The following is a 107500-nucleotide window of genomic DNA, read 5'->3' as shown; positions in this document are numbered from 1 at the left end:
TGCTGCTTCTTCGCATCAAAACAGAATGTATTCACAGTTTTATACTGGAGGCAGGTTCGGGATAAACCCATCCTCCCTTTTTCAGTCCTTCAACCACAATATTTGCACATATCTAATAACCTGCTTGATATCCAAGTCTTTCATAATGTTTTAAAGTAGGTGTGTTTCTCCTTCAAACCAGAATTGTGGGATTTTCTTTTGGGAATGCACCTTTTATCAACTCTCCTCATTTATGGCTGCCAATCACAGCAGGAACTCAATAAGCCTAATTTTCACCCCAACTGCCTGTTCCTAATCACAAATGCCAAGGATGTCTTAAACACAGTGTTACTGTTGTACCTCCGCTGAACCCACAGCTGCCAGTTCAGTCATGTAGAGGTCCAGGATGTGGAATTGCAGTCCACTGGGTGCCTCACTGCTGCTCTGCAGGAGCTGGACTGTGAGCAGATCCAGAAACCTGGCAACCATGCTGAGGAGATAAAGTTAACACAATTATTCATGTCAAAATGATAAAACCATGTTGAAACAATATTAATATAATGTTTACCCGCTCTCCCAGTTTTTCCTCTTCAGCATCTCAAAGATTTGTCTGAACATGAAGCGAACCAACTGTTAGAGAGAGGAAATGAATCATTTAGCAATACCACAATCACAACATCTAAAATCTTTCTCAAACCACATCTTCAAACATTTGAAGCTCAAGTCTTTGTAGAACACTGTGTTGTTGTAAACAGTGTTAAATTGTCTTGTTCAGGGGAGTCAAACATACGGCCCGCTGTAGAGCCCAATTCAGTCCACTGTATGACTTTACATATATAATATTGATGCAATTGTGAAGGCTGAGAGGTATAAAATGTAAAATGTTGCTTTGGAGACTTTTTACCCTTACCAGAATACAATTCTCTGAAAAAAACAAACAAAATTAAAGCTGCAAGCAGCGCTAGACGGGACCTCGGACTCCCGCTTTTTCGGCCTCCAGCTCATGTAGACAATTAAAGACAAAAGTTTTAGACAGTTTTAGACCCCTCTCCATTCTAGCTCACAGATGACAATTTCTCCACATTTACTCATGTTATTTTCAGAGGCACTAGCTCAGTTCCTGTTGGATTTAGGTCAGGGGTGTCAGCGCGTGATTTGTAGGTCCTGATGAGACGAACAAGCCAGATTTGGTTTAATCTTTCTACAACATTACTACGGGCCGCAGTGGACACTGTAGTGTGTCTAGGTGGCACCACGAAGATCGTCAGACGCGTGTGTGTGTGTGTGTGTGTATGTGTGTGTATATATATATATATATATATATATATATATATATATATATATATATATATATATATATATATATATATATATATTAAACCCAAAGACTTCAGTTGCTCCACAATGAAGCATCTTACTGCACCAGCTACTTTAACCTTTTCCACTGCACTGGGCTGCTGGCATGCCCGGCTTAATGTACAGTCAGAGGCACATATACACTACAAACTTTCAAAGCCTAACCAAAACACAATGTTAATCACAGGTTTTTAACTAGAAAAACTTGACACACAGCTGCATCTGAGATGCATCTCATATTAATCTTCAAGTTCCCCGCTATCAGATGATGTATAAAACTTATATGTAGCATATATCGCTGACCTGCCATCTCCCCATCAGAGACAAAAATGGGTGTATTGTTGGGAGGGTTAGAGTAAAAGAGGAAAAGATAAAACTCATTCAGCATTCTCCTCACACTAACCTGGAGGAACTTGTCCATGCGCAACCTGTCAATACCAGTCCACTCTCTTTTGAAGGTCTGCAGGAAGCTCTCCAAGTATAAAAACTCTGCAGGGAACCGTGCATCATCATCATCATCATCATCATCATCATGAAAAGTACAGGGCTTTTCACATATACCTCATTAAATCACACAAGATTATGAAATCATGCGTGGGCAACTTACGTTCATCAATACTATGGAAACTGTGGATCAGGGTGGAGAGTTGGTTTGACAGCTCCTCCTTAAGAAGAAAAGTTAAGACTGCATGAAACACATTTAATGGTTTATGACAGATACACATTCAAATTTCTCTGATTTGGACTTTGAGTAAGTTTTCATTTTCCATCACTATGCTGTCAAGACTCATATGGGATAATGGGGTGAACCAAACTGTTTTAGTATGTTGTGTCAAATAAAGAACACCAAGTGACTGATAACATTTGAACATGCTTCAGAAAGCCTTTTCAGTTTGACAGCTTTGAATGGGCACATTAATGAAATAAGGAGAGAGGAGAGAAACTGAGGAATACAGTGATGTACATTAGACAATCATGAGTGTGACAACATCTCCACCTGATACAGGGTAATAATATCATAAAAGTAAGAGGCTAAAATAATCATTCTCCAATTACATTACATTGCCATTCATATGATGATGAACCATCAAGTTGAAACACTAAAGTACACCAGTGAGGTACATTCATATTTTATTTCAGTAAAAATATTTGATATGTAAGCTTTTTGAACAATGCATTCATGAATTATTTTACTGAAATGTATTGCAGAATACCATGTACATTAACTGCAGCACGCCTGAAAAAAGTACTACAGATTTAATAATAACTTGCAAGCTTGTTGATCTTTTGTTGCACATACGAGACTAAAACCATTAAAAGGTCCAGTGTGAAGGATTTAAGGAAATAAACTGTCAGAAAATAAGTATTGTTGTGTTTTCTTTACCTTAGAATGAACCATTCATATAATGATAACTTTAATTTATATAGCGCCTTTCAAGAAACCCAATGTCACTTTACAGTACATAGTAATGATACAATAACACCAACAGAACAGTACAATACAACACAAGCAGAACAGAAAAACAACAAAACTCAAACAAACAACAGAAGAAAGCAGAGAAACTGTGTGATGGTCCACTGGGCATGAGATGGATTATTGAATTAAAAGAGCCATGGTGAGCAGATGAGATATCTACTCAGGCATGCAAAAGTTTGGGCTTCCCTGGTCAAAAGCTCTTTTACTGTGAATAGTTAAGTGAGTAGAATATAAACTGAGCTCCAAAGGGCATAAAGCTAAAGATGGAACATGCTTTTCAACATTTTAAGCAAGCCTACTGTATTCATTTTTGTTTTGTACAATTTAAGAGTGACAAAAGGAAAGGAGCATCATGCAAAAGTTTGGGCATCCCAAGACATCAGCTCTCACACAACTTTTACCAGGGTCTCAGACGTTTATTAGCTTGGTAGGGCTATGGCTTGCTCACAATCAGCATTAGGAAAGGCTTGGTTTTGCAAATTTCAAAGTTTTATATATACTCTGAATCCTGAAACCTTGTCCCACCATCAGCAACTATGGGCTCCTCTAAACAGTTGCCTAGCACTGTGAAAACTAAAATAACTGAGGCCAACAAAGCAGGAGAAGACTATACAAGGATAGGAAAGAGTTTTCTAGGTAGCTGTTTGCTAAGAATTAAGAAATGGCAGTTAACAGGAACTGTGAAGATCAAGATAAGGTCTGGAAGATTGGTTGTTAGAAAAGCAAATCAAAACCCCTGTTTGAATGCTAAAGACCTGCAGAAATATTTAGCAGACTCTGGAGTGGTGGTGCACTGTTCTACTGTGCAGTGACATGTGATCTTAATGTAAGAATCATCAGAAGAAAACATTTTCTGCATCCTCACAACAACATTCAGCATCAGAGGTTTCCTAAGGAACATCTAAACAAGCTTGATGCTTTATGGAAACAAGTCATGTGGACTGACAAAGTTAAAATAAAACTTTATGGATGCAATCAGCAAAGGTATATTTGGAGAAAAATGGTGGCGGAATTTCAGGAAAAGAACACCTGTCTAAACTGTTAAACGTGGGGGTGGTTTGATCATGCTATGGGCTTGTGTTGCAGCCAGTGGCACCGGGGACATTTCACGGCGGGGGAAGAATGGATTCAGTTAAAAGCAAATTCTGAAAGCAAACATTATCACCACCATCTGTAAAAAAAAAAGCTGAAGATGAAGAGAGGATGGTTTCTACAACAGGACAATGATCCTAGACACCAGCGTGTAGGATGTAGGATTATCGTACCAGAGACTCAAAATTATCGTATTTTGAGGGAAATTATCGTACATCTGTCATAACCAAAATAACAATCCTACTGATGCGCTATAGGTAATTACAACTAGGGATGCACCGAATATTTGGTAACCGAATATATTCGGACGAATATTGCAAAAAAACCACACATTCGGTATTCGGTGGAATAAGTTAAAAGCAAGGCCGAATAATAGCGGCGTGTTTTGATAACACAATCAAACAGCGTGCCATGACTGGCTGAGTAAAATGTCGGCAGTGTGGCGATCCGTCCGTCACCACACTCGCATTTGCAACTAAAAATAGTTTTGAGCGCGCAAAATAGGCTTAAATCATTCAGCACGCTGTGCGAGCAGCCTACAGATTTCAACCACCAGCAGAAACGAAAGGCAATTCCCACCGATTGTGGGTTGAACGGGGGTCACAGACAGTAATGTATTCCTGTCAAATACGGCTGCCATCGGCTTACCGGCAAGGTGAAGTCGGCTCCAATAATGTCCTCTTCTTGGCGTGTGGACTGCCCAGAAGAACCTGGACAGCCGAGTCAGCCGAACACAGGTATGTGATGTGTCAGAGGAGAAACGAGCCGTTAACGGTCCACAAACCTCATCGCGCTTTAGGAAATGTTAGTTACTTATGAAGGGGCCGTCAGGGGAGGAGGGTGGCTGGTTGATTCTTATTTTATTTATTTATTTTATTTTGATCCCCCTATGTTCATCACTCATTGATGCTGTTTTTGAAGTATGAATAAGTCAATAAGTAATTTATTCCATTGAAATATCATTGATGTATTATAGAAAAGTGATTTATCTTTTTATAAATGACAAAAGGCACATCTGCCTCATTTTCGCTGTGATATTGTGATACTACTCAGAACCATGACATTTTCATTGGTATCGTACAGTGGGATCCAATTTTGGTACCGTGACAACACTAATCTGGAGGGGGTTCATCTGCAAAAACTAATGAAAAACTAAACAACGATATTCGGTATTCGGCCAAGCGTTTAATATTATTCGGCTTCGGCTACAAATTTTCATTTTGGTGCATACCTAATTACAACAGTTAGTTTCGACCAATTAATTTGACTGGACGAGAAGCATTCTGTCCAAGAGTGCTGTTAAAGAGTATAACATCACTGGGACATGTAACAGTAAAATCACTCCGCTCACAGGTGTTATAAATATAACCGTTAATTAACCAGCTGTCACACTCATTTCCTTGCTCAGCATTGCTGTTTAAGCTGTTGTTGACCTGTTGTATAAAAGCAATATCATACTCGCCTGCGGCCACATGCCTATGACCGGATCACAGCCGTGACGATATACATTACAACATCACTCCCTCTCATGTGATATTGCTTAAATATAGTCACTCTAGTGTTTACTTTATTTTCCATTTTCCTTGCTTCTGTTTTTCCTCTTCTTCTTCTGTTTTGAATCTCATTCTTGCTCGACTTCCTAGTGCCTAGCGCCTCGTGGGGCTGGTACAGCGCCTAGCGCCCTGTGGGGCTGGTACAGCTGACCATTCAGCCAATCGTGCTCATTGTTCAGAGACAAACGTCACCCGTATCTCATGCTGCGCAAAGTGCGATTGGCTGGAAACATGTCACATGGGAACAGATGCCTTCAGGGCTCACAAAAAACTCTGGCATACTGATTATAACCACACATTCATGAAATGGTCAAATTATCGTACATTTGGCCTTTTTTGGGATTACTGATCGTACATCGTACAGAGGGCCAAATTATCGTACAAATACGATAAGTATCATACACCTGGCAATGCTGCTAGACACACACCTCCAAATCCAAAATGGACAACCTCAAGAGACACAAGCAGAAGGTTTTGCCATGGTGCTCACAGTGTGCTGACCTAATCATTAAAAATCTGTGGATAGACCTAAAAGAAGGTCAAGAATCTCAGAGAACTGGAAGCCTTTAGCAGGAAGAATGGGTGAAAATCCCCCAAACAAGAACTAAAGACACTTAGCTGGTTACAAATAGCGTTTAGAAGCTGTGTGCTGGTCAGCTACGGCACACTGGGAACTGGCAGGTGGGTCTCCCAGCTCTGGTGTATTATTTGTGTTCATTATAGTGCCTGACTCACAGGCCGTCGAGTTTGTTGTGTTAACCTCAACATTTCTTTCCTGTGTTATCATATCATAGGCCCACAAATATTTATCCATATCTCATAATTATCAGACTTTGATCCTCTGTCTGACTGACAGCAGCAGAGCTTACCTGGAGCAGTGGTTTGTCCTGCATCCACAAGCAGTAAAACAGACCTTTCCACAGCTTGAGCAGCTCATCTCCTGTGAAGCCACCTATATAGAGAACATAAGGCTGTATGTGAATTACATTAAATAGGATGCAAATTAAAGAGACAGAAACCATTAAGTATCAGTCATAATTTTTCTGGTATTTCATGGACTAGAACACTAGTCAAATAACCAATCATCTTTCTTGACGGTGGACCTAACCCTAATTTACAGACCTGCGCTCTTAAGCATAAAAACACTGTGGCCATAAACGTGTTCATACCCTGGTTATTGTTAGTAGATTCTATCTAACTGGGAGTCAGCTGTGACATTAGAAGACAACACACAAGAGTAATTTTGACCAAAAAGCCACACGTGTGCACTGTTTACGATGTATTTTAATATCACCAGACATGCGTCAGACTGGAACAACTTTCATTTCAAACAAACAACCGACCGGTTTTGTCGTTACAAAAATTACGTTATCCATTTTCAAGCAAAGTCAATACTGGTTTAGTGTTTGAGCTGTTTTTGGCTGACTCTTCACAGAGCTAGGTGGCTAACGCGGATAGGCTAACTTACCAGACGCATTGTGAGACCTGGCATTTATGTATTTCCTCAGTTTTTTTATGGCCTTGGTCCGGGTGGGCTTCTCATTTGAGGCTAATCTCTGTGCGAGCTGGACCTCTGGTTCTGGAGTCGACGCCATGTTCACACCGTTTCACGTGGGGACTTTCCACTACTCTCGACTTCCCACGTTCCCCTCACCCCGTGCGGCGCGGAATGATGACGTCGTCGGAACTGGGACGGCGGCATCCATGGGTGCGTCCCAAGTCTCTTAAATTACTGCTAGTGCTACTGCTAGCTGACTTTGCTAGCTGTTTAGCCCCTCCCACCTAGGAAAAATTGCGAGGAACTAGCGCTAGGAGCGATGAGCGAGCATTGTCGGTTTAAGAGACATGAGACGGCCTTACTCTGAAGCGTCACGTGAAGCGACGTCCATTCCTGATGACGGCGGCACAACTGGCTCTGCTCTTATACAGTCTATGGGTGCGTCCCAAGTCTCTTATTTTTATAGTGCTACTGCTAGCTCCTCGCTTGAACCGGAAGTCGTTCGAGGTCCGCCATCTTCTAGGCCGTCCCAAGTCTCTTATTTGTGCAGCGAGGAGCTAGGGCTAGGAGCTAGCAGCAAGCTTTAAGCAGCTACGAGCTAGGATGGTTGAGAGGTTCCTAACAGCTCCTATCCAGCTTATTCTCTCTCCATATCTAACAAAGCAATTAAAACTATCAACAAGATAAATTTTGATTATATTTGGAAAAGGAAACCCCATTATTTAAGGAGAGCAACTCTGGTCAAAGACTATGAAGATGGTGGGCTGCAGGCCATTGATTTTGACTGTATTAATGGAACGTTAAAGATTAAGTGGTTAAGATCCTTTTAGGCAAATAATAACAGCTTCTGGTATTCTGTTTCTAGAGAAGTGTTCAAAATGATGGGCGGAATTGACTTTATACTACACTGTGATTTCTCAGTGACAAAACTTCCAGTTAAACTGTCCTTGTTTCACTCACAGACACTCCTGTATTGGAAGATGCTGTACAAGCATAATTTTACACCCCATGATGTTCCCATCTGGAACTGTAGATTCATCCTTTCCAAAAACAGATCTTTATGTTTCAGTGAGTGGATGGAGAGGAATATATGGTCAGTTACTCATCTATTAGATGAAACTGGCAGAGTCCTACCCTTTGATGAATTCTGTCTTAAGTTCAATTTTCAGTGTAACCGTAATCAATATGACAAAGTCATTAAAAGTAGCCAGCAGCTTTTCTTCAGATGGTTAAAAATACAGTTCCCTATATGGCTGCCCTGCTCAACTCCCCTCTTTGACTTTTGATGGACGGGATCTATCAAGTGGGACTCTGCCAAATAAAGTAATCCCTGGTCTCTTTACATACACCTTATATCCTTCACAGTCTAGCCGGAATTTTGGCTCTCACGTTTTCTGTCAATCTGCCTTAAAAAAATTGCGTATAACTTCTTAAAAATACCTCTATCTCCTAAAGCCAAAGAACTTCATTTCAAAGTATTTAATGATATATACCCCTCAAGCAATCTTCTCAGTCAAAGATTTAACATAGATAACAAAAACTGTCTATTCTGTGATGAGCACATAGAGACCACGGATCACTTATTCTTCTCCTGCACATTCAGTAACACCTTTTGGAATGAAATGTATGTTTGGCTGGAGCCCAAAGTTTCCTCTCTCTCTTACTTCACCAATAGAGATATCACATTTGGAATTTTAAGGAGGATAAGAACTCAGAACTTTTATTGAACACTTTACTTATTTTGGGGAAAGCTTTTATCCATAAGTGCAGATGCATCCAAACACGACCACTGCTGATGGTCTTCAAAAGAGAGCTAACTGTGTATTATAAATCGCTGAAGTTTATGAAAAAGAAAGGGGAAAAACTCTGGAACATTATTGATAACTTAAAATTGCTTGAAGTGACCCCCTAAGTTCTGTCCTTACATATGTCTTCTTTTGTTTGTTTTTTTCTCTGTCTGTTTGTTTGTTTGTTTGTTTTTTTTCCCCCTCCTTTTTTATTTATGTATTTACTCAATTTTTGGTTTGCATGTCAGTTTGTCTCATCCATGCTTGATTACACCATCCTAGGAGTGTTATCCTTCGCAAAAGTTTATTTATTGGTGTTGCTGCTGTTATTGTGTGTGTATCCATTCAAATGCCCTGTTTCATGCTGTGCCCTACCTGCTGTTTGTTGTGTATATATTGTAAATAAATTTGTATTATGTTAAAAAAAAAAAAAAAAAAGGTTCCTAACAGGAAGTCTTTTTCAGCTTGAGGCCATGACGTATAAATACCCGCCCCTTTATCTGGCTCATTTGAACGAGATGGCGGAGAAATAGCGCAAGTGTACCCGTTACATGCATTCTTTGCAGTGAAACGCTGTAATTCACATGCCTACGTGACTACAAAGAGTAATGTTAATGATATTTCGTGCAAGACTGTCATGTTGTAATTAAGTTTATTTCATTCACAATCTGTTGCGTTGTTCAGCGGACTGTTGGTGATGTGTGGCTGTTAAATGTACAGCTGCTCATGTCCAGAACCACACGTGTTGATATAACACCACACACAAACACACACACATTTGCCCATCATTAATTGTCCTGCATGTCATGTGAGTGGAATAATGTTTAATAGCTTGTAGGTAATATTAATTAGCCTATTAATATTAATATTAATTAATATTATTACTTTCATGTTGTTGTAAGCTACTGTCATTACCGTCTGTCCTGCACCTCTCTCTGTCACTGTCTCTCTCTGTCTCTGTCTCTCTCTCTCTGTCTCTCTCTCTCTCTCTGTCTCATTGTGTCATACGGATTACTGTTAATTTGTTATGGTGATCTGTTCTGTACGACATCTATTGCACGTCTGTCCGGCCTGAAAGAGGGATCCCTCCTCAGTTGCTCTTCCTGAGGTTTCTACCGTTGTACCGTACCGCTGTGAGGGCCCTAAGGACAGAGGGATGTCATATGCTGTAAAGCCCTGTGAGGCAAATTGTGATTTGTGATATTGGGCTTTATAAATAAAACTGATTGAGGTAGACTGACAGGTCTGATGTCTTATTCACTCAGCAGCTGACTTGTTGAATGATGGCGAGTGGATTTAATAATAGTGATAATAATGATGATGATAATAATAATGATAATAATGCTCATCACAGTGACAGTGGCAGGGCTACAGACCGTTCTTCAATTGCCACAAACTTCGGCAAATGTCTCAATAACAATGGTAACACATGCAAAACTGTGTGACCAAAGTCATGACGGCGGGGGGCAGGGGGTTACGGCTTTGATCAGCGAATATAATGACACTTGGGATGTACACTAAATGCTGGCTCCGTTATGCAGCAGATCCAGTTGTGTCGCTGTCATCAGGAATGGACGTCGCTTCACGTGACGCTTCAGAGTAAGGCCGTCTCATGTCTCTTAAACCAACAATGCTCGCTCATCGCTCCTAGCGCTAGTTCCTCGCAATTTTTCCTAGGTGGGAGGGGCTAAACAGCTAGCAAAGTCAGCTAGCAGTAGCACTAGCAGTAACTTAAGAGACTTGGGACGCACCCTATGGATCTGCTGCATAACGGAGCCAGCATTCATAGCGTACATCCAAGTCCCATTATATTCGCTGATCAAAGCCGTAACCCCCTGCCCCCCGCCGTCATGACTTTGGTCACACAGTTTTGCATGTGTTACCATTGTTATTGAGACATTTGCCGAAGTTTGTGGCAATTACAGAACGGTCTGTAGCCCTGCCACTGTCACTGTGATGAGCATCATTATCATTATTATTATTATTATCATCACTATTAATAAATCCACTCGCCATCATTCAACAAGTCAGCTGCTGAGTGAATAAGACATCAGACCTGTCAGTCTACCTCAATCAATTCAATTTTATTTATAAAGCCCAATATCACAATTTGCCTCACAGGGCTTTACAGCATACGACATCCCTCTGTCCTTATGACCCTCACATCTGATAAGGAAAAACTCCACAAAAAACGGTAGAAACCTCAGGAAGAGCAACTGAGGAAGGATCCCTCTTCCAGGACGGACAGACGTGCAATAGATGTCGTACAGAACAGATCAGCATGATAAATTAACAGTAATCCGTATGACACAATGAGAGAGAGAGAGAGAGAGAGAGAGACAGACAGACAGACAGACAGAGAGGTGCAGGACAGACGGTAATGACAGTAGCTTACAACAACATGAAAGTAATAATATTAATTAATATTAATATTAATATTAATAGGCTAATTAATATTACCTACAAGCTATTAAACATTATTCCACTCACATGACATGCAGGACAATTAATGATGGGCAAATGTGTTCGTGTGTGTATGCGTGGTGTTATATCAACACGTGTGGTTCTGGACATGAGCAGCTGCACATTTAACAGCCACACATCACCGACAGTCCGCTGAACAACGCAATGGATTGTGAATGAAATAAACTTAATTACAACATGACAGTCTTGCACGAAATATCATCAACGTTACTCTTTGTAGTCACGTAGGAATGTGAATTACAGTGTTTCATTGCAGAGAATGCATGTAACGGGTACACTTGCGCTGTTTCTCCGCCATCTCGCTCAAATGAGCCAGGTGTAGGGGGTGGGTATTTATACGTCATGGCCTCAAGCTGAAAAAGACTTCCTGTTAGGAACCTCTCGACCATCCTAGCTCGTAGCTGCTTAAAGCTTGCTGCTAGCTCCTAGCGCTAGCTCCTCGCCACAAAAATAAGAGACTTGGGACGGCCTAGAAGATGGCTGACCTCGAACGACTTCCGGTTCAAGCGAGGAGCTAGCAGTAGCACTATAAAAATAAGAGACTTGAGGACTTGGGACGCACCCCATGTATATACATAGATACACACACATATATACATAGACGCCGCATTGACTGCCGCTGCCTATTGGAGCCGACGTCCTCGCCGGCCGCCATCTTGGATATATATATGTGTATGTATATATATATATATATATATATATATGTACATACACATACATATATATACATACATACATACATACACATACATACATACATACATACATACATATATATATTTATATATATATATATATATATATATATATCCCACAGTGGGGTTGAGGTGAATGAAATAACTGTGTTGTAGTTGTAACCTAAATAACATGCTGTTGCTATCTGCAGGATGTATTAAAGCATGAAATCCCGCATTTTTAATGTACGAAAGCATCCTGTATCATAACTACGTACATATATATGTATATATATGTATGTATGTATGTGTATATATATATATATATATATATATATATACAGTACAGGCCAAAAGTTTGGACACACCTTCTCATTCAATGCGTTTTCTTTATTTTCATGACTATTTACATTGTAGATTCTCACTGAAGGCATCAAAACTATGAATGAACACATGTGGAGTTATGTACTTAACAAAAAAAGGTGAACTACCTGAAAACATGTTTTATATTATAGTTTCTTCAAAATAGCCACCCTTTGCTCTGATTACTGCTTTGCACACTCTTGGCATTCTCTCCATGAGCTTCAAGAGGTAGTCACCTGAAATGGTTTTCCAGCAGTCTTGAAGGACTTCCCAGAGGTGTTTAGCACTTGTTGGCCCCTTTGCCTTCACTCTGCGGTCCAGCTCACCCCAAACCATCTCGATTGGGTTCAGGTCCGGGGACTGTGGAGGCCAGGTCATCTGCCACAGCACTCCATCACTCTCTTTCTTGGTCAAATAGCCCTTACACAGCCTGGAGGTGTGTTTGGGGTCATTGTCCTGTTGAAAAATAAATGATCGTCCAACTAAACGCAAAGCAGATGGGATGGCATGTCGCTGCAGGATGCTGTGATAGCCATGCTGGTTCAGTGTGCCTTCAATTTTGAATAAATCCCCAACAGTGTCACCAGCAAAACACCCCCACACCATCACACCTCTTCCTCCATGCTTCACAGTGGGAACCAGGCATGTGGAATCCATCCGTTCACCTTTTCTGCATCTCACAAAGACACGGCGGTTGGAACCAAAGATCTCAAATTTGGACTCATCAGACCAAAGCACAGATTTCCACTGGTCTAATGTCCATTCCTTGTGTTTCTTGGCCCAAACAAATCTCTTCTGCTTGTTGTCTCTCCTTAGCAGTGGTTTCCTAGCAGCTATTTGACCATGAAGGCCTGATTCGTGCAGTCTCCTCTTAACAGTTGTTCTAGAGATGGGTCTGCTGCTAGAACTCTGTGTGGCATTCATCTGCTCTCTGATCTGAGCTGCTGTTAACTTGCGATTTCTGAGGCTGGTGACTCGGATGAACTTATCCTCAGAAGCAGAGGTGACTCTTGGTCTTCCTTTCCTGGGTCGGTCCTCATGTGTGCCAGTTTCGTTGTAGCGCTTGATGGTTTTTGCGACTCCACTTGGGGACACATTTAAAGTTTTTGCAATTTTCCGGACTGACTGACCTTCATTTCTTAAAGTAATGATGGCCACTCGTCTTTCTTTAGTTAGCTGATTGGTTCTTGCCATAATATGAATTTTAACAGTTGTCCAATAGGGCTGTCAGCTGTGTATTAACCTGACTTCTGCACAACACAACTGATGGTCCCATTCCCATCGATAAAGCAAGAAATTCCTCTAATTAACCCTGATAAGGCACACCTGTGAAGTGAAAACCATTTCAGGTGACTACCTCTTGAAGCTCATCGAGAGAATGCCAAGAGTGTGCAAAGCAGTAATCAGAGCAAAGGGTGGCTATTTTGAAGAAACTAGAATGTAAAACATGTTTTCAGTTATTTCACCTTTTTTTGTTAAGTACATAACTCCACATGTGTTCATTCATAGTTTTGATACCTTCAGTGAGAATCTACAATGTAAAAAGTCATGAAAATAAAGAAAACGCATTGAATGAGAAGGTGTGTCCAAACTTTTGGCCTGTACTGTATATGGATATATGAATATATTTTCATGTTGGTACATGAACAATTCATGATATTTCTATTACATGCATTTAAGAAAGTCAGTTAATATACTGGCATATATAACACTATGTTGGATATCTAAAGGAAAGTTAAAGGTTATTAATTAGTGAATAAAAGGGGAAGGATTAAATAAGTTAACTACTGTTTTATAATATTTGTCATGTTGGAAATAAATACATCAAAAGAAATGACGGAGCAAACTACTCACCTGTATCCATCAGCTGCAGTATTTTTAGCCCCAGTAAACAGGTAATCGTTTTCCGAATTGGAACGTTTGTTCCGTGGTCCCTATTTGCCAATTGCCTATTTTTATTTATTTCAGATCAATTCTGTGGTTAGTAAATAATTCCAGGGCAAAGCTTGATGTGCATTTCCTCACCACAGACACATTAACAAAGCTTCCTAACATGTACCATCATGACACTATGATATGAATGGGACTATGATATAAAGTTAAATTTATAAAACATTTTTCTTACATTGAACTTTCTTCGGCGGCATCTCAGTCGAAATCCCGATGATGGCAGACTGAGCTATAGTGGGCAGACTTCACCAGCATTGAAGCATTGATGCATTGTGGGATTTATACTTGGCCAAATACCGCTCAGGTGCGGTCTCAACATAAGTGTGGGTAAAGTACAAATCAAGCACACTTCACTTTTGGTCGTTACAGTGTTTCATTGCAAAGAATGCATGTAACGGGTACACTTGTGCTATTTCTCCACCATCTCGTTCAAATGAGCCAGATGTAGGGGGTGGGTATTTATACGTCAGGGCCTCAAGCTGAAAAAGACTTCCTGTTAGGAACCTCTCGTGTTATCTTACTCATCGCACTTAACAGATCCCTCCTAACTCCTAACGCTAACTCCTTACTGGCAGGAATAAGAGACATGAGACGGCATTAAAGATGGCGGACCTCAAACGACTTCCGGTTCAAGTAAGGAGTTAGGAGTTAGCAGTATAAAATTAAGAGACTTGGGATGGACCCCAAGATGGTCCACTGTGAGTCAGTTTCCTGTATCAGTGTCACGTGGGGTTCGCGACCACCTCGCCCCTTTAGGAGACTAACAGCAGGTCCTGAGTCCATAGACTTCAGTGGGAGAAATGAACATGATTACAGATTATCGCCAATTCTTTCGCCCCATAGTCATGGAAGCAAACATTCGACCTGCCTCTGTCTCAACAACACACTCTCGTGAGATCTGGCAACAGATATCTCCTCTCTGGTGCTGAAATCAGTGCAGTTTCACCAATGGGAGTATATTGTAGGCGGGCCATTTTGTAGTAATCCAGTATATTTGGTAAAGCTGCAGTACCGGAGGCTGCAGTTTCAGGACCCTTCAGTTTTCGTCACAGCGCCACCCACGGTTAGAAGGACTAGAGAGGATGAGATGAGAAAAAGTGAGTATCTACGGTTAGAAGGAGTAACGTTAAAGAGGACAAGACGACAGAACGTGAGTACAGTTTTAATTGTTTGAGGTTAAATGTTGGCTACTTTATCTTTAAATGGATCTGCGAGTTACCACGGGCTAATGCTGCGTTCCAGGCAACCTGTAACTCGTGTTTTTACAACCTACCGTGAAAGTGCACTGGAACGGCAGTCAAACCCCTAACTTACCACCCGTGAACTCATCCCAGATCGATGTACTCCCAGTTACTTGTTCTGACGTCACACAGCCCTCTAAACCAATTACCTTACTCCTCTAAACAACAATGGCAGCCCTACGGATGCGGTATTGATGCATGTGATACATGGTGAGAAATAGACATAAAATAACCCTAATGTTAAGGCATTACTGGCAGCCGCTCTAACAGCTGGTTTCCAGTGCAAGAATAAATCAATACAAAATACGTTTCCAAACACACAGATAACGTAAAATAAAAAGTATAATAGCATCTGTGACTTTATGCGCTGTTTCTCCTCCTCCGTTTCGCTCAAATGAGCAAGGAACCGGCACCTTTGGTGACAGAAGTGATTATAAACAAACATAAACCCCGCACGGTCCGCTATGTTCCTTTGAGAGTTTGGCGTGACTTGCCTGGAACGCTATGAAGTCGTGAATCATGACTTGAAGTGGTGACTTACAGGCTCAGAAACTTGCCTGGAACACAGCATTACGCCGGATTTCCACTGGATGCGTGTCCGTTGCGGAACGGCAGCGCTGGTTATCCGCTGCGTGCTCCGCCGTCCATCAATACCCACCGGCTGCGTTTGCTGTGCGGTGCGGTGCAGCTCCGCCGGAAGACATCTCAGTGTACTGCCATGATTAATATCTCCTCGTCCATGGTGTTCATGGGGTGAAATGACGTCTGAAAACCTCTGACCTGTTGACTTCAGGCCTGTCTCTGCCCATTATGTAGTTTTTAAGGTGTAGTGCAGGGAAATATGATCCGCCGTGAACACTGTGTATTTTATTTTGAAAGTTAACCGGATGTAAATAAATTACTAGTATGTCAACCTATCGACACCAATCTATTCCACTGTTTTCAGGTTATTGTTTTATGCTTTATTTGTTTAAATGATTCATTTAAAGTGAACAACGTATTTAGTGTTCATGGGTTTTTTATACTCCATGATCAATACACCAGTGCAACAAATGTGTAATATTATTATTATTTATTTTTTGTGTGCAAACAACAAGAACACATCATTCAAGAAATAAAAGATGTAGATTTACAGATTCATCTACCACTGACAATGTACATATAATAGTGGAATTAAGAGAAAGAGAATGACAGAATTGAGAAATCTAAATAGTAAGAATCGATTACAACTGCAAGCAGTTATGAACGGGGTCCAAGACACCTGCGCGAGTCGGGCATGGCCCTGCCCGGCGACTGACAGGCGGACCCTGAAGTTCCTGGTATTGCTAGCACCACACTCACAACACTGCACAAGATGTTACTTGCTTTGAGAATGATCATGACATGATATTTTTAAGATGTTTAATAGCGCCTACTAGAGAGCAAAGTACACTGATTTTTTGTGCCGCGCCTCACAGTGGCATTCTTAACAGATGTATAAAAGTTTGTCTGAATAGCTTGTACTGTGGCCAAGATATGTAAGAGTTTGTGATTAGCTAGCTAGGTATAAATATTTGTTCATTACTAACGCTCAATTATTGTGACATAAAGATTCCTTGTCCAACTTTGTATCATGACAGTCTCTAGATTGTATTTGCCAACGCTTGGCAGAATTGGGCACGTGATTCAGAACAATTCCCTGAACATGTGGGTATAAAACTTTTGAATGTGCGATGTATGCTTTGGAAGATACAGGCAAAAACGCGTTTACATTGTGTAAACCTGGGCACCTGCGGGATGAAGGTCACGTCCTGGGGTATGCTGCAGATAAAGTTTTTCATATGGAACAATAAATAAATAAAAATTGTAATGATTACAATAAAAAGTACCTTTTGTTCTTCAGCCTTGTGGTCCTTTTCAATTATGGCCTTCATTATACCTGTAAATGAGTGAAATATTTTCCCTAAATGTTATATTTACCTCGAGAGGGGTTATATATTTAAAAATACATTTTCACTGTCAATGTTGAAGGTTTTTTGACACATCATAGCTTGTTGTATTCATCAACAAAGACCACAGCGCCATTGTGATGATGTTGCTTTTTTTTCCTCATCCCACTCTGCATCTGACATTGCCAGACAACATGGATGGTACCATCTTCTGCATTTTGTGCATTCAATCTGAAATTATTTTTTAAAATCACATATCCAACAGCAATAGATAAGAGTTTCTTAAATATACTGTTATCATACTGACAATTAAGATCTGATGTTTTTTCAAAACTGTATCCATTGTAGGTGCTGGCTGCTTTGCACTGCTACTCTGCATCATTTTAAAGCTATAGTGTGTAACTTCTACAGGTTCGTAACTGTCCGTTTCACCCAAGCCACTACTAGAGGAGATGACACAATGCTGATTAAGCCGATCGGCTCCTCGAACATCTTGCGGTATTTCATTCATTTATTCATTCATTCATCTTCTAACCGCTTCATCCTCTTGAGGGTCGCGGGGGGGCTGGAGCCTATCCCAGCTGACATCGGGCGAGAGGCAGGGTACACCCTGGATAGGTTGCCAGACTATCGCAGGGCTGACACATAGAGACAAACAGCCATTCACGCTTACATTCACACCTACGGACAATTTAGAGTTATCAATTAACCTAGTCCCCAATCTGCATGTCTTTGGACTGTGGGAGGAAGCCGGAGTGCCCAGGGAGAACATGCAAACTCCGCACAGAAGGGCTCCCACACCCGGGATTGAACCGGCAACCCTCTTGCTGTGAGGCGACAGTGCTAACCACCACACCACCGTGCCGCCCGTCTCGCGGTATTTTTCAATATATATCATTTTTAGTATGCGTGTTGACCGGCAACATTCCCGCACTGGCACACAGGAAATGCTTCCTCACAACAAGAAGGGAGGGGGAGGAAGAGTGGAGAGTGTCATAGCAAGAGGTAGAGCGCAGGTAGAAAGAGAAAGCAACATGGCGGAGAAGCGGCCGAGGCACGGTTCAGAAGTGGATCCTACCACAAAGGCAAGTGTTACTCTGTGTACGGTGTGTGGCGACTAGCAAGTGTTACTCTGTGTACACGGTGTGTAGCGAGTGTTACTCTGTGTACATGGAAGTGCTGCCAGCTTATTAGTTGTAATAACGCATTATCCGCTGGGAGGCGACAGAAGTTACGCACTATAGCTTTAAAGTCTAATTTCTTTTAATATATTATTTTTTAAATTACACTCACCCATTTTGTGGTTTGGCTCTGTCCTGTTGCCTTTGGATACTCCAAGCCACAACTGGAGCAATGGTCTTCTTCACTGAAGACTTAAAGATATTAATTTTATAAACTATCTCACTGTAGATTAAAGAGGTGGTAAGTAATGTATATGAAAATCAATATATAGGTCTATATAAGTCAAAAGATATTTACAGGAGTTGATACCACTGACTGTATTAGACATTGACCCCACAGGCGTCATTTAGGTATGAATCGGGAGAAAAAAAAAAGAGAGAGGTTCTGCAGTCATCTTACTTGTGAGTGTCCTTCATATTTGTTGCAAGTGATCAGATGTGATATGTTAGATAGTCCAAGGCACACTGGCTGGTTGTTTTCATTGTATTGCACTTAAATAGGTCAATAATATACTCATCAGTGAATATGAGTGTTAATGAATACGAGTGTTATTGAATCAAGTTGTTCGCCACTTCGCTCCTCCGCGAGTTATGAGTTATGTGAGTTATCTGTGTGTTGTAAAAGCATTTTGCTCTGCTGCTGTAGACAGCCTGTCTAAATGATGTCTTGAAGCCTGTCTGATTGTATGTGGGGTTTTTTTCTTCATGTCGGCATGTTAAGCTTGTATTTTCGGTCTCTGGAGACACTCCAATAAATTGCCTATACAGTATTGCACCAAATTGGCCTTTGTTTTACTGTGTTTCATACACCGGACCCCTTGGTTATCTTCTAGAAATGAGCTTGTAATTAATTTCTTTTCTTTATTTTCTGTGAAGTTAAACACATGACTAATGATAATTAAATGTCCGCTCGCTGTCCCTGGTGCTGCAATATGCACCAAAATAGGTCCGCTGTTTTCACTGCTCTCACCAAGTCGTGCATTACATGCAGACATAAGATATTATGTATGTGAGAAACAGCTTCATGTCCCTTGAAACAGTTTTCAGTAGCATAGTATGTACTTCTGACAGGTCAAAGACCAAAGTGAAGTTTTATATAAGTTCATATTTTTGAAACTCCATCATCAGTAGCTCTATGATGTCATGTCATATTGCCATACCTTAGCTTTTGCTGAAACGACGTCCCTGATTGATCCCAATGAAAGCCGAAACATCTATATTGTACTATGGTGGCTGGCTGTAGTATACTTGTAGGTTATTGATCCTGATGATAATAATAATAATAATAATAATAATAATAATAACAATTAATAACAATATTATAAAATTCTACAAACCAGAGCACTGCAGAAGAGTTTTTGCCATGTCGATCCTTAGTTCTTTTATGTCTTTTCGCAGTGTGGGTATTTCGATCTTCTGGGGGACAACTGGAAAAGCCCCCACCACATCTGCAGCCATCTGTTTTGTTATTGATACACAAAGTAGACATGATAAAATGTCATGTAAAAAAAAGCCAGATTTTAACAAAAAAAAGTTTGCATATTCAGACAATTGATCTGTGGATTAGCTCACCTTCATGACAAAAACACCGCAGCTATAACCATCCTTTTGGATGCTGTGGGTGATTGTAGCTGGCTGCCACTTAACACCCACCCAATCAGTCTTCTGGTAGAGGTTCTGCTGCATGTTGAAGAACTGGCTGTATTGATTGTTGAAAAATGTAACAAAATTATATGTCATTGCGGGCATACTTTACTACAAAAAAAGAAAACTGTGAAACTAGCAGTTATACATTGTTTGGGGTAAAATGAAAATAGAAAAAAATTACATATTTTGCAATTGTGCATACAGTTGTCTAATGTCACATATTACAGAGTAATATTAGTAGTATATTGTCCATTATATTTTCCAGACCATACCGAAACGTGATGCAGCGACGCCCAAGTCTTTGTCCTCATCCTGACCCAAGGGATCCACGATGTACACATTTTGGTTCAACTTGTGCATATACTAAAAGGAAAAGTTATAAGCCATTACAATTTCACTATTATTTTCTCATTTAATTTGAAGCAGAGTATATATTTTCTAATACATTAATTAAAGTTACAATGTGTAATTTTTCGGGTTGTTTATTAGCAAATATCAACTATTGCTTTCATAAATATATATATTTACTAAAGTGTAATGCAATTCACATACAAATGGAAGCTTTCTCATAGGCTTAGAATGATTTCTCTATATATACACAGGCAGGGCGCGGTCTGCTGGAGGATGCCCTCTTGCGTCGTCATATTTGAATACAGTGGCCGAAAGGGATATACGCGCTTCGCCTTTCGCGTTTACCTAGAACTTGCCATCACTGGAGATGGTAAGGTGAAGATCAATCCGGGGCGCTTCTGTGTGAACCTGCTTTGTACTTTTATGATTCTGTCACACTTTAAATGGAGGACCACACATATGTTTTGCCCTGTAAAAGGGAAACCACGCCACCAAATAAAAGAAAAAGATCAGATAAGCGAGGACGGAACAAAACGCGAGTGAATATAGCCGTTGCTTATTCCAGGTGGAAAGAACTCCTGAAGGAGAAGGATTTCACAAGGGATGCGGAGGTTGCCTGCTTTCTGCTAGACAGGTAATTCAATCTGATATTTTAAAATCATTTTGGCTTCATGTTTGCAACTACTTTTCCCTCTCGTCTAAGTTCAAGTGACGGCTACGTTTACGTGCTAACGTTATCCTAGCCTTGGCTAACATTATCCCAGAGCTACAGCTAAATGGTTAGCCTAGCCTACAGCCTAATCTGTTGATTCCTCTCGCGCTTCTGCGAAGGCTGCCACCCTCTCCTCCTCCTCTTCCCTCTGGGTAGCCGAGACACACCTCTTCGCCTGGCCGTTCCTGCACCGCCTCTACCCCTTCGCCCCCTTCCTCTCCCCGGTTTTCCTCCTCTCCCTCTCCCTCTTCCTCATCTCCCTGTGTCCTGTGGAGAACACTCTGGAAACGCATATATTATAATCGTACCAACCTATATTTGCTGCACTGTGCCGTGACAATCACATAAAACGTGTTATTTTAGCATTACTGTGCTAATGTTTGCTCGTGTTACCAAAACAATTAGAAATAAAACACTCCTAACATATATCTCACAGATAACCACAGATATCTCACTGGTAAGCTATAACATATCATAACATGGTTTAGATTCCTAAATAAATATTCACCTCGTAGCTAGATACTCCTGAAAAACTCGAAAAACTCTGTTGTCTGCGCAAGGCTTTTTGTCCTACGAGGCCACCGTCACTTACCCAACCGGGGTTGAGTTAGTGGGCGCGAGTGAGTGCTGCAATCTAGAATCTGACCGCTGATGTCACTGTTGCTCACCATTTTTACACACTGAGGCTTTAAGGTTCTTACCAACAATCTCCAGTGGTTGTGTCCAACATTCATGAATGCTACCACTCCATCATAGTTGTCAAAGTTAACCTTGTACAGTAGTTGCAAACACACAAACATTTTATTAAGATAATTTTTCATGTTTCTTATGTTTAAAAAAGTTTCATTTATACAAATTTATTATATTTACCTTGCACAATGAGTGATTACTCATGGCAGACCGTTCTCCAAAAACTATGACTCCAGCTGAGTAATGATTTAAGGGGTATATTCTTTTTCCAAACCCTTTCATGTTCAGGATGGCTCTGAGATAGCACTGGATTGTCTGAAAAATAGATTATTCTATTAATGATTTTTCTGAAACTTCAAAATCTATAGGAATACAAAGGTGATGGTTATGTAAGAAATATTTACCTCACCCAGCAACCACTTGTGTGGTGCTAGAGAATTGAATTCACTCTGACGAAGTATGTACGTGTTAGTCTTCTCAGGTGATTAAATGACTGCAACGACCACTTTGCTGTCCCTTTTTCTCCAAATTCTCTGCTGTTAATTTAGAACAAGCATGCAAGTTGTTATTCAAGCATGAAACATATAAAGTTTTGGTAGGCTATTAACCGTAAGTAGCTGAAGCAAAGTGAAAAAATACAATTATCTTTGCTGCAGCCGTGGGTATGCATCTATACTTAAAGGAATAGCTCACCCAAAAATGAAAAATCAGTCATTATCTACTCACCCCCATGTCCCACGGGGAGACAGCTTTCAGTATTTTTCCAAACAACAGATGTCTGCGGGGACCACTGGCAAAACCTTCAAAATCCTCCAAACCTCTACTCAGCCACACTCGATATGTCTGGAAGCCACGGTGTACATTTTTATGTCGAGAAGACGGTATTTCACGTATGTTTACTGGCTAAATGGTCACTGTAGCTCATAGCCAGCTATACGCATGCGCAGGACGTGACGGTAGAGAGAGCTTGTGAATGAGCACTCTCTCTCCATCACCTCCTGCGCATCCACATAGTTGGCTATCTCTAGTCTTCCTGGAAAAGGAAACAGAAACGGCCTTCAGGATATGTGCTGAGCACAGATGTAGCGCAGTGATGCCCTTCAGCTCATTTTTGGTAAAAGAGCCTTTAATGATTCTACACAGCATCTCAAGGTATCCCAAAATATCTTGCTTGTTGAAGGCCAGCAAAACACCTTGCATTAGGGCCCAACTGTAGTCAGTTTCTGTTATGTCTGAAGACGTTCAGTATTGTGTTCCTGTGCCTTTGAGTTTTCACTGCACTGTGTACAGTGTGCCGTAAAGTGTGAGGTGTCGTGAGTTCAGTAAAGGCTCATAGACGAAGCTACACGGAGTGGTTTTTGTCTCCATCCAAACACAATATTTGGCGAATGAGGATGTCTGAACTCGCTGCCACCTTTCCTGCCGGCTCCCAGCAACCCAGCCGCCCCATGGAACCGATGGCTGCCCACGTTTGAGTATTATTTGCTTGCTTTGGGACACACGGACTTAGCGGAGCCTAGTCCGTGTGTCGGCGGATGCACCGGTTTGAGTTTCGTCAGAGAGCTCAGAGGCTGGGTTAGACCATCGCCCATTTTGTATCAGCATTACGTGAGTTGGCGAGACTGTGTGATTTTGGGGCTTTAGAGGGTGGACTCATAGTGGACCAGTTAATAGAGAAAACTTCATGTAACCAACTGAGAGAGAGAGAGACTTTTATTAGAGCCAGACTCCATGACAGTCGCGGATGCTCTGGTAATTGGGAGGCAGCTTGAAACGGCCCTAACAGAGGCGCGCAAGTTAAGCCGCACTGTGCACAAGCCTGTGACGTCATCACCGCCGTCAGTTCAGCACACAGAGACTACGGATGCAGCTGACCGGGAGAGTGACAGTTTGGGAGAGTGACAGTTTTGATGTACAGAGGGTGGACAGGGGGCCCAGGGAGGGTGGGCACAAGAGCTGTACCAACTGTGGTTCCTCTAAACATGCAACAGAAGATCAGTCATGCCCTGCCCAGGGGAAACGCTGTCGTAACTGCAACAAGCTGAACCATTTTGCACGCTACTGTCGCTCCTCCCCTGCTCACCATGAGACTGCTGCTGTTCCCATAAATACTGTACAGACCCTCAGCCCTTGTTCAAGCTCTGCACATGCCGTGTGGGCACTGTACTCATCCCGCTGCTTGTGGACACAGGGGCTAAAGTGTCAATCCTGAACAAATGCACATACAACCACTTCTTCAGTCATGGCTCTGGAAGCAGTAGCCAAGCCCCTGTTATGCTACGGGCATTTTCCCATCTCCACTCTGGGTGTGGCCTGCCTCCCCGTCAGACATGGTCAGCAGTGTGCCCCTGACACCAAGTTCTGCATCACCCAGAGGGGAGCTAAAATTATGGGCTTAGACTTGTTCCTTGCTCTGGGTTTTATTGTGAGTGACCCTAGGGGCCAGCATGTCCTGCAGGTCGCCACCTCCTGGCCTGACAGCAACCTGGAATCTGTAAGGGGGGGGGGGGGGGGGACAAAACTCACGGCAGTATTTTGAATTTGAGTGCAGTAACCGTTTTGGCCACATTCTTACATACAGCGCCTTTAAAGTTAGTCTGACTCAATTAGTGCTCAGATTCAAGTTCTACTGTGTATATCTGTCTGACAAAAACATTACATGAAGCATACCCTTAAGTAACAAAGCGTAAACATATACAGGATAGGCCTACATGAATTACAAGTGCCTTTCAGATTTTGTCCTCCATTTTTAAAAACTGATCTCATGTCTCATTCCCATTCTGCATTTATAATAATGAGACTTATAACTACACTTAAAATAAATGATTCACTTGTATCGTTGTGCATTTTGTGGGTGGCTTTGTGAATAAATAATGCATTTGACCATGTGTCTCCGCTGTGACAATATTGCCATGTTGTAGTCAGACCCACTGGTATATTTTATCAATGTTGCGATGAAATGTTAAATGCCGCTCAAGATTAACGGAAGTAATGGAATCTGAAACAGTCCAGAACGGAAGTTCGTAACTTTACTGAACCAAAACAGGTGAACACCTGGTACATGAACCACTGGTAAAAGTTGGTTTCAAGTCTCTATCGTATTGTAGATTATTGCATTCATTAGTATTTACTTATTTTTTTCTGATTTTGTAAGATAATCTTACAAAAACATAAAAAGTACATAATTAATAATGAATGCAATGAGAAACCGTACTTAACGGAAGTAATGGAGTCTGAAACAGTCTGGCATGCAAGGTCATAACGCCACGGAACCAAGACAGGTGAACACCAGCTACATGAACCCCCCAGTAAAAGTTGATTTCAAATCTCTATCACTTACCATTCAGAAATCACCATCAGTGTCAATCACACAAGCCAAAGTAATGGAGTGTGAAACAGAGACAATAGAGAATTATTACAAAAAATAATAATAAAAACTGTCACACTGTTATCACTGTTATCAATGATATGATGATTTTCATATCCGTAACCAATCAGAGGGGGCTGTAGGCGGGACATTGGCCCTGTCCAAATACCCGCACTTTCGCCCTTGTGCCCCTTAATTGCACGCTCCGGCTAAGGGGCGCAAGTGCGTAGGGTGTCCAAATTGTCTTCTGTTGTTATCAAGGGGTGCAAACCTGTGCCCTTAATGCACCCTTTCTGAAAGTGCGCATCAGACCTCACTTGGCTGAAGGATTTTACACAGAATCCTCTGTAATGTCGTGACGCTGTAACACTGCACAGCTTGCCGGTACAACTCACCATCTTCAAATGGTAACTGACGTATCCGCGAGCCGTTAGCTCCGACTGACAACAACCGTTAGAGGAACATAACATCAAACCACACGCTGTGTGGACTTAATAATACATGACAGGGCGTTAATAATGAAATGAAATCAGTTGACCTGAGGTTTGTATGATAGTCCACATCACTTCACAGTTTTGATTGTGTCTTTAATTATTATTATTTTATTGCCGTATGTCTTTATAGTTTATTTTATATCACAATTTACCACAATTTATCCAAGCAAAAAACGTTTTAATAGTAATAACGGTAATCTAGGCTACGTTAACAGTAGAGTAAAAAAAGATGTTAGAGCTAATATACACATTATTAACAGGTAAATTCAAGAGTAAAATTTAATTTAAAAAATTTAATTTAAAAAGTTTACTTGTTGGTTGGGCATCAGCATCAATAGGCTACTTGGATCTGATGTAGATGCCGCCTTCTCCTGCGGTTCCTAATCATCCTCATCATTCGCTGATTGTATCTATTTATCATTTGCAGCAGCAGTGCTGTGAACCATAGACATATATACATTTATACAACAGTTAGTCCCGGCCCTGCAATCTGATTGGTCGAGAGACAGTAAAACCGTGATGATATTGGAGTATAACATCACGGTTATTTCACTGTGTATGTATCACTCCGCCTCACAGCTGATTGCAATTAACAATCATATCAAAACTGACGGTTAGTGTCAGTTAGGTCAGCAGTTGTATTGTAGGCTAATTAATTCATCCACTGTCAAACAGCCAAAAATATGGATTTATTTCCTAAAATAAGTTTTGAATTGAACTATGAATGGTCATCAGAGGAAGATGAGGGAGAGGAGAAGCTGAATCCATCTGAGCACACATCCAGGTTTGTCAGTGTTTCATCAGCGGAGCTCAGTGACTTGGAGAAAAGCAACATACTGTCAGATCAGAAGGCAGAGTCGGCTGTGCCTGTGAAGCGACAGTCCACCATGCAGTCACCAGAGACTTATTTCACCGGCTACACAATTAATGGAAACATGCAGATAAATGTGTATAAAGAGTAAGTGCCTGGCACACCATGTCTGCGTTACATAGCAACGGTGACAGCGGAGTCCTGAGGGAACTATTTTGTTGGCGGAAGACAAATAAAATGCTTAAATTATCTATTTTGTCCTAATTTTTCAACATTTCTTAATCAGCCTTGCTTATTTAACTGTTGAACTGTTGTATAAAAGCAATATCACACTCGAGCTTGTGATGTTGTACTGTGATATCGTCACGGCTGTGATTCGGTCATAGGCACGAGGCTGCAGGCGTCGATCCCTTGCGCACTTACGCCCCTAACTGCACTTTTGGCAAGTGCACTTCAGGGAAGACCTCAGGGCGCAAGTGTGGGTATTTGGACAGGGCCAAAGTTACAAAGCCCAGTGCAGTAGGGACTGCAGGAGAGAAATAGGATTTTCCCCTCCGTTTGATGTAAAAGTGGCACACTACAATGCAAAAATGTTGCAACGGATTGGTGTGTAAGCCTCAAATGCTGAAAATTTTCAAATGGATATTAACCAAATACACCCCGCAGTTTTGTATCGCAGGTGGATAAGTGGATGCTTCTGTTTATACAGTTTAAATAAAGGAACAATACAGAATGAATAATTGAGCAGACACATTGCTGGACATCACATAACATTTTTTATTCAGCACCATGGACAGAGTTGCATAGAGGCAGGTTACTTATGTTAAAAAGTTAATTTAAAAACAAAACAATGCATAAAACTGGTTGATATCTTCCGTCAATGGTCTTTTTTTTGTTTTTTTTCCACTCATAAAGAAGGCCCTTCAACCAGTGATCCGCTGTTTCCTGGTCTGTGAAGGCATTGTGGGTGGTCTCCAACCATGCATTCCCTAATGAATTTACACTTTTGGAAAATCAAGAAATGTTATTAAATGATGCTCACTGAACACTAATTCTTTCTTGGATGTTTTAAATGTTATTCCAAAAAAAAGGTTGTGAAAGCTCTATACATACCTTAAAAATAAATGAGAAGTTGATTGGCGTTGATAGCTAGAAATTCCTGAGAGCTATTTCAAAATAAAATTGAGAAATATTCATAAATAATGCTCACAGAACAGTCATTTTTTTCTGGGATATTTTTAAATGTTTTTCTGGGAGATAATGGTTGTGAAAGATCAATACTGACCTTAAAAACAGAGGAGAAATATTTTGGTATTGAAAGGTTGGGGTTCCTGAGAGCTATTTCAAAATAAAATTGAGAAATATTCATAAATAATGCTCATATAACAATCATTTTTTCTGGGATATTTTTAAATGAGTGTGACAGAGTAAATCTATTTCAGTTGAAGGTAAGAGCTCCTACACTTAGGTGCAAGCTGATGGCTGACAAAGAACAATGACAGTAACATATTTTGAAAAAACCTAGGCATAGCTGATAAGCATCTTGAGAACAGCAACAAAGCATGTTTCTCATATACACATAAATGCACTCAAGGACATGGGGCACTGCAGGTCAAATTCAAAACTGATACATCAGAAGAAAGCAGAATGCTCTTTAAACAGCAGGACATGACATGTAAGGATACATTTTGATCCTACACTGATCATTCTGATAACTAGTTTATGCAGCAGTTGAACTTTTTTGGCTTGATGTGCCACTGAGCAACTTTCATAGGAATAACTGGGGCACTGCCTCCAACACTGTATCCAGGTATTGTTATACATCCATGACCCAAAACATGATCCTTTTTCTGACACCTACCATATGGTTTTGTTAAATAAACCTAACCACAACTGTTTCACAACATTAACCAGATGTTACAGTGTGTTTCAGTTGTGTGTCACATAAGTGGTCCTGTGCGTTACTAAGAGATACCATCTGACAAAGCTTGGGTATTTGATGACCTGGGAATGAGACCAGGCTGGCTGAGCAGATAGCATACAGTGGCTTTAAAGAGCTTTTTCTTTGAAAACAGCTGCCTGCTACAGCTGAAAAGCACAGAGAGTGCTGAGACTCAACCAAAACAGTTGTTACTGGTTGTTTGCCTGAAGAAGGTCTAGCCACCAAAACGTTGCAGCATGAAAATCATGATTTTTGCACATTAGATGGTGTGCGGGAGTCTTTTTTACAAGTTTTATTCTTCTCGTCCTTCGCCTATGCACCTGTTTGGAAATAGATGTGCAAAGTATTTCATTGTTTTGAGTACTGTCTGTAAAAGCAAAACTATGAGCTCAACAGATGCAAGAAAACATCTGTGGGGAACTGTAATTATCTGTAGGTATTACAATATATGGCTGTGTTTATAAAAATATGTTGATGTGGCAGCGGGGTGTGGCTGAGTTGCTGGCTGCTGGAGGAGGGAGGGGGAGTGTCTCAGCTGGCGATCAGACAGCTGGACAGAATCAGGTAATCACAGTCAAACCATAAAAGCATGCTGGTAACCTGGTTCTGGTTCTCTTGCAGTAGGCTGGGTCTGGGAAGAGAGCGGTCCTTGGAATATAGAAAGGTTTGAAATGTGATGGGAACATAAAACAAATCAAATCTGCCGAAATGATATATTATTTACTGAGATTGTCATTAAAAAGGGGAAAAAAAGAGAAAAAAATAGTTAGTAATGAGACAATGAAAGCCTTTTTCACACATTTGTCCATTAAACTGTATAGCTAAGCTATTGATGCAGTGTTTTTACAACACACTTATAAAAAAAATTGGTAGGACATGAGAACAACACAAGTCTGGGTAAAAACACCAGACTGTGACAAGTCCAACATAACAGAAAAAACAAAGTCTGGAGACCAGACAAGAGTACTACAGTCTTGATTTGGGGTTGACTGCTTCTTTAAATAGGTTGCTTGAACCCTAGGACCAATGTGTCAGCTTTAAGCACAGTCTAGAGCTCAGCGTGTGTATTTATGAGAATCCATGCAAAGTAAAGTCACTTATTTTGACACCAAGGTTTGGTGTTAGAAGCCATTTATTTCATTTTCATGATTCATTTTTATGATCCATTAACATGGGTGCAGGGGATTCAATAGTTGGTGGATGTGAGACCAGAGATGTACACTGACATCACCACTGGTTTACGTACACGTATTTTACCAGTACACTGCTTAACAATACGCTTATATACAATTTCAAGTTAGAATGGACAGTGATGGGCGAGATGTAGAGACAGTGTAGAATGGAAATTCCGCAACAATGAGGAAGTCAAACTGGATCAAACTTAAGGAAATTTAAGTCCCTTTTCCACCTCACAAAAAAAAACTGTTAACACCTGGTTTCTGGATGTAATGGGGAAGGTTACAATTAGCATTTATTCCCACGTCAAATGACTCTGCGGTCATCACAGGTATTATTGGCTCTGGCTCAATTCGGCTCCAATCAGCTCTGATGAGCAGTGATGGAAACCCAACACCCTGGTGAACCTGCTAATTTTAGCCCCTTTACTGGCGAGATGCAATAACATGTTATCACAAATTAGTATGCATCTCCACTCAAACACTACATAATTAGTCTGTACCAGCTTTAGGACAGACTGAATGAGTAAGGCATATATAGAAAGAAGTAACCACCATTAAGTTTTTACTGGCCTCCATACTGCTTTCTACTAACCTGTTTTCTGGCCTGTCCATGATGTCCAACATGACACTTAAAAAAAATCCACACAGGCATAGAAAACATACTCGTCTGCTGCAGAGCCCCATATACACACTGGTCTGGCAATGGGAAAGGAGTCCATAGCCTATTCTTAGCAGGCTTACTCATGTTTAAAAACCTATGTGCAAGCACTAATTTTGGTGGAAAAGGGGTATAAATGACAAGGTCACAAGGACAGTTTTTTTTACAAGCACTGAAAGACCTGGAAGGTTATGACATTTGCAACTGTGCACTTTTTTGGGTCCTTTTAAGGGAAAAACTACTGAATATCTTGCCTTGAATTTATATTTGTTTTGTTGACATTTTTCCAAAACATTCTACAAGCAGATCAGTTTGATTTGTTTCTGTTTTGTGTCTTCAATTACAAAACTGCCTAAAATTCTACCTATACATTCTAGCATTGCAGAATCAGGAAAAGGCAATTTGTTGTTAGAAAGCAGATGGTAGATGAAAGATGTTAATTGTACAAGTACACGGAGCACATACACCTCTCTTGCTTCTTTATCTATTTACAAAATCTGTTTGCTAAGCTTATGTCTGTCTTTGCTAAATGTGAAGTCAGAGAAATGTGTGAGCGAAACATAGAGGAATAAGTCCCTCAAAACAAACATGAAAGATCAACAGAGGTGGAAATAATATCGCTCAAATGATAAACGTGAGGAAAATATATTTAATACAAATAAAATGTCATAAAAAACAAATAAAACCATTATGGCACCAAGATTCTTAAAGAATCATAATGGTTGAATAAAAGACATTCACACAGAATGAAACCTCTTCTTTCATAATAGTCATCACTAGGTTATTCTGGCTATTTAGTCAGATTGCTAATGAGATGGAAAAGCAGGAAAACTGAAGGACAGAGATAAATTAGTAGCTCATTCTTTTTTTTTTTTACACTGAGATATTACTTACAGTAAGTATGTTACAAGGTGGACAATGTTTCTTTTTATGTGGAGAAATTCAACATGTAGCTGGATGGATTGTTGGATATCAACAGAGACTCCTGTTCAGGTCAAACTACTCTATTTAAAGTGGATTTCTCTAGTTCATCTGATCAACACAGACATTTTGGCAAAACAGAACAACAGAACAAATAAGTATGACAATGTCAATAGGTCTTACGCTGAGGCGGCAATGACCAGCACTGCCAATAGTGCTATTGAACTGTAATGTATTATCCTAAAGGTGTTGTGTCCACCCCTTTTATACCAATGAGGATAGGTTCAGTAACTAACACCTTTCACAAACATAATGCAGGTCAACAGCGCCACCAACATCAGCATCCAGAATGATCATACAGCTGAGTCAATCAAACAGTTTGAACAAAATCAGAACATTCTAACCTTCACAAAGGATTTACTGGTCCTGTTTCCGACTAATGTCATTATCATTTGTTAAATCTCACTGCACTGTCCAGTAGGTGCACATCATTGCAATGACAATGGCTGCATGTACATCCACTGTTGGTGTCAATCATCACTCTGAGGTCACTCTACAGAGTGTTCCAGGGAGGACGTTTTTCTGAAGGCTGATGTGGAATTTAGCATTGCCCTGGTTCCCTCATCAAAAAGCCTTCCATTGGATTTTGGATTATTGCAGAAAAAAAGCTCTGTGGCAAACAAACATGATGATTCATGAGACAGCAAGATAATCTTCACAAATGAACACCACTTTCATGATTTTTAAAGCCTCAAAGGAATTGCTAAAAAAACGGCTAAGGCTGGGCTATAAACAAACTAAACTACAGTTGCATGACTTAGCATCCGTACCACTACAGGGCTGTGAAGCCATAAGCAGCATGATAACATTCTGTATTGTGAGCAACCACCTTTTAAAAGATAAACAAAGGCTTCAGAATTCACAGTGGGGTATTTACTGACTTATGTCACAAAACAAAATGTGAAAGTCTCTAAAGCTTGTGTTAACCACAGACCTTATTTCAGCCATCTAACCAAAAACCCAGTGCAAAAATGCTGACTCATTTACGGGTTTTAGGACTCATTACTGGGGCACTCTATTTGAATTTATCTGCTTGTGTTTATTTAATGCTCCCTAATTAGCACCTTTAAGCTACTTCTGCTGACTCATTACAGCGACAGGACATGAAGCTGATTCAACTCTTAAAGACTAGATCAAAGGAATACTTTACCCACAAAATTACAATTTACATTTCAATTATTGATGTAATGTTACCTTAAATTTGTCAAGAAAACTTTTTTTTTTTTTTTTCCATTTCAGTTTTGTGTCTTGCCTTCAACCCATTCTGACCAGGACAGAAACTTATCAACGCTTACACTTTCAATCCCGGAGAGCAAGGGCTGAAGGCAGGGTAATGCAATGCATATGGAAGGAACTGAGCATACAGCTGGATAAATGAGACTTGAATTATACTGTACAAGTTGTGAGAGTTTGTAAGCAGATGTTTTGATATAGTTTTGCTGTTGTTAAATGTGGACCCCAGTGACTTCAATTCATCAACAATATTTACTGTTTTTGGATTCTTCGTTCCCCATGGATGAATGCAAGAAAAAAGACAGTTTTCTTCACCAATTCAAGGTGACACACGGTGAGTAACTGATGTAGAGATGGTCATTTTTAAGAAATGGTCAGTATTCCTTTAATGCAGACTGCTACACAAATAGACTCTGATCCTCTCAGCCACATTTAGTCAAATTAGCGCAACCTGTTGACCTCTCACAGTATGGATGTTCAGACAGTGGCTTTAGAGACAAGGTAAAGGGAACATATAACATATTCAAATTACTACAGTATCAGTACAGTACTTCCTAGGAGATCACATGAAGATCGGCATTTTCAAAAGCTACTTTGAGGAAAGATAAATCAACAGTGAAGACCACATCCCCTTTCCTTGCAAATGACATCACAGCAGATCAGTTCTGATCCCTGTGTGAGTCTGTCACTCATCATCTTGTGTATTCTAATAATCCTTGTCTTTTACACTTTTGTTTTTTTTTGTACAGACCCGATGCTTTCCCCTCTGGGTTTCACAGTGACAGCTGGAGAAAAGGCACACTGCACATTTTCCACAATATCATCTTCGCTCTTCTCAACAAATGTGCTTTTAGCATGCCTTCAGACACACATGTCTACAATGCCCTCGTCTGTGATCAGAAGTTGAGTCTTGAGCCTCGGAGCCATGTCCTGCATCTTCAACTGCTGCAAGTCAAAGTGACCCTGCTCACAGTCTTCAGCCCCTGCAGAGGATTGATTGCTGTTGGACTGCCGCAGGCTGGAGCTGCCCCCTGTGGAGTACACTCCTGAGTCTCCACTGCCGCTGCTGTCCTGACGACTGTGTCTGCCACTGGAGACATAAAGGAGAGGGTACATGTGTTCATTCACTTACTGACAAAAAAACAAAACAAAAATACATTACACCACACATTATGATGATATGTGAACACTATGAAGTACTGGCTGAGTCACTGAAGGCCATATAAATATGAAAACATGTAAACATGAACGAAACACGTGAGCTGATGTCATGTCAGAGATAAACTGACCTGCTGTCTGGCTCCAGGCCTAAAGGGGGTGCTGGCAGGACCTCTGGGGGGGGCTCATGGATTTCCAGGACCAGTGGCTCTGGACAGACGGTCACCTTGTCGCACAACAGGTCTGAGTCTGAATCCGGGGTGAGGAGGTGAGGAATGTCAGAGCCAGGTGAGTCATAAAGATACTGGAAGGAGGTGCAGGGTGAGATGGAGGAAGAGGAGTAAGGAAAGACTGACATGAGACGTCCTGGTGAAACTGAATATATAAACTTCAGTGAGATAAAATGCTGAAATGCCAATGATTTGTTCTCTCCTAAGCAATGGAGTGGCCAGTCAGCTGCTATATCCATAGGTTAACCATATCTTCTTTGACCAACACCAAAAAAAATGCCAAAGCTGTGGCTGCATACCTGGAAGTGTGGAGGGAGCTGGATGGAGGGGTACAACGTGGCCTTGAGGGTCTTTACGAACCAAAAGAAGCCACAGAGTAAGAGCAGCATGACCACGAAGCAGCTAACCAGAGAGACCAGGAAGTACCCCAAGATCTGCCACCATGGAATGACACCTGTTAAAGTGACACAAATACACAGATTACATCATATTTGAGTGATGTTGCATCTGTTATCAGCTACATACACTTATGTCCTGAGTATATACAAACATGGAGACTAGGGATGTCCCGATTCGATCCTCGGATCCGGTATTGGCGCAGATCATGTTATTTTTACAAAATCGGAATTGGTAATAAAAGATCGGAAGAATCAAAACAACAAAAATGGCCAGGTTTTTCATCTATGTTGTTCATTGTTGCCTCCGCTTTCCAATTTTATAAACATATTTTTTTTTATAAGACAGTGGTTATCAGCTGATGGCTTGCTCACCTCCAGACACACCCACTGGTGCTATCGGCCAGTGGGATGGCTTGATCAGCTGAGCCCAGGTGGACCGGCCCCTACATTATGCCGCTCCTGGTAGTATGGCGAGAGACACCGGCAAGTGAGAAATGAGCCAGAAGTCCTCTGCATATTCGGCCTACCACGGCATTTTACACCGCTCAAAGTCTGCGAAATAGGTGCGCTTCCCTGTGGAATATCATCCATCCGGCCACCGGCCTCACCTCAGATTTACATTTTGTGCTGCTGAACCACCGATAAGCTTTTTGGATATTATTTAAATAAAAAACAAACCTTATGGGACAACTTTTTTTTTCTTTCTTAATGCTTTGCAAAGTATCGGATCGGACTCGGTATTGGACTTGGTTTCAAAATAAAGGACTTTGTATCGGATCGGATGCAAAAAGAATGTGATCGGGACATCCCTAATGGAGACATGACTGTGAGCTCTACTAGTTACATGCTACTTTTAACATTACATACTGTATTTGTAATGACTAATAATTGATAACTAATAATTAGTTACACAGATGAATTTACTTGTTGACAGTGTGGCTCTTGTCCAGGTCCTTTTTCTACTCAACTTCATAGAAGCCAAAATTCTTCCATACCCTAACTTTTAAACCAGGGGGTGGCAGTTGGATTATATCCACCTGTGGTTGCTCACACCAACCCATTTTGGCATATTTATACCAGCGTAGTGTCCAGTATTTATGTCCTGTAATATTTTAGCAGTGACACTATGCAGTTCATGTACTGGTGAATAATAAATGTTCTGCAGTCTTTTTATTTGAAACGTAAAAAGTAAAAAGTCACTTTACATGCTGCTGTTTTGTGCTATGACCTATTTAAGTGCTGGTAGTTATTTACGTGACAATGCCTGAACGCAACACTGACTCCGCTCCAACAGTGCCGTGCTGCGCTGCTGTGCGAGCAGCGTGTTTGTCTGTGGTAACAGCAGTCTGTTGATGGTTATTTACACACTGTCCATAACAATAACTATGTCAGGTAACAAACTGCGCCGGGCTCGGGTCAGGTTTCGTCAGGAAAATGTGGCCCGAGCCACGATCTAGCGTGCTCACCTGTGTGTGTGTGTGTGTGTGTGTGTGTGTGTGTGTGTGTGTGTGGCGGAACTCCGCCGTGCGCGATACGGGAGCGTGCCTATGTTCCCACAGCCCCATGTTCCCACAGCCCTTTGTTCCCACAGCTCTATGTTCCCACATTTCCTTTTTCATAAATTTGTATTAGATTTTATCCCCCCTTTCTCCCAATTTGGTAGCCAATTACACCCAACCTATTATCCCCCCGAACCCTAACCCTAACCCTTGTGGGAGGATAGGACTTAAATTGAAGGGAAATGTAGGAACACAAGACCTAATTTTGAAAAATGTCCTAGAAATGTGGGAACATAGGGTTTAATTTTGAGAAAAATCTTAGAAATATGGGAACTGTGGGAACATAGAGCCTAATTTTAAGAAAAATCTTAGAAATGTGGGAACATAGGGCTGTGCGAACATAGGGCCTAATTTTAAGAAAAATCTTAGAAATGTGGGAACATAGGACTGTGGGAACATAGGGCTGTGGGACCATTGGACTGTGGGAACATAGGGCTGACCCCCGCGATACAGAGAGCAGAGGAGAATTGTAAGACGGTGCCCTCTCCTCCCCTCTTATATACTTTACTCACAAATGTGTGAATTGACCTGGATATGGAGCGTCTGCAGCGCCAAATAATACCGGTTTAAGCGCTAAGACGGGAAAAAAAAATATCAGCAGCAGCGTTCATATTTCATACAGGGGAAACACTGCATGGCATGCAGGGCTCCAGACTAACTTTTTCCACTAGGAGCACCAGTGCTCCTTACTGAAATTTAGGAGCACTATCTATATCGACACAGCATATTCATAATTTTGTCTATATTAATTGCATTACTGATAATTTAGCAATAAACACAGACAGACCCTGCCTCTTAAATAGGGCTGCCACTAACGATTATTTTCATTGTCGACTAATCTGTTGATTATTTCTTCGATTAGTCGACTAATCATTTCATTGAAAAATGTGTTAAAATGTTGAAAAATGTCAGTCTGTCTCGCCCAAACCCCAAAATTACGTCATCTAATGTCTTGTTTCATACTCACGCTGAAGGGTTTTAGTTCACCGTCATGGGAGAGTGTGTAAAGCTGCCAATATTTGAACGTAAGAAGCTGCATTAAGAGTATTTTGGGGTACTTTCACAGTACTTTTCTATGAAAAATGACTCAAACCGATTAGTCGACTACTAGAATAGTCAGTTATTTTAATAGTCGATTAGTCATCGATCAGTCGACTAATCGTGGCAGCCCTACTCTTAAATGATGCGTGCAGCGGCGCTTTTGCTCCATCATTGCATCTGCCCCTGCATAATTTATGCCTGATGTTGCTGTTGTGCTTAACCAGCTTTTCATGTTTGAACTGTGTGGTGGAGTCGGCGAATTTAATTTTCCCCGCAAATTTCGGACTGCACTGAGAGCAGTACATGTAGGATATCACTTTCTTTTCTTTACAATATCTCAACCACGTAAATTCAGTGAGCCATTCTTGTCGGAAATGATAGGGCTTTGGCTTTTTCGGTGCTGTGACATCACCTGCTGACTCGTCCTCTCAACTATCGTCGTCGGAAGTTTGGGAAACTGGCACAGGACCGACAGGAGTTTCTGGATTATTTTTTCTTGTGAAAAACTAATCTATAGTTCGTTTCATAGCATCACTTTATGGTCAAACGACACAGCACTTTCTACTCGACACCGGCTCTGTGACCCCTCTCTGTCTGACCCCGTGCACAGTGCAGTGATTTGTAAGTCGCACTGGTGCGCCTAGTTAAAAAAAACTATGTCACACGGCCTCCAAAAAAGGTTGCAAAATGCGATCAATTAGGCGTAGTCTGGAGCCCTGGCATGCTGTTTTCTCTCAGTGTCCAGTAACGGTAACGGACACCTAAACAACATGTGATTGGAAGTAGTGTGTGTGTGTGTGTGTGTGTGTGTGTGTGCGCGCGCTTGTTGTTTTTAGACCCTCCCCACTCAGCTCTTATTGGCCAGCTGCGTTTGATAACACTATACTATTGGTGGAACTACCCATGTGCTTGGCTGAAAATCAGAAGATAATTTGTTAAATGCTAATTTATGCCAAGCTGTTGCCACAAAAAATAATAATAAAAAAAAATACTAGAAATGTCTGTCAAGCCGGAAATCCGGCGCCACGCCGGAGTACTTTAAACCCTGGAGTTGTTTTAATTGTTTAATGCTGCAATGTGTGTTGGTCAGGTGTTCTTGTTTCTTCACATTACTGCTGATCGTTGCTCTGATCTGTTAATGTTCGTCTCTGGGGGATAGTGTTGAAAGTATTTGCAATACACTAAACATTCACCTCACAAATGCAATTATTTAGCCTAGACATAAAATTAAAACATGCTTATAACTGCTGACTTTTGTGAAGATGAATTACAGTTAACTCTAGTGCCTTCTCAGACCTCCAGGTTTAGATCTGGACAGACAGATAACACATTCACAAGGTGGAGAGAAAAATGAATAACAGCTATATGTAAACTTGTAGAGGGAAACATTTTTAAAACATTTGAAAAACTCAAAACCAAATTCAACTTAGAAAATGAGAACTTGTTCAGATATTTTCAACTAAGACACTTTTATAATACAGAAATTAAAAAAGGAAATTCAAGAGAATTTAGCGATGTGATTGAAATATTGACAGGTGCATACAAACGTGCTCCCTCCAAAACAGTCTCCAAATTGTTTAGAGTTTTCAAAAATGTAATGGAGGGTGTACTTTGTATGTGAAATTGAAATGGGAGGCAGAACTGAATCTTTATCTGTCGGGAGACGAGTGGCATTCCAGCTACAGTATGCAGCAAACGTCCACCAGCTCTAAAAGATGGAGAGAATTTGGGTGGAAGAATATAATTTGTTTTTTTTCATCACACCATAAACAAAATACAAACAATCAGGTGAACAACAGCACTGCTGTAGACTCTGGGCAGGCGAATGCCGATCACTTACAAATATTCTGGTCATTTATAAAACTACAAATATTCTGGGATGGGATTATTCTGATTTTATATAATAATCCCTATACTTTTAGGTTACTAGATCCCAAGGGACCCGCGGATTGTGTACTTGGGATTAATATCTGAGGATATTATTCACAAGAAGGACATTTATCTGTTCAAAATCCTCATACTGGCATGCAAAAAGGCCATTACAAGAAACGGGCTGACACGTGACCCACCAACTCCAGGAGAGTGGATGGACATGTAGAGGAACTATATTCCATGGAAAAACTGACCTTTCACCTGAGGACTAAAGCAAGGACACATTTGCAATGCTGGGATAAATGGACAGACTATAAGAGAAATGAGACGTGTATCAAACAGTTGTAAACTGAAGGCCCCCCCCCATTACAAGAGTGGTAAAGAGTTAATACCCTGGCCTGTGTAAGTATTTATTTTACGGCTGTGTAAAGACTCTGCTCGCCTCTTCATAAACTATTCCCAAAGGGAAGCAACAGGCAGATTCTTGAGGCATTATTGTGTGATATTAATGTGTCGATTTAAAAAGTGTTACCTTCAGTCTGCATGCAGTGGGGTGAGGTGAAGCTGCTGCTCTTGTTGTAGAAGTCATAGCATGACTGAATGCTCACACAGTACCAAGTCCAGGCCTTCAAGTTTGGCAAAGTCACCATGTTGGCACTGCTAGTCAACATCTGGGTCTTTAAGGGCTGAAGGACACATGGGGGAGGTGAAGAAATTAGGAGTCAGCACACTGCAGTCAAAGGAAATCTTTTAGCACAGATGTCATTCAACCACATCATTATATATATTTTTTACACTAATATATCAATATATATATCAATCAATATATATATATATATATATATATATATATATCAATATCAATATATATATATATATATATATATATAAAATGTTAACAATGCAGCTAAGGTGAACTGAATTAAGACTTTTATGTGCAAAGTTGCATTTGGTTTCATATGAATTTGATGCAAATTTGGTGTGTATTCAAAAGTGATTTAAATAGGGGGGCAAAACAAGATTTTGCAACGAGCCTCCAAAAAGCTAGAAATGGCCCTGCTGACTGGTTTGTCTACTGGAAAAAATGCACCTGTCAAGGGGAGAGGAACAGCATGTGGCCAAAGATAAACCTCGAGAAATCTCATTGCAGCCTAATGTCCCGTAGTAGATAAAGAAGAGGAGGTAAGTGCTTAATGCTAATAACATGATTTGAGCTGCGGCAGAGTTTTGACTCCTGATAGACCAAATCACAATGTTTATTTCCATTTATTTACAATATTTTAACTGCCTTACCCTGCTGTCAGACAGCCTTTTCCAACGGGGAACTCAAGCTGTTACATCAAAGCCACCACATTCCACTAACAAAAACAGTCATTTTACTAGGCACAACACTAAGTGGCTGGTCCACCGCAGCGTCACTTGATTAGTGTGTAGTAGTTCTTTTTTTTTTAGGTAAAATATAGTAAAAGTAATAATTCTTGCTGTGAGCGTGATGTCACTGTGATTCGGTCTATACTTACTGTAACCTTAACATGATCGTTAGATCACTTGCTGTAAATGCAAACATCGGCTGCAGTTAGTTAACTGTGATGTTACTGTTAACATCAAATAGTGAATCTGCTAACTGGTAACATTAACATTATATTGGGCAGCTTAGCTCATTTACTGGGGTTGAATTCCCTGTTGTAGCTGCAGTCAGCCTCTGACTGCATGTAGTCAGTCATTTTCATTTTCATTAATGAGTCATTTTCATAACCATTCATTGTAATGTTAGCAGGGTGTTTTTCTTAACTCTGTAGGCTACTGTAGTTTAAAAAGCGAATGCTAAGGCTTGGGATTTGTGAACAATAAGAAAGTTATATTTAAAATTGTACTTATTTGTGCAATTTCAGTATTCAGCATCAGTTTATTCACTCTTTTGTTACCTGTGTATTTCTATTATGAATGTATTTTTTTTCAAAGTAGCATTCTTATTTTAAAATGTACTATATTTATCTTTATAAAAAGCCCAGTAGAAACTTTATTATAACATAGAATGCAAAAAATGGCGAGAAGGCGTACTGTGTCAACCCTATGCAAAAACAAGAAGAGGGAATGAAACAGTCCTTAAACAAGAAAAAAGATTATTTGTCATAATAATATACTGTATTATCTTTCTGCAGTACATGCAATTTCAAAACACATGCACCTGTAATGACATTCATTTTCTAGGCTGTGCATAATTACCATTTCTTTACTCTTTTGTTCATTCTGTGGCTGTTATCCAAATCATTTGACATACTTGTCAGCTGTGCGTCAGCTCTGGGTTATTTCAGGACGTTTCCTAGTAACCTGCACTTTCCCCGTCAAACCAGTTTTAAGACATACCTGCTGGCTGCTATACTCTTTCTCATGTGATATTTACCTGCCTTGTAGCACAGACAGGAAACACCTCATCTCGGCATATAGGGCACATTAAAACCAATAAACCAACACTGCACTGAACATGTAGAACAGAAACCAGGTGCTCTGTTACCAGGGCCCATTCTCACTGTATGACTGGTTATGAAGCTGCTGCAGTCTCAAGGGTTTCCCCTGGTGTCTTTAGGGACTGAAGAGAAAATGGGATGTGTGAACTGTTGGATCACTTATCCTGCTGTAACATGTCTGTGTGGATCTCTCTTGCTGCTTTAAAACAAAGAATCTGTGAGAGGTATCACATGAAAAAATGTGTTCCCATCAAGGGAACTGATGTTAAAGGAGATCTGATACAAAAAGGCTGTTCAAACCCACATGTTGCAGTCTGAGGACATTCAGATTCATATTCTTCATGGAGTATAAAAGCTATTTCAAACTAATACAGTGGCAATACATACAATAATACATACAATACATAAAACAGTGCAAAGCAATTTCCTACCTGTCTGTCTCCAGAGCGTTCCCAGTAGAGGATGTGGTAGTACAACTCAGGATGATGATCCTTCATTGAACTGTTGGTACTGGTCAAAGGGTCAGTGATGAAAATGTCCAGGTCACTTCCAGCAGGAGAAAGATCCACTTTGCTTGGAGGACCCACAGCAGCTAGCAGGAGCAGCAGTGAGGCATGGATAGATTATGGTCTGTTTGTAGCCTTTTATTTTGTTAGCTTCAATAGCACAATATCAAATAATAATATTTCTCAAATACGAAGATTTGCTGCTTTTCTTTTCATACAAGACAGTTAACTAAATATATTTGGGCCGGTCAGACATAACAAGAGTTTTGAGGACAACAGCTGAGACCCGTGGCACATTTTATAAATAAAACAATTCATTGAGAAAATAATTGATGTTCATTTATATGCAAAACAATAGTTAGTTGCAGCCCTAATCAAAACAGCACAGGCTCTTACCTAATATTGTTTCACTCCAGGGCCATAATCACCCTTTTAACAACAAGGGGACCATTTTCAATCTACACCTTTTGTGACCCAACCCTCAGGGCAAGTCCGGGGATATTCCCTCCTGGTGAATTTTTTAGAAACTTAACAGCTAAACTGTAAATTTCAGAACATTTTGAAACAATAGGCAGTGTGAGCATCTCTTCCCCCTCCAATATATATTATAAATAATGCCTAGTTTCACCCATTCAGATGAGGTTCATTAAGGTCCCTCTGTTCTTTTTTAAAATGACTATCATGTGCTCTATGATAGATCTGATAGAGCCGGCCCCTTTCTCTTGAGTCTGTAACATTTTCACAGAAGACATTATTCAGTGCAAGCAATACAATGATGGACTGCTTCCTGAACTTGACATGAGCTTTGCATTTGTCTGTGTAGCATTTTGGTGCCCAGTGCAGCACACAGTGCACAGGAGGCAGGCTCATTTAAATGAGGCAGCACAAAGCCAGCTGTTGGTAATTTTTATGGAAATGGGTCTCAAAAGTTACACAAAGAACACGTCTTATAACGTGCCTCTGTCGCTATTTCACTTGAGTGATTTTGTCCACAAGAGCAGACCAAATTCTTGTAGTAATTTAGCTGCAGTAATGCTAGGTCACCATGTCACTCACAGCACCATCAACATCATTTTGTGGTTGTACACTCTCTGTTCAGTTGCTCTTCTATGCGCTGTCTATCAAAGTGTGTTTGTCTTGATTCTAATGGTTATAAGGTAAGGTAAGGTAAGGCAACTTTATTTGTACCAGAAGGTAGATTTGGTTCACAGTTTAAGTGATGAGTTGGCTTCCACACAAGCCCACACAAAACAGACAAACAGGTCAGGACACAATAACATAGTAACAATAAAAAGATAAAATGTCATCAGTGCGTCAGTTCAAAGTGCAGGATTAAAAAGGGCATGTAAAACCATTATAATACCCAAAATATGAATTTAAAAACAATACCAAAGAAATAAAAAAAAAAAGGTCATTAATTCTTTTTTTTCCCTTCTCTCCTTTCTTCCCTTCTTTCCTTCCTTTCTTTCAGATTGGTTTGGAGTGAGTTTTGTTTAACTCTCTAATGGCTTAAACAAAACTCACTCCAAACCAATCTGAAAGAAAGGAAGGAAAGAAGGGAAGAAAGGAGAGAAGGAACCACCACCTAAGATCACATGCTGCCATAGGCTCATGTGTAAAATGTCTTTCCGGTGAACTTTATGTATTTGCCTGAACATTTAGAAGGACTGATTCTCTCCCTAATCCCAGTGTTCTGCTCTACCTCCACTTGTCTTCATCTCATCCCTCTCTCTCACCATCTTTATCAGGGCAGAACTCCTTCAGCGTCCAGTCGGAGAGACGTCCGTTCACATTAGCTCGTACACGAAGCACATAGATGCCCAGGTAGTACAGGTTTAACTTTGTGAGGTCACATGACCTATGTGATGTCTCCTCACACACTGTAGACCAGATCGGATTCTTTTTCTTAGACTTAAGTTTGTACTTCCTGAAGGGGCAAGAAACAAAACATGTAAGGCATTAATCATCAACCAAAATACTGGCTGTCATATACTTTATTTAAAAAAAAAAATAAAGGAAATATGAAGCAATTTAAAGTATCTGGAACTGTTTGAGTTAGCCTGGGGTGCTAACTCCTTGCTTTGTAAAAAACTAGGCTAGTATAAATCTGTATTTATGTCTGAAACACTGCACAAAAGAAAGACATCTCATTTGTTCATCACATCTAGGGCTGGGCGATATGGACCAAAATTGATATCCCGGTATTTTCAGGCTGAATGGCGATACATGATATATATCCCGGTATTTTCTACGAAGTGGGCTACATGTTCAGTTGCAAGCTGATCCACAGTTTAAGTCCCTTGTTATTTTTGCTGCATGTGTTTTTCCACAAAAGGGCAGGTAAAAGAAGTTTACCTGTTGGAGGTGAGCTGTTTGCAGAGGTGCAGTTGGAGCCTGTTGTCTGCAGCTCTTCATCAACATCTCACTGTTTCTGCTTTTACTCTTCCTCCCTGCCGTATTATTACACTTGTCTTAATTGAAGAAAAGCCACTAATACAGTTTAGCTAATTCTGTAATAAACATATTTTAATTCATATAAGGTCTTAAAAATAAAAGTCCCCCGTTATTTTGTTATGTAAAAACTTTTATTGTGAAGCAGCAAAATAAGGAAATATGGAGTTTTTCGAGCAGCAACTTCACACAACTTCTAATATGGCTGATAGCAAACATGAATTAATAAAATAAAGCAGATATGTAAAGTAAAAACAGGATGCAGGAGAGAAACTAAACTCATTCAGATTCAGTTAGAAGCTACAGACGTACTAAGAGCTGTACACACAGAGACTTTTAAAAACACTTTTCTCTCTGGTCTTCTTCAGACGGAGGTGAGTAGAGTCTTCCAAAACACAGCTTGTTAGAGGGGGAGGAGCGGGGAGAAGCGGGGTTCACTGCGGTTGACTAGATGCCACTGCTACCCGCTTGACAGCGGGGGTGGCCCGGCTTTTGGATTTATTCCGGAGAAGGAGTAGGTGCGCCGCTCGGCATGGCACTGGGCATCTAAACTGATAATGGAAACACGTTACACACAAAACACAACAACAAATCGGCGCTTGACTGAATGCGGCTAAAAGTTACAGAGGAAAAGGCCCACAGTATTATATGTGTGCGACTACGGTAACTTCATTCATCTCACAGACTGATTTAGCGTAGCTTGTGCAACATATAGACTGATGTTGCATTGTAGACTAATGAACAGACATTAAACAGAGGAGCAGCTCTGTGTTTCTCTGAGTGTTGATGGAGAACCTGTGAGTGAGTGAGAGGGGCGGAGCTGTGCGGAGAGTGTGAGAGAGGAGAGATGCACACTGGTGTGCGTTATGTGGCGCAACTTGACCCTATATCGATACAAACGGTTTTGTCTAAATCTATATCTTGCTTGAAAATATATCGGTATATTGTAAAATACCGATATACCGCCCAGCCCTAATCACATCTGAACAAATTTTTGAAGTTGCAATCAGTCACATCCCCATCATTTATTATCATCATCATCCAACACTCATCATCCACACTGCAGTACAGTGACTTTATCTTGTTATGCTAAACTCCCCAAGCATGAGAAACTCTTCTTTTCCAAGTAAATATTTTAAATTGTTTCCTATAGTTGGTCTTGATTACATTTTGACTCCTAACAAACAGCATTACATTTCTCATGAGAAAGCTGAGCAATGTCAATACATTACTTCAAACCACCAAGGCTCATAAGATGTTTTATTTCTTACCAGCCACTTAGCCAAACTGAAGTAAACAAACAGCCAAAGAAAATCAAGACTGAGAGTTTAAAGCTACACTACTGTTTCTGTGAGGCTCACTGTAAAGAAAATCAAACTGTAAGATGGCTAAGTGTAGAGATCCTTGAGGTCATTGTGAAGTCAATACAAGATTTGGACAAAGGGTTCTGTCAGAGTAACTTATGGGCGGCAGTAGCTCAGTCCATAGGGACTTGGCTTGGGATTGGGAACCAGAGGGATGCCGGTTCAAGTCCCCGCCCGGATCAAAATATGGAGCGTGGACTGGTAGCTGGAGAGGTTCCCTTGAGCAAGGCACCGAACCCCCCAACGGCTCGGGGCCCCTCATTCTAACGTCGTGAAAACACCGAATTTCCCCTTTGGTGATTAATAAAAGTATATATATATATATATATATATATATATATATATATATATATATTTATATATATATATATATATATATATATATATATATATATATATATACAGTACAGGTCAAAAGTTTGGACACACCTTCTCATTCAATGCGTTTTCTTTATTTTCATGACTATTTACATTGTAGATTCTCACTGAAGGCATCAAAACTATGAATGAACACGTGGAGTTATGTACTTAACAAAAAAAGGTGAAATACCTGAAAACATGTTTTATATTCTAGTTTCTTCAAAATAGCCACCCTTTGCTCTGATTACTGCTTTGCACACTCTTGGCATTCTCTCCATGAGCTTCAAGAGGTAGTCACCTGAAATGGTTTTCACTTCACAGGTGTGCCTTATCAGGGTTAATTAGTGGAATTTCTTGCTTTATCAATGGGGTTGGGACCATCAGTTGTGTTGTGCAGAAGTCAGGTTAATACACAGCCGACAGCCCTATTGGACAACTGTTAAAATTCATATTATGGCAAGAACCAATCAGCTAACTAAAGAAAAACGAGTGGCCATCATTACTTTAAGAAATGAAGGTCAGTCAGTCCGGAAAATTGCAAAAACTTTAAATGTGTCCCCAAGTGGAGTCGCAAAAACCACCAAGCGCTACAACGAAACTGGCACACATGAGGACCGACCCAGGAAAGGAAGACCAAGAGTCACCTCTGCTTCTGAGGATAAGTTCATCCGAGTCACCAGCCTCAGAAATCGCAAGTTAACAGCAGCTCAGATCAGAGACCAGATGAATGCCACACAGAGTTCTAGCAGCAGACCCATCTCTAGAACAACTGTTAAGAGGAGACTGGCGAATCAGGCCTTCATGGTCAAATAGCTGCTAGGAAACCACTGCTAAGGAGGCAACAAGCAGAAGAGATTTGTTTGGGCCAAGAAACACAAGGAATGGACATTAGACCAGTGGAAATCTGTGCTTTGGTCTGATGAGTCCAAATTTGAGATCTTTGGTTCCAACCGCCGTGTCTTTGTGAGACGCAGAAAAGGTGAACGGATGGATTCCACATGCCTGGTTCCCACTGTGAAGCATGGAGGAGGAGGTGTGATGGTGTGGGAGTGTTTTGCTGGTGACAATGTTGGGGATTTATTCAAAATTGAAGGCACACTGAACCAGCATGGCTACCACAGCATCCTGCAGCGACATGCCATCCCATCCGCTTTGCGTTTAGTTGGACGATCATTTATTTTTCAACAGGACAATGACCCCAAACACACCTCCAGGCTGTGTAAGGGCTATTTGACCAAGAAGGAGAGTGATGGAGTGCTGCGGCAGATGACCTGGCCTCCACAGTCACCGGACCTGAGATGGTTTGGGGTGAGCTGGACCGCAGAGTGAAGGCAAAGGGGCCAACAAATGCTAAACACCTCTGGGAACTCCTTCAAGACTGTTGGAAAACCATTTCAGGTGACTACCTCTTGAAGCTCATGGAGAGAATGCCAAGAGTGTGCAAAGCAGTAATCAGAGCAAAGGGTGGCTATTTTGAAGAAACTAGAATATAAAACATGTTTTCAGTTATTTCACCTTTTTTTGTTAAGTACATAACTCCACGTGTTCATTCATAGTTTTGATGCCTTCAGTGAGAATCTACAATGTAAATAGTCATGAAAATAAAGAAAACGCATTGAATGAGAAGGTGTGTCCAAACTTTTGGCCTGTACTGTATATATATATATATCTACACAGTATATATACACACACATATGTATATATGTATTTATACCATGGTCTGGGTGAATACTCTTTTCTGATTGGTCAGCAGGTATGCGTTAAAACCCTTTGATGCACATGTAGTTCGGCTAAACTTTATAACTGTCTAAATTTATCCGCTAACCGGCCTGTAACCATAGAACCATTAATGAGCGCAGCTGTCAAACTGTCAACTGCTGAGGGAAAAATAACACTGCAGCTGTCAAACAACTTCCAAGGGAAAAAACAAACAGAAATGGCTGATTTTAACATTTCTTTTAACTTATTTGGAAAGTACAAGGATTTTGAGGAATGGGATGCCGCAGAAGAAAACGAAATGGAGAAGGAAAGAAAAAAAATCAAGGGAAAAACGGCACAAGGAACTGACACCTGAAGAGCTTCAAATGATAGAAGAGGAGAAAGATGAGATAAATACAAAAAAGACAACAAAATGGGCAGTTAAGATACTGACGGACTTTCTCTGCCAAAAAAAAAAGAACATGGATTTGAATACATACTTGGCAGTCATGCTTAATGACATTTTACGCAAGTCTTATGCCTCGGTTCAGTCCGCTAAGCCTGGCGGTGAGTACAGTGTGGCTAGCTTAATGAGTATCAGAGCTGGTATTAACCGCCACATATCACATTTCAACATAATAAGTGATACAGAGTTCAAATCCAGCAATGCTGTTTTTAAAGCAATGCTGAAACGGTATAGGAAGAGCAGCAAAGACACCAGTGTCCATCATCCTCAGATAACCGAGTCTGACCTGCAGATGATCCGAAATTCAGCCATCCTGTCTCCCGACACTCCTGCTGGCCTGGTGAGGAAGGTCTGGTTTGATATCCAGCTTTGCTTTGCACGGAGGGGCCGAGAAGGCATGATGAGGATGGTGTGGAATATATTAGCCTGGCGCACAATCCAGAGACCAAAAACCATAAAGATCCCACCACCTCGAACAAGGAAAATCTGAGAGGTTTCATGTTTGCCCTGCCTGGGAATTCCTTGTGTCCGGTTCAAAGTTTTAAGAGCTACATCTCCAGATGTCCAGACAACGCCAAGGCCTTCTATCTCCACCCAAGGCGCATCCTGGACACGTAGCTTAATTCCACTCTAGGAGCCGATGGGGGTGAATTACCTCGGGAATATGCTCAAAATGATCTGTGAAGAGGTGAGATATTTGGGCACACACTAAAGCTGATAAAATCATCAATAATTTCTCTTCCCCAAATTATTTATTCAAGTTAATTTCTTTTTTCTTTTTTCAGGGTCTCTCCACACCCCTCTTCCGGATCTACACAAACCACAGCCTGCGGAGCACTGCTGTGAGTCGGCTCTCCGACGCGGGGCTAGAGGGTCGCCAGATTATGTCTGTGACAGGTCACCGGTGTGAGACCAGCCTCAAATCCTACTGGGTCCCGTCCGTATCGGAGAGGAAGACATGGAGCCAGATCTTGTCCTGTCATACCGCCACAAGCACCGTGACGCATCGCCAATCAGTTCATCAGCCCACCAATAAACCAAACGTGCCTATTTCGTTCATAAATTGCACCATTAACGGGAACATGAAATTTCATTTAAATGCTTGTTGATAATTTGCTCATAGCTTCACTGCATGAAAAAACGAAATGAAGCCTATTTTTTTGTCTGATTATTCTAAATTGTTACTAATAGCCTAGTTTATTTTGTGTGTGCTGGTTGAAGGCACGAATTGTTTCAAATTGTTAGCCTATTAAGCCTATTTATTTATTTATTGGTGACTGAAGGCTAAACCTATTCCAAATTGTTAATACACTACTTATTTATTGCTTGTCGAAGGGTTACATTACACTTACATTACATTTTGTTATCTTTTATAGCCTACTTTATTTGAAATAGAAATGAACCAATTAAATTGATATTTATTGCTTGTTACATTTTGTTATCTGCTTTATTTGAAATAGAAATGAGCCAATTAAATTGATGAATTAACGAACCAATAAATGATCACCTATTTAGTAGCTGTGTCTCTTATTTAACCTAATCAATTTAGCAAATGTCTATCATTGCCTGGTAATCTGATGGCCTATCTGCACACTGGGTCACGACTCACTACTTGGTCCGATCTTTTGGCTTTGTTAAAGTGATTGAGCCTCATCCCGTCCTACTGTGACTACTGTAACTGGCATGGTTGTAAAAGGGACTAGTTTATTCTTTGTCATGACAATGGTAACCTCTTGCTTTAAAAACTTTCGATTTTGAATACAAAATTTTCACCAAAAGTTGTTGAATCCTTTTATTCTTTTATTCTTGGCAAATGACCATGGTGTAAGCGGGTTAATCCACTAGTAGGTGTGTTCCAAACGGTTTTAATGCACTTCGCGGAGGCAATTATCCTCCGCTGCGCGTCGGGTAATTCTTCGCCCCCACGTCGTGCATTAAAACCGTTTGGAACACATCTACTGGTGGATTAACCCTTATATATATATATATATATATACATTTTTTTCAAATAAAGCATTACAGTGTTTACTGATGTATATGGCAGTTTTACATACTTTTTTTGTTGCAGGCTGAGAGCTTAAAGTGTTTAACATTATCATTCCAAATGTTATTACAATTTCTCCTGTGGGGAACATATATATATGGCTGAACCACATTTATGGCATTCCATCTCACAGTTGTTGAAATATTTCACTGTGGACCAAAGTCGTGGACCAGCCAACACTGCCCTCCCTTGAACCACATGACTAACGCTGCAAAAACCTCTCCAGAACATAACTACACCCCTTTAGACCCTCCTGTTTGTTTTGCAACCAGACCTGAATGCTTATCCAGGATTAGTAATGTTATAGGACAATATGTTCAGCTAGAGATTTACAGGTAAATCACTTAAACCCACATTCAATCTTCATCTTGTCGTAACAAAGTTGTTGCTCAGCTTAAGTGTGGCTGCTTTCTCCTTCTTATATATGATCAATCTGTGTGAGTGGGACTTACGCAACATATTGTGTGGTGAAGTTGACAGTGTGATTCTTTGCAGAACTCTGGTCCCAATCCCAGCTCAGTGTATAATTGGTGTTCAAGGTGATAATGGTCACATTCTCTGGTGGGGTCAGCTCTGCTCCCACTGAAACAAACAAGGGAGAAACCCACATGACAAAGCTGCAGATGTTGTGACAACAATATTTAATAATTAAATAGAATAATGCTTAATAATTACTGAGATTTATATAGGCTGCATTCAACAATTCTTGTCCTTGGATTAATCTTCTGATTATTATTTGACCCAACTGTAACGTTACTCAAACCAAACAATTAATAGCTTAGAGAATATTTTTTCACTTCTTCATTAATATCACAATATAAAGGTGTGACTATTTAGTCATTACTCAGAATTTGGTTTTTATTACATCTAGGGATGGTTTGGATTTTTTTTTTACAGTGGGGTGGTATGGGGTACTTATCGAAGAAAGTCACCCAGAGTAGATGTTAGTTGTCATTCTCCTGTTTGGAGAAGCAGGCTGGTGTCGGACATGGATGCTAAGCTTCCCACTGCTGTGGATAGGGGCAGCAGTGAAACATATTTTACCCACTGGCAGCAGTGAAACATATTTTAGCCCACTGAAAAAAATCCCACATAAACAAAATCTCTGTCACTTGGTGTGTATGCTATATTGAGAGTATTTTCACTGCTTTAGCTCTTTGACAAACAGCCTGTTTCAACTGGGATGCCGTTAACGGCTTCAGTTCCTCATCTAAGCTGTCTTCAAAGCCACCAGAATCTATTGAGAAAAACAGTAATTTTAGCTCGCTGACTAAGGAAGCTGCTTATGTACCGCTACTTCGATCAGTTAGTTAATTTGTATTATTGTGCGACTTTAGTGAATTTGAGCTAACCCTTTTGAACACCAGTAAGTCACACAGTAACACAAACTAATTAACTGACCGAAGCAGCAGTAGACCAGCAGCTCCTACGTTTTGTGATGTTAAATCAGTTTTTCTCTGTGGAGTCTGGCTTTGAAGAGAACGGTATAAGAGTTTCATTTTCCAGTTGGAAATTGCTGTCAAACATTAAGGTGAAGCAATGAGAATACGTTCAATATAGTATAAAGTATACACTTAAAATGATATAGAATTTTTTTAGGTAGGACCCTTTTTAGGTGGCTAAAATACGTTGTTACAGACACCATCACAGCAGTACATTGCTTAGCTTCCGTGCAGCCTGTTCCTCCAAACTGGGTTTGTGCCCAGTTTGGACACCAAGTGTATGTGATACTGTCTATGGATAAGTACATCATATAACCTCACAAATCTGAACTATCCCTTTAAACGAAAGGTTGTCATTTTCAAAATGACATGATACAATTCATGTTTATGAGGAGAAGTCATTCATTTTTCTGACTATCTACAATCATTAATAACCAAATATGTGAGCTAGTGAAAGCTGTATGTTTTGTTTGAATTACCAAGATAGACATCCACTGACTAAAGATAAAATTATTATTTGAAAAGGTTACTATGTCCAAGACTGGCATTTATCTATATTTTTCTTGTGTAAACAAAATCTCATGAAAAGTCCAAAACCACAATAAATGTGTTAAGCAAGATTTATGGTTGTGCATAGACCCTATGCACGTCGCCTACGTCGTTGTGAGCATTTTTACTTCTGCGGTGGTGTGTCTGTGTCACTCTGCAGTTACACCTCCAAAACTCTAGTCGGCGGTGGAGGTTTCTGTTAAGTGCTGTTAAGTTTAGTTGATTCAAAACACACCCAAAACACACATTAAGTATGACTTAATAGAAACAATTTCAAACACAAATGCACAAATTGGCTTCACTATAAGGCCAGTAATATACCTGCTGCAAACAACGCGACCGCATCATGGCTGCCCTTGATTTGCGTTTGTTTGATGAGATCAGACCAGACGGAGTCACTGTCGGAGCAATGACGGAAACTTTTGAAGAGAGGCTGACAGACCTGGTGCAGAACTACCCGCATCTCTATGATGTTTCCACGCAGTTACATAGTGACATAGTTCTTCTTCCACATCAAGCATATCAAGGGCATCCATGTTTGTTCACAAAACCCACACAGTGCTGCAGCAAGTATATACACAGACACAGCGCATTGCGTACACGTATGTTCGATCAAGCGGCAAGTCTATTACGGCCCTAACTCACAGCACTCACCGACAAACACTTGTCTTTATCTGGATGCATTTTCCCCACCAACTGAAACTGAAACTGAAACTTGTACTACAAAAGCTTGAAATGAACGTTCAACTCATTGTTTTTTTTTTAAATTGAAAATATGTCACTGTCTTAATTTATTATGTATAATTTCTCTAGCAGCAAACACATTTAAAAGGAGACACTTGTCAAGTCTTTTTACACGCGCCGTCCATGGTGCTGAAATCCCCGCTGCAGCTGCCACTCTCTACTGACAGCAGACCGGGGGAGAAAAGAAAGACATTTCTTTGCTCTGTGCTTTCAGAAAATAACCAGGGTTAGGGTAAGAAAGACCAATGGTCTGTACAGCAGTCCCACTGTGTTTGCAGGGCATATCAGGCTGTGTGATTACGCACAAAGTTTGGTTTGACGCATTGGAGCAATTTCATAAAATTTCGGACATTTAACGTGATAAACTAATTTCAATTCAACATGATCATTTGCTTAGAGGATTCAGCTGAAGCATAATGAGTGTTATATGTCATTAAGATGAAGTATTTGCTTGTTTTGTGGTTAATTATGCACATAATCCATTTGACCCCATAATGAATGGGATTTTTATTCGTTCCTGCAGACAGAGGCAAAAGGATCAATGTGCAGCCTCCGTTTCCTTTGCGTCCGTCTCGTTCATTCAAACTTTGTAAACACGGTTGGGATTTGTAGGGGACATGTGTATGCTGCTCACTATAAAATGTGTTTACTAAAATGTGTTTACTAGCCTCATTTCTAGTCAAAACAAATCTCTTTACACTTAAAAAATACTTGTTTCAAGCAAATTTTCACTTGAAATAAGTATGAAAATCTCCCCATGGAGCAAGTTTTTTTTCCTTATTGCAAGAATAAATATTCTTGGTAAGATTTTGAGTTTTTGCAGTGTACATACACATACATACACATATGTACGTTTTTGACCATGTTGTGACTGTTTGAAGCAGGTCTTCATTCTTGCCGTTGTGGTCTGAGTCATGTTGGGAGTTAGTGCAGCTCACTGTTCAATAAACAATTGAACTTAACTTTTTTACCTGCCTATCTGTTTGACTGACAGTTTTATTCATTAGTAAGATAACACTGACTTGGCACGAAGTTGGTTCAATTTAGTAAAAAGCTTAGATGTAGTTGCATTAGTTACTTTCAGTTTGCTGTAGCTTAGCTTGCTACATTTCTGAGGGTAATAGCTTTGATGTAGTGAAGCTTCATTTAATATTAGAGTAACTAGTAGCTTAGCTCACTACACTTTCCAAGTAGCTTGCCCAACACTGCTCTACTCATATAAAGCCAGGGACAACAGCGACATTTAACAAAGGTAACGGCACTCAATTTGGCTCTATTATAACTCACAAGATTCACCGTCAAAACAACTGTCATACTAAACACGTATCCAAAATTCAAAATGCTAATGTTATTAGCGCCAGCCTATGGCATTTTACATTGTATAAATTAGCCTAGCGATATGAAGCCATGATAAATCCCTAAGTATAAATCCCTGAAGGATAAATTACACACAAGACTTAAAATGCTATTTTATTTCTGTGAAATACAAGTAAATACAAGCTTCATTTCCAATGATGGAAAAGGTGTCAGTATACAGACACAGACAGAAGGTCTGCATCACTGCCACGCGTAATTCTGGGGAGGTGCACGTCAAGCTACGGCGAAGGCTTTACGTCGACGTGGAGCCTACGCCATAGCTACGGCGTTGATTCAAAGCATAAGTATAAATGAACTTTTAGTCTCTCAATACTGTCTGACTGACTTTCTGACTGTGGCACTCAACCCCAAGCCCACTGGTTCTTCCTGAAGACAGAAATCTTTAAAAACAACTCATAAATTTCAAGTTTCATTTTTTAAAAAGGTTGAATAATTTCCTGAAACAGCTGGTCACTGCAGTTGTCAGCAAACATTACTCAAACAAGAGGAAATTGTGCATTTTTTGAGGTTTGTTGATGTTGGATTATTATACATATGCTGCTCCAGTGAGTATTTCAGGCAGGACGGTGTGTGTGTGGGTTGAGACTGTGTGTTCATGATAATGTCCTAATATGTTATTTAACAGTGTGGCTCATTGATGTGTTTATAGATTTGGTCAACAATGAAGTTCCCTTTCGGTCGGTACACTCGGTACAACACATTAGTATGGGGATTGCATCCTTGCGAGACCAACCTGAAGAAACTTTTTCAACACGCCTGTCAAGGCCAATAAGACTGTCGCAGGCAGGGGAAGTCCCGCCTTCCCTTGGGGCTATAAAATACCCTGCACGTCTCATTTCCTCAATCATATTGCACTTCACCTCGCATAACCTGAGTATTGCAGAACACTTGCTAGCGATTTAACTGTCCACAGGAGGTGAGCTCGCTCCCTACCCAGGGCGTCGCTATCAAGGCTGTTTCTGCGTTGCACTTAGCTTGCTAACTTGCCGCTCTCTCGTTTAGCCTGGCTAACGGTTATTTGTTTAGCGGTGCTAACAAATACCAGTTTTGACATGCGTGTTTACCTTGCTAACTAGTTATCCTTCTGCCGTTTAGCCTCGCTAACGATTATTTGTTCAGCCACGCTAACAAATTCACATTCCACGAAGTTTAGCTCCACCTAACGACTCGCCTGTTTAGCTTGCTAACTAGCAAAGCGGAATGGCTCCGGTAAAGAAACGGCACTCTTCTAGCGGGTCTAGCAAGGCTAGCTCGGCTAGGAAGTCCAAGTACTGTCCATGCCCGAGTGCTTGTGGTTTTTCCCTGTCGGAGACGGATACGCATGACGCCTGCCCAGTGTGTCTTGGCATGTTGCATGCGAAAGCGGCACTTGCTAACCCGGATTCCTGTGCGCACCTTCGCCGGCTCTGGAAATCGACCCTGGAGAGACGCGTAAATTTTATGTTGAAGGCGCTGGGAAAATCTGCCGCTCTCAGGGACCCCATGCTGTCTGAGGTCATCAAGTCACCCACAGAGTTGGAGCTTGATGGCCTGAGCTTCGAGTGCAGTGCGGGACAGTCCTGGGGGGACCAAATGGACGAGATACTCCCTACCACCGAGTACGTGGGCATGGAGGAGGACGCGGTTGATTTCACCGTCACGCTGGATAACGCGCTGCTGTGTGTCCCCTCCGATGATGAGCTCTCTCTAGCCGCTTTGGGCAGCTTCACGGAGGGTGAAGCGGAGGGAGAGGGCGAAGAGGATCTGATCACAGCCAGGTCCTTGGATCGGGAGATTTGCCAGCAGAACCGGACGGCACCACCCCAGCTTTGATTACGTACCATGGCTGGCTCCGCCTCCCCGCCAGCAGCAGACCCGACTCGCCAGTAACTATTTTCTCCCCCAGCAGCCGGCAACGGTGAGACACAAACTACCAGTCTTCCCCGGTTTTACACTTGAGCTTTCGCGGACCTGGGCGTCCCACAGGGCCCCGCTCTCCCTGCCTTTTTCCCAATTCCTGGACTTGGAGGGAATGGAGTCAGCCAGACTAACCAACATCCCTCCTATCGATGAAACGCTGGCAGTGCACCTGGCGCCGAAGCCCAGTTCAGCGGCCAGCAAGCCCACTCTCCCCAGCCGGCAGCGCAGATTCTCCGCCTCCCAACTAGAGAAAATATACCGCGCCCAGGGGCTAACCACTCGTGCGCTGAATACGGCTTCTATGCTGCAGGCATACCAGGCTGAGATGTTACGGGCGTTGCATGAAGCTCTGGTAAAGAAGGAGAACGCAGCCGGAGCGCTGGATGAGGTGCGCAGAACCACCTACTTCATTCTCCGTCTCTCCAGCACGGCAGCCATGGCCCTGGGGAAGGGCATGGCCAAGACAGTGGTAGCTCAGCGTCATCTGTGGCTAACGCTAACCAAGCTCCCCGAGACACAACGCTCTGAATTTCTCCACCAGGTGGCTGAACCCACCGGAGTGTTCGGACAGGCTCTGGATAAAATTCAGACTCGCTGTGACCAAAGGAAGAAGCAGGAGGAGGCTCTGCGAATGAGTATGCCCAGGCACGCGTACGCCCAGCCGCATCCACAGCCTCGCAGTGACCAGAGCTGGGATTTACGGCCTCAATGATTCCAGCTGTGCCTCTGGGCCTGCTATTGATGAGGAAATTCCAGTTCTGGGTGCATGCAAAACAATTATTCCCTGCCCACCGGAGCAGCGAGAGGGTGCGGATCACACCCACATGCATGGACGCTCTGCTCCCATGGAGAAACTCCGCGCGTCTGAGCAAAGGAGTGCCTCTTGGACGGGTCCTCTCGCGTGTTCTGGTCACCACAGATGCCTCAAAATGGGGCTGGGGAGGCAACTGCAGGAAAGTTCACGTGAACGGGTCCTGGACGGACGAGGAAAGGACATGGCACATCAATACACTGGAGTTATACGCTGTATTTCTGTCACTGAGGCATTTTTACAGGGCAGGTCTGCTGGCCGGCCACCATGTTCTGGTGCGCAGCGACAATGCGTGCGTAATTGCGCACATAAACAAACAGGGAGGGACATGCTCTCTCCCACTGCTCTCGCTCTCCCACAGTCTGCTTTCATGGAGCAACAGGCACCTGTTGTCTCTCAGAGCGACACACATCCCGGGAGTGTTGAACAGCGGAGCGGACATCCTCTCCAGGGGCTTTCCCTTGGCGAGCGAGTAGAGACTCCACCCGAAAATAGTGGAACAGATCTGGGAACGGTTCTGCAGGGCCTCTGTAGATCTCTTCGCCTCAAGAGAAAACACACATTGTCCCATGTTCTTCTTGCTACGGGACAGTAGCGCGCCTCTCGGGTTAGATGCGCTAGCCCATCAGTGGCTGCAGACGCTCCTGTATGCGTTTCCTCCGGTGGCTCTGATTCAGACCACACTGGAGCACGTGCGTCTAGAGGGATTAACTATGATCCTGATCGCTCCTCGCTGGCCCAGGAAGGCGTGGTTTGCAGAGATCGTGGCGCTGTTGAATGGGGAGCCCTGGTGCATCCCCGTGCGCAGAGACCTGCTGTCCCAGGCCCAGGGACAGATATGGCACCCACGGCCGGACATTTGGGGTCTGTGGGCCTGGCCCCTGAGAGGGAGAACCTGACGGCTGCAGGTTTACCAAATAATGTGATCAATACGATCCAAAGTGCCAGGGCGCCATCCACACAGGGACTGTATGTGCTCAAGTGGCGTGCTTTTGAGGCTGGGTGTGTGGAGAGACACATCTCTCCTTTTCAGAGCTCTGTGGTGGAGATTTTATCTTTTCTTCAGGAATCGTTAGAGAAAGGGCTTTCCTCCTCCACGATAAAAGTGGATCTTTCAGCCATTTCTGCCTGTCATGTGGGATTTCAAGGGAAGTCCCCTGGCTCTCATCACCTGGTGACGCGTTTCATGAAAGGTGTGCTTCGAAAGAGGCCGATGCGCAAAACCATGGTCCCTCAGTGGGACCTCACATTGGTTTTGGACGCGCTGTGTAACGCGCCTTTTGAGCCGCTGCAGTCTATCGGCATTGACATGCTTTCATATAAGACTGCACTCTTATTGGCCTTGTGTTCAGCAAAACACATAGGGGATTTACATGCTCTCTCTGTTCATCCGTCGTGCACGCAGACAATTTTATTGTCTGGATGTGACAGCAAAGGATGTCACTCAGTCTGTGCTGTCAGCAGGGAGGTGATGTAACTGACATCATGGTCGCTGCTGAGCTGGATCTTCTCAGTCGAGCTGCAGGGTGTCTCGGGGCGTGATGATAGGTCCCCGTACTAATGTGTAACACAAGTTAGCCCCTCACCGCCTTTCTCATTAGGCTCGGTGAAGTGCAGTTTAGATTGAGGAAATGAGACTGTGCAGGGTATTTTATAACCCCAAGGGAAGGCGGGACTTCCCCTGCCTGCGACAGTCTCATTGGCCTTGACAGGTGTGTTGAAAAAGTTTCTTCAGGTTGGTCTCGCGAGGACGCAATCCCCATACTAATGTGTTGTACCTTGTTTCCCTCCCTCAGGAAACATTGGTTATATTCATAACCTCCAGTTTTATGGCTCAGAGAGATAAGATATATCAGGTTTTTGATAGACATATTATACTTATTAGTATGAATTAGTTAATCATTGGTGGTTTGGGTCTGCACATGGCTGACAATAGTAAAAAATGTAGAATATCATCAGACATATCCTTTTACAAGTCTGTATGTTGAAGTTAATAAATTAGTGGCTTCAGGAGATGCACAGCATTGCTGTCAGTGTGACCCTCTGACAGAAAAACCTGAGATCACACTGTTGCCACAAACCACACAACACTGGAAGTGAGACTGGAAAAATTTAGCCTGAGCCTGAGAAAAACAACAGGTGTTTACGATGCTGACCCTTACACTTATAAATGGTATTAACCATTAGGGCTGCAACGATTAGTCGACTAATCAATGACCAATCGACTATACAAATAATCGGCGACTATTTTAGTAGTGGAATAATCGGTTTGAGTCATTTTTCATTTAAAAGTACTGTAAAAGTACCCCAAATACTCTTATTGCAGCTTCTTATGTTCAGATATTGGAAGCTTTACACACTCTCCCATGATGGTGAACTAAAATCCTTTGGCGTGAGTATGAAACAAGACATTAGATGACATAATTTTGGGGTTTGGGAGAGACAGACCCACATTTTTCAACATTTTAACACATTCTTCAATAAAATGATCAGTCGACTAATCGAAGAAATAATCGACAGATTAGTCGACAATGAAAATAATCGTTAGTTGCAGCCCTATTAACCATTTATCAAATGTTTATTTACTGTTCATAAATGCCAGTTAGTGGGACTTACAGTTCCTTAGGTTTTAGTTTAACTAACTGTGTATCTTGGGTATAACTTGTTTTAATTTGTCTTTTGTTTTTTAGAGAACCATTTGGAAACAGTAATTTAAAAATACAAATGTTGCCAGCTGGAATACCTATCCTTTGATGCTAAGAATCTAGTGAGTGCACACAATACCCAGAGAAAAAGACAAACAGAGAATATTAGTAAGGTCCATAAGAAAACCAAAAGAACAACATAAAGTATGCTAATTTGATCTGAGACTTAAGGGAAGAACCATTCTGGAAAGTTCAGCTAGATCTGGTTTACACAACACTGTGACCTCAAGAAAGAGGAACAAATCAAAGACACAAAGAATCACTATGAGTAACTGTTGCCCTTTAATACACCTGCGCATAGAGAGGAACTGTATTTCACCATCTGTACTGCAGGAACATTATAACTCAAAAGCAACACAGTAACACTTGTGGGCCCAAAAGGAGGAAACTTTTTTTTTTTTTTTTTTGGTCTCCTGCATGACTGAGCTAGTACTGTTCCGGTATGACAAAAACAGGAAATATTTGAGGAAGGAAAAAAGGGAGTTTGGGGAGGAGGTTGTGTGTGTCTAAGCTTGTTAGGTCTCTTATGAACTACTGCGGATTTTTGGCAAATGAGTTTACACATTTTCCTTACAGACCCAGTTCCTTTCACTCTTTTTCTTGTGAAGTTCTTTTTTATCTGTCTATCTCATACCAAATTCTCAGCCACAGTACGATCAAAATCACACATATTTCATTCCACCCTAAATCAAACATTAATGGTTTATTCCTCAGCCTTGACATGACTCAGAAACAGCCCCATAACATCTACAACACGGAAGTAACTCTGGACAATAAATAACATGTCTGAATGAGGCAAAATGCCTTCAACAGCACAAAGCTACATTTACACAGGCATCCTCAGTTGTCTGACTCATTAATATCGGAACCAACCAGGTCTGATTTTTTTTATGCCTACAGCATCATTCTGCATAACAGTTAGCTGCTTCTGTTGGGAGAGTGTGTAGTATGTGTGTAGTATGTTAAGAGAAGTGGCCCTTTGGAGCAATATGTGCATTTGTTATTGGGATAATAGGCTGTTGTAGAGATAGGCTTTCAGTCCACTAGCTCAGCAGCTATTGCTGGTAGCTCTGTGGAGAGGGAGTCGTGGGTGCGACTGCGAGAGGGGTTGTGATGTAGAGGGTTTCACGGAGGAACCTCCAACCTTAGGACAGTGATACTCAACTTGTGGCTCATGGGCAAAATGTGGCCCGCAAAAGGTTGCCAGGTGGCCCGCCGTCCATTTTCTAATTCAGGATGAAAATAAATAAATTCGCACTGGAAATCTTTTTTGAACTTTTAATGGAAATAAGGTGCCAGATTACAGTAAGAAAAAGCAGCAAAATAGAGCTTGTTCATGAAAAAAATGCCAGAGGAGGATCCCTGTGACCCTATGGCAAAGGTCTGGGCTAATTATTGACATATCAAGAATTACTGTTTATTAAGTTTGCAAAAGTGGCCCCCCAGAAAAGCAAGTTGAGTATGTCCTAGGATGTCCAGGGCAACATTCCCATATCTCTGTCTGCACCTCATGACAACACTGTCATGGCATGTAGGCAACTCAGGTAGTCAGACTCTATTGGCTGGTGAATAAGGCAGCCTACAGCAGCAGTGATATGGCTATGGCAGCCCTCTGTATTTTCAAAGGACTGCTGTGACACTGAATGTTGAGTGATTTGTGCCCATGTAGAAAAACCATGGATGTATGGGAAAAATACGTAAGTAGCCTAAGTGAGTCTAATACCAAGTTTTATAATTGGTGGTAGCATTAGAAAAACCCGTGGTTAGTGTTGAAAACAAAAGGTTACTAAAATCCCTGATGGCGGCCCCTCATTGATCTGTCCTAGACTGTGAGCAACAGCATTAGAATGCAGATGTCCACTGATAAATCTGTTTGGCTGATTAATCTGCGCCAACAGGACTTTTTACAATTTATATGTTGGTGGTAACTTGGTTCAATCAGTGGCTGACGGCACAACCTCCACCAGTCACGCAGGGCCACATCCCCAACTGGAGCTGAGGAGAGGAGGGTTGTGTTAATGATCAGTGGGTTCAGCTCCAGAGAAAGTAGCTCCCTTCTGCTGTGTGACTGTGTCTCAACAACAATAGCAACAGCGAGGAAAGTGTAATAGTGCTACCACGCCAGAGTGAAAGTCTGTGAGTCTGTGAATGAGTAACTGCAGCCACTTTTCCTTTGGGGAGATAATTTGCAGTTGAAAAGGGTAATAAATCGGAATATATTTTATTGCAATACTCAGCATATCACAACATGTTTAAATAGCAATAATATTGCATCATGACTTATGTATAGTGATGATATTGTACCGTGGGGTCTCTGGTGATTCCCACCCCTACAAATTACTCCACTCTAAAGTAGCTTATTACAAAAGACATTTTCATTTTTTTCTGTCCTTTTAAACAACAATACAGAAGATCCTCGGACTGGGTATCGGCGCCAATCACGTTATTTTTACAAAATCAGAATTGGTAATAAAAGATCGGAGGAATCAAATCAACAAAAATGGCCAGGTTTTTCATCTATGTTGTTCATTGTTGGCTCCGCTTTCCAATGTATAAAGTGTGGCGATCTTGTATATTTTATAAATATATATTTTTTTATAAGACAGTGGTTATCAGCTGATGGTTTGCTCACCTCCAGACACACCCACTGGTGCTATCGGCCAGTGGGATGCCTCAATCAGCTGAGCCCAGGTAGACCGACCCCTACATTATGCCACTCCTGGCAGTATGGCGAGAGACGCCGGCAAGTGAGAAATCAGCCAGAAGTCCTCTGCGTATTCAGCCTACCACGGCACTTTACACCGCTCAAAGTCCGGGAAATAGGTGTGTTTCCCTGTGGAATATCATCCATCCGGCCACCGACCTCACCTCAGACTCCCCGCCACGGATATCAAGGGATCCTACAGAGCCTCCAAGCCTGAAATAACGCCAGAGCGTTACAGCATTCACCCACGGTCCTGTGAGTTGGCAAAAGCTGGGGGTTACTTTTTGTTTCATTATTCCTTATCTGGAACCTTCGGGCCAGGTTGATTTATTGTTTTGAAACCGAACTGAGTCAGAGCAAACAGTGGATTTTCTTTACTTCCTTGTTTACGAGAAAACCTGGGGTGGAGTTTTCTTTTGTTTAGCGAACTGTGTGGATTGAACTGAATTGAACTGTGTTCAATTTCAATGTTATTTGGAAATCCCGGAGGGGATTTTTTTGTTTGAACTGGATTGAACTGACTCAACGGAACAGGACATTTCTTTTCTTTGGTGAAAAAAATATATACTTTCTTGAAACTGATTACAGTTGTATTTGTATTTTTGAAAATTGAGTATAATTCTTTTGTTGTACAGAAACCAGGTAAAAACAATTTAATTTTGGTGTTAAGGGACCCGTTTTACGGGTTTTATGGTTTCTTTGTGGGGTTTGGCTGAGTAAAAGAAAAATATTTGTTTCATGTGTCAAACCGCTACAAAAGATATAGGCCTATTTTGTCTGTTGAAGACAAGAAGACTCCAAAAACTCTCCAGCTAATTCAGAATGCAGCAGCACGTGTACTAACAGGAACTAAGAAACGCGATCATATCTCTCCTGTTTTAGCTTCTCTGCACTGGCTCCCTGTAAAATCCAGAATTGAATTTTTATAAGACAGTGGTTATCAGCTCTAAATGGTTTGCTCCATCATATCTTAGACCCACTGGTGCTATATGCCTCAGAACAGCTGAGCCCAGGTTACCGTGGTCCCTAAAGTCTCCTGGCAGATCAGGAGCCAGAGCATAGCTATCAGCCTCCTCCTGTGGAATCATCAGCCTACGGTCCGGGAGGCAGACACCGCTCCACATTTAAGACTAGACTTAAGACTTTCCTCTTTGAATATCATCCATAGTTAGGGCTGGCTCAGGCTTGCCACGGATATCAAGCCTACAGAGCCTTAAGGCCTGACTTAGCCTAGTCTGCCGGAGCATAATACACGGTCTGTGAGTTCCTCTCTCTCTCTCTCTCGTATCCTATTACTGCATCTAGCTAACCTTGCCATTCTGGATGTCACTAAACTTCTTCTCCGGAGCCTTTGTGCTCCACTGTCTCTCAGATTAACTCATATCACAGCGGTGCCTGGACAGCGTGACGTGTGTGGTTGTGCTGCTGCCGTGGTCCCGCCAGATGCCTCCTGCTGCTGCTGCCATCATTAGTCATTAGTCATACTTCTTCTGTTATTATACACATATGATTATTGTCACACATGTATACTGACAGGTATTAATACATACTTTCAACATATTGTACAGCAGTAACCAGAACTATAACTATAATATTATTAATTCGATTACTCTCTCTCTCTCTCTCTCTCTCTCTCTCCCTGTGTCATATGGATTACTGTTAATTTATCATGTTGATCTGTTCTGTACGACATCTATTGCACGTCTGTCCGTCCTGGAAGAGGGATCCCTCCTCAGTTGCTCTTCCTGAGGTTTCTACCGTTTTTTTTCCCCCGTTAAAGGGGTTTTTTGGGGAGTTTTTCCTTATCCGCTGTGAGGGTCTTAAGGACAGAGGGATGTCGTATGCTGTAAAGCCCTGTGAGGCAAATTGTGATTTGTGATATTGGGCTTTATAAATAAAATTGATTGATTGATTGATTGAAGAAGATACTGAATTTGTTTACATTTTGTGCTGGTGAACCACCGATAAGCTTTTTGGATATTATTTAAATAAAAAACAAACCTTATGAGACAACTTGGATGCAATCTTTTTTTTTTTTTTCCTTAATGCTTTGCAAAGTATCGGATCGGACACGGTATTGGACTGGGTTTCAAAATAAAGGACTCGGTATCAGATCGGATGCAAAAAAAATGTGATCGGGACAAATACATGTGACAGAAATCTGTCCATCCCTGGTCACCGTAATGCATGGAGGCTCCATACACTAAGTCAAGGTAATGTCACTGAGTACCTGAGATTCTCAGGTTACCTCTGAGGAAAATTAATAGCTCAAAAAAAAAAAAAAAAAAAAAATTCTGCCCAGATTTTTGACAGTTGGTGAAATTTTCAGTTCGGTTATAAATTTATACATTTGTTTAGGTATTTATTACTTTAAAAGGAGCTATATGTAAGAAATCTAAAGCAAATAGTCGTAAAAACATCCTAATATGTCACAGAGACTAAGGAATAATGTTCATATAACATACTGATCTCACCGACAACAATAGTACAGCCAGAATATTCACATTTAAAAAAAAAAAGTACAATCTGCAAATCATGTTTATGTTTTCAATTTGTGTTTTGGCCTGTTGCACCACCCACCGCCGTCTACCAGTCACGCAGTCAGTAGAGTCTCAGCATCAGTTATAGTTACAACTGAGCTACAATGGCTGACGGTGCGACTAAACCCAAACGACCTCGTTATGATTCCCAAAACACCAAGACAAGACTCGAGGCAAAGCGAGGGTCTACTGTATATAGGAAATGCTTTTGAACGGTAAAGATGGTTGAAAGCGGAGAAGAATTTGAAATCGGATGTTGAAGTGGCTACTCTTCTCCTTGACAGGTAAGCTTTAGCTGGAGTTGGCTAACTAGCATCATAGCTAGACGGGGATGGACATTTCGAATACTTTCAACTGCTCTTCTTTTTCGATCGTACACTGTAGCATATGTGCAGGTGGGTCATCAACCAGACTGATTTTTTTGAAGATCAAGGACGTGGCGAACAAATCAGTCTCCAGCGTGCCTTGCATCTGTGTGCGTGTGTGTGTGTGTGGCCACATTCTTACATACGGCACCTTTAATTTGGTATTCAGTGAACAAGATTTATTTATCTATTTAGGAATGTATTACTTGCCTTGGATGTTCAGTTCAACAATTATCCCGTTTTAATAAAGTCAAGGACTGTTAACTTTCAACACTGTCAAATTTTTCCTACGGGGTGTGTGGAAGTGATATCAGTCGATTAATCGCCTATCGGCTTTTTCCTGTTCCAAATTATTGTTATTAATTCAACCTTCAAAATCTACCATCAATTGACCTCAATTAGAATGTTCTCAAAAGCTCCTTTGCCGTCACAGATACAGATTCCATTGCACTGAGTGTCACTGGACCTCAGGTTATCAAGGTGTGGCACACAAAATTTTTCCATTTTTAGGGACATTGCTATTAACAATAATAATAATAATAATAATAAAGTAATTTTCAAATAGAACTTTTTATGAAAACAAAAAAACCCCCGATGTGATCAATGTTGCTCTTTTCAGTGAAGGTTTATTTATCACACTCTTTCAGGCATACACAAAATCCTCAGCTAAACATGTGAATGAGCTTCGGTGCTTATACTACTATAATGCACCACTTTCTTATGCAGTGAAAAGTTCCTATCCAGACAAGTTTCAAAGCAATTGCATCAACATAACCATAGAGACTCACTAGAACTGAATTCCCACTTAGTAAGTGACCTGCACATGGTGCAAGAGGAGAGGGAGAGACCCCACCGCCTGATATCACACAGAATTGTCAACCTGTTTCCAGGATTTCCCATGCATTTGTTAATTGGGCTAGCGCACCAAAATTAAAACATCTGCTGCCACATTTTAATTTTCTATTTTCTGAGGAGTTCTGCCTGTGTTACCTTCACAGACAAGCAAAAACCTCAGAATTTACACTCAACACATAGATTCAAATTCTGTAGGAAACACTGTGTTACTTAAAGGAGTAAGCATTATTAACAAATGAAACCATCTTAGAGCAGTACAAGGAAACAATACAGGGTGGAAACTAAGTTTCACTTTAATTTTTGGCGGAGTTATTACATCAGAGTACCACTAAAAACAAAAGAAAACAAATGCCGCTGAAAAGCCAGCTCATTAAGTTAAGTCACATGATGTTTCTGAATAAAAACTTAAAAAGAAAAAAAAAGTTGAGGTATTGAGGCAAGTGTTTTTTTTTGTTTTTTTTTTACAACTACTCGCTCGTGTGCAAGCCATAAATTTTTGAGGGTTTTTTTGTTGTTTTTTTTTTTTTTTCATGTTGTAAAGCAAAGGAGTGAGTCCGCCGGTGTAGGCTAATGTGTGTGAGAGGGGAAGAGTCCCAGACAATGATTAGTTCACTGTGAGGATCACGTCATCTACACTCATCAGTAGGCTTGTTCGAGATGAACTGCGCCTCGCCTGGAAAGTGGACAAGAGCAGGCAGCTGCAGCAAGAGGCGGTAACAACAAGCTGCAGTCAGGTTGGAGGCTGAATTCAAATGTCCACCCTCTGGACCTGCAGGCTGTGGCCTCGCGGACTTCAGTTATACGTAGTGTGACGTATTTCCATCATCACGTAAAGTCTGCGAGGGCAGAGACTGCTATGGAATGCCGAATGGACCAAAACGTATAATTCGACGTCCACCTTAAGACGTCAAATTGTGTTACAACGTCAATTTTTAACGTCTTAAGATGTTTGGTCCGTTGCTATTGGTTGGCATCAACATACCCACCCCCTTTTGACGCAAAGGCTTCCATGCTCCACCTCCTTTTGACGTAGCGGCTGCATTGGGCTGTACATATGCCTTTGTTGTGGTCATGTGGTCTCTTGGTAGAGGATACATTTTGCCTACGTACCTGTGATGTGTCTTATGATTAGTATTTGGGACAGTCCATTTCTATGAGGTTGGTGTGTCCGTAATTTTGAACTCTGGTGTCTCCGTTTTCAGTCTTTTCTGTTGCGTCCAGTTTTAAAATTAGGAGAAGAGAATTGGAGGATTATGCTGGCAGCTTGAGCTGTCACTGTCACTGTAGCCTAAATGCCGATAGGTAGGCCTAGTCTATTAGAACATTTCAGTAGCCTAATATTATTTCTTATTAACCTCAATTCAAAGGCTACAAGCTAGGTTGAGTGGGGACTTGTTTTCTCTCTTGCAAAGATTCTTGTATTTACGCCCTCAGAAGGGTCACCCCCTCAGAAATAGACGAAGTGGTAGCACCCAATTAAATTGACTTTTTTTTTTCTCTCTTTTCCCTGTCTGCATTGGTCTTCGTAGCTTAGTGCCACAAAAGGGCGTAAGCTTCTTATGAAGATTTTTGCACTGTTAATCTTGCAGTCAAGTATTTTATACCCATACTGTGCGTGGTTGTGACCGTCACCCACCCTCCCTGGAGACTAGCCTATCAGCCTTTATTGGAAAAACTTCCTAATATGAGCCAGAGAGGGCCGTGATACACCAAAGTGTGTCAAGGGGAAAGTAAGGAACAAGCAGGGAGGATTGAGAGGCAGGTGCTTAAGTCCTGAGTTATATAACGACAGTGCATGCAGAGAAGAAGGAGGAAACAAACAAACAAACCAACAAACAAACAAACAAAAAAACAGAGGAGAAACAGGCAGTGTAGCTGATGTATTGTGGCCTTGAGGTGGTTGTGCTCCATACAGATTATCAAAAATAAACATATACATGTCTACTATACTGTACTGAAAAACAAAAACAAAAGAGAAGTCTATACTGAACACCAAAAATGTGAGAGTCCTGGTGGAGGAGGAAAGCCTGATTGTGGAGAACAGTTGCCAGCGCAGTGTGGTAGGTTCGAGAAGCAAGTGGGCCCCTTTTAAGTGATCCCATCGGTTCTTTGCGATGCGTCACGGAGCTGAAGTATCGAACATGCATGTGTGTATTTGAACCCTCCCAATGTGTTTATGAAAACCATCACCAGGGTCCAGGGCCAGCCCTGCGGGGGAAAGCGGGCGGTATGGAACCCCAAGACCGCAGGAGCGCCCAGACCCCACGCCTAGGGAGCCACAGAGGCCGCAGGACACCATGCAGGCCCAAGGACCCGGGGCGGCAATGGCCAACACCCCCAGAGAGCCAGAGACACACCCCAGACGGGCGGGGCAGGAGGGCACGGACGACGAGCCCCACCCAGCCCCCCCGAACCCCGACGAGTAGGAGCACAGGCCAACCCGCAACCCTGCCAGTACCCCCCCAGACCGCCCCAGACCCAAAGCCGGATCCCCAGCCCATCTGACCCGCCCCCCACCGCTGGCCGCACACCAACGGACAGGCCCATACTGTGCAGCACCAGAACACCCCCGGCGGGCAGCACCCAGCCCCCACACCAGGCCCCTGCACCACCAGAGGCAGAAACAGCCCCCCAAAGGGGACCGGCCACGTCGCCCCAGGCCCAGGGAGCACGAGGAGACCCCGCCACCCCCAGGCACACAGGGCCAGCAGTCCAGACGCACCCGCCCCCCAGGGGAAACCGCCCGGCCCCACGATCCCCCACAGAGCCAGGGAGCAGGCCCGGATTCAAGGGAGAGAAGGTGCACCTAACACGTGCTTAAGACCTTGAATTCTGATGAACCGCTGTGGTATATTGTGGTGAGAGAGATAGAGGGATTAGGGGTTACATCATTAACAGAAACACGTTACATATTACACAACAGTCTATCTTGAGTTGTAATATTTATATGTACAGGTGGCATATGCGCACAGGCTGAGTGGCACTATACAGACAGGTTTAGTGAGTGGATAAATGGTGATCATTTTTCTGTAAAGTATGTTAATTGGTTTCTGTGGCCAGCAGATATTTTCTCCAGCGAAATATGTTCTGCAAGGAGATTCAGCCAATGGTTGATGTTGAGGGTCTGTTTATCTTTCCAATTGACTAGGATTGTTTTCTTGGCGATGGCGAGAGCTACAAGAAGAGAATTGCAGTGGCTGTTTGGGAGGTCAATTGTCATCAGGTCACCAATTAAGCACAGGTTGGGAGATAATGGGATACTGCAGTCCAAAATGGAGGAGAGTTTTTGAATGACTGTTGACCAAAAGTGCTGGACGGGTGAACATAACCAGAGTGCATGAAAGTAGGTGTCTGCAGTGTTCTGAGTACACTGAGTGCATATGTCAGATTGACTAAAACCCATTCTATTCATCTTTTGTTGTGTGATGTGTGTTCTGTGGAGTACTTTAAATTGGATAAGTTGTATATTTGTGTGTCTTGTCATCTTGAATGTATTTTTGCATATCTGAGTCCAGAAGTCAGGGTCTGGTGATACACCCAGCTCTTTTTCCCATTTTAAAATTGGTAAATGTATAGAACTGGTCTCTGACAGTAATTTATAAATCTTAGAAAGGTTCTTCTTATTTCTCGGAGAAAGCTTTGTAATATGTTTGGCAAATTCTGGTGGCTGCAGAGTGTTCTGAGGCGCTGGAATTCTCCTCTTGATTGTTTTTATCAATTGTAAATACTGTAGAAAATTTCCATTTCTTATTTCAAAAGTTTGAAATAAATTTGTGTATGACATAAGTATATTGTCTTGGAAAAGGTGGTGGAGATGAGTTGCTCCCTTCATCTCCCATGTGCTAAAATGGAGAGGTCTTTTGTTAATTTCAAAAACCGTGTTGTGCCAAATTGGAGAGAGCAAGCAAGGTTCTATCTGAGAGTTTGTGATTTCTAGTGTTTTCCACCAGGCTGACAAGGTGGAAGCAATCATTGGGTTCTTAAAACAGTTATGACGTCTGAGTGTAGTGGTGATAAACGGGAGGTCAGAGAGTTTTATATTGTTGCAGTCCGCCTGTTCTAGTTCAAGCCAGGAGTTGTAGTCTTCGTTAGGATATAACCATTTGGATAGGCATTGCAGCTGGTTAGCTAAATAGTAATGTTTAAAGTTAGGAGCGTCCAATCCCCCTTCCAATTTGTTTTTCTGAAGGGTGCTTAGGCTAATTTTTGCTGTTTTGTTCTTTGAGTAGAATTTTATAATTGCAGAATCTAATGACAGGAACCATTTCGATGTGGGTGTGAATGGAATCATGGAAAAAAAATAGTTAATTTGGGGTAGAATTTTCATTTTTACTGTGGCTATTCATCCCAGGAGGGAGATGGGAAGATTATTCCAACGCTTCAGTTCACCACAGATCTTATCTAGCAGCGGGCTAAAGTTCAGGTGGACCAAGTCTGATAGTTTGGATGAAATATTTATGCCAAGATATCTTATGTTGCCCACAGGGAGAGAAAATTTTTGGTCTGCAGGATTCCAAGAGTTCTCCGTTATTGGCAGTATTGTCGACTTGGACCAGTTGATGGAGTAGTCCGAAAGTTTAGAAAAATTTGTTGAGATTAAATACTTCATGTAAAGACGATTTCGGTTCTTGTACATAAAGTAAAATGTCGTCGGCATATAGATTAATTTTGTGCTCTGAATTGGCAGAATGGATACCTATGATCTTGCTGTGCCGATGGACTGCCATAGCCAGTGGTTCAATGAATATTGCAAACAGTAGAGGTGAGAGTGGGCACCCTTGTCTTGTTCCTCTCTGCAAAGTGAAGCTTTGAGATGTGATCCCGTTGGTGGTGACTCTGGCCTTAGAGGAATTATATAAGGCTGATACCCACTGGATAAATGACTCTCCGAAGCCAAATCCACTCAGGGTGGCAAATAGGAAGGACCAGTTGACCTTGTTGAAGGCTTTTTCTGCATCAAGTGACAGAATAATTGCTTTTGTGTTAACGCGTTGTACTTTACTTATCAGATTAAGAACACTTCTGACGTTATTACTTGAGTGTCTGCCATTAATGAATCCCGTTTGATCATTATGAATTATTGATGCGATTATTTTCTCCAGCCTAGAAGCAAGTGCCTTTGAGATAATTTTGATATCACTGTTGATTAGTGATAGAGGACGATAGCTAGAAGGAAGTGTGGGGTCTCTGTCTGGCTTTAGTAATAATTTGATTGCTGCTGTATTCATGTGAGGTCTTATACCTCAGTTCTTTTTGATCTCTGTCACTGTCCTGAAGAAAAGTGGTGCTAATATTGTCCAGAAATGTTTTATAAATTCGGCAGGAAAGCCGTCTGGACCTGGAGCCTTACCTGTTGGCATTTTGTCTAATGCGCTCTGTAGGTCATTAATAGTCAGGGGAGCGTCTAAGATATTTCTGTGTTCCGTGGATAATTGAGGTAAATTTAGGTTATCGAGAAAAGCCTGAAAATCTTCTGGGTTTGGATTATTTACTGTTGAATGTAAGTTATGGTAGAAAAAATAGAAAATCTGATTAATCTTCTGGGGAGATTGTGTGTAATTTCAGGACGGCCCCTGGATTGTTGGTATCAGAGATTTTTCTTTATTGTGTTGGAGCTGATTAGCCAAAAAATTTCCTGATTTGTTACTGTGTTCAAAGTTATTATATCTTAGTTGCTGTATGATAAATTCAGTTTTCTTCGATAGAATATTGTCCAGTTGCGATTTTGTACACTGTAATTGGGTCCATACTTGATCACTTGGATTGTTTTCATATTCCTGTGTTAGTTGTTTAATTTTTCCTCAATGTTTTTTTCTGCTTGCAATTCCTGTTTCTTCTTGTAGGAGGAGTATGATATAATTTTTCCTCTGACTACTGCCTTCCCAGCTTCCCATATTAAAGATGGAGATAAATTTGGAGAGTCATTATCTTCAAGAAAGTTTGCCCACTCCCGTCTCACCATTTTGTCAAAGTCTGGGTCTTTCAGTAAAGAGATATTAAAGCGGCATGTTGGGGACCGTTTATGGGTGGTTTCTATTTGCAGATTGAGTGATATTGGTGCATGGTCGCTGATAATGATTGGGTGTATTTTTGTGGTAATTTTTTGTGAGATGGAGTTATTTAAGAGAAAAAAGTCAATTCTTGAAAATGAGCGATGCACAGGAGAGAAGAAAGTATATTCCCTCTTCGATGGGTATTTGAGTCTCCAGCCATCGCCAAACCCAAAATCATCCATATATTCCTGTATTACCTTAGCCGATTGTGATTGCTTTGTGTGTACTGAGTTACTAGATCGGTCTAATGAAGCATTTAGGACTGTGTTAAAGTCTCCTCCAATTATAGTTGTCGAGCTGTCTGATAGGTTAGATAGTAGAGAGAAGACTGTGTGAAAGAAGGCTGGATCATCATTATTAGGGGCATACAGATTAACGATTGTATATAATTTGTCAAAGATTGTTGCCTGAATAATGATGTAGCGGCCTTCTGGGTCTGTTACCGTGCTGTTTAAAGTAAATGGTAGTCTCTTGTGGACCATGATAGAGACACTTCTTTGTCTGCTGTTATAGCAGGATGAAAAAATTTGATTAAAATTTTGATCTTTAAGAGATTTTTCTTCTGACTTTAGCAAGTGGGTTTCTTGTAGGAGAAAAAAAATCTGTTTTCAATTTCGTGACAAAGTCCATCACTTAAATTTTTTTCGCCTGTGAGCGGATGCCATGTACATTCCAGGAAACCAAGTTTAGGTGTGACATTGACAAAGTGGGGGTTTTAATCATACTGTGTGTAGAAATGGAGAATAATCTGTGTGTGTTTCTATGTGAGTTTCTATCTGTGTGGATTTTGCATGAGTAGATGTAATTGTTAAGTGTATGGGAATGGAGGAGGGGGAAAAAAAAGAGAAGGAAAGGGAGAATACTGGGTGTGGTATGTGAAGTGTATGTTCACACCCTGTGAGATTTTTTTTTTTTCCTTTTTTTCCTTTTCACTAATTCAGTGTTGTGTTCATTATATATACATATATATCCATATATCCACATGTACATACATATACATCTACATACATACATACATACATATATACCAGGGCCGCACAATTAATTGCATTGCAATCGCAGGAATGCTTAATTATCTGTTGCAGGAGAAATGTGTCAGAATACCATTTTGAATGAAATATATATATATGTATATATATATTTATTTATTTTTTCAAGAATAGTACAGCCCCAATATATATATATACATGCATACACACATCTAAATTGACGTTTTAACACGGCATTTTCTGTTGTCTTAAGAGGTACAAATTTGACGTCTTAAGACGGACGTCAAATTAGACGTTTTGGTCCATTCGGCGTTCCATAGACTGCAAGTGGCTGACAAACAGCCCTCAAGATTGTTTTACTCGTTGCCGTGGAAACACTCAACTATTGCTGCTGTCGTGTTCATATATATGTCATATGAATAGTGCCTACTTATCTGTTCCTGCAGATAACAAGATATAAATCCCATGTATAGCCTTTTTTGTGACTCAACAAAAATATATTAATACATCTCTATATAACAGGCTACACACGTTCAAAAACAGATTTGTTTGTAAATAAGGACAGGACTATACCTCAATAAATTGGGTATTATTGACATTAGAAACCTTCTTTTGTTGTTTTTGGACCAATTTTTTTAGCCCTGATAGGCTGCAATAATAAAATGTTTTTTGAATCCCTCTACAGCAGGGCTCAGCAAGTAAGTTTGGCCGTGGACCGAATTTTTTCCCATCAACTGAATGGTGGGCCAAAACATCACATCTTGGGCGAAACCTTTTTTTTTCTACCAAACAAAACTTTTTTTCCCTAATCTATACTATTATATGTTGTACAAAAAAGTAATTTAAGAAAGTTATGTTTAAAATAAAGTAACTTGAATTTGCTACAGACTGTTATTAGTGTGTTATTACTTCTTTGTCTCCTGTTCCACTCTGTGGCTGCGTTATAAAGCAGCTTATAATAGTAACCTGCTGATGACAGTTAACAATAAATGTGTATCATTTCCATTTTGAAAATGACTACTTCTTTGAGCCTAACTAACGTACTGTAATAATTATTTTATGAACATTTACTCTCAGGATTGGATATCCGACGTATTCTTGTGTTATATCCTAACTTGTGCGGGAGGTTGCGTTGTATGCACAAAGACATTAGCAAAATATTGCTAGCTATCAAGACAAAATGTCACTGTCAAAAGCAATGAAAAGAAAAGTTGACAGCAAAGGTAGGACGTAAAAAGAAGAATGGAAAGAAAAGTATGCGTTCATCCCTTTATTAACGCCAAACCAGTCTGTCTAATCTGCAACAAAGTTGTTGCAGTTTGCAAGGAATACAATATAAGACGGCACCACAACACAAAGCATGGCAACTTCAGAGTTGGCTATCCACTCCAGACAGATGCACAAAAGCAGAAACTTGAAGCACTGGCAGCAGGTTATGCGCACAGCAGTAGGATCCTAGTACGAGGCCTCACAGCGCAACAAAAAGTGACAAGTGCGTCCCTGAAAGCAGCATGGGTGCTCACCTGGCACAACAAACCATTCACTGATGCAGAGATGTTTAAAGAGGTAATGGTGGCAGTTCTGGAGGAGCTGGCTACTGATAAGTCAATGGATGGAGTGATCGCTTCAGTGAAACAGGTGCCTCTCTCTATGAGGTCTGCTACCCGGCACATAGACGCACTATCGGATGCTGTGCACTGAGTTATTATCAGTGGTCTGAGTCAGGCCAATTACTTTTCTCTGGCCACTGATGAGAGCACTGACAACACAGATGTAAGCCAGAATGTGTGTCTATGTGAGATATTTTGATGGGAAGGAGTTCAAGAGGAGTTGCTGTCTCTAATTCCATTAGAGGGGAGACATCATATTTACCAAACTGGAGGAATTGTTCAGGCTGCATTCATTGTCATTTGAAAAAAATCAACCTCATCGTGACAGACGGGGCACCTGCCATGGTCGGAAAGCACAGAGGTCTGGTGAGCAGATTGAAGGTGATCGCGCTGCAAATGCATGGTTTGCATTGCCTCATTCACTAGAGTGTCCTGTGCGCCAGGCTCAGTGGTGAGCTAAAGGGAGTTATGGTTAAAGTGATGCGTGTCATTAATTTCATCAGGGGTACATCAAGCACTCAGCACCGTCTTTTCTGACAACTTGTGGCTGAGTCAGAGGAGGCCACACATATGCTGACCTGCTGCTCCACAACGATGTGCGCTGGTTAAGTAAGGGCAAAGCGCTGGAGCGCTTCTGTGCGCTACTGGATGAGGTCAAGGCGTTCCTGAGATTAAGCAAGATGCGAGCTGCAGACGACCAACTTGCCTTTCTACAAGATGAAATGTCCATGTCGAATGTAGCATTTTTTTACAGATATTTTTGGCCGTCTGAACCAGCTTAACCTGCAGCTACAGGGGAGAGGCAAAACCATAGTGGACATGGTTGAAAAGCTGGAATCGTTCACCAGGAAACTGGAGTTGTTCCAGTCAGACATATCAACTGGCAGGGTCCTGCACTTCAGTACACTAAAATCACAGGGATGAGTGACAGGGCTGATGGTGGATTTCATCAAACAGCTACAGGCCAATTTCAAGCCCAGGTTTGAGGACTACTCCATCCCGAAGGACATCATCGGTTTTGTCCGTGACCCACTCACTGTCCGAAGTGTGGATTTCTCCTCCCTGGCTAAAAAAACCCGCATTTCAGCTGGAGCTTATTGATTTCCAAACATCCTCCCTGCTCAGCGATGCGCTCAAAAGTGCGCAATCTGTGGATGACTTTGGGATGACATGCTCAGAGGAAACTCAAACTCAAACTCGAAACTCAAACTCGCCTTTTATGTGCTGACAATGTTTCCCTCCACCTTTTCATGCAAGTCGAACTGCTCTTCTATGAATGCCATTAAGACGCACGAGAGGAATCGCCCGACGCACAAAAATCTGGAGAACTGCTTGCGAGTTAAAATGACATCCATATCTCCAGACATCCAAAAGATCGTGACTGTTATTACTGTTTTTATTAGCCATATTCTATTTTCATTGTTGCTTAATTTTATTTAATTAGGCTAATTTCTTTTTGTGTTCTCCTTTTTCTTTTTTTGCTCTGTAATTTCAGTAGCGCATATGTCCCAAGTTCCCACACCAAGCCGGTGTGCGTCCGGATTCAAGCAGATGCTACTTTTATTTTATTTCATTTATTTTATCTTTGAGCCGAGTTTGTTGTCATTTGTTTTTATTAAATTAAACAAAATTTGTACTGTCCATATGTGTGTTGTGGCCCACAGACAGCGACCCCCCCCCCCCCTTTTTTAATTAGATTTTCAATGTCATCTGGCAGGCCAAATTACGAAATGTTTTTAAAGGGAGATGCCAGTTTTCTCATTAAGTGAGTAGCCTTTTAAGCCTGTTGTTGGCAACTAGCGGGTCGCTAGTGTTAGCTCTCTCAACATGTGTCACCAGACCCAAATTTTGCCGTGACAACACAGCTATGCCTCTGCCTCCTTCAGCAACAGTGGTAATTGTAACAAGTGTCGCTTATTTGCTGCGTTGGAGGCGAGGCTTAGTGAATTAGAAGCGCAGCTCTGCACCATGGAAAATCATTCAGTAGCTGCGGTAGTTAGCAAGTCCCCTGTAGCCGGTGCAGAGTCACACAGCGTAGCCTCTGCTAGTGGTCCTCCAGTAACCCCCGTGCAGCCGGGAGGCTGGGTAACTGTTCACGAGAGGCGCAGCTCCAAGCCGAAGCCCACGGTTCACCACCAGCCTGTTCAGGTTTCCAACCGCTTTTCCCCACTCAGCAACACACCCGCTGACAATAAAACTCTGATTATTGGCAGCTCTATTCTGAGGAACGTAAAGTTAACAACACCAGCGGCCATAGTCAAATGTACCCCTGGCGCCAGAGCGGGCGACAGTGAGTCAAATTTAAAACTGCTGGCTAAAGCTAAACGTAGATTCAGTAAGATTGCTATTCACGTCGACGGCAATGACACCCGGTTACACCAATTGGAGGTCACTAAAATTAATATTGCCTCGGTATGTGAACACGCAAAAACAATGTCGGACTCCGTAGTTTTCTCTGGACCCCTCCTAAATCTGACCAGTGATGACATGTTTAGCCGCATGTCATCATTTAATCACTGGCTTTCCAGATGGTGTCCAGCAAACAATGTGGGTTTCGTTAATAATTGGCAAACTTTCTGGGGAAAACCTGGTCTTATTAGGAGAGACGGCATTCATCCCACTTTGGATGGAGCTGCTCTCATTTCTAGGAACCTGGCAAATTTTATTAGTAATTCAAATTCCTGACAACCCAGAGTTGAGATCAGGACTCAGAGTCGCAGTCCTATACGCTTTTCTGAGCTCCTAGTTCAGTTACCCAGCCATAGTTTTCATAGTTTTATACAAACGGTGTCTGTCCCCCGACCACCTAAATTATTTAAATCCAAATCCATATGCTGTAAAGCCCTGTGAGGCAAATTGTGATTTGTGATATTGGGCTTTATAAATAAAATTGATTGATTGAAAATTGATTGAACATATGCATCTGTAACTGGCAATCCTACCCCGTTTTTGGAATATTCAGGGTTTGTACTCTAGTACTTTTGGTCTTAAGACCACAGACCTGGATTTCTTAAATAACAAAAAAGATACTGACATTTTGATTTTAATAGAAACATGGTGTCAATCTGATGCAGTTACCTGATGTCCCACAGGATAGAATGAGATCACAGCGCCTTCAGTTAGGCTGAGCACAGTGCACCGTGGTAGAGACTCAGGAGGAATGGTGATCTGGTTCAAAGCTGATATCACCACACACATCACAACAGTACAACAAGGCAAAAACCACATTTGGTTCAAAATTAATAAAGAGATAGGCATTTGCGAGCTAGATTTATATTTGTGTGCAATATACATCCCTCCATCAGAGTCACCATACCACGAAGAAGAGTTCTACAACTCTCTCTACACAGAGATACAGTACAGGCCAAAAGTTTGGACACACCTTCTCATTCAATGCATTTTCTTTATTTTCATGACTATTTACATTGTAGATTCTCACTGAAGGCATCAAAACTATGAATGAACACATGTGGAGTTATGTACTTAACAAAAAAAGGTGAAATAACTGAAAACATGTTTTATATTCTAGTTTCTTCAAAATAGCCACCCTTTGCTCTGATTACTGCTTTGCACACTCTTGGCATTCTCTCGATGAGCTTCAAGAGGTAGTCACCTGAAATGGTTTCCACTTCACAGGTGTGCCTTATCAGGGTTAATTAGTGGAATTTCTTGCTTTATCGATGGGGTTGGGACCATCAGTTGTGTTGTGCAGAAGTCAGGTTAATACACAGCCGACAGCCCTATTGGACAACTGTTAAAATTCATATTATGGCAAGAACCAATCAGCTAACTAAAGAAAAACGAGTGGCCATCATTACTTTAAGAAATGAAGGTCAGTCAGTCCGGAAAATTGCAAAAACTTTAAATGTGTCCCCAAGTGGAGACGCAAAAACCATCAAACGCTACAATGAAACTGGCACACATGAGGACCGACCCAGGAAAGGAAGACCAAGAGTCACCTCTGCTTCTGAGGATAAGTTCATCCGAGTCACCAGCCTCAGAAATCGCAAGTTAACAGCAGCTCAGATCAGAGACCAGATGAATGCCACACAGAGTTCTAGCAGCAGACCCATCTCTAGAACAACTGTTAAGAGGAGACTGCGCAAATCAGGCCTTCATGGTCAAATAGCTGCTAGGAAACCACTGCTAAGGAGAGGCAACAAGCAGAAGAGATTTGTTTGAGCCAAGAAACACAAGGAATGGACATTAGACCAGTGGAAATCTGTGCTTTGGTCTGATGAGTCCAAATTTGAGATCTTTGGTTCCAACCGCCGTGTCTTTGTGAGACGCAGAAAAGGTGAACGGATGGATTCCACATGCCTGGTTCCCACTGTGAAGCATGGAGGAGGAGGTGTGATGGTTTGCTGGTGACACTGTTGGGGATTTATTCAAAACTGAAGGCACACTGAACCAGCATGGCTACCACAGCATCCTGCAGCGACATGCCATCCCATCCGGTTTGCGTTTAGTTGGACGATCATTTATTTTTCAACAGGACAATGACCCCAAACACACCTCCAGGCTGTGTAAGGGCTATTTGACCAAGAAGGAGAGTGATAGAGTGCTGCGGCAGATGACCTGGCCTCCACAGTCACCGGACCTGAACCCAATCGAGATGGTTTGGGGTGAGCTGGACCGCGGAGTGAAGGCAAAGGGGCCAACAAGTGCTAAACACCTCTGGGAAGTCCTTCAAGACTGTTGGAAAACCATTTCAGGTGACTACCTCTTGAAGCTCATGGAGAGAATGCCAAGAGTGTGCAAAGCAGTAATCAGAGCAAAGGGTGGCTATTTTGAAGAAACTAGAATATAAAACATGTTTTCAGTTATTTCACCTTTTTTTGTTAAGTACATAACTCCACATGTGTTCATTCATAGTTTTGATGCCTTCAGTGAGAATCTACAATGTAAACAGTCATGAAAATAAAGAAAACGCATTAAATGAGAAGGTGTGTCCAAACTTTTGGCCTGTACTGTATGTGTTGAAAAACAGTATTGAGTTAATTAAAACTGGGTGTGCATGACTGGGGATATATCTCGTTTCTTGTTGTTTTGATTCATGTTTTTTTTTTTAAGTCTTTGAAATCTCTTTATTCTTTTGTTATCTCCTAGTTATTAAGAAATTATTATTAGAAGATTCTTTATTGTCCTTTCTCAGCACATTACATACATTGAAACGAAATTTGACCTCTGCATTTGACCCATCCTACTGTATACACTAGGAGCAGTGGGCAGCCGCAGTGCAGTGTCCAGGGACCAACTCCAGTTCTTTTGCCAGTGCCAGCGGTCAGGGTCACTGACAGGAGTATTCACCTAACATAGCCTACATATATTTAATTATTTATATGTCTCTATGTATACTTTTACATAAATCCCCAATATTTAATTTACCTTTAAAAAAATCCTCTTCCTTCATTTAATTTGACAATGTTTATTGTATTGTATTATATATATTAATTCTCTACAGGATCTTGTATGTTCTTTAATGTGTGTTCAATTTATTAAAAGAAAAAAAAAAACAAAAAAATGTTTTGGTGAACCCTGCAGCAAAGTGAACCATCTTCCTCAGAGAGGATCTTTGCCTCCCAGTTTGTTCATGGCGGCAGAGCAGAGTGAACCGTCCTTCTTCTCAGAGGATCTTTGTCCCATGAGAGCAGGCAGCATGCTCTCCGTGTCCGCATTTAAAACAACTTTCGCTGGCGATTTGACAGTCACTAGAAGCACATTATGACCCTTTGTAAAAGTTTCTGTGTGGTACATGAGCTAACGTTAGCGGGTAAGGACTGAGAGGCTGTCCGGTATGTGTGTGTGTGTGTCCGAGTCGGTGCTGCTTGCCCGATCGAGCATGTCTGCGCAGGGTCTGCTGGCCCGCCGACTATTTTTACTTGCCCCGGGCATTCGGGCAACTGTTAATGTCGGACCCTGAATAGTGTCCTGGCAGCTTAGCTGCCCGGACCCTAATGACCTCTATAAAAATATCTCACCTGAAGATCTAAGTCTAAATCAAATGGAAATTAAAACAAAGTTAGGCAACCTTGAATCAGCTATCAAGAATAACCAACATCCATTAGATTACCCAATTACACAAAAAGAGTTAACAGACAAACTGAAAACTCTTAAATCAAAAAAAAGCTTGTGGCACGGATTGCATCAAAATGAAATGTTGAAGAACAGTACCCCTGAATTGCAAACTGCAGTTGTTAAACTGTCTAACATGGTTCTGACCACTGGCTGCTTTCCTGATGTCTGGAACCAGGGGCTGATCACCCCAATCTATAAAAATGGAAATAAATTAGACCCTAATTACTACAGAGGGATCTGTGTGAGCAGCAACCTTGGGAAAATATTTTGTAGTATCCTGAATTCCAGGATACTAGCCTTTATTCAAGAAAAAGACATACTTAGTAAATGTTAAATTGGCTTTCTTCCAAATTCCCAAACCTCTGATCATATATATATATATACCTTACACACCTTAATTAATAAACATGTCCACCAAAAAAATGGAGGGAAAATATGTGCTTGTTTCATTGATTTCAAAAAAGCTTTTGATTCCATTTGGCATGAAGGACTTTTTTACAAAATCCTTCAAAGTGGACTAGGTGGTAAAACATATGATGTCATTAAATGCATGTACAAACACAACAAATGTGCTGTGAAAATTCACAATCAAGTCCCACATTATTCAACCTGTATATAAATGAACTTGCAGACCAGTTGAACTGCTCAACAGCTCCAGGCCTCACACTCTTTGACACAGAGATTAGATATTTACTTATTTACTCTAAGATAAGATAAGATAAGATAAGATACACCTTTATTCAGGGCTTGACGCTAACTTTTTTCCCAAGGAGCACATGTGCTCCTAAGTTGAAAAAGTAAGGAGCGCACAAAGAAGTTTAGGGGCACAATGTAAATTGATCAAATAATGTGTTTTCTGTAATAAATGGGATGCAAATAGACATTTACAAGCAAAATAATTTATGAATTTGTATACAAAATGTACAGACAGGTAAAATCAAGTTTTGAAAAAGTATTGCAATTTAATTTTGTCTTTAATGTTATTATCTTATATATATTATCTTTGCAATATGATTATCTTATATAATGTTATTACTATCCAAAGACATTCTCCAGGTCCTCTGAAACTCTGCAGGACTTATTTCCACCCTGCCCAGCAGCGGTACCGTGGCGAACGGTCCCTAACTATGGGGAGAACGGAGCCTCTTTTCCCGGTCCCTGTTCTCCACCACACTTTGACTTATTCCCACCCAGCCGACAGCCTGGCCGTGGAGAACGGTCCCTAACTGCATCAATAAGTGATTAACATAGGGGGGATCAAAATAAAATAAATAAATAAGATAAAAATCAACCAGCCACCCTCCTCCCCTGACAGTCCCTTCATAAGTAAAGAACAGTCCCTAAAGTGCGGTGAGGTTTGTGGACCGTTACCTGGCTGCCACAAGAGAGAAATGTGAACGGCTCGTTTCTCCTCTGACACGCTACATACCTGTGTGCCGCCACGCCTCGGTTGTCCAGGTACTACTGGGCAGTCATGACACCAACGAAAGAGGAAATTACTGGACCTGGAATCGGACTTCTCTGTCACGGTAAGCCGTTATCTTGCGCACTATGATCCTCCGCCGTATTCCTGTCACAACCGCCACTAACATGACGTGGAAATGAGCGGTAGTCTAGAAAACTGGAGAGGTTTTTTTTTTTTGTTGTTGTTGTTTGTTTTGGGTTTTTTTGGAGGGCGCTCATGCGCCCTCACATAGATTGCGCCCTGGCCGGTCGCCCACATTGCCCATAGCAAAAACCGTCCCTGCCTCCGCCACACTTTGACTTATTTCCACCCTGCCGACAGTGGGACTTACGGCCGAGATCCACTGGGCACGTCAGAGGCATGACACGTCTGCAGCGTGAGTCCCGTAGCAGCTCGCCCCCCTGTTAATCAATTACAGTGACTCCACTGGCAACGGGAGCGGCGCAACAACTCTCTATTTTAGGATGCTCTTCTATTTTTGTCGCGCTACGCTCCCCTACGCGACCCTCCAGCAGATAAAAACTACATGAAATAGTGTGCTAAACGAGCACAATGTGTTTTTAAATGAATAAACCATTATCAGAGGTGATATGTGATGATTTTTTTTCATGCATTTACCCATGTTTATCCGTGACATTGTGTAAATGTCCGTGGCAAACATTTGAAAGCGAGTAGATGACAAACAGTACAGTAAACTTGTAGATAACTCAAATATATGTAATAACTTAGGTGGAAAATGCTTTAACATTTCATGCAGCCTACATGCAGCCTCTCGGCTCGGCTTCTCTACGTCTCGCTTCCGTACGCAGTCAGTGGAGCCCATATGAATACACCGCGACGCTACGCTGTGGACCCCGGCCGTTATATTCATTATGCCGACAGTGGCTTGGAAAACCGCCCATAACCGTGTCACACGGGGAAGAGGGAAGAGGGAAGGTGGCTGGAGTTCCTCCAACATTTGCGGTTATATTATCATATTTTTTTATTGACAAAAATATAGGTTGCTTCGGCTGATTTTTTTATGCGCACATGTGCCCCTAAATATTTTCTACAGTTCGCACACACCTATTTTTAGTCGCAAATGCGAGTGAAACGCTCGCACTGTCGAGCCCTGTTATTGATTCCACAATTGAGAAAATCCGGATGAAGATGACCTGATTATCTTGTCCCCAACCAGTGATGGTCTTCAACATAACCTGACCATCCTGGAACAATACTGCCATAACTGGGCCTTGGATGTAAATTTTAAGAAAACCCAATGTTATGATATTTTTAAAAAAAAAGCCCAGATGTCACAAATACCATTTTACTTTAAACAATACGGTAATTGAACACACAAAAAATTATACTTACCTTGGTCTGACCATATCTGCATCAGGAAGTTTCAACATGGCAGTAAATGCACTCAAAGAAAAAGCTTGCAGGGCAATGTATGCATTACACATTGTTCGAAACGGGCAATAAAATTTTGGACACATCTAAACACAAGTCCAAAAGACACATCCATTCAAAGCACTAAAAACCCAAGAGCTGAACCCTGAAAACAGCCCCCTCACTCAGCTGATGGTGAAGCTAACTAACCAGACTCCATCAACACAGCTCCAAAACAACACAACAAAATAAAACTAATTACGAATCAATCAAAAGATCTATACTTACAACATTGGAAAAATGAAACAAAAACTCAAAATAGACTAAATTGTTATTTGACTCTGAACAGAAAATATAAATTGGCAGAATATCTCCACTCTGTCAGAGATATGAAGCAGAGACGGAGCCTGACCAAATACAGGCTCAGTGACCACCAACTACCTGTAGAGATAGGAAGACACAGACAGACATGGCTGCCCAGAGAGGAGCGTGTATGTGGTCACTGCTCCACAGGAGAGATCAGAGATGCACTTCCTCCTCCACTGCGACAAGTTTTCTTCAATAAGAAACTTGCACTTTGGGGAAATAGTTAAGAATATAACAGACTTTCATATGTTAACACCAGAGGAGAAACTTTCAGTTCTGCTGGGTGAAGGGGCAGCAACTCCTCTGGCAGCTAAATATGTATCTCCCTGTCACAACCTGAGAGACTCACTCACTATAACAGTATAAATTATATTGTATTGTATTGAATTGTAATATTGTAAGTTTGTATGTAAATATTATGTAAAATGGTTTGGCAACAACATATTTCTGTTCATGCCAATAAAGCTGTTTGAATTGAATTGAATTTGAGAGAGAGAGAGAGAGAGAGAGAGAGAGAGCAATGGCACAAGTGAAAACAATGCTAAAAATGATCAGGAAGAAATGTTGAACCAAGACAACCTGACCTAAACAATTCTTATTACACTGTTTACAAAGTCAAATACAATGTAGCTTTAACATTTTCTTATACAATCATGCTAATAAGATTTGAATGTATGTTGTCAATTCTGAGTACTTGAGCACATATGAAGCCACAGATAACCTTTATCTGCATTCTTGAAGTTTCAACAGTACATTCATTTTCCACTGTCCATGACCCATATGACATTAATGACTGTTTTCAAACTGCACTGTTTGAGTGAACAATCTTTTATCCCTCAAATTGTCGAAGCTATTCTAAACCTTTATCTCTATTTTTAAGCATGTTACTCCTATAACGTTACTGACATGAAGCACACACTGAGAACGTCATTGTTCAATAACGATACTTTCGGTTTTTCTGACCATATTAACCAATAAAGAACCTCAACATTGCACGTCTATGTTCTGTACATGTCAGGCTAACCACTGAGTTTGCGTTTCAGCTAAATGTAAGCAAACCTAACAGTAATTATGAGCTTGCAGTTGTATTAAAGTGCAGCAGTTACACACATATTACTGTGCGATTAGCTAACAGTAATAAATGCGTGCGATGCCTGACTTCGACAGACAGAAAACAGGTTAATACGCCACCAACTTACTTAAGACACGGGGGGGGGGGTTCTTAAATTCAAATGACAGTACACTCCTAGGGAGGCTGACAGTTAACGTTAGGCCTGTAGCTTCGCTAGGTGTAGTTATGGTTTGTATCTTGGGAGAACTTCACTTTAGCGTTAGCTAATGTTACCACTACCACAGTCAGTGGACAAAATAGCTAACGTTAACGTTACCCTTAACAATTTGGAAAACAACCGGACGAACGTTAGCATGCTAGCCAGCAAAATAACTTACCGCCGTTGGTTTGGAGGCACAAGAAGAGAAGGCAGATGTAAAAAGCAGCAGACATGGTTGATATTTTTCGAGGTAATGTTACTGACAGTTTTTCATATGCTTTCATCGTCTCCGTTCAGACTCGCTCTCCTGTCTCCACCAGTCGATGTGTCAATGCTGCACTGTTCCGGTTGCACTTTCAAAATAAACGCCTGGTAGAACAAGTACAAACGTCTGACGACTTCAATACCGATGGCATAACTGCAGAATTTTATAAATCCTTCTCAAAGCAGCTAGCCCCATTCTTGTTACAGGTTTTCTCAGAATGTATAAGTAATAATGCTCTCCCTCCTACCCTCACTCAAGGTCTAATTGCATTGATTCCCAAGCCCAAAAAAGATTGCTTCTCATTGAAAATTAGAGATATATATCTATATGTCTGCTCAATAATGATTATAAAATTATCGCTTTGATATTTGCCAAACGACTTAAAATAGTCCTTGATTCAATTATTGATGAATCGCAGTCTGGTTTTATGAAAAATAGACACATTTCTAATAGACTAATATTAGACTTGTGTTAGACATTCTCGATTACTCTGAATTGATACATGAAGAAAGTTTCATTCTCTTTCCGGATTTCTACAAGGCCTTTGATTCAATAGAGCATCAATCCATATCCCACTCCCTTGAAAAATTCGGCTTTGGCAATTTTTCTGTAAAGCTATTAAAACTTTGTATACCAACAGTAACAGCTCGATAAAATTGAAACACAAGCAGCAGGATGAAAGCTGAAGTGTTTGGGGCACCATTATCTGCTCAGATTCAACTAAATGATTCAAAACTCATTGGACGATGCTTCACAGTGCAGATGGACATTGACCTGAAGCATACTGCAAAAGCAACCAAAGACATTTTTAAGGCAAAGAAGTGGAATGTTCTGCAATGGCCAAGTCATATCATCTGACCTGAATCCAATTGAGCATGCGTTTCTCTTGCTGAAGCCAAAACTGAGGGAAAAACATCCAAAACACAAGCAGGAAGTGCAGACGGCTGCAGTAAAGGGCTGGCAGAGCATCACCAGGGAAGAAACCCAGCATCTGATGATGCCTGTGTGTCCAACACTTCAGGCAGTCATTGACTGTAAAGGATTTGCAACCCAGTATTAAAACTGACTGTTTAATTGATGATTATGTTAGTTTGTCCAAATACTTATGAGCCCTTAAAGTCAGGGGACTGTGTGAAGAAATGGTTGTAATTCCTACACGGTTCATACTACATTTTTGAAAAAAGCCTTAAATGAAAGCTGAGAGTCTGCACTTTAAGCAGGTATTCATTGTTTCATTTAAAACCCATTGTGGTGGTGTACAGAGCCAAAATGACGACAACTGTATCATTGTCCAAATAATTATGGACCTGACTGAATGCGGCTCTTTCCTTACATCTTGACAATAAATCCAGTAAAGTGATAGATAAAATGCTCTTTGATTTCATCTGTAAAAATCGCATACATTATATAAGGAAAGGTTATTATGAATAATTATGAATTATGAATCTGGTGGGCTCAATTTCCTGAATCTGGTGGAATTTTCCTGGAATTTACTACACTAAATAAAAGTTGTTTCAAATGCAAAGCAATGCCAATGGATGAGGAAAGTCTTTGCTGATCAGACTGGGAATTGGCGATGCCTGCACTTGAGAATCTGGACATCAGTACTGATGAGACTGCTGCTCTTCAGAGACCGTGCATCGCTGATCACCCTGAGCATGCATATGTGAGCGTGGAGCACAGAGAAGCAGTCAGAGCTACAGGCTACAGTGAGGCTAACAGAGTTCATATGACGTTTTTCGAAACAACTTTTTATGTCGGGGCTTCAGGACACTTGGATCACTACGGATGAGCATGTTGGAGATATTTTGTGGTTTCAATTTTGTATTCTTGGACGTTAGTCTGGGGCGCCGTCAGCCATTAGGTGTGCTAGCCGCTCCCCCTGCTGATCTCCGCAAGAGATGTGAGGACTCTAAAACTTCACCTGAGCCTCCATCGGCATATGCGTGAGTAGATAATGGCTGAATTTTCATTTTTGGGTGCACTATCCCTTTAATCAGGTAGAGTTACCTTTAACACATTTTTCATGAAGACACAGTGACTCAAAATGGGCTCTACCAAACAGTTGAAGAATCCTTTGAGGAACACTTATTTTGAAAGGTGAGTATACAACATGTTATTTATTTAACCATTACAAGCACAATTTCTCTCTGCTTATATGTTATATTTGGAACAACTACAGTATTTGATATTAGAACAAGTCAGTATTTTAGTATTTTATGATAAGTGGTTTTCTAGTGAGTCAATTGTTTAATAAAGAAGGACTAATATAAAATTATTCAGAATTAGTTGCCAACAGTTGTAGACAAATTGCACAACTCTATTTCTTGAGTCAATGTAGAGATACTCCGAACCAAATATTATTCCGATACAAGTGAATGTTGCTGAGTCAAACCGTTGCTTGAGATAACATGGATCACATGCTTTTAAATTACAAAAAAACTTTATATTATATATTCAAAGTACTTTTAATTAAATCTCACTGCATTGTTGTAGGAACAAAATTTGTTATTACCATATATAGACATGTAATATTTTGTCTCTTTTCAGTGTGTAAGGCCTTATTGTACCTGAAGTAAACTGTGTCCTTGAAGAGCTTTAATTTGTGTGTGAGAAACTTGCTTTGTAGTTGTTTCCATAATAGTTATCAGTAAACTGGAGGCCTTCCTTTGCCTCCCTTTTGCTGTGCTCTTCTGAGTTTAAATTATATGAGAATGTGGCATAACCAGAACAAGGCCTAAAAGAACAAAAAATGGACTATTGTAATGATTAATTGTGATTAATTAAATTTGTTGGGAACCAGACAAGCAATTAAGCCAGCCAGTTAGGGTTCAGGGGAGCAGCCTAGGCCTTATATGCCCCACGCTACAAAATAACAAAATAATCAGGTCAAGTAGCGGTTTCAAACAAGTTATTATTTCACACTTTATTTTCATTAATCAGGTCACCAGAAACCAATTAAACACAACATTCTTTAACAAACTTAACCCATTTCATGTTTAAGAAAACAGAAAAAGAAAAAGAATCCAGTTTGAGCAATGGGTGGAGAGGAGAATGGGGATGGCGTACCAGAGTTTATTGCATGAGTGTGAGTTGAATGAGTGAAGACAGATTTAAGGAGAGCCTTTGACTAGCATGAACATTCCAAAGAGTTACCACATTATTCTGCATTTCCATGAGTGATCCAGGGTCAGACATCAGATGAGCATAAAAGGTAAATAAATAAATAAATAAATAAATAAATAAATAAATAAATAAATCTAACCTGCTCTCCCAGAGGGATGTCGTATGCTGTAAAGCCCTGTGAGGATTGTGATTTGTGATATTGGGCTTTATAAATAAAATTGACTGATTGATTGATTGATGATTTTCAGCACTGGAGTACAACTCAGCAGTTTCCAGCTCCTGAATCCTCCGCTCCACTATAACAGCAATCACAATCCAACAATCAACAGTCCTACATGGTCACACTGTCATTCTCCAAGATCCTCTAAGAAGGGAGAACTCACCTCAAGGAGCTTGCAATGATTAGTCAAAAATAGAGTGACTTGTATGCCGAAAATGCTTTGTGTGGCCAAAAACTCCTCTGCTCATGTAGTCAGCAATCATTATCTGTTGCTCTGTTATAACCACATGCCACCTTTACTGTCACACCCACTCCTCTGTTGTCACACCAACTCACCAAATCCTTCTCTGCACAGAAAAAAAAGGTGCAGCCTGCTGTTTTTCAGGCTGTCTGCTACAAGGAGACTACATCTGTAATTCTTTGTCAGACCTACCGAGGACACCTCAGGTCTCAGAGCTCTGACCTTTCAGCTGAAATAAGACTGACTCTCTTATCACTCATATTATTCTGTTCTATCGCTTTAATCAATTCATCGAGTAAAACATTTCTTAAAAACAGTTGAAGAGTGACATAGATGTAAACTGCTCTTTCTTGTGAATTACATCCTGAAACTTGCTCCAATTTATTTTGGTCTTGAAATTTTACATATGTGATGTGGAAAGATATTACAGAATCTATAGTTAACAACATTCTGGAAATATATTTGGGTGCTATGATTATACCCAGATAGCACACATACATCTGGCCGACGTCGGCCCGAGGACAACACATCGGCCCTGAATTTATAACGTCTGACAAGCGTTGGCCTCATGGAGGGATATCTTCAAATTTAATACTCTTTTGTCCCAGCTCATCAAACGTCTCTATTACGCTGGCTTTGGGTCAGCCCAGTGCCGTAGAATGTCTGCCCACATACAGAAGTCGCCACAGATGCAGAATTTCATCTCCGCGGTCTTTAGGCCCGTTTCCACTGAAGAAGTTCCGGATGTGATGTAATCGTTGCGCGACCATTTTGACTGGGGCGATGTAGGGACGCCGTTAGCCGTTAGCAGTGTCTGTAATAACTCCGGTCACGGTCCGTGAAAAAAATATTTTTTCCAGCGGATGTCTTTGTTACAACATGATTGAGCTAACTGGAGTAGTTTCATGTTGTATCCGACAACGGGAGGCTTTTAAGAGATGACGTCCTGATGTTAGCTTTGCTGCTGCTGTTAGCTGTCCCTATCAGCTGATGCTTTCTAGACATCGTGATTTCCCAAAACTGAATAAAGACCACACATAGCAACACAAAACTGCTTTGCTAGCTCAATCATGTTGTAACTAAGATATCCGCTGGAAAAAATATTTTTTTCACGGACCGTTTATTGAGTTATTACAGACACCGCTAACAGCTAACGGTTAGCCTAGCTAAACTACGATAACCATGTTGTTATTTACAAAGCGTCACATCCCGCCTATATTCAATCAGCACCAAGTAATCCCCAAGCCCCAGCCAGGAGTTTCTCAGGGCCGTTCTGAGTACCTACTCCGAGGCAGGGACTTGTTTAGCCCCTGTAAAAGTTCCGGAACTCTGTCCTTCGGGGGTGGTTCCTGCAGTGGAGGCACGCACCAACGGCCCCGGCCCCGTAAAATTACCAAGCCCCAACCTCCGGGGGAGACGAGTGAGACCAATGCGGAAGTGCCAAAAACTGCAGTTCACTGACTGTCCACTTGAGGCTGGCTCCGGAAGTGAGTCAGTTCCCATAGACCCCCATGTTAAAATGCCCAACTTTAGAGCAGAAATAAACATGTTTACAGGCTGGTACAAAAAATGGTTTTGGTCTCTATAGTTAATTTCCCCTTTCATAGCCTTCGAGCACTCTGGGGATTTTTTCTAACTCTTCTGTTTAAATGTTATTAAGGTTTGAAATTGCGCATAATTAAGGGCGTGGTCACTTTGACTGACAGGTCGCACCATCACGGGTGGCTAACTAGCATGCTAACTAGCCGCTGGCTCTGCTGCAGAGCTGAGCCTCGACTGCCGCCTGCTTGGCGTCATCTCAGCCAATTCGTGCCCATGTTCAAGGCATTGAACCTGTCCTCTCAGCCGTGTTTGCGCCTTTCGGATAATTTTTCAGGCAAATATTGGAGTAATATGGCTTGCTGTTCGACTAATTATACCAACAGACCGCCCAAGAAGTCTGTGCTCCAGGTTTTTCGGTAAGTGAAATTCTGAAATTCTAGTATTATTTTATTTATGTTTATATGTTAGCACTAATTAGCGGTCACCATCTAGCTTGTCAGCAGCGTGTATCGGTGTTTGCGGTCACCACCTAGTTTGTTTAATACATGTAAAATCACGTTGATACCGGAGGTCTCATTTTCAAATGCGACCTCTATCACAGCCGCAACATCCACATCAAGTTACAGAGCCACAGACAATACGATACAACACAAGCTTAGCTCGTTAACTAGCTAATCAGCCAGCTAACATTTAGCCTTCGAGCAAGACGCCAGTCCGGGGATGCATCGAAGTCAGAGCCTGACAGAGAAGTGTTAGGATGTAGGCATTTAGGAGGAGAATATTTTGAACAAAAGGCTGAGGCTGTGTGAGGTTTGAAAATAAAGGTCCACCACGTTAGTTAGCTAACGTGTTGGAATGTTAACGTTGTCATATGAGCAGTGTAACGTTAACGTAACATTAAGGCTATACTTGTGTATTTAAATTAAAAAGTGGCGAACTGTGTGAAATTACAATAAGGTGTGTAACGTGATTGAAAAAAAACTAATGTGACATTTGACTGTCACATATAAAATATTAAGAAAACTAGTGTATGACATAGGCCTGTGCTTAAACAACAATAGATAATGCACAGACAGAATATGAGGACTGTGATGGCCACCACCTTTTTGTTTTGCTAAAATAAATTGATTATGATCTGTTAAACATTGAAGTAAGTTAAGTTGTATTGTTTGCATGTAAATGTGTCTGTAAAGTAGGTAACCTAACACATATATTACTTTTAATATCTATTTGTCTGTGTAAAGTTTTCCTCTAGGTGACCCAGACAGACTGGACCAGTGGACACTCAACACGAGGAGACAGAACTGGACTCCAAACAAGACTTCCCGTCTGTGCAGTGAACACTTTGAGAGTCATCACTTCAGTACTGACTCCAGGATAAAGACACCTTTTTTTATACAGTACCTCACAAAGAGTCAAAAAACTTATTAGTTTAAAATTATGAATTATTGTCCATAATACATTTAAATGCATTACATAAATTACTAATTGTCATACATTACTAAGTACTTGATTAGGGCACAGCTTGCTCCGTACTATTCCTGATAAGGTGAAATTACTGACACACCAGTGCAGTTTAGTGTTCCCCTGATGCAAAAGGCCAAATGAAGATTTTATTAATCAAGGAACATGACATGTATTTACCAACTTTAACATTTTAGTGCCTTTTATGCAAAGACCCTTTATCAAAGTGAGAATTACTACCTTTTCCCCACACACAGTCTGTGAAGAACCAATGGAAAAAATATTCTCATAATGAGACAGCTGAACATAGCATGATTCCACAGTGGCAGTGAGCTTTGGTTAACAGTTCAGTTTCCTTTTGATAGCAACAATTATTTTAATGTGGATGAATTGCATACTGTACATTCATACTCCAGTTGTCTTGATAGTACAGTTAAATTTAAAATCACATTCAAATATAAAGTTGAATATCTACAGAACTTAAACACAAAACTATTTTATGAATGATAGCCACTTACTCAGCAATAAGATCATTTTGGTGGTGAGTGGGCTTTTAACCAAGACAGGCTGTAGTCAATGTTTTCTACCTGTGTTTTTAACCTATTATCTTTCTCTCATGTAGGACACTTGAGGAAAGTTACAACGCCTCGGCCAATGTGATATTTACTCCACAGTAAAGAGGTTGTTTCACAAGAAATTAAGATTTTGCAAATTATGACACTGGGTCCTAATCCATAGGTTTTATAATTACTGTTATAAATCTTTTCATTTATTTCATGTGTACTTTTTGTAACATTTTAAAATGGATGTTTTCATGAATGCAAGCTTTGACTTAATTTTGTTAAACTGTTTGTGAAATGGTTCGAATTTTTGTGATATAAAGTGGATCAGACAAAATTTACTTTAGAGTAAAAGCAGTTTTTTTGAAAGCTGTCTTTCATCAGTTTCCTGTGATGATTGGAAATATAGTGATTTAAAGCTTTAACAAAATATAATAGTTATTAATTGCATCTTAATGTTTTCATTTATGTCTTAACATTTACCCAAGTTTGCATTTATCTTAGCAGAATGTAAAAAAAGAAAATGAAAAGCTGATGTTATGTGCTGGTTTTGTTTGAACATTTCTTTAAGACAAATGAAGAAATTTCACTGAGAAACTCTTCTCCTTTTGTGAAAAACAAGGAAATATGTGCACACTGAATAGTTTTAAGTCCCGTAGGAGGTATTATTTATTTGTGACGTTGTGACATATGAAAAGGTTCTGTGGGTATTGCTCAGTATTGAGACTTATATAGTGAGGCTAAAAAAAAACCAGCAACACATAATTGGCTGATTATCTTTCTGCTTGCCTCACTATAAAAACGTCACAGTACCTTTGCCTGAGGAAGACCCTCTCAGAGTTGGCAACATAGCAAACAAGTGATACCTCCTTGGGGGCTTCAAAAATATTGTGTCCAGCTAATTCTTTGTTTTTCACTTTGAGCCCTTTTATCCAGTCACATTCTTCTGTGTTAAAACTAGACTTCTACAGAGTAGCAAACAAAGGTTACTCTCCAAAATCTTCTCAGGCTCTGCTGCTGGGTGGAAGATGCTTAGTTATCTTCAAGTGCAAAGTTAAAATAATCAGGCCCACACAGAAATGGACAGCTTAATTTTTTGTCAGTGACAATGTTAAACATTAATGCTTTATGTTTTGTCTGTAGTATATGATTTGTTTGTCCTTTCAATTGACAGTCAGATTTGATTGTGAAATACAACATTCAGTCAGTAACAAAGACAAAAGGAGTGCAAATATAAATAGAATTTATTGAACTTTTAAACAAGTTATAGATGAATATCAAAAACTCAACATTAGCCATGACAGCCTGGGCTATGATCAGGCCTAACAAAATGTGTCCTCAAGGCCAAATTCAAAAGCAGTGACACTGCCAACAGTAAGCAGTTCACTGCGTTTGGAGGTGGTCTTTAAGACAATTAACTAATTTACTTAAAAACATATAATTTCCCCTAGGTGTGAGATGAATGTGTCTGATGTGAGGGTGCTCAATTATGGCACCATTTAAACTATGAACAAATGTAGCCATAACACACATTTCCTGGCCTTATCAATCTTTGTTGGATTACAACCAGCCTCCCACCTGCACCTTTGGGCCAATGAAGAAACTATTATCTTAATGCCAGGATGCTGGAGGTGAAGCTGGTGCAGGTCCTCCTTCATCATGCTGACCAGCTTGACACTGCTGACCTTCACCATGCCATTGCCGCCACAGTGGATGATGAGGACATCTGGTGCTACTCTTCCTCGCAGGGAGTGCGAAAAGAAGGAGAGAAGGCCTCCCCACTGCAGTCAGCCAAACCAGCAGACACGGACGCCTGGCATGCTGAGGATACTTCCCAAGGTCTCTGCAGCTCTCTGGACACCACGCCGGACATAGCTGTCACCAATGATCCACGCTGTGTATATGAAAGTAAAATGAGTGTAATAAATTATTAGTGTTATATATTTTTTTAAAAAGTTGAAGCCTTTTTTTTTAAGATAACAGCTGAATCATTGTTTCAAAGTTTGTTGTATAACGTTAGTTTCAGCTAAACTCAACTTACCTCAAGTTTCGTGAGGGAGCTGGCACCAAGGGAGCAGCCAACACCACAGGGCTAGCCAAAGTAGCGTAGCTTCTTAGCCTCGTAGCTTCTTAGCCTAGCTTGTTAGCCTTAGCTAACTTAGCAGCGCCAAGCGAGGTGGGCGTGTTTAGGCAGCCAGACTTGCTTTGGCCCACCTCTTTGCCCATTTTTGATTGTCCGGGAGTTGGGCGGAGTCAGGCACTGCCAAGATGGTGACGTCCAGAGCGGAGTATTTTGAGCTTCAAATCCACTCTTCAGAAACGGACGGATGACGTCACGGTGACTACGTCCATTATTTTATACAGTCTATGAAAATTACCTCGAAGTTCCTGCGGCGGAAACGGGCCTTTTGTTTGGAAATGAGCTCGCAGGACACAGCATCTCATCGCAGTTGGTTTCAGGTAAGCTAACTGGAATAAACTGGCAGAAAATAGCTATGTTGTTTATTCTGTGACCGTTAAAAGAGGTTCCTGGTAAGTGGCGAGGCACAACTGGGTGTATATAGCTTAGCACAGGTCCCCACCAGCTAGCGTTACCTTTCGTTAGCTGTTAGCTAGTTTAGCGGTTTAGCTCATGTTAGCTAACAGGCTATAACTGTGGTGTTTTCATTTTATTTTCCCTAGTTGACGTTATCTGCTCATCTGGTTATCGTGAGCACTCATTTTGGGTTAAAGTGGAAGTGCCCGGAGCTGGCACCCGTGGTCCCGCGGCCCCCCGGGCTGACCTCCGGGGCCCTGGACGGATGCCTAAGTGTGGGTGACAGGAGTGGAGAGGAGCGGAGAGGACCGCGGAGGTAAGGCGGGGCGGGCTGACACTGTGTATCCCAGAACGGGTGCTCAAGTGTGGGTGACAGGCGCAGAGAGGAGCGCGGACGTCAAATAGTGAAGTTTAAGGATGCCTTTGGTATGTTGGTAATGTGATTTTATGGGCAATTTATCAGTCGAGATCTCCTCCTCTGCAAAGCAAACTGACCTGGTGGCTACAGGTAATAGCGCAGTTTTGAAACCACTGTTTTTCCGAGATGAAGGACTGATTGTTGAGCTGCTGTTAACAGTTAACGGAGTTAACGCCGGATCCCGTTATTTAACAGTTTCCAGACTAAATGAGGCAGACTGACAGACCCAAAGCCTTCAATCTGGCTAAAAGACAGCTGAAATGTTAAAAAAAAATACAGTGGTGAAGTTGGGATTTGTTTCTTGAAGTTATGTGCTCATCATCTTTTCTGTCTCTTGCAGGCTGCCAGGAGAAGTGGACTGGCCGTCAGATATTGTTTGTGGAAATTTGAAAATAAAGTTTCTCAAATTGACTTTTGTTTCTTCATCGTGCACACTTACACACGAAATAGGGTAACAGTCAGCTATTTTAGCATTAATTTCTCACATTGAATGGTGAAATAGTTGTAGTTTGAAAGGTCCGACCTAAATTAATAAAGGTCGTAGTTAACAAAGCATATGAATATTAATAAATATTAATGAATATTAATGAAGGAGCGCCTACTGAGCGCAGCTTCTTGTATTGATCGTTTGAACGTCGCGTGGTGGTCATTTTCGATTAAAGGCCGACGTCTCGGTGACGTCTTGGTGTAACCGGGTGGTTATTTACAGTGTATATATTGTATTTCTTTACTGTGTCCCTCAGTCTGTTTATGTTGCAGCAGGCATGGCCATCGCGGCAGGTGTGTGTCACGCCCCTTACCAGCACCTGTAGTGCAGCCGCGTTATTGGCTGCTAATGCGGACCTGTTCATATACCCCTCCGCTGTCGTTTAGTCGCCCTCTCTCCCCTGCAGAAGCAAGTGCTGGCCGGCGTGCAGCTCCGCCGAGCCGTGGTTTCCCGGCGTAGTATGTGCCGTGTGTTCGTTCTCCAGGTATGTGTAGCACAGTCTCATGATGCTGTGAAGATGTTATAAGGTGCCATGTTGACAGTTCTCTGTTGTAGGTTGGCGTGTTGAGCCGAAGTGTGTGTGTGTGTGTGTGTGTGTGTGTGTGTGTGTGTGTGTGCGCGCGCGCGCTACAGCTGACCACGCAGGTAAACAGTGCCACAACCCAATGTTATTTTGTCTGCTAGTGCGTAGCTTCTGTATTGGTTACTAACGCTCACTCTGTGTCTCTTTTAAAGTTTGCCTGGCGTTAGGCTGCTGTTTTGCCCTGCCTTGCCTCTTACCGCCATAGTTTGTTTTCTTTTTGTTTTGCCTGGCTCACTTAGACAGCCGCTCTGCCGCTCTGCCTTCGTCGTTTAGACGCCCTTTTTTTTTTTTTTTTTAAAGTAGTGTGTTGTAGTTCAAGACAGACCTCAGACCGTGACTCCTTAGTGGGGGGTGGGCAGTTAACACAGCATTGAGGACCTGCTAAATTTATGCATGTAGCATGTTTATTTTTGTTTTTCTTTCGTTTTGATTTGAGTTTGCAGTTGTTTTGTATATAGATATTTGGTTTGGTTTCTTTTCTTTCTTTTTGTTTATTTGCGCAGTAGACCTCAAAAACAGCTAAAGTGTTGACTCTTTCTTTCTAACTTAACGTTTGAGTCACTGTACAGATTAATATTGTACTCTTTGGAAATAAAAAGAACTATATAACTGTTTTTTTAAAAAAGAGAAATAATAAAGAAATTATTTTATTGTGAGTAATAAAACTTGTTAAACTTCTTACATCGTGCCTGTATTCATTTGTGTAAGTTACCTGTGTATGGGTGATTTTTGGGAAACCCTCTGAGAAATTAAAGCGAAAAGTAGATTCTATGGGTGCAAGTCCTAAGGTGGTGTTGTTGGTGCTAATTCTCCAGATCTGCCTCTCGCAGTTCAGTTGGTATTGCCACATTGGCAATGAGCAAAGGCTCTCCCTGCTAGGTCTTACCGATCTAAACTTGATACATCGGGCCGACGTCGGCCAGATGTATGTGTGCTATCTGGGTAGTGACAAAGATATGAATGCATTTTTCCTTATTAATATAATTTTACTTCTTGACGAATTTCAGATTCACAAATGTAAATTTACAAGCAAGGAAGTCAATTCTTTGTATTTATGAAGGACATGGAACAATACTTGTCAACAATTTCTTCCTCTCAAAACAAAAAAGCTGTCAAAATGATTAATGTGTGCACCAGACCTGAAACATGTTTTATTTTTGAGGAGACAGGTGTTGATGTATCTGTAATCACCTGGGCCCAGTATTTCAAAAGTTGTAATCTGGATCAGAATAATTCGGATAATGAAATCCTCCTTTTCTCAGTTAGGGATCAAAGTGATCCTGCTGACTTTATCTGGGTATTTCAAAACATTGGCAGGGTGGATCACTTTGATCCCAATCAGACTGGATACAGATTTCCAAATCTCACGACTCCGCCCGCGGATCTGAAACGTTTCCCCTTTGGGGGCGTGGCTTACAGATTATGACACGTTGCGTTCTGTCTCTATGGCGGACTACTTCACGAAAGGAGTAGTTGGTAACACAGCTTTCACAACAAAATGTAAATTTACCGTTACCTAATGTGTAGCGTTTTTAAGGCCATACGAAGGCCACCCACCATCTGATGTGAGCCAGCTATTTGAATTGTCACCTACTTAAAACGTGGGCGTACCGATCTCTAATTGAGCCGAGGTCATGCTAACGGTAGCTAACGTGGCTCCATTGACTTGCATGTTAAGTAGCTAGCAGGCTAGCGAGGTAGCTGGCTTTGTTGGTGTATTTTGTGGTCTGTGGCTTAATTTAAAAGGGAATTAATCTGAAGTATGTCATACATGAACTCTTTAAACACCAACCTGTTCAGAGTTTGACGTTATGTTATTGCCAACACAGTGGACTTTAAAAAAAAATTACATGTGTGCAGCGCAGACCGCTGCAGGATTGGAAAAATACACAGTAGGCCTTCTAGTATGAATTATGCGGTTCATTCAGAAGTGTCAGAGGACTGAGTTGTTGTCCATGTGCTTATTATGTTAATCCCTGTGTTGTTTCTTGCACTCTATGTAAAGAAAAGAATGTGCTATACAAATAAATTTGCTTTGCATTACATTTCCTTGCCTTTGTCTGACCACGAACATATGTTGGATGTTTTGGTACAAACAAGTTACAATGTTAGGTGAAACTAGACGTTGAGAAATAGGTCTGTATTTGTTACTCTTACAGCAGTTTCAGGAAGTATGGCCAAACAATATTTTTCTATGCTTGAAATTACTTACAACTAAAACACTAATTTAGATTAAGTGTAATGAACATACTGAGTAACAATATCTAAGAGAAGTGGAGCTGAGGCTTTGTCAAATCCACCTCTGAGGTGGGATCTAAATAATCCTGAAATTTGGTATCAAATTGATCCAGATCTCTGCCTTAACTTTTGAAATACGCAAATGCAGCCTTTATCTGGGTTAAAGGGAGGATTGGATTACCAGATCTGAATCCTGATCCTCAGGATCAGGATCCTCTTGATCTGTGTTGAAATACCCAGTTTTCAGATCAGATCAGGATTTAATCCAGTCTGGCAAGGATAATCCTATCAGATCACTCTGAAATACTGGGCCCTGAGCAGAGCACCTGAGCTGTGTACGCGACGCTGGAGAGTTTGCAGTGTTTTGAATGTGGGGAGATCGAATTTGATACTCTGAGGTTATGGTGGGATGTTGGGAAGTGCCAAATTAGACATTTTTGTCAATATTACTCAGCTTCTGCTACAGAAGAGGCAAGGAGAGCAATAGGAAGCATGGAGGCTAGCGTACAAGAGCTGAGAAACAATTTATGGAGCATAACAACACAGAACAGAGGCAAAACCTGGCTGAAATAAGTAGGGATTTGGGCTCCTTTCTCCAGGATAGCGCAAGTGGGGCTCTTGCTAGGTCTAGATTTTCATTGTTGAATGAAATGGATGCACCCACCTCATTTTTCTTTGGGCTGGCAATGAGGGGAGGACAAACACATATGCTGTTTGTGTCTGCATGATGGGCAGGTTACATTTGAACTGTGTAATGAGGGAGATGGCTGTGAGCTTCTATGAGAGACTCTGTGCTGCAGAGTTTGTACTCAAGCACTGCTGGAGAACCTGCCACAACTCCCATCATCAGGTAGTGTTTGAGTGCCTTCATGTAGGAGAGCTGCCACTCATCTGTCATACGGTGGTCCTGACACTACTGCCTAAAAAAGGGGATTTAAGTGACCTGAAAAACTGGTGGCCAGTTGCATTGCTTTGTGTGGACTCTAAAATCTTTTCCAAGAGTCTGTCCAATTGGCTGAAGGGACACTTGGAGACAATTAGACATAATAACCAGGCCTACTGTGTATCCGGTCGCTCAATTTACAACAACCTGCACCTTTTACATGACAAGTGACTCTCAAGTGTGAACTTTGGACTCCTTAGTTTAGATCAGGAGAAGGCCTTAGATAGGTTGGACCACAGGTACCTGTTAAAGGCCTTACATGCTTTTGGTTTGGGGAGTGTTTCATTGCTGGGGTAAAGATGCTGTATGCCAGGGCCTCATGTCTGGTTAGGGGGGCTATGTAGACCAGTGTCTTTGGGGAGGGGGATTCGGCAGGGCTGTCTACTGTGAGGCCAGCTGTACACATTTGCCACTGAGCCTCTGCTAGCTTTAATACGTAGGAGGGTTCAGGGTGGAGTGGGGCTAAACTTAGGTTTTAAGGAGCCTATTGTAGTCTAAGCCTATGCAGACGATGTGTCAGTGCTGGTTAGGAATAAGCAGGACTTTCAGGCTGTGGTGGGGACATTACAGATCTATCAAAGAGCCTCATCAGCAAAGGTGAACTGTGGTAAGAGTGGGGTGCTTTTGTGTGGGGCTTGGAGGGAGTCACAGGTCCCACAGCTGCCAGGGGGTCTTGAGTGGAGCAGGGAGGGACTGAAGGTGTTAGGAGTGTACCTGGGCTTGGAGAACTGGGTCAGTAAAAACTAGGAGGGAGTTCCATCGACCATAGCCATGAGGCTGGCAAAGTGGAAGTGGATCCTTTCCTGGGTCTCGTACAGACGTCGGACACTAATTATTAACAACCTAGTGGCATCTTCTCTGTGGCACAAGCTGGCAGTTCTCAACCCACCTGCTGGCCTAAGCTTCAGAGAACACTGGTGGATTTTTTCTGGTCAGGTCATTACTGGCTCAGGGCTCCAGTGCTGTATTGACCAGTGCATGAGGGGGGGGGCAAGGACTGATAGACTTGCAAAGTAGGGTGGCGGCTTTCAGGCTCCATGTAGCTCAGAGGCTGCTGTATCGCACAGATGTGCTGGGGAGACCCGGCATGGGTACAGCTACGAAAAGCCAGTGGTTTTGGACTGGACCAGCTGTTTTTCCTGTTGAGCCGGGGGTCTGTGAACATCATGAGACTGTTGCCGTTCTATGATGCGGTTCTATAGAACTGGTGGATGTTCCAGCACACACAAGAGGGGGGCATATTACTTACATACAGTGCCAAAGAGCTGGAAACAATCAGTGATAGTCCCAGTTCCTAAAAAGACATGCCCGCAAGAAAATAACGATTACAGGCCAGTAGCCTTAACTTCAAATGTGGTCAAGTCAATGGAGAGACTTGTGATAGAGGAACTTAGGAGAGAAACAAAGCAGCACTTAGATCAATATCAATTTGCTTACTCAGAGAACCGTTTTACGAGTTATGCTATTTCCACAGTAACACATCTTATTTTGAAGCATCTAGAAAGTCCTATAGCATATGTCAGGCTGCTTTTCATTGATTTTAGTTCAGCCTTTAATTTGACTCATCCTGATATTCTGCTTCCTAAGCTATCTCAGTTAAATGTAAATTCCTGTATTATTAAGTGGTACTTCTCCTTCTTAGTAAAAAGGTCACAAAAGGTAAAATTCAATTCAGTGTTCTCCAAAGAAATAGTATGTAGCACGGGCGTGCCTCAGGGAACAGTGAGCTCTTCACTTTCGTTCATGATTTATACTAACAACTGTGTCACCTCACAACCCAATCAATTTGTTACTAAGTTTTTAGATGACACTGTCATCATTCCCCTCCTCATAGTTTGTGACAGCAACGGTTGTTTCAGCGGCACGCGGTGATGTTATTGCCGAATTAGGGGATGTCTCTTCTGAGCCTCCAAGCTCCACGTCTTTCTCAGGTGGCAGTGTCTCAGGAGCAGCAATGACTTCCTCGGGTTCGGGTAAGTATTCTCCATTTTCCTTTTCAGATCCTCCAGAGACATCTTCCTCCATACTGAGCAAAGATGGATCCACGGCATCGTACACCAGAGAGGACTCCCCGACCACCGGCAAGTTTTTTGCAGGTGAGTGAACTGGTTCAGCCACTGCAGGGTTGGCGGATGAAGACTGGGCAGGAAGAGTTCCGTCTGCACTGAACTTTACAGTCGGTGAGATTGAAACCTGAGGAGGTCTCCACTCCTGCTCTTCCTCACTCAGACATTCCTCTGGATCTACAACCAGCTCCTTCCGACTATGAGTCTGAGGTCTGCATGCAGGTGTAGCAGGTTGCAGTTCTGGCTCTTTACTCTCAGGTAGGAAACCACACGGAAGTAGAAGCTCTCTGTGCAATGTTCAAGTTTTTCCTGATGAATAGGTTTCAGGTCGCGAGATTTGGATTTGCCACCTGGGTTACACTTATCACAAATGATGAAAGGCACCTGGCATTCTGGCTGACCCTGAACCTGGCCCACTGGCTCCCCCTCAACCTGGACATCTGGCTACCCCTGAAATTCAGTCTCTGGCTAACCCTCTGGTTGATATGATTGTGGAACAGGGCAATGAGCTTGAAGTTTGATGCCTTCCATCAGAAATCTTATCAAAAATGATTGATTATTATTATCTCTCAATCTAGATATGCCAATATTAGGGACATTGTGGGGTGGCAGTAGCTCAGTCCATAGGGACTTGGGTTGGGAACCGGAGGGTCGCCTGTTCAAGTCCCCGTCCGGACTAAAATATGGAGCATAGACTGGTAGCTGGAGAGGTGCCAGTTCACCTCCTGGGCACTGCCGAGATGCCCCTGAGCAAGGCACTGAACCCCCCCAACCACTCGGAGCAGCTGTCATGGGCAGCCCACTCTGACATCTCTCCACTTAGTGCATGTATAGGTCCAGTTTGTGCATGTGTGTGTTCGGACCTGTGTGTAATTGACAACAGATTGAAAAATTGCACACCTGATAATTATGACGATTAGGAGTTAGGAGTTACGGGTTTCAGGAGCAAATTAAACAGTGAGGAGCCCACTTTATGTAAAATACTGTTTTAGAGGCTTTCCCACTCCAACAAGAATACAGTTCTCTGAAATAACAATGAAGACTTCTTGTGACCATATCTAAAGATAATGAACACTGAGCAAAATATTGTCTATCACCAGCTGCATCAGACTTCTACCTTAAAACAGCATTGGCCTGTTGCCAAGGGACTGCTAAAACATTTGATTTGTAAATGGTTTGTAAGGCAGGGGATAACTTACCCTGCTTCCTAAATGGCTTCAAATCCAGTTTACTGTTGTGATGCCAGTATTACTATACTGGAGAGGAAATGTATACACATGTGAGTGGTAAACTTACTAAATGTGGAAAAAACTGACACATTGTTGAAGTTATACTTACTGTATTCTTCTTATCTCAGGCTCTTTGTCATCTGTTTTACAAAAACGTTTTCAGCATGTACTTCTCCACACTAAAAGAAAGTGAAACATTTGGAGGTGCTGTCATTTTTAGGTTATTCTGCAATGGTTTTACAGGTCCGGCCCAACTAAGCTCAAACTGGGCTCTATGTTGCCCACAAACTAAAATAAGTTTGACACCCCTAATGTAGAACTCATCCCAACCTGTACAGACATTTGCAGAGAGTTTTGACAAAGAGAATGACTGCTCCATTAGTGTTATGAAGCTATACAAGGCTGCTGGGCACAGCAGTGAACTTGGTATGTCTAAGGCATGTGTAAAGAGGTATTTAGTTATAACAATCAGCTTACCTTTAAAGCCTTATCATAAGTTAAATTCAAAAGCTAGTTATTATCTAACCTTGGTTAGCAGGGGGGTAGACAAAATAAGGGGCCCGACTTCGGCACCTTACTGACACCAGTAGAAGAAGATAGTAAACGGAACTTAAATAGTCTCAAGCAATGATTTATTTGTACAGTTGTGGAAAAAAGTTTTCGGACACCCTTAAAATTTTACACAATCTCAAATATTATCATGAAATATTTGTGGAAAAATCTTTTTTGTGTTTCAAAAGGTGTGGCTGCATTAGACAGATACAAACAAATACAAATTATATTTTTTTGTTTATTGTTTACAAGAAAAACTAACAAAACTAAATTCTTGACAGTTTCAATATGTCAGTTCTCAACATTGTCAGTATCAAAGTCAACAAATAACAGAGAATGTGTTCAAAACTGAACAAAAAATAAATAAACCATCACATCATCAAATTAATATTTAGTAGTCCTGCCATTGGCACATAGTAGAGCTCTAATCCTGGCTGGCATGTTCCCCACGAGCCTTTCACACTGTTGAGGGGTAATCTTGTCCCATTCTTCTTGAATTACTGCTTTTAATTCTTCTAAATTCTTTGGTTTATGCTTTGAAACAGACCTTTTGATAATCCACCACAGATTTTCAATGGGGCTCATGTCCGGGGATTGAGCTGGCCACTCTAAGACCTGGATACTGTGCTCCTGCAGCCAAGTTCTACTGGCCTTGGATGTGTGGCAAGGGGCATTATCTTGTTGAAACATCCAGTTTTTACCTCAACGGAACAGTGCACACGCAGAAGGGAGCATGTGGGTTTGGAGAATGGTACAATACTTGGTAGAGTTCAATGTGCCATCACAGACAGTGAGATGACCAACACCAGCAGCACTCATGCATCCCCAAACCATGATACTGCCTCCACCATGCTTGACAGTAGGTACTGTACATGCTGGAGATAATGCTTCGCCTGGCCTTCTGCGTACCCTCACATTAGTAGGAGGAAGATAAAGCTGGAAACTGGACTCATCTGACCACAAAATCTTCTTCCAGTTCCTGGCTGTCCAGTTCTTGTGTGCCTGGGCCCAACGATGCCGGGCTAACCTCTGTCTCTCATTGATCAGGGGCTTCTTGATAGCCTTGTAGGACCTTAGGCCATGATCTAAAAGTCGGCCACGTACAGTGTGGGTGGAACACTGGACACCAGTTTGGTTTGACCAGTGCTGCTGAAGCTCCTGTGATGTCATTCGGCAGTTTTGCCTGCACACGCGGATCAGGATGCGGTCATTTCTTGCTGAAGAAACCCTTGGACGCCCAGATCTTGGTTTGTCTTCCAAGCTGTTGGTTCGTCTGTATTTCTGCAGAGTGTATCCAACTGCTGAAGGACTGCATCTGCACTTCCTGGCTATCTGGCGGCAGCTGTACCCTTCCTGGCTGAGAATCTTTATCTTCAGGCGTGTTTCCTGTGTTAGGTTCCTTGTTTTAGCCATTTTTGTGTCTGAAGAACTTTCAAATGTGCTGGCTTTATGTAGACACGAAGCTTGGCAACAAAAATTGTGTCTTTTAATAAAAAGAACGACCTTCATCACTGGTGACTCAATACTCAAAATTTCTTATGTATTTTTATGGAACCAATCAATTTTAAGTTTTTAATGGCTTTTTTAGGATTTATTTAGTATTTTGGCTGTGACTGTACTAAAAGAAATTGTACTTGAAGACCTGAGAGTGATTCTTAATGCAATATTTCACAAATGCATGGGGTGTGCGAAAACTTTTTTCCACCACTGTATATGGTGCCCCTCCCCAAATGAAAATATAGGGGGAAAAAAGTTGAAAAAAGGCAAACGGCAGAGTCCCCTTTGATAATAATTGTCTTCATTGAGTGTCTTCCACTCAAGATAATCCCAGTGCGAAAGGAATGTTCAGTGTCCACTGCCTAAAATGAAAACAAACAAACAAACAAAAAAAACAGGCTCTGGGAAAAAGCAATGCATTGCAAAAAAATGAAAAATGTACAAAAAAGAGGAATCACACTCACCAGGGTGGAATAAGAAAAAAAAAAAAACAATACAATCTGGTCCTACTTGGTTGTTGGGTCAGTTTCTCTCTGGTCCTCCACACAAACACGGTCGAGGAAACACCAAAAACATGAGTCCATAGAAGTTTTTTCTTCTCCCAAGGCAGGCTGTCTCTACTCCACCACCGTTCTCTTTCCTCTTTTCCCAACACAATCCAAAAAAACCTCCCCAAACAATTCCGGGCTCCTTTGTCTCCTCCTACCGGGCGGGATACGCCCCACGTCAGCACGTAGGAGGACGGAGGAAATGTAAGGAGGGCAAGCCGCAGGGTTGCCACTTGCCAGGTCTTCTAATTAGCCGCAACCTTGGGCTTGTTTCTAAAGTGGAGTTGCTTATTTGGGCTTGCTCTCTAAACGTCACCTTCCTCTATATATATCCGTCTAAAAAGTTATTTAAACGCATGATAGTATGTTGGACTGCAGTCGCTCCTATTGGGCTTGTTTCCATAGCCCTGGTTGCTTGTTTCCCTCCCAAGATCTGGCAACACTTACAAGCCAGCTGGCAAGCAACAAAAACAATGGCGACGTCCACAGGATCACGGGGAGCGCGTTGTGTTTGGACCCAGGATAATTAATCAGTATCACACGAGAGGGAGTGATGTTGTACTGTACAGTATATCATCACAGCTATAATTCGGTCATAGGCACGAGGTATACCTGTCTTGTCTCCGCCCCGCAGTAGGCCCTTCAGTGAACACACTGCAGTTTGCCTACCAGCCTGGTATTGGGGTGGACAACGCCGTCATCTTCCTCCTGTATAGAGCTCTTTCTCACCTAGAGAAGCCTGGAAGCTCTGTGAGAATCAATCAATCAATCAATCAATTTTATTTATAAAGCCCAATATCACAAATCACAATTTGCCTCACAGGGCTTTACAGCATACGACATCCCTCTGTCCTTAAGACCCTCACAGCGGATAAGGAAAAACTCCCCAAAAAAACCCCTTTAACGGGGGAAAAAAAACGGTAGAAACCTCAGGAAGAGCAACTGAGGAGGGATCCCTCTTCCAGGACGGACAGACGTGCAATAGATGTCGTACAGAACAGATCAACATGATAAATTAACAGTAATCCATATGACACAGAGAGAGAGAGAGAGAGAGAGAGAGAGAGAGAGAGATATGCAGGTAATGACAGTATCTTACAACAACATTAATGGAAGTAATAATATTATAGTTATAGTTCTGGTTACTGCGGTACAATATGTTGAAAGTATGTATTAATACCTGGCAGTATACATGTGTGAATCACGTTCTTTGACTTCTCCAGCGCTTTCAACACCATACAGCCTGCGCTTCTGAGGGACAAACTGGAGCACATAGGGGTGGCTAATCACCTCACATCCTGGATCCTGGACTACCTCACAGACCGGCCGCAGTATGTCGGACCCAGGTTTGTGCATCAGACTTGGTTGTCTGCAGTACAGGGGCCCCGCAAGGGGCGGTGTTGGCACCGTTCCTCTTCACCCTCTACACTGCAGACTTTTCATACGACACCCCCACCTGACATCTGCAGAAGTTCACCGACAACTCTGCCATAGTCGGCCTAAATCACAGATGAGGACCACAGGGAGTCTTTGTGGACTGGTGCCTGAG

The 107500-nt window shown here is 41.5% G+C and overlaps 2 protein-coding genes and 1 long non-coding RNA gene across 4 annotated transcripts in view; all 3 read right to left on the bottom strand.

Annotated features, from left to right (window-relative positions):
- rrp1 (ribosomal RNA processing 1) overlaps positions 1 to 7286 on the bottom strand; it is a 74512-nt gene extending 67226 nt beyond the window's left edge. The window contains exons 1-6 of one of the 2 annotated variants that reach the window (XR_007450799.1): positions 6926 to 7286; positions 6327 to 6409; positions 1943 to 2000; positions 1739 to 1824; positions 548 to 609; positions 340 to 469 (exon numbers count right to left, since the gene is read on the bottom strand). Coding sequence is in view for 1 of the 2 variants with exons in the window: in XM_049594835.1 (XP_049450792.1) it covers positions 340 to 469; positions 548 to 609; positions 1739 to 1824; positions 1943 to 2000; positions 6327 to 6409; positions 6926 to 7052 (546 nt within the window). In the remaining variant the exon portion in view is untranslated. The remainder of the gene's footprint in view (positions 1 to 339; positions 470 to 547; positions 610 to 1738; positions 1825 to 1942; positions 2001 to 6326; positions 6410 to 6925) is intronic. The other variant, XM_049594835.1, reaches the window with a different exon arrangement.
- Positions 7287 to 16509: 9223 nt separating this feature from the next.
- LOC125900123 (uncharacterized) lies at positions 16510 to 22887 on the bottom strand. The gene is made up of 9 exons (XR_007450814.1): positions 22690 to 22887; positions 22368 to 22499; positions 22144 to 22278; positions 21975 to 22043; positions 20483 to 20573; positions 20136 to 20262; positions 19901 to 20021; positions 18676 to 18755; positions 16510 to 17372 (listed from the first exon to the last, which is right to left on the bottom strand). It is a non-coding gene; the product is annotated as an uncharacterized LOC125900123 (long non-coding RNA).
- Positions 22888 to 31048: 8161 nt separating this feature from the next.
- Positions 31049 to 85782, bottom strand: il10rb (interleukin 10 receptor, beta). Its single transcript, XM_049594867.1, has 8 exons — positions 85615 to 85782; positions 50695 to 50824; positions 43596 to 43786; positions 41785 to 41945; positions 39418 to 39571; positions 34315 to 34469; positions 33917 to 34089; positions 31049 to 33717 (listed from the first exon to the last, which is right to left on the bottom strand). Exons 1-8 carry the CDS (start codon positions 85718 to 85720, stop codon positions 33489 to 33491), a joined length of 1299 nt encoding a protein of 432 aa, XP_049450824.1. The 5' UTR covers positions 85721 to 85782; the 3' UTR covers positions 31049 to 33488.
- Positions 85783 to 107500: the final 21718 nt, after the last annotated feature.

This window comes from Epinephelus fuscoguttatus, linkage group LG13 (assembly GCF_011397635.1).
Source record: "Epinephelus fuscoguttatus linkage group LG13, E.fuscoguttatus.final_Chr_v1".
In the NCBI taxonomy this organism is placed as follows: domain Eukaryota; kingdom Metazoa; phylum Chordata; class Actinopteri; order Perciformes; family Serranidae; genus Epinephelus; species Epinephelus fuscoguttatus.
Note: the sequence above shows the minus strand (reverse complement) of the source record. Positions and strands in the feature narration are given on the sequence as shown.

What these genes read in the sequence shown, in the direction of transcription:
- il10rb (XM_049594867.1), bottom strand. Translation starts at nt 85,720, where the DNA reads ATGAAAGCATATGAAAAACTGTCAGTAACATTACCTCGAAAAATATCA. An exon ending in CCACTGCATGCAGACTGAAG is followed by an intron (nt 34,470 to 39,417) that starts GTAACACTTTTT and finishes TCACTTTAACAG; the next exon opens with GTGTCATTCCATGGTGGCAG. An exon ending in AGCTCCCTCCACACTTCCAG is followed by an intron (nt 34,090 to 34,314) that starts GTATGCAGCCAC and finishes ACCTCCTTCCAG; the next exon opens with TATCTTTATGACTCACCTGG.